The sequence below is a fragment of the Falco rusticolus genome, chromosome Z (genome assembly GCF_015220075.1).
Source record: "Falco rusticolus isolate bFalRus1 chromosome Z, bFalRus1.pri, whole genome shotgun sequence".
Classification (NCBI taxonomy): domain Eukaryota; kingdom Metazoa; phylum Chordata; class Aves; order Falconiformes; family Falconidae; genus Falco; species Falco rusticolus.
In genome coordinates, this window is record NC_051210.1 from 40,129,137 (window position 1) to 40,273,315 (window position 144,179).

The 144,179-nt window shown below is 38.7% G+C and overlaps 2 protein-coding genes across 7 annotated transcripts in view; one reads left to right on the plus strand and one right to left on the minus strand.

The window, feature by feature from the left end:
• Positions 1–11,222: 11,222 nt before the first annotated feature.
• FANCC (FA complementation group C) lies at positions 11,223–102,846 on the plus strand. 5 transcript variants are annotated; one of them, XM_037374104.1, is made up of 16 exons: positions 18,868–18,904; positions 27,474–27,551; positions 35,311–35,484; positions 37,037–37,121; positions 42,437–42,531; positions 70,968–71,087; positions 71,891–71,955; positions 75,714–75,878; positions 78,809–78,965; positions 84,845–84,897; positions 87,875–87,974; positions 92,643–92,718; positions 93,533–93,614; positions 97,352–97,523; positions 100,464–100,664; positions 102,487–102,846. In XM_037374104.1, exons 3-16 carry the CDS (start codon positions 35,320–35,322, stop codon positions 102,628–102,630), a joined length of 1,680 nt encoding a protein of 559 aa, XP_037230001.1. In that variant the 5' UTR covers positions 18,868–18,904; positions 27,474–27,551; positions 35,311–35,319; the 3' UTR covers positions 102,631–102,846. The 5 variants fall into 5 exon arrangements, with proteins under 5 accessions (XP_037230003.1, XP_037230000.1, XP_037230001.1 ...); XM_037374106.1 differs by lacking the exons at positions 18,868–18,904; positions 27,474–27,551 and adding an exon at positions 11,223–11,306; XM_037374103.1 differs by lacking the exon at positions 27,474–27,551 and having other exon boundaries at positions 18,823–18,904.
• Positions 102,847–118,222: 15,376 nt separating this feature from the next.
• Positions 118,223–144,179, minus strand: part of LOC119141279 (aminopeptidase O (putative)) — a 202,600-nt gene continuing 176,643 nt past the window's right edge. For both annotated transcript variants that reach the window (XM_037373415.1, XM_037373414.1), the window contains 4 exons: positions 143,328–143,444; positions 124,912–124,998; positions 122,062–122,206; positions 118,223–119,092 (listed from right to left, as the gene is read on the minus strand). In XM_037373415.1, the coding sequence (XP_037229312.1) occupies positions 122,066–122,206; positions 124,912–124,998; positions 143,328–143,444 (345 nt within the window). In that variant the 3' untranslated portion in view covers positions 118,223–119,092; positions 122,062–122,065. The remainder of the gene's footprint in view (positions 119,093–122,061; positions 122,207–124,911; positions 124,999–143,327; positions 143,445–144,179) is intronic.

Genomic DNA, 144,179 nt, shown 5'->3' on the forward strand with positions numbered 1-144,179 from the left:
TGGGGAGATTAGTGTGGCATCTAGCATGGCTCGTGGTTAGCTGGTGAATGCAGCTATGCCCAGTGATATCCGCAGTATGCAGTTTGAGTGGAGTTGTTACAAAAAGCCAACGAAAACAGGTGATGTGGAAGCACAAGATCTCTTGTGCACCAGTAAGACAGTACAAATTTGAGGCTGGGCTGACGGGAGAAATTCCCAAACTGAAACCTCTCTAGGAATCCTCTCAGAGATAGCTTGTTCCCTGGGAAATTACTACCTCTTTCTTTTGTTTCTTTGTTTTCTTTGTTTTCTTTCTCTGCTTTGTGCATGTGTTTCACAAATATTTTTATGATTCAGATTTTACATGAGTGTAATGGAGAGTTTTACATTTTTGAAAGACAAGTCTTTTATATCAAACACATTTAGCAGAAAAAATGCTATTACAGAAAACTCAAGATTCTCCTGACAAAAAGTGATATGGGCTCTGATCCTTTGAACATTTAAGTCCTTTGTTTCACAGTCACAGTGAGTAGCTGGGACTATTCAAGCTGGAAAAATTAAGTAAGGACTAAAGTAGTTGCTTTAGAAATTTAGAAACAGGATGTGTGCTACAACTGATAAAAATACATGTAAGAAATTTTGAGGTTTGCTACTAATGATAATGAGGCTTGGTTCAGTGTGGCAACACAAGACTTGGGTATTCTGCATGCAGTAGTACACACACACACGCTGTGGTGCTTGTTTGCTTGCCTTTATAGATGGAGAGTGAAGGGATGCTGAGACACAGTGAAGCAAAAAAGCCAGTGAGCCGTACAGTAGAAAGTGAAAGGAAGCAGCAGAAAAAGAAATGGGAGAACTACACCTGAGTCCATGTGGGAGGACTCACAAAAGTTTATTTAAAGGGTGCATTTGAAGTTAGTGTAAACTGACGAGGGGTGTCATTCTGCTGGATAAGGGAGGCTTGGCTGTGCCTGGATGCTGAGCATAAGAGCCCAGTGTTCCTACTCATAGGGGAGGTGATAACTTGCTTTGGGGGATATTTTTTATAATGTTGATGCTGGCTTTTTGAATGTTTTTCTATGCAACGTGTGTGTGTCTGTATGTGTGTGAGTGTATATGATGGGAAACATGCAAGTGTGTAGTGAGAACTGTGGTTTTCAGTGTGTGGAATTTGCTACTGGCAAGTTATTCTAGCACCAGGTCCAAGATAAATACCAGGTAGGCTTATATTTTTGCATGTGCTTTTTTGTCCTGAAATGTTTTAAAAGACTTCCAAAATGCAGGAAGTTGCACCTGGGGTTTCACAATTTTCTTGGGGCTGATGTTCCCAGTATACATTGCTTCATTTTGTGTTTCTGCTTTAATTTTTGTTGTTTGGCAGACTCCTGAAGGGAAACTTAGAAGAAGAGGCTCCAGACAAGTGGTTTTTTTGGTCTAGAGGCTGGCTTCACTGACTTCCTATAAAATTTTCTTCTGCACTGTCCTACATACTATGGGAGTCTTTAGACCTTCTTTCCACACTTGTGTTGTTTTGATTCATTTCTTCAGAGCACAAGTAGGATTAAGCAGAATGGAATGGTACTGACTTACTGGAAATGGTCTTGTTAGCTTCCTTAATGTACATCTAATAGAAGAAAAAGGGTTTGAATTGAAGACACTCCACTGGGTCATTTAAAATTATTTTCTCTGGCCTCAAAGTGTCTTTCCCTTAAGGTCTTCTTTGCACAGATACTTGGACTAACGCTTGATTTTTTTCCCATTGAAATTGTGTGTCAGACCCAGAGGTGGGCTGCGGCCCAGCAGACACTTTTTTCCTGTTCCAGAGAACATACATCCCCCTAATAACCACAATATTATTCCTCACATGCCACCTAACAGGCTAACTATGTGAAAAAGCAAAGACTCTGGAAGCTCTCATGAAGAAGCGTTACAGTAGGGGTGTATAGGAAGCCATCATGTACGGGACAGCTGGGAGTCTGGCTGTCATTGCTGGCTTTTCCTGGCTTTTCTGTGGGGATTTGCAAAACATGTGTCTTGGTGTATGTTTTTCAATCCCTGCACTCTGGTCAAAAAGAAATGAAAGAGCGAATGGACTTGGCTAGCCATGAAAGCCAGTAAGAGGGTGGCAGATGGGGAGAAAAGTGCCAGAAAGGGCATTGTCTGGGTCTGAATTGTGGACAGCAGCAGCAGTATTCCCTGAACAGCCCTGGGAGCTGGGAAAGAAAGCCCATCTTTGTGTTCAGGCAGTGACAAGGAAGATTTGGGAGGTGTTGGGAAGCTGGGGATTTGGCTGTGAAAGGGTAAAAGGGGCCTGAGTCAGGAGAGGATGGGTTAGAAGGAGTAGGGGACTTGTGAGATGGGAACATGGGCTGGTGGCTTGGAAAGAGCGAGAAGTGTGGATCAGTGGGAAATGGGGGGTTTTCAATGAAAATGTAAAGAAAAATGAATGAAACCCACAGAGCTCAGGAAGAAATCCAGCTTCTGCACTTTTAAATATTCAAAACCTTAAAACAGTCATGAACTTTGTGTCAGACCAATGAAATACTGCACAAAACAGACAGGAAAAAAAATGCAATTGTGATTAAAATATAATACAACATCATCAAAATTGTTTTCATCAAAAGAAATCAGCCCCTGTAAAATACTCAATAAATGCACGGAATAGTTATGGCTTCCTCAGTCCAAATATCATATTTAAGAGTCCTACCTTACAATAATAGTAATTATAAATAATATACAAGATTAGGACATTGTGTAAAGGCACCACCATCACAGGGGTAAGTAATGAACTTGCAGCTTATAGAACTGAAAGGCGTCTTGTGATGGCAAACTGGAGGCTATAACCTCTTACAAATGTTCTTCAGTTGATGCTTTGCCCACTTTGCTGTCATTTGTTACATAGTTCTCAATGACACAAAAAACCTCAAAACAGGGGGGCCAGTGTTGTTCTAGATCCTTTTCTTTCAAAATTCTGCTACACTAAAATCACCAACAGGGAAGAATGGATTTTATATTTTTTTTCCTGTTTTGGCTAAAACCACGTTCTTATTTCAAGATTAAATTCATAATTTTTAGCTTTTTTATAAAGAAGGACTTAAAAGGCAAATGTGATTTTTTGATAAGCTGTCACTGTGAGTATAACCTTGCTAAGAATACGCAGACAATTAAAGATATTCTTTAACTTCAGAAATTCTGCCTGCAAATTCATAGGATGTACACCTACCATCAAAGAAAACTTCTCACCAAGTTAGTGAGCATCTTGAACATTTGTTGCTCTGAAGCTTTGAGAACAAAATACCACTTAAAAACAAGCAGCAAAAAGCCACAACAGAAAGTGGCACTGTGGAATTGTGACAAATGGATAGGGAATTTTGCCTTCCTACAAATCCCTTAAGGCTCTGGTTTATCCTGTGGCCCTCTTTGGGATTACACCATTTTGCTGAGGCACCAAAATAGGTCACCAAATTTTCAGGAGCACAGAGAACTCAGCTATGTTTTCTCTGTTGGATGCTGGCCCCTTTGTTCCACCCTACAGAAGTAGGAAAGAACTATCAAAGCTTTTTTTTCCTTTTTTTCTTGCTATATTTTGTTCCAAAGGAAGTGGGTTCTGGAAACATTCACCATTGTAAATCATGGCTTAAATTCAATACTTATTCGTCTGTTTTAACTGCTGCTCTGTGTTTTCAGACTCTCACCCAGTGCTGCATTGTTGGGAGAACAGAGGAAGCTGTATTGTCACTTGAAAAGACACAAAAATCATAATGGATAGTAGTAATTTACATGAAATGCGGATATTGAAAGGCTCTTTACTCTGTTAAAATTAAAAGTGCCTACACATCTTATTTATTGTGTGCCATGAATCCTTTCCCATTCTTTTATTATTATATCTTACAATAACTGACAAAATCTAAGCCTTTCATCCACCACAGACGCTCCATATCCCAGTGGGTCTTTGATCCAATATGATCTTCTTAAATGGCACTATAGGGTCAGAGCATTTTCTCCAGAGAGCTTTGAGTTGAAGCACATTTCATAAGGAAGGCCTTTTATTAAGATTTGTTCTGCCACTCTAATGGAAAACATAGATTTGTGATCTGTCCCTTACAGGATATGAAACAAAATATTATAGTATCATTATTGGATTAGTTACCTCAGTGCTTTCAGGGATTAACTCATTGTCATTACATTTTTATAAATAGCTTACTGCTGGTTTAATACAAAAGGATTTTGAGTGTTCCTATAAGTAGAAAATTGGTAAAATAGACCAGCACTATAATCTTTTAGACTAATAAAAAAAAGTGTGACTCCTAGCTTCATACGGTTAAACTTGATCTAAACTCTCTTCTGTATTGGTATCAGGATTTTAATTCTCTTGTGATTTTCCGTGGAAGGAAAGTTCCATGTTTAGTAGCTCAGACGGAAGCACTGAGGAAAGTTTTTCTTTAGCTAGCTGAGATGAGATGAGCTGAAGTGAAAGTGGAAATCCGATAGCAGGATTTATGCTCATGCAAAGTCCTTAGATCATGTAGTCTGGTCAGGTATTTATTTCCTGAGCTTCATATGTGTTGCAAAACATGTTGCTAAAAAAGGGTGTTCACTGGATCAGTAGAAACAGAGCCACAATACTGGTCCTCCTTCCCACACCCCCTGATAAAAATGTTATGTCTAGGTACATGCCCATTTAAGCAGTTTGTTGTCGTAGCTAAGGGACAATGACGTACAGCGCTCCAGAGCATAGGCAATCCGAAATTCTATGGTGTTTGCAAGATACTGGAAGAAGACATTGCCTCTATGAAATGTACAACTTTGTATGTTGCTATATATAACAATTTATACACATTCAAGGAGTCTATGCAAAAGCACCTCTGTTAGGTTCTCTTCAGTATCTTTATGGTACATGAGATCAAATGAAGATGGATCTGAGGAAGACCCTGGGAATAAATAAAAGTATACCTGGAATCCTGTTACAGAGGGTGAGCTGCTCTCCCCCTGAAATGCTGATTCCATGACATGTATACTCTCTTCAGTAACTCATCTTTCTGGAAGGCATGCATCCAAATTGTTATTCTGGGCATCATCATAGTGGCTCTGGCATTGCAGTAAGACCTAGGAATTTAGGGCATACATTAGTTTAATCCTTCATGGAATCTAACCACATTATCACATGAACATCTACCATTTTGATTGGCTTGACTTCAGAACTGTGAACTGAATTTGATGGATGTTGCTTACTAGGATCTGTGACTTCTGAAAGTTGCTGCAGTGACAGTATCTCTTTTAGGAAAACACAGAAATTTGTTTGCTTCTGTTTCCAGCACTCCGTTTTGGATGCCCATATTGCTTATATATGTTCACTTCTGTTTTTCACTTGGATTTTTACTTGCGTTTGCCCTCGTTTTCCCCTTCTGTCCACAGAAAAAAAGAAACACTTGAGTGTAGTGCTCTAAATGGGTATCAGGGATGTAGAAATAATAAATTCTAAGTTGTAGTGCCACAAGAAGGTTTCCTTTTATTTTGATGCAACTGTTTGGTTCAGGAGAAATGCATTTTCTGCCCAGCTGAGTGACAGCTAGCTAATCTCGCAAGGAAAGAAGTCTGCCAAAAACCTGACAAATATGAAGAAATGTTAATTCTTGGAATACTCCAGTGAAAACAAAAATAATTTCAAAGCTTTTCTCTTTTTTTCAAGTATTTGTCCACAGGAAGATAAGCTGCAGTTTAAAACCTAGAGGCATTTGAATCTTTTGCCAGTATACCTCCTGAACATCTGATATGGATTTCAGGATTGAAGCTATCCATTTGGTGAGAAATTTTTGTTCAGAGCAATGTGCAACATGTTGGACAATCAGATACTGCTAAACTCGGGTATACATCTGGGGTGCTAAATTGTGTTTTGGAATAGTGGTTTTATTATTAATTGTCTAGTTGAGAGACTTAAACCATTTGGTGCTTGGATAAATTGGAATCCTTTAAGTAAATAGTTTAGTCTTGGCATCCTTTCACTGTAACTGCTGCAACTTATCCAGTTAATGTCGGAGGGGTGGATGTTTCATCTCGAAAGCACATTTAGAAAGACAAAATTTTGTTTTATACACACGGTCTCTTACATTAAAAGCACTGATTTTCAAACAGTGTATAGAAGTCCATAATTCATGCCCAGCCTTGCAACTATTTCAGTTTGCAACTATTTCAGCCTAAACTGGGGAACCACCTTTTTTTTGGTTGGAAAAATCTGCATTTCTTAGACTGCCTTGAATTCAGGTTGGGAGTCTGACTTCATGGATTTCATTCAGCTATTGCTATCAGAATTTGGTGGCTGAGAGGGAAAATTTACATTTTAACAGACAGTACAGTTGAGGGATATAAGCATACTCCTATATGCTTAATATATTACAATAAAAATACTTAAGCTTCAATATTGCAAATGTTTACTAAGTGCCTAACTCCTCAGTCTGTAAAATTAAGCAGATGTGTAACTGTTTGCAGCATTTGTGTCTTAGGACTTGCTCTGTATCCTACGAACCTCAGTGGAGGTCAGATTTGGGATATTTAGAAGCCTTAAGGTAACACATACGCACATTGTTGTGGTGTTGAAACATTTTTGAGAGGAAAATAGAAGAAACCCATACGCCAGTGGAAATAATCTTAATCTAGGATGAAACATCTGTTGGGGTCTGTATATGCATATGCAATGCAAGCAAATAGAAGAGTATTTCAGCAGAAATGATACAACATTTTGTAGTACAACAGGACATTTTCAGGATTGCTGGAATCAGCGTTCACTCTACAGCTCTGAGTACCTTAAGAAAATAATTCCTTTCACTGCTGAAACAGTTTGCCCAGCAGGATGACTGGCTTTAGAAACTTCCCCATCTACTCATAATGATTCCAACAGTAGTTGAGAGGGACGTGTTGATACTTACCTTCATCTTATTAGAAGTGGTGAAGTCAAATCTCAAAGCCCTGTCACCTCCACCTAAAGGTAATCACCCACAGAGTTAAATTCTGGTAAAATAAAAATCTGTCATTTGACAAGAGCAGAACTGGTTTTATGCATCAATCAAGCTCCGAAGTTTTAAGTGAGTTATCTTTTAGTCTGAAAATCAGTAGTGAGATAAAAGACTCAGCTGTCAGAGAACTGGCAGTGTGAGAGGCTTCAGCTTTATCTATACCTGGGCTTATTTATGTTATCACAGTACAAACACATAAAACAGTAAAGAATAGTATTTTCTGCTAAACTTCCTGAATTTCCTTTTTTTGTCCCAGCAGCAATAGCAATATTTCAATGACAATGTTTTTACTGTGGTTTGGTTTTGGGTTTTGAAATATTTTTTTAAAAAATATAAAGCTATGTGTGGATGACTGTTCTGACAGATGTGACCTATTGGACATTTAAGTTTCAAGCATTATTCAGTAGTTTGTAGACCTTAAATCAATTCCTGTTTTATTCCAAACTGTGCCCATCTCCACTTACAAACAGAAATACTCCCACTGAACACTCCTTTTCTGTTCCAGAAAATTGATTCCAAATGTACTTTCTTGAATTCTTCTTTTGCTACTACAGTCTCCTCAGAAGATGTTTTAAATGGAATTGTTTATTATTTATAGGCTCTTGTTAAACCCTATAAAATCCTGCCTGTGTTAAATTTTCATTTTGGCCTGTTGGCCAGCTGGTATTCTGAATGATCATGTCTTTGGGCAAACATTCCAGATAATAAGGAGAAGATGGAGTACTAAACTTCTTGGTGAACTTGATGAACTTCTTGGTGAAACTTCTTGGGTTTGTTTCTTTGGTAGGCAAAAAGCATCCTATGCCTGCCAGCAGATCTGAAATGATAATCAGATGAACTGATCTGAAAGTTGTCAGTGTTCTTCTTCCGTTTTTCGTAACAAGCATAACTCAAACTGTATGACTAGAATGCTGAGAAGTGACTCAAGTAATTGGCTGGTTAATGTTAAGAAGGTGTAAATTCTGTAGAACAGCCCTGTGCATACCAACTGAAAATGCAACCCATGAAATAAATCCATCTGCCTACATTTGTTTTAACAGTAATACTGACCTTAGAGCAAGGTATTTCCGAAGGATTTTTAATGACCAGCTGGAGTTAATAGCCTCTGGCTGTACCTCAGGCTTTAAACTCTGCTCAGCCAGCCACTAATTCCTAGGAAATGCTCTGTTCCTTGATTGTTACTGCTTAATGGCATGACAACCTAGATTGTAAATAGCTGTTAGCAGAGAAAATGTAATTATTGTTAAGTGCACACAGTACCTTCCTTCAGAAAAGACTCCAAGATATTTACAGGCTGAGGGTTCTGAGAAAAAAGTAAGCAAAGCTGATTTTTGTTGCTGCAGACAGGGCTACAAAGATATTCTCAGTATGGGTCTGAGAATTTAGACACCCTTAGCATTGTCTCATTGCCCACCGATGGTGTTTCTGGCTATAGGCTAGAGAAGCATGAGCATTTCCCTCTTCTAGCCCTGGCTGTTAGCCAAGAGCTTCTAAATTTTGTGGACATTTACTAGTCTTCTAGGCAAACATGTCAAAGTTCTGCAAATGTCTGCCACCAGAGCTTCAACATGCAAAAAATAATAATTAAAAAAAAAGCCCATATAAGTAGTCTGTGTTAAGCCTTATTATATAGGGACAACATCTACAGCAGCATAGCCTTACCTGCAATGGTTGCATGCTGCAGGGGACTTAAGAGGAGAACATTTGATTACTGAAAGACAAAACAAGTCTTAATGTCTGCCACGTCTTCAAGAACACCCACAGGACAAAAAAACAGAACCAGTGACTGATAAACCAGAGGAATCACATGGCTGAAAGCCACATTTTCTGGCCTGCTCTGTGCCACCAGTGTGCTCAAAGCCGGTGTGTTCAGGCCACCATTCAACCACAGGCATTAGTGAGGTGCTGAGGAAGTTAGCCCTGATGTTGAGAAACTGTGTAAGCTTGTGTTTAACAGCATGCACATCAGTTGCACTGTCACTTCCCACAATACTCTGCCCAACCTTAAGCAGAGGAGACAAAAGGTTTTGCCAGGCTATCAGCAAAGGCTGTACAGAAGGCTTTGCTAGGCATGCAGCTTCACTCTAGAGAAACACAGTTTCTGGAGCCTGAAATGAATTCATAACAAGCCACTGTTAAACCTGCCTGTTTTAAAATCGCGAATGAGAGGAGACTGATCCTACAGATTTGTAATAGTGCTAAATATAATATGATAAATTACTTTTGACATGTTGGTGAAGGGATTTTATTGTGTGGGTATGAATGAAATCTGGTGATGAGCATAAAGCTCAGAGATTTTACAACCTCAGTTCCATAGCCAAGAGAAAAAAGAGTGTTTTTCTAATACTGACTATTTCACAGCAGTGACCTTTTTAATTATATTATTATTTGAAACTGGCCTACTATGACTTTTCTAGATCTAACATGGTTACAAGTTCTCTGAATCTAATAGATTTTACTATATTTGAAATAGAGTGCTGCTGAAGCTAGCAAAATGACATTTTAAAACCTTTTTTTCAGTGGTTGCAGACTTTCTAAAAGGAACAGGTCTCTTGTGTTTTCTCCCTGCTGTTTCGTAATTAGGCTTTCTTTATTCCATGACAAATGGACATCACACCATTATCCAATTACAGATCAGTCTTCACAAGGCTTTCCCGTTAATGCACTGGCACAACTTGGAGCAGCATTTAATCATGTTCCATTTTTCATTCCTCTCAGAGCTACAGATCAGCCATCACTGAACAGAGTGCCTGGCAAAGTGTGAATCATCAAGATACCACCAGCAGCACAAGGGCGGCTCTGACAACAGAGGTACAAGGTCTGGCTAGTGGAGTTTTTGCTCCATCCTTGTTACAGCCTGAGAATTCCAGATGGTGGTCAAGCTCCCAGTCTTGTCCTTTTAGCCATCTGTTCCCATCAACAGCTTGGCTCTCACCCGGTGGGGACAAGCAATGCTGCAGTCTCTACATAGGTTTTGAATATTGAGGAAGTTGATAGATAATGTCTCCCTAAGTAATTTAGTTACTTTAGTTTGCAGCGTTTCATATGCTGTAACATAAAGCTACATATTATCACATTTAGAACATTTCACTGCTGTATCCCATATGTTTCCAGTAAACACACTCACTGGGCAATCACTCAGAAGCTTTTTTGCATTCTAGATACTTTCTCAGCAAGTCTTTAATTTTCCTACTTGGTTACTAAATACTGATGCTTTAATTTTCTTTTACTTTTAATTATGGCCCCATAGTATTTAGTTAGCGCATGGAAAAGGCAAAGGTTATTGACTTCCTAGAAATCACTATTTAATGAAGACTGAGAAACCAGGCTTCTTGACTCCTGCTGTTTGAATGTCTTTTTTCCTCCACAATAATCATTAGTCTTAGTTTTTGCATCATGTTCCTTAATGCTCATCCCTAGAACATTTTACAAGGCCAGTGTCATTTTGCTTGTTTACCAGATGAGGAAAAATTGCCACTTGAAGGAAGGAAATAAAATGCTTTCTGTCACCCAGAAGATTCATGGTTCATCCAGTGCACTCTCCACAAAATTCATTGCCCACTAGGTGCATTCTGAGTATAATTTTACTGCCTATGATATGCTTGTACATAAGGCACTGTGACTTCAAGGAGAGTAACATTTCTAGATGGGACAGAAGTGGATGCTGGTTTTGTTTAGGTTTTTGGTGAGTTCAGGCTGCATTCTACATTCAGGCATACGGAACTCATAGACGAACAGGGTACAAGCTCTGTTCTCTTACAGCCAAATACCACCTGTTTCTTGAGTTTTTCCAAATGTCGTTGGCCATTTTGTCAATTTGTGCAATCTGATCATCTGAAGTAAAAGCCTAGTTACTGAAAAATTCTTAGGACACTTGATATTTAGGGAGTGGAGAATAGCTAGTTTTTCTAAATGTTTAAATTTTAAGATTGGAAATATTAATTAATATTCTGTTCTCATTTGTATGAACTGTCGTTTAGGAGCAAAGAAATTACCATAGTGGATCAGGCTACTGCTGTAGCAAGCCGGTTTATCTGTCTGCAGCAGTATTCCATAGATATGTAACTCTGAGCTGTTATTTATGGATGCAGACTTGCTTACACTAGCTTTATTGCCCACTGCAGATTCTGCAGCTTTATGCCAGCTCAGGTATCAGTAATTGAAAGGCTCCCTTGTACAGTCCTTGCCCTCACAGCTAGGCAGACCGACAGAAGAGAACTGAGGAGCATCTATAGCACGGACATATCAGATCTTAATATAGGGAGCTCCCTGCACAATTTCTTTATTTGATGCTGTGTCCAGACCAGTGAATTTCAGGTAAGAGCTTAATAGGCAAGAAGGTTGCTTGCACTTTTTTTCAGGTCGCTATGAGCTCCACATGGTAACACTTAGTATGGAGGGGTTTCAGCTTTTTATTCTTGTTTGATATCATAGTATTACATGAAAAAAATATTTTATAACATCACATATGAAAGAAACCCTAATGACATTGTAGCCTAAAGGTATTTTATGTCCTATGAAATGAGAGTACATAAATCTAAGGAAAAGCATAGTTAAATTCTAGGTTTGAACTAAAGATCTTGAGCAAGCTTCCAGGGACGCTGCTGAAAAAAACAAGGGATGTGACATTGTGGGTACAAAAGAAACAGCGGGCAGGCAACTATTTCCAAAATTAATAAAGTCATGCATGGATACCTTAAACTTGCGATTATAGCACAAACTGCCTTACGACATTTTTGGCTCTTACTTTGTGTTTCTTAATATATGTAGACTTATTTTATGTGTGATCTTAATTAATAACTGGCATTGTGATGCTCAGATTTGGGTTAATTCAACACAATTTGCGTTGAATTTATTTATTTGCAATTGCCAGGTACATATTCTCTGTCTTATCTCCATCATAATACAATATTTGTCTTTGCTGCTACTTTATTATGTATCATATATTTGCATATACATCTTTCATTTATAGAGATATCTGAAACAATGCCTTTAAACCAGGCTTCACATGGTCTGTATAAAGCTTTTGAACTGCATGCATTATATGCATGTATATTATTATCAGTTGTGAATCAGATTCACCATATTAAATTATAGACCATTTAAAGGTGAACCTATGTAAATATTCAATTAATGCAGCAAGGAAATTAAGGAAACAAAAGAACACTTTTAATGAGAGAATAATGGAAAACAAATTGACATTTTCTATGGGAAGTCACGAGTAAGGGGCTAAATCTGTAGATAGACAAGGTTAAAGAAAGGTTAATACCAATAAAGGAAGAAGGATTGCTAAAACAACTGAGAGGAGATTTATGAAGGACTGCATTCCACAGATTTGTAACTATGAGTATTGCAGGCAAAGGAGTGTGGATGACAAACTGTTTAAAGAAGCAGTGAAGGCACTGGAATATTGGAGTTATATTTCCTTTGGGAGGTCAAAGAAGCACCATATTGTAGTGTCCAATAAACTAAATGAAGGAATGAGAAATATGAGGTTTTCAGTTAATGTATAGAGAATGTGGGGGAAAAGTTGGCAACCCATGAACTGCAGTTCTTGTTTTCTGCCACAGAGCTGAATTGTTTCAGCCTTGTTTCGGCTGAGACTGGAATGACTGTGATTCTACAAGCTTGCTACGTAGTTACTATTTTGGTAGCTACTTTAATACTCAGTAAATGGAGGTCTTTTCCATTTTGAAGAGAATCCCTAGCTCAGAGACTTTTTTGTTAGGCAGGGCTTTGCCACACTGAAAAAAGTATGTAATTTTCAAAGGCATGAAGGCCACACCAGCAGGCTGGCCTGTTTTACTGTGAACAAAGGAGCATATATAACATTCAGCAAATGCTGAAAAATGCTGACCATGGAGACAATTTCTCGAACTTATTAGCTAAAATGGCGGTGTGAGATTGGGTTAAGACCAAAGAGAAGTATCTTCTGTCTTTCCATCCAGTTGTCTTTTCCTGTGTTCTATGGCCTTTTAGTTGTTTGTTTTGGGTTTTTTTTGTGTGTGTTTTTTGGTTTTTTTTTTTAATAGGCACCATAGAAGTCAGCACTAGGAATGCTATGGTTAATAGGTGGAAATCCATGTGTTGCATAAACATTGGTCATTTCTTCATTTTTAATCTGATGTGTAGTATTTATGATTACACTTTGGATTTATTTGGTTTTGATGGAGACGTATGTTTGGGAAGGTATATAGATGAAAAGGCAGTCTCAAGTTTCAAACAAAACGATGTCACTTTCTCAACTGTGCTTCCATTTTTAATAAAAGCATTTTATGCAGATGATAAAAGGAAATTATAAGAGAAATGTATCAACTTACATGCTTACATTTTCTCCTATTTTCCCACTTGTTGTCTTCTCCACGGACAGTGACTCTGTTGGGATGTTAAAAGGCAATGTTCTGTTTTTACCTTAGTTTATGATTTGTATCATTCCATGAAAAGCTGAGGCATACCTTTTTTGTGTGTGAATTTTGTTTTTTGGTTTATTTTAAAATTTCTGTATTTCAGGGTATAAGAACTTAGAAACTGTTTTACTTGAAACATTTTTAAGTGGTGTGGGCTTGTTTGGAATTCCAGATTCCAGTAGTGATCAGTTTTCTCATACTTTTAAACTGTGAAGACAAAGGAATTTATGGAGATTTAGTTTCCTAATTTGAAAATCTCACTTGTAATAATCAAGTTTGCAGATGAAAAAAAGCTAAAGACTTTCAGTGTGTGATGTCTTTGAGTTCACTGATATACTTTACATTATGATGGTAACCTGATTTTCAAAGGTTTAATGCTTCATAACAACACAAGTTTGCATAATGATGTAAGTCATGAAAGAATATAAAGTTTTGTAGCTGCATTCTGATTCTCAACAGGCAGTTTTCCACACCTCCAAACTTCTGTAAATTGGTTTAAGTGTGATCTTTATCAAGTTTTGTTGATTTGTTATGGTGGCTCCTGCTTGCTGCCAGTAAACCTAGCATTTCTCTTTTTATTATCTTAAATTTTGCTAAAACTTTTCAGGCTCTAGGGTGCATAAGTACCTCTTCTAGTTAAGGAGAGTATTTCATATAAAGCAAGAAGGAATACAGTCACACACATGAAACTGAAATTCTCACTAAAGTATTTCATATTGTCAACAGCTGTCAGTAAGAGAACAGGTCAAGGCGAAGTCATTAACTTTCCATTCTATAGCAAGTACTTTATTCTCCTTCTGTATATACCATAGAAACTCTTCACAGTATCAAGAGGGAATGCCATAGAAGTGAGTAAGCTCTCTGCTCCTACGCACGCACTGTGCTTAGTTCCTGCAGGCCAAGCTTCAGAAATGCTCTCCATTATTCATCAAGTGTTCAAACATCACACAACAGCAGCAGGACGTCACAGAAGGTTTTTGTATCTTTGCTGCCTCAGTGTCTTTTTGTCATGTTCTTGTCACGTCATCCATGTGTTTTTTTATAGCAACTGCTGAGAGTGCAGATAGGTACAGGGAAAGGGATTATTTTCAGGATTATCTTCCACAAGGAAGTTTATAAATTGTAGATAGAAACATAATCAGTCACTAAGCTAAATACTTCAGCTTCTCTAAAAATGCAATTTCCAAATTTTATCCCTGTGAACATATGTTCTATACAAGACAAATAGCAAAGGTACAGCTTTAATAGCTAGTAGGAGAACTCCCAAGGTTTGGTTCGAGGAGCATTAAATACCATTGGCCTATTCAAGGCCAATTTTTTAGAACACTGCAGAGGCTCCCCAGCTAAAGACTTGATAGTATTTGTGTTAAGAAGAAACAAAACGTATTCATCTATCACTTGGGACACAGAACACAGCAAGTATTCCTGCCCCTCTTAGGAGCAAGTAAACCTCCCCACGATGTCAAATCAAAAGGAACAACAAGCAATTCAGCAAGCAAAAGAAGAGGAAAAAGTATTCTGGTGTCAACATAAAGACTGTGTGACATGCATTGCTCACAAAGACCATCAACCAGATTTGCAGAGCCTGCTGCCTCCAAAAAGCAACACCTCTTTACTGAAGACGGTTCTTTGCTTCTTTCATAGAACAGCTTAGAAAGCATAAGCAATGCTGAACCATGAAATTATACGGGAGATATGGGAGAGGATGAACACCTGAAGCTGAAGGATGTAGGTATGCCTAGCTATTACACTCACAGTCGCTCAAAATACAGTGTTTTAGTGGGGAAATTTTCAAAGATATAATCACAGCAACTAGAAATTCCATATCTGCCTATGTGGCTAGTGAACAGCAGTAAACTGAAATGTATTGGTGACTGGTTGCACACTGTGGTCTTCCCTGGAAGGATGTGAAACCTCTTGAATATTACTGATGCTTTGTTTGTCACTCTAATACTTGGGCAGTTCTAATTCCACCCATAAAGGTCAACAATATATATGCAGCAGCTACATTAGTTCCTTGTTGTAGCAACCATTTTGAAGTAGCCACACACCTATATGAAGGCATGTATTGTGTTCACTTCAGCTAAGGGGTCTGAGAGCATTTTTCTTGGTACTGTGCATTTGTTTGTTTAAGCAGAAACTCTTGTGTTGCTTAAAGCAGTATGTGCTCTTTAGCTAATCACTATACTGTGCATAAAATATACTACATATGTGGTGGTCATGTGCATTGATAAATTATATTTACCATCCACCTTTGTGTGCCTCACCTGCAGTTCGTCCCATCAATCTATCTTCCCTGGTATTTATTCTAACATTCCAAACTTCTAAGCAGCTTCAAACAGCTGGGACTTTCTTTTTTTTTTTCCCCTCCCAAAAACTGTCAAAGATGTTTTTCATTCTTTTCCCCCAACAGGAGATTTCTTCCTACCAAATTAATACTGGACCAAAACAAAAATGGCGATATTTTTCCCTGAAGTGTAGTATCTGCTGTATATCATCAAAGTGCAAAGCTTAACAAGGAGATTTTGCAACATACCTTGAAGGGGAGATTGCTAGGGTTGTGAGGGAGCAGCCAGCAATTCTCCAGTATTTGGAAGATCCTTTCGTAAATATTCAGGTTTTGAAGACATGGTATTCATATCTATAGCAGTACTATTTCTGGTGACTTTTAACACTCTGAATATATTTTTGAAGTTTTAAATATTTACTATTAGTAATTCTCTGTTTGAGACTAGGCAGCTGGATTGGCTCTATATGTAATTATCTGCTATTAAAGATCAAGGCTATGAAAAATAGTCCCAATAACATTTTTTTAACACTCAAATGTCTCGCATTTATTAAATGCAGGAGAGAGGCAAACTGCATACAGAATGTCTGAAGTAACATAACATTTGTATTGGCATTCACTGGATTTATACTACCTAATTCTTTATTCATATCATTACCACTTATTTTGTGTCTATTTAAAATGAGGGTCATTTTAAGGTAATATTATCAAGTGTTCCTTCCACCCACTGGATTTTATGCATATTAGTCATGTGCTTTCATCTTTGCTATTTATTCTTATTTTTATACATCTGTCTACTATACCCTTTCTGATTACTTTCTTAAATTTCTCTTTATTTTTTATTTTTTTAATTCCTGGGTTTATTTTTCACAGATTCTGGTGTATTACAATCTTTGGCCATATATCCAGGTGTGCATGAGAACCGGGATATGGCTTCTTGCATAGCAAGAAGAAAATTGGCTCTGCTGATGGTATAAACATCAAGCTGATTAACAAAGGCAGCTTTTTGCTATTTTGTGACTATGATATAGAAATAGACACTGAACAACAATGGAATATGCTCAATCAGAAACATGAAAAATGGGGTTATCAAACTTCTTCCTCTCAAGCTTCTTCCACTGTACCAGAACAGTTACATGTTTCAGCGATGAAATAATCAATAATGCTGACATCTAAGGAAGTGTTAACACAATTGATGGTAGAAAACAAATATAAATGCTGCCATGTTTTCATTTGACAAGAAAGAGACGGAGTAGAATGATTAAAGACTTGCATGAGTTATGAACTGGACTCACAGTGTGAATATGGGCATTACACCCAAAGCTCCAAGAGCTGTGCTCTGCAGATGTGCTGGATGTGTGGGAAACATCCCCACCAGTTTGTCTTGATGAGCAATTGCTCTCTCCCAAGAAAGTACTTTGAAACTTCCACACACAAGCCCTTAATTCATCAGGTGTTGCTGATTTGACAGGATTAAATGAAAAAAAGTAACATAAGTATTCATGCATGGGGATTTCACCACATGGGTAGGCTGAATTTGTTTTTCTTTGTCAGTACTGAAGGGGATTTTGTCTCCTTCTACAGAAAATTGGAAGCAGCAGTGATCAGAAAACATGACTCATTGCACAAAATCTGAATAGAAGAGTATGAAAGCTGAATGAAAGGAGTTTGGACATCAGCGAGACTGGGTAAAGAGAAGCACAGTTAACATCAGCTTTAGCAGCAGTGGTACTCCTATGTCCATGCAGAGTACAAATCTTGAATACAAATCTAATACAAACTAGCCTGTTAATTCAGACGAACGATATCAGTGGGATTTAATATAAAATCCATGTGAAAAGACACATTGCAACCTAGGTTCAAGATGGAGACAAGATTACTGACTATGTTCTTTCAAATATTTTGTTTTGTTTTCCTTTAGGTAGGACTACAATGATGCCTCACTATCCACAGTTTCTTTGAGGAGGAAATAAGGACAGAGAGATGTAAGCGTATGTATTTGGCAGGAGGAATACTGTAGGAAAGAAAGAAATTTTAAATGCCAATGGATCCCTTCTAACCCAAACCATTCTACGATTCTCAAAAAGACAAGTAGAAAAATTATAGCAATTCCCCACCAGCTCTTCATTGGAAGTAGTGAATGTGAAGGTAAAGCGAGTCAAGAGTGGAAAAACTACCAGCATGAATAGAAGGAGTTGAGTAGATGAGCAAAATAAGAATGACAGGGAGGTGAAAGAAGTATGACTGTGTAAGTGGGCTAGGGAGTGATGAGCAAAACTGCACTAAGTAGTCAGATGGTGTAGTGTTGGTATTTTCAGTGGGATTTCCTTGAGGACTAGCATAACTCAGCAGTGGTGAAATGACAGAATACGGGTCTTGGTACTTTTACTACTGATACTTTTTAATAAACAGATGGCTAGCAAGGTGTGCCATGTGTATATGTCTCAATTTAGTATCAGCACAAAGTGCAGTTTGAGAAACCAGGTATTTTTTCAAACTGTAAGTTTATTCAGTGATGTTTGTTATCTACTGCAGGTCTCTACTCATCCTGTTTGGTTTTTTTCCCCTGGGTTAAAAGGCCTGTCGATGTTGACAGAACTGAAAACAAGCAAAAGTGTAATGGGTTTTGTGCTCACCAGTCTCACCAGACGGGGAAAAAAACAAAGGATTTTTTTCATTCCTGGTCAGAGACCAAGGATGGTGGATCATGGGCTGGTACCTTCACCTGGCCACTGTCACCACCCGGCCTCTGGCAGACTCACCACGACGTTCACCAAGAACATAAACGTCCCCGTCATTTTGACTTCTCCCTGCTGTACGCACAGGGTCGACATGGGCTTTGCCTGTCTCCCTCAGTTTCACCGGGTGAAGCTGGGACAGGTCGGTAACACAGGCACCCCGGCTGACCGCGAGGGCCGGTGACATCCCCGTTCCCGCCTCAGGCCACGCCGGGCCCCGTGCGAAGGCGCGTGGGGCGGGGCACGCGGGGCCGGCAGCAGCGGGGAAGGCGGGCCGCCCACCGCCAGCCGGCCCCGCCCACCGCCAGCCGGCCCCGCCCACCGCCAGCCGGCCCCGCCCACCGCCAGCCGGCCCCGCCCACCGCCAGCCGGCCCCGCCCACCGCCAGCCGGCCCCGCCCCGCCCCTGCGCAGGCGCACCGCCCGCGAGCGTGGGGCAGAGCGCGCGAAAATTCCCAACGGGCGGCGCGGGCCGGGCCGCGGGGTAAGCCGCCGGGGAGGGGGCGGGGCCGGGGCCGAGGGGCGGGGGCCGCGCGCGTCAAGCCGGTACGGCGGCGGGGGAGGGGGGGTCGGTTTTCCCCCACTACTGCCCTCGGGGTGGGGGGCTCGGCGTGGCGGCGGCTACCGGCTCCGCCGCGGTGGCGGGGACTTTCGCGCTGACTGAAGAGGGAGCGGCATTCCTCGCCCGTCCCGCCCCCTGCGGCCTGGCCTCGGCGGGCGCGGGTGCCCCGGCGAGGGGGAGGGGGCGCGGGCGGGAGGGTCCGCGCATGCGTGTGCGCGTCCGCCCGCGGCGGGGGCGGCCCTGGGGGAGGGGAGCGCGGCAGCTGGGCGCGCGGGCGGGCGGTGGGGAGCTGGCACCGGCACCCAAAGTGTCGCGGCAGGGCGGCCTGGCCGGAGCTTCCCGCGCCGCCGGGGGAAGGTGGCTGCGGCGTCGAGGCCGGTGTCCCGAGCGCCGGGCTCTCGCCGGCGGCTTCCCGAGCTGCTGCCGCCTGGCAGGTGAGCCCGCGGTGCGGGCGCCATGCCTTGCTGCCGCTGGGCCGCTTGCTCGCCTTCACGCAGGGGCAAGGTAGTTGTTCAGCGCTTCCCCTAACGAGGGTTGAGCTTTTCGGTGAGAATGCCCGTTAGGCTGTGAGGTGTCAGACGTGGAAGTGGCTTGTCATAAAGGAGATAATGTGAGGCTGCGTGCGTGTCCCGTTAGCAGCCAGTGCTTGGTCAATATCGGCTGGTACTGAAAACGTTTGAAAACAGAGAGGCTTCCACATCTGGGCTGTCTGCATCTTGCAAATCACCTTCGTTCTAGGAACTTAAGAAACTGAACGGTAAAATGTCATTTCATGATAGATGTACAACATCAGTGCAACTACATACAATACACAGATACTTTCCTAAAGTTGTCTCTGTTTACAGAGAGAGGAAGAAGATGACAGCTTTGTTTCTGATTTAGCAGATGTGCCAACTTTTGCGCTGTGCAATCTGACACTTGCAGACATCTGCTCTAGAGGAGCAACTCCAGTCCCGCATGCTTTTACTGGATACTGTCAAAGTGTAGCTGGCCTTTTATTTAAACTAAGGATTAGGGAAGACCCATGCCTCATAACTGTTTGGAAGGGCTGCCATTTTTATTTTAGGTTTTGGTTCACAAATGTAGGTGGCTAAGCCACTACCTTCCACTCCTCAGAAAATTTCCAAATTGCCATTTTTGATGTGGAAGAATAACTGAAATGGGGCAATATTTGGTTACTGCTCTATGTCACAGTGAAGTGTTTTTCTGGTAAAATTTGTGGGACATAACATTCTAGAGACAGGCCTTTGAAAACCAGGAGGATATTAAGAATTTGGGATTTTTTTCCAATATGTAATTATAAAGATCTGAAGCTCCCCCCCTCGCAGTGCAAACTCTGATTCTATTTTGTAAATTGAAAGCTTTTTTGTCTGCATCATTAAACCAAGCAGCATTCAAATTGTTTTCAGAATTACATGGGTTGTTTTCTGTGTAATATATTTTTATGTTCATCTTCCCTTTGCTCAAGGTTCAAAAATTGTGTCGTAACAATCATACGATATTTGAAGCAGAATTTCAGGTATTTATCGAAATATATTGTGAGCTACCGACAAGTCTACGAAAATCTTGTATGTTGAATTTTGGCATTGCGGGAAAGCTCTCCTGTGTATCGCTTCTCCTCCCGAGGCATCTCACTGTGGCGGTTTGTTCGCTACTGCCATCTCTTGGAACGACGCAGGCTGCCGAACCGCGGTGTTGGTTGTCCTCTCGTGGTTGGTTTGTAAAGAGGCTGTGAACCCTGCTGTACTTGCCCTTCCGTGGGGACTTGCCTGTACAGAACATGGCAGCAGGAGATTGTGCGTCAGAAACTGATCCCAATGGTTATCTTTTCACTTGCAGGCATGGATCAAGCTTTGATAATAATTTATATGCCTTTTATCTTAGTTTTTTTCGGGAGGTAAGATCTGTGTGATTCCACATCTTCATGTCTTTGGCTACTAAGAATTGAACATGTAAGTCAATTCTAAACAAGTTTGAAAGCAGGATAAAGGTTTGAAAACAATTCTATGCCTATATATTTTCTAAAAATTGAGGGGTGGGTCAAAGAGAGACTGCTCCACATTTTGTTTGGCAATAGTCCTCCATCAAGTCAGCACATGCATGTGTACCAGGTGGATGGTATGTGCATGAAATTGACCACAGGATACCATGCGTGAAAGTGTCAAAAGCAACACCAGTGGGAACTGAGATTTTAAGGGTAATGTTATGGAGAGTTTAAGCAGCAAAGGATACCCATTTGAAGGCACTAGACATAGTTGTTCCATTAATGGAGCAACCTTGTGCGCTCAGGGTACTTTTAAACTGTAATTTTCTTTCTTTTTCCCTCAGACATAAGTTTCAGTATATTGACCTACAGTGAAGGTGCTGTTTTTGACAAAGATGTCTTTCAAAATGTGGGTGAAGGGTCTTGTGAAGGATTGATGAAAGAGTTTTCGCCTGAAACGATAATTTAGAAAATGGTAGAGTCCTTTGACATACATGGAATCATTTTTCACAGTTACAGGAAGTTGTATATATTGCATGAACTTAGTCCCAAATAAAAATCTTGTCTTTGATTTATCAGATTTTTTTTTTAATGAATACAACATATTTTGTGCCAACCTGATTTGAAAAATGCACAAAAGTATGCCAGGTTGTAAAGATCTTACTACATGTAAAGTCAAATCGTGTATTAAATCATTTAATTTTCACCAACAAGGGTATTCCGAGACCGGATTTTCTGGTTAATATTACCATAAATGACTGTCATTAATTAATGCTGCAAAAATTAAGACAATAGTAATGCTAATTAAAATTCTGTATTTTCTTTCATGTAGCTTTGGAATTAAAAAATCTTTTGTGTCTTGAAACTTGTTGCACGGTTGGTGCATCCCACCAACTTTTAAGACCACTTCAGGACCACATAGTAAATTTACTTCGTAAATTATAGGAAAGTAAATTAAGTATTTTCTCTTTGGTGAGGGCCAATAACTTTGTGGGTATTGCAAAAGTATTTAAAAATTTGTAAGACTTAGTTGTGCATTTTACTATAGAAATATATTGATTTTAAATGGCTATGACAAATAGCATGTGATGATTTGGAGCTGAATACTGTATCCCTAATACAAAAATATTTGTTATTAGTATTATATTAATCATAAACTAATTAAACATAAATCAATAATAAATAAATCATAAAGATATATCTATATTAACTTAACAATTGTAATCTTATGTTGGAATTTTTAGTTACAACTTCTTCAACATCTTTTCAAGAGTGCTTTTACTTCATGTAATCGTGAAGGATGGACTCCTGTCAGACATGCTATTTGCAAGAGGTTTTTGTTACTATTTTTTAAACTGTCAGCCTTGCATATGGTTGCAGGGTTCTGACATAGAACTTCTGCATGCATTTTTTACTTTGAATACAAATTCTGTATGTAAGCAATGTTATGACTTATATTTTCTTAAACTTACTAGTCATGAATTGGACACAATCTAACGACAGATGACTTGCTCAAATACAATTTGCACAGCATCGGTTATGGTAGTCTGGCAAAATAAAGTCCAGGAGCACAAGGAACTTTGTAAATCTTTGAGAGGAATAAATTATTTTTACTTGCAAATGGAGCACATCTGATCTTATCAGACATGTGTTTTTACTTTGATTAAAAAAATATAAATAAATACACTGTACTATTAAATTTTAAAAGCAGAGCAGTACTAATCAGGCTTCTGTAGAGGTGAAGCAGAACAGGTCTTGGACACTTAAATGACTTCTTTAGTGTCATGTGTGAGATGTGTCAGAAATGAGAGTCAGACTCTTAAGCTTCTGACTCCTGGAGCTAAACTGTAAGGCTGTCCTTCCTCCCTACTAGTAGATTCACTAGACATGTTTATTTTGTAAGTCTTGATTAACTATGTGACAGTATTGAAATATTCCAAACAGTGACTAGAATAGAGATACCATAATATACAACTAAATTGACATATGTGAGTGTCCAGGGAGAAGAGGCGAAGAGACATACCACTAGCTAATATTTTTTTTCCTATGTTTTACAATAAAAGTTCTTGTCTATCATCAACAGACTGAAGATCGTAAGTAACTCCTTTCCCATAGAATACCAGAACTACACAGATTTTAATTTCATGCCAAGGGTGATGTTGCTAAATTTTGGGGTTTTCATGAACAGATACCATAAAAATCTTACTGGTAAATCACAGAGTCCACTATTATACATTAGAAAGTACATGTGCATAGAATATACAGGAAAAAAATGACTATGAATCCTACAAATCAGTGCCTCAATACTCAGATTGGAGACTGGGCACTGACGTTCAGAGTGCCCACATAGCTAATTGTTGCTGCAGTATGAGTTTAGCTTAGTGAATCACTGAAAGTCGTTGCTGTAGGTGTTTCTGAGGAAAATTATTTTTTCTTGTTGGCAAAGAATGAATAGCCTGATTTAACGCCTGTGAATAGCATGAAACTTGTCAATGGAATCCAGGGAGAAGTGTCTGTGGGAGTGTGTTAAAATAACGTACAACAAAAAGCTGTAAATGTTGATGTGGATGTCATGAAGTTATTTTTATTCTGAAGAATACATTTTTATTTTTCTGTCAGGTGTGCTTAATGCCATAAATACATCTTTATTCAGAAGATCTTATTCTGTGGCTATCTCTGGGTTTGAGTAGTCAGAGAGAGAGGGAGAGAAAAGTATGAGACTCTTGGGTAAGTTTTTTTTTAACGCCAAGGAGAAATGCATTCTTCCATTTGCAAACTTGCTTGCAATGTATGTGGACTATGTGAATGCTTCCCACAGAATTTCAGTAGCCTCAATTGATGTTAGAAGAAATATGTATCATTTCTACTACAGTTACTATGCTGTCACTAGAGCTCATGCAAAAGCAAGAATGTATACTAAAAATTGGAAAGAAAACACTTTCCCATGATTGTTGTGTGGTCATTTTCTGTTTAGTGGAATATTACCATTCACCATTACGTAAACTATTGTGTCATGCTTGAGGAGCTTAGGTTGAATAATAGATTATCATTGAAGAAGTCCTTGAGAAGCAGTGTTGTCTAATGGGCTAAAACATATGAGATTTGTGTCTTTTATCTTTTTCTGTCATTTGCTTCCTCAGTAACTTTGGATAGTGACTCTGGTTTTGCCTTTATTTCCTTACACTTAGGTAGAAATACTTTAACTCTAGAACTGAAGAATTTCAGTGAAAGGTATATGCTTCATACTATATTAAATATTACATGTTCTTAAAAAAGAACAGCTCTAGAGATTTTTGGAGAAAAGGAATGCACATAGTATAAGCAAGACAACTCTGTACACTGTATGAATAGATGTGGATATCAGTACCATAGGCAGTATTTTAACACATGTTCAAATACTTGCGATTTATCTGTGTAAGTCAGGGGTAAAGCTTGAGTTTAGCAAAGTTGCATGGCTATTAAAGAAGCACAGTTGTTGGAAATATGAAGTCCTTTAGTGTTAACTTACAATGTCATTGCAGAAAGACAGGCTAGTCATTCTTCTCTATGTCTAAATAGATTGTGTCCTTGTCTGTCCTGTCTGCCCTTGTCCACCTGTGTGTCCAGCCCCCCCTTTTTCTTAAATGGTGAAACAAAGCTGAATATTTTCAGACCATGCTACTCATTTGCAGAATCTTCTCCACAGCTTAGTTGGAGGAAGAGGATGTTCTGGTAGGAACTTTTTTAGGCCTTCCCCCCTGACTCCTTGTATTTTTTGTGTGTACATGTAGAAGTGAATGCTGTTCCTTGATATATTAATACAAAGGAATACACTTTTCTTTTCCATTACAGGTCATACATGACGCCTCTGAAGAGAGGACCAGTGTTCTAACTTGCTGTGTACAATTTAAGCTATGTTCTACTTATGCTTGGAAACTAGGGAATTAGTGCATATTTGTTAATTGCAGACGTTAAAAGTGAAATGTCGAAAAAGGAAAAAAAAAGTGCCAAGGGTTGATGTTTATACCCTTCCCACAGGTAGCTCAAAGTACTGTAATGCTGCAAAGAGAGGAATGCTGTTTTTTTCATGGTGAAACTTTGAATTAATCTCCAGTTTTAAGTTTAAATTCAGGGGAATTCCATTCAAACAGTATACAATTACAAGTTAATTGGAGAGGAGGTTCAGTGATGAGGGAAGCTTAGATGATTGGTTTTGTTTATGTTTAGGTCAGAATGGAATAGAATAGATTGTTTTGGTTGGAAGAGACCAACCATGATCATCTGGTCCAGCTGCCTGGCCACTTCAGGGCTGACCAAAAGTTGAACCATGGTAATAAGGACATTGTTGAAATGCCTCTTTTAAGGCACTGACAGGCATGGGGCATCGACCGCCTCCCAGTGTTTGACCACCCTCTCAATAAAGAAATGTTCCCTAATGTCCAGTTGGAACCTTCCCTGGCACGGCTTTGAACCGTTCCCACACGTCCTGTCACTGGATCCCGGGGAGAAGAGCTCAGCACCTCCCTCTCCCCGTCCCCTCCTCAGGAAGCTGTGGGGAGCAATGAGGTCACCCCTCAGCCTCCTTCTCTCCAAGCCAGACAAACCCAGAGTCCCCCGCCGCTCCTCACAGGACATGTCTTCCAGCCCTTCCACCGGCTCCGTTGCCCTCCTCTGGACACATTCCAGGACCTTAACACCCTTCTGAAACTGTGGGGCCCAGAACTGCACACTGTGCTCGAGGTGAGGCCGCACCAAGGCCAAGTACAGCGGGACAATCCCCGCTTCTGACCGGCTGGTCATGCTGTGTTTGATGCCCCCCAGGACGCGGTTTGCCCTCCTGCCAGCCAGGGCACGCTGCTGACCCACACTGAGCCTGTGTCAGCCAGCACCCCTAGTTTTTTTCTGAAGAAGTGTTCTGTAGAGAAGGGGTTGAAGAAAGCCTTCTAGGCATGTGAAGTTATAGTAGAAATGTCTAATAGTGGATTTAAGCGGGAGGAGATAGTGATAACCAGATGTAAATTTTAACTGGAAAAGTAAAATTTGCGTTTGGTACAAAATTGACACTGTCTTGGTAATTTTAATTCTTTCACATCTTTGCTTTGGCTTATATGAAGCTATATAAGAGGGTACTGAAAGCTTTATAGTCAAAGTTCATGTCACATAGCCCATGAGATGCTGATAGGATATAGGAGGAGGGGTACAAACAATAAATTACATCTAACAAGAATTTGCCATTATTGCTAAGAGGTCTAACTTTTCTGGTGTAGTGACTTGCTGAGCTCTTATGTGGATAAACTTTTCAGCATCTTGAATGCACTGTGTGAAATTTTATGCATTGAAAGCAACAAAATTTGCTGCTGATGTAAACAGAATCAGAATTTTGTTCCTTTTCCTGTAGCCAGCAAAAGATCTAATTTGTGTTGTGTTTAGACACTGATAACAGAGGCCCATGCACAATTGATGTGTGATGTTACTAGCCACAGTGAAGCTTAAACTGGTGTTAGCAATGATAGGATGTTTTGCAAAGTCCAGTAAAATATATTACTTTTATATTACTATGTATTCTACAGGAGCAGTTGTGCCTCTTGTAGTTCAGAGGCTGAATCAGACTTAATGCCTCTTTCCAGAGTTGCATTTATTCTTTGTTTGCATTGTTGTCTTAGCTGCATTTTTCTTCGTGTGGCCTTTATTGCAGCTGTTCTCAGGGAAGCCAGCTGAGAATGAACCGAGCTGAGTGAAAAGGCTCTGTCCAGCAAACTAAATCCAGGACTATTTTAACACCTTCATTAGAGCTATCCCAAAAAATCTTTATCCTTAAAGCACTAGGAAAGATTGCCACGTTACAGTGACCTGAGAGCTACCAAAATGATCTTGGGAGGTTTGCTATTTAGATTGTGCAAGAGAAAATATGTAAGTTTTTGACTTAATGAGGAAATATATTGAAAGGAGATGTGCTTCACCCCCCAATTTCTAGAAGATTATGTAGGTGTGTACTTTTTTGTACTTCTGTTCACAATGCCCAGTATGTGATTTCTGGCTTCAGCTGTATTTTGTTGTATGTTGCTGTTCCCTTTCTGTGGTAGGTCACTGTGTACTGGTGAGAGTTAGGCAATTCAGATATGAAAGAACAAGCAAGGAGTTTAAGGGTGAGCTGGAAGCCCCCTGTTTCAAATCTGGCTTTTGTTTTGGAAGGGTATGTTGATCTGCCAGAGATCAGTGTGTACTGGTCAAATCTGAGATTTGCTTTATTGCCTTGAAACAAGTTTCCATGTTGTACATTCCGTGCCTGGTGGTATGGACAGCTTTACATGGGCCTTGCTGTATTTTGATCTGGCTAGTCCTAACATTGAAATTGTTTTAAATTAGGTCATCGTATGTTTTGGTACTTTGCTGAATTGCATAGAACCTTCTGCCAGAGATATAAAAGTACTTTACTTCATTGTCTGTTTTCTCTTCTTAAATTGAACCTTTTTTTAAAAAAAAAAGTACTTGTAGTGGACTCTTACAAACTTGGTGCATTTTTTGCAGGAGTGACTTCCAGTGGCAAATGATCAGTCTTTGTATTCAATTTGTGCTTGAAAACATAGTAATCCATTCCATGGGCAGGTAATTACATCTTTTGTGTATAGAAGTGATAATTACCTTGTTGTCCTGTTAAGTTTAATTATGGAAAGGTAACAATATAACATCTGTAACAAATAACATCTGTAAAATTCAGTGATACCACTCCTAAATGTCTTTCACATCTTTTACTGTTCCCTTGGGCAAAAGATAAGAGTTATTATGCATGTGTTGAGCTATTATTTCTGCCTTTCCCATTAAAGAAGGTTTGATTCTTAACCTTTTGAAATGGGGTAAGTCAGAAGGAAGATCTGCTGCTGCCAGACAAGCCTACCATTAGAACCAGAAAGTTTTGAAATTAATTTTTGTGTGCAGTATTTTCCATTATCAGGGAAGGCTAATAAATAATATTTTTTTGGTCATGAAGCTTATAGCCTGATGAATGGGAAGGAGAAGGCTTTATTATGATTATACAGTCCTTTTGGGGGAGGAGAGGGAAATGTAATGTTTCAGTGTTCTAGAAAGCGAAATCTTGTATGAATCCCAGCAATGCATGCCTCCTCAGGGCACTGACTCTTCTCCAGTCCTGCAGGGCAACAAAATACAACTGGAAACACAATTTTGCTGTTTGCAGTCTTACTCAGATTAAATTTGTGCAAGAGATTTAATACATATTATGTATATGCTGTCCACCACTAAAGTAGCCCTTTTAGTGGCCACAGTCCCTTAGAGATGAAAATTGGGATCTTTTTCCAGTGAGACCTGATAATGTAATTCAGAAGACAGATCTGACAACTGTTAAAATATTAATTATTGAAGTAAATACAGGAAACAAATACAGAGGAACAACATAGAGGAGTTAATTACTTTCAGAGAATTGTTGTCTAAATGTTGAATGATAATGGTTGACACAAATTTACTTTACCAGGTTTTGCACAATACTTAGCCAGTGTTGGTTCCTTTTTTTTTGTACAAAATTCTGTTCTTTCGTTTTATTTTCAGAGGAAGATACATTTGCATGCAGTCTGTTTTAACTTGGGCAGTCTGCATGTAGACAGGCAGTTTTCTGTTAATAGTTATTTGTTCTTGCTGTAAAATACACATGAATGTAGGCACAAAAAGGAATAGGCAAACTTGTTCAAAGTGAAAAGTTATCAAAAGAAAAATCAGCACTAACCAACACTGCATGTAAGCACACTGTCCAAAATCAAGATAGAAGTTGTTCTGTAGGTCAGTCTGGACTGCTGGACTGCTAGTGAGTGTAGATTAGATTAAATACCAACCTATAAAACCAGCCTGGGAACCTAATTTCTCAACAAGCGACACTGAAAAATAAGATTACAAGAATAAATAATGGAAAATTTTTAATTTTCACATAGTCTTTACTACTCTTGGGCCTTTCTGAGATTTCTAAAAAGATAGTCACTTTTTTCCTAATAAACATTTTGTGAATTTGTTTTTGTGAGGCTTTAGTTTCTTTAAAGTAGGGAATAAGTCATGTTTGGACTTACTGCCTAATTAAGTAGTATTACTTTTTTGTTTTATTCTTGGCAAGTAAAAGGAGAATTGTCAAGGTGAAGGTGAAAAATATATTTGTGGAAACAAGGTGAAAGAACCTAATAGGCATTTTATGTAGAGAAATAATAAATGAGATAATATCTGTTTTCTGGATAACTGCTACTTTTTTTCATTTGGCATAAAGTTAAAATATCACCCATTAGATAGTAAATTTGTGACATGATTGTCATCATCTTTGAAATACGGAAACAGTAAGCTAATGGTTTTCTGCTCTATTAGTGTATTAGTGATAGTGTATCATAATAGAGTTAGCAGTTATTACCAAAGGAGTCAAAATCATGGTGTCTTTTGATTTTATTTAATTTGATTTTTCAATTGTTGACCACATACCAACAGAGGATTCAAGCCAGGCAAATCAAGCAGGCTTATTTCCTATACCAGGTACCTGTAACTAACACTATTTCAGTATGCAGAATGGCACAGCCATGACAGGATGAGGATGGTCTTTTTCCAGAAGTCTGAAATCCCAGCTCCACAATAAGGTGTTTTATCTCCCCCCTTATTGGAAGAATAACATCTTCACAGAAAGGGAACATGGTTCAACTTTTGGTCAGCCCTGAAGTGGCCAGGCAGCTGGACCAGATGATCATGGTTGGTCTCTTCCAACCAAAACAATCTATTCTATTCCATTCTGACCTAAACATAAACAAAACCAATCATCTAAGCTTCCCTCATCACTGAACCTCCTCTCCAATTAACTTGTAATTGTATACTGTTTGAATGGAATTCCCCTGAATTTAAACTTAAAACTGGAGATTAATTCAAAGTTTCACCATGAAAAAAACAGCATTCCTCTCTTTGCAGCATTACAGTACTACCTGTGGGCAGGGTATAAAAATCAATCCTTGGCACTTTTTTTTTTTCCTTTTTCGACATTTCACTTTAATGTCTGCAATAAATTAAATACAAAATTGATAATTCAAATTTAATTTGAATTCAATATATTGAATCCTTTCCTAATATCTAGTCTCCTAATTCTGGCTATTATCCCCTAATTTCTATTAGAGTAATAGACATGCACGAAAGGACTGTTCTACTGCTTTTGTAAGTGTCAACAACCCTAAACATAATTTGGAATGTATGTTTATGTGTTCTGTATTCTGTTAGCTCAGTGGTGACCTTGTTCTGCTTGGGGTCTTTGGACCCTGATGTCATAGAAGTATTTTAATTGTTTTCTTGTTTTGTTTTTTCCTCACAAGCTGAGGTTGCTGATGGGCAAGATTGGAGGGAGGAGATGAAGTAATGAAAAGTGAAGTGTGTGTTTGGAGTGTGGAGCTACTTATCACTGGTTGAAGGAAAAGTATGCAAATGAGAACTTGAATGCAAGTTTTTGTCACATTTATTTGGAATGCTATGACTTAAGGCAGTATTGTACCTTAATGGTATCTCAAAGAGCCTTCTACTAGAAATGCTTTTCTTATTTAAAAATAACAGCTGAATTTACAAGGGTAGAGACAAAATAAGTGATAAAAGTTTAGCAGTAATTTTTGGCAACCTATTAAAGCCAGGTTTGGGGAAACTGATAGCTGTGAAAGTTACTGATTTTTTTGTGATTGACAGAGATTCTTTCTGAGGAGCTGTAATGTTTTAGCAACTGCATTACTCCCTTTTTATTACAACTGAGTCCTGAGTTTCAGTGAAGAAGTTACTTTGCTTTCACTTGATTTTTATCTTTTTATGGCGTTACTTAAAAAGATTTTATTTCTACAGTTCTAGGGAAAAAATATCTTCATTATTTTGCTACCTTACATGCCAAACGCGTAACTATTTAATTTTCAAACTATAGATAAGGAGGTAATTGAAAACGGTGTTGGTATCTCTTCTGCCCTTGCAAGTAGTTGACTGTCACAGAGGAATAGTATTCAGGTATGTCTTAAAGTGGAAGACTGTGGCAGCGTGGTACCTGTATGTGTGTGTTCAGGAGGATGTAACTGTGTAACTGTTGTTAAGTGGAGTGCCCTGGTATACTGTAGGGCTTTGCCTCGAGATCTGGTAATGAAAGTTACTGACTGAACTGTTACAGTTCAGAAACTAATCCAGATAGCTCACTTGACAGAATAATCCATTCCTTGTTAGAAATGCTGCCTTCAGCTTCTGAAAGACAGAACAAGTACCCTTATGCCTGAGCTCCACAGGGTTCCCTGTGCTTGAAAGTGCAAGACTAGGAAGGTTTGACTGGGGATTCTGGGAGAGAGAACTAAAGACTTTCTTACCCTTCTTTCTAGAAGCAAAGGGTATTTTCAGGTGATTTACAGCAAAGCCAGCTTCTGAATGCCTCATATCGGGGTCATAGATAAGAAACAGTTTCTCGTTTTTGGCAGCTGAAATAAAAGGAGTCCCAACTAACCGAGGAGAGTGAGAATGAACCTGAAAGAGACTTTAGGAATATACTTGAAAGTATGACAGGTCAAATTATTGATTGAGTCTTTATCATTTGTAATTTCTGTAGGTCTTTTAGTGTGTTCTTACTGGGCTCTGAATGTTTAAATTACACCTAATTAGCTAATAGTTTTATATATCTCTTGTTAATGAACTGTATATCCTGTGACAGTTTTTGAGATTAACTCTGTGTGTCAGATTTGGTATGTTACGTTTCCTTTTTAATTGTGTTACTTATACATTAATTGATTTTACTGTATGCTTTCCAGTAGTGTTGAAGGCAAGAGTAAGCTTAATAAGCAATTAATAAAATTGCTCTTTTCAGGACTAGATGCTATAGGTAAAATAAACGATCAATAAAATAACTATTTCATTGGAGACTTCTAAAAAGCAAACACTTTAAGTACAGCTTAACAATCATGCTATTGCAAATAGAACAGGTGCTTGGGGTAATTCTTTTTGCCTGTTTTCTCTTAGTGTGGCATGAACAGCGTTGTGATGCAGCAAAATATTAGTGTGTATTAAATTAAGCATGCCCTTGATCAAGGATTAATTGAAGCCCATACTGAATGCTAAACAAGGGGCAATGACGCAGCAATTCTTGGAAATCTCAGTTTCTGTAGATATTGCAATACATTTTATAAGAACGTGAATTGATTGTATCCCAAAACAGATAACAGCAATATTTTTAGCACTTAAGAATTTTTGTGATCATAATTTTTGAAAATCTATCCTAATGGTTTCTTTAAGAAATTCTGCTACTATGGAATTGGCAAGACTAGTTCTTGTATAAAGCTTTACAGAAGCGCTCAACCTTGCTTCCTTCCTCCCAAAAGTGTGCAAACGTTGTTATTCACAATAACAATAACAATATTTGTAATTGTCACTCTTAATGGTTTATTTCCTTTTTTTTTTTTTTAGTGTATGTACTATAGTTGATTACAGATACACACTTTGGATTACCTGCTCTGTTAGTCATTTAGATCACTTGCTTCTTATTTCTGGTATTACACTATTTTAGGCAGTTTCACAAAGTTAATTTCACAGAAAAGTATATTTATTTGTCCCTTAATCCGCTTTAGAAATGGGGCAGAAAACTGACTCCTCTATTTTTGTGCATAAACGTGTCCATGAATGAGCATTAGACTGCAGCTAAAATTTTGGAACTCTGTTTTAGAAACAGAACTCTTATTTCTGTTTCATCAGAAAATGATGTGAAAGGAGCAAGTTCAGGATTGATCCTTCTGAAGATAGGCTTTGAACTCTAGAATGTGTAGTCAGGTTTTTTTGGTGCAAGTCCTTTGCTTATGTTTCCATACAACAAGACAAATGTGGAAAATATGCTGCATTTCAGGTGAAGATTTTGAATAGCACTGAGCACAGAACTGCTTTGTTTTCTTGGTGAAGGAGAGACGTTTATTTATGTGACTAGTGGAAGTCCATTGATGGGACAGTACTTTGCTCATATCCAAGATAGTCAGGACTAGGTATCTTAATGGAATTAACTATCAGAAACTGTAAAAATGTACACTTGCAGTTAGCAACATATAGATACTTTTAATATTTCCTTTCTTTTATGCTTTGTGTTCATGTTCTCCTTTTTGACCTTTTTTGTTGTTGTTGTTGTAGTTAAAATTCAGAATGTACATCTTCGTCTTTGACAGTTTTCTCTATAGGGCAGTGGATCTGGACCAGCTAAGGAACTGCTGAGGTGTCTTTCTGGACCAGCAATCCAGTTTATTTAGCTGTCATTAAGAAGGGAGATAAAACACCTTATTGTGGAGCTGGGATTTCAGACTTCTGGAAGAAGACCATCCTCACCCTGCCATGGCTGTGCCATTCTGCATACTGAAATAGTGTTAGTTACAGGTACCTGGTATAGGAAATAAGCCTGCTTGATTTGCCTGGCTTGAATCCTCTGTTAGTATGTGGTCAACTTATGTGATTGGCACCAAAATGCTGGAGTCTTTGTGGTTCTTCTTTTTTTCTTTCTTTCTTTCTTTTCTTTCTTTACCTTTTTAACCTTTTTTTTATCTAAAGTTTTAGGAGCCATTTTGTTATGGGATTATTTTTCAGGAGGATTAATCTTACCTAGGAACATCAAACAGGCTCATTAATTTACGCAAATGTGTAAATTCAATTTCTGGCTTTGATTTGTTCTTAAAGTGTCTATTATGGCCTTGTGATGATATGAGGGTTTGAGAGCTAATTGCTGCTGGGTATTTGACCTATGCTTCAGCAAGCTATGGCGATGAAGTCTCATAAGCTGTTTTTGATGCTTGTAGAAGATCAGTAAGATCTTGGCACTGCACAGGTTGTTAAGAGTTCTGCTAACAGCAGCAGTTGCAGGTAGAAGCAGGACTCTAATAAAGTACACAAAAGCAGTGGCTTTGCTTACATTACTTTGAACATGTTTAGGGTAAATATACATTGAACTCTGGCGGGCCAACAGCTTTACTTTTTTTTTTTTTTTATGGACAGGATCCAAACTCAAATAATAGTTATGATTCACTATGGGATATTTATTTATCTATTACTCATAGAAATTAAACAAGTTCAGGTTTTTATCTGGCTCGGATTAGCATGCTGTACAAGTGATGTGATTGTAAGGGTTAGCTGTATGAAGCAAGCTTGATTTGCAGGGCTGCTGCTGAGGTTCAGGTTTATTTTTTTCTGTCTGTACCTTAAAAAGATAAATATTCACTGATTTCTGTGGTATCTATGAGTGTTTGAATTTGTCTCCAAGTGGGCAACAGTTCATTTCTGAAAACTACCACCACATTTGTGTTAATTGACAGTTGTCTTTACAGTCTTGACAGAAAGAACAATGATTGAATGGCTGCAAGAGCTTGTTTGCTCTTTCAGCCTATGAGGTGTTTCTTTCAGAGAGCTTTAAAGATTCTTGTAATGCCTGCTGTGCTATTCTCTGTCCTTCTGCCAATGAAAAATATAATAGCAAAGCAGAAAAAAATGTGTTTTTTTTGGGGGGGAGGTGTCTTTTACTGGGGCAATTTGGTTAAATTTTAACATTCTAGCTAGCTTGGCAATAATACTAATCTCTCAAAAATGCAGTTTTTACTTCAAAGTTTGCCACTGGGTATAGATTATATATGGTACAGATTTTATTCAGAACTGAGTTATATGTAAAGCTGCATGTCCATATTTTTCCCTTCTCCTTTGTATATTAATACAAAGAAAACCAGAGCTGAAATACTAAATTTATTAGTTTCCTTTAAGGAGAATACTCTTTTTGCATGTAAAAATAATGATCAATTACAAATGTAGAAATTACAATGAGCAAAGCCCCCCAACTCCTTTTGTTTTGATTGAGCCTTAGTTTAAGGCTTTCATTTGTCTTGAAATGAGCATTTGCAGCTTCTCATCACACAAAGCATTCTAAATGAATGCACACTGATGTTATTCTAATATTCTTTGAGTGAAATAGTGGTGATGACAAATTCTGATAATAAAAGCCTGAGACACAGCTGGGTGGTACATTCTAAGTTAATTTACTGATTACAGTGCCCCCTTTGCTACTTTGTCACAATGGGGTTGTTTTACCCTCTTAGTACTACAAAGAAAATTGGCACCTTTATGAGTTGTAAACACAGATACCCCCCCCTTCACATGTGAACACACAGAAAGTTAGCAGAAATCCTTCTTCACATTTTCCTTGTTGATTTGAAGCCAGTATTTATTATATTATTATTTATTATTATGTTTATATTATATTATATTGTATTGTATTGTATTATATTGTATTATATTATATTACATCATATCATATCATATTATATTTTTATTATTATATATTCTGCCTGATGTGGAGTTGCAATTTTTTTTTCAGGATTGTGAAATGGCCCAGGACACTACAGTGCCCAAACTGAACTTTGAATATTGGTTGGATAAAGCTATAAAATGGGGTCAAGCCACCACACTGGAATCCCAGAAGGATGTGTGCTTTCACTTGCCCCAGCTCCAGGAGTTTCTGCATCAGGTTTATGAAACTTTAAAACACATGGTAAGTGACTTTAAAAGGAAGGGTGATATGTGCTAAAGAGACCCTCAGAAACAATCTGCACCGTGTTTTGACCAAATCAGAAGCCAACAGTAGTAAAGAGTTTTGTGTTATTGACCTAATGTATTGCTGGATCAGAGAGGCAAATTGGGGAAACAGTTACAGGTAATGCAAACAGGAGCGTGCTTCCTGTTCCCCTGATTTATTGTGAAAGGAGCTTTTTCTTCTTGATTGGCTGTTGTCACGTGAGATTTCCCAGCCAATGTTCCAGCCTCTTTAAAAAACTCTTTAAAATAAACAAGAATTTGATTCTGGTTGTCAGGTCATAAATTGGATTATTTAAAGGCCTTAACATGCAAAACTGTAACTGATCCTTTAAATCTTAGGGAGTCTGTTGACACGTTAACCCCAGTGTTGTGGCACATGTAGTGAATTCTAGCAGCGCGGTCAGATTGTTGGCATATGCTGCTGGCTGTTCTGTTTAGTAATTTAATTTTGTCTGCACTCACTAGAGTGCTTTTTTAAAAGTAAATTTAGTTGTTTGTATGTTTAATTGTTTATATGTTTTTCTGAGCATGGCTTTTTTAGTATATGGCATGACTTCTTATGGAAGTACTTTTAAAATACTACTCTTACCTGAAGACTACAGTATAGTTATTTTTTTCTGAACTGAATTTAAATAAAAGATTTTTGTGAAGTGGTGTTTCTTCCCATATTTATATACGTCTTTTTCTTGAGAGGGAGGGAAAAAGTAACTATTTTTAATGTTGCTATCTCAAGTAATCTGAGGCTTGGCCTGCAATGGACCTTGTGAATATGGCCCCAGAAAGTCTAGGGCTAGCCCCAAATGTGAGACAAATGTAAGGAATTTATTGCAGCAGCAGGAGATGGTTATCGTTCCTGCTACTTGCATGTTATCTCAGCACAGCACCATTTAAAAAATTTCATTTATTAGATAATAAAGCTACAAAAATGGAAGAATAAGACTGGTTATGCATGATTGTATATAAACTACATTGTCTACTACTTTTATAGTGAAGCTGCTTTCTATTTGGTTAAAAGTTAGATTGAAGTTTGTTGCTGGGTAGTCATTACATCAGTTAATTTAAAGAAAGCAAGCAAAAGTAACGAAAGTGTACTTAGTTTTAAGCCATAGTAGGCATTCTTTTCTTCAGAAAGTCTGTGAGACAGTATATTAAAGCAAAGATGATGTGCAAAAATATACTTTACTTGTGCTTTTCTTGTCATGAAACCTTGGTCACTAATACTGTTTTCTGATTACTGGATGTGAGGCAAATGAACAAATTTTCTACTGTAATTAAATATTAGGTGAGGAAATTAATTTCTTAAGGTTTAACTTATTTGAATTATGACTTTATAGCCAATTTCAGGAAGTGCTGCTTTTGTTACATAGCTACAGATATTTGCTTCCACAGCATTTCACAGCAAAACTATTGGGATTGTAATTTGCAGCAATCTGGATCATTAACAAACCAACCTACTTTTGATATGCAGTATATTTATTATATTTTTGTTTGGGTTTATGTTTTAACAGGATTCAGTTTTAGCAATCCAGCAGTTCCCTTTAATTGGCCAGCTTCTAGGAAGGCTTTGTTGGAATCCTTTTGTTGTCGGATATGGTAAGAACATGTAATGATATTTCCACAGCAATTCCATAAACTTTGCTCTATAGGAATTAGGAAAATACGACTTGTTATATACTTTGATTTTTTTCCTTAAAAACACAGCATTCTTTTTTACTTAAGCAAAATTTTGAGATTAAAAGGTTAGCCAAGTTATTTAAAATATGTGGCACTGAGAAATCTTAAATTTACTGTTGGAGCTAATTAATTTCATGGATTAGTTACAGAGTCTTGATTTGGGAGCAGTAGGTTTTAAAGCCATTGAGGGTTTGTGTGCATCATGATTTCCATTTTTCTTATTTTCTTATTGTAGGTTCTCAAAATGTACAAAATTCAGATTACTTTCAACAGAAGTTTCTTCCAGTTTTAAAATATTCTATTACATATGCTAATATAGGGGAATTAATTATTCTGATACTTGGTTTGGTTTTTTGTTAGTGTAAAGCTCTACTAAATTGTGATTGTATTTTTTTTTACTGAGTTTATTCTGAATGTGTATTTTCTCTGTCTTGCAAACTAGTGGAAATGCGCATAGGCTCAAAAGCAAAACAGTGGTGACATAGGAAAAATGCATGAAAAACCAAAAGCCACTTACTGGTAGTATGTATGTGTGTAGGTGAAACTAAAGAAGGGAAAAGAAGTTGGGGACAAGAAGTGTGCTGGGAGGGAGGAGACACTGCTTGTGCAACACTACCAGCACTTCCAGTACATTTTTCAGGAACAGAGATATGGGTGTGTTGAGATATGACATAAAATTTACTTATAAGCAGAAAACTAATTCTGAGCTTCTCTGTAAGCCCCTTAAAGTAATCTTTTGCCAGTCTTCTGCTACTACTACAACTACAAAAAAAAAATAAATAAGAAAATTGTATTTTATCTCTTCTGCTTCCTTTTGGGTGGGTATAGGAAAGGACAATTTTTGTGTTCACCTGAAATGGCTTATTAAGTCAAGCTCATCATTAGGCTAAGGTGATGATATGTCTTCTGTTTTGGCTTTATCTTCTAGTGAGCTCCAAGCACAGGCAGAAAGAACTTGTCTGCAAAACACATGGTAGATGTGTGTTATGTTAACACTTCCCCTCTGAAAGGAAAATTTGGGAAGGAACCATAGATTTGATAGATTACTTTTGCAGAGCAACAAATGTGTACTTTTGTGGCACTTTTTGGGAAAAAACTTCTCATACAGACTTATTTTTACAATGAAGAAGTTCCCATTTTACTCAGTCCCAATTTTTGAGAATGTTTGTAACTATTGATGTTTACAATTACACACATGTTTTTCTTCTAAGTTTTTGTTTGGAATATACAAGTCTTTAGACCATCAGTTTTTCTGAGCCGACAATATATTGTGGTATAGAAAGTAGCTTCATCTATATTTTTCATCAAACTTGAAAGCCATCTGTTTCTGCTTCTTCACTTGCTCAAAATGGAATCCTTCACTTTAATGCTTAAATGTGAGTCAAGGAGATTTTCTGACATCAGTAGACCTGAGGATGTCTGCTTATACATTCCTACCACTTTGGTTTTTTAAAGCCACCTGAGCACCCATTGGACTGCTGGCATTTTAGATTCAGTGGATTTTCATTTTGTTTGGCACTAGTTCTGAAGACTGTGTTATTCTTTAAGACAGTCCTGGCTATAGGAGATGCTGAGTCTCAGGTGGGTTTCATGTAATTTCTCATTTGGATAAATAGGGCATTCAGGTATGTGTCAGAGTTGAGGCCACCCTCACAGTAGAAGGAACTAATTCTGTTCAGTTCAGTCTTTCATACTAATAAATGGAGGAGGAAAAACATTATACTTCTGCGTCATGTCCAAACCACAATACCTATCACCTTAGATGAATGTCTGTTGGTGCTGGAAGCTGACATATCTGACCACTCAGTGCAGGAAGTGTGGTCTCCAAGGGAAAATAATCTCCTCATAAACACTCATGAGCAGGAGATGACCAAGTTAGCCCTATTTAGAATGCTAATATGAAGTAAGCACAACCAAAGAAAATCTCACGGCTGTACTTGTGGTCCTGAACCACAAGGGATACATGAAGAATTCAGTCTTGGTAAGGAATTCCGATGTTTTTTTCTGTGGGCTGAGGGATTATCTTCTCAGTAGGACCCTCCTGGTTTGAGTTTTTAGGCCAAATGTCCTGAATCCCAAACTAATACTATAAATGATGGGGATTTTCTTTGTGGCTCTGTATGTCAGTATATGTGTGTGAGTGTGCATGCTTATGTATGCATTCATTTCCACGGGAAGTTCAGTTTTAGCTAATCAACATTTTCTGATACATTTCAATAAGATTTTACAAGAAGCTCTAAAAAGAGTATTTCTGGCTGTAAGATTAGAGTTTTCTTATTAGTTTCTTGCATCTGGCCCTGTTCATGACAGGGTATTTATAAACTGACTGTATCATAGGATGGTTGAGACCACACCATGTTATGGGAAAAAACATTGCCTTTTTTTTTCTTTTTCATTTGCTTTCTTTATCTAATTTTTAATGTGAGACTGGCAGGGAAGAAATGCAATCTGATTCCTCACAAAGGTTTGGGCTTTTGTTTGTTTGGTGGTTTTTCTTTTTGTTTTATTTTTTACAAAACAAATTCCAAGCTGTCTTAAATTTCTTACAGAAGATTTTAATTCCTTTAGTTGGAGTTACAACATTAACCTGCTTAGGAAGTCCAGTAGATGGTTGGTGACCTTTTTTGGGATATACTTTCCAGCTTTTGAGTTGCTAGTTTTGTTCCTCTGGTTGTATTAATTGGGTATGTATTTGCACAGTGATCATTCTTTCATGCCATAATAAGATCACATACCTTCATCCATATCCTGATAATGGTTTTCAGTGCATACCATGATGGTATGTTTTCCATGCTTATCACAGTTACTGGAAAAATGAGAGGAAAAAACCCACCAGTGTTTTCTGCAACTCTTTGTGGTCTTTTGATGTGATTATTTTTTGCAGCTGCCATAATTATTTTAACATCTCTCTCCCTCCCCCGCCTCTATTCCTAATCTTCCCATCTTTCATCCCCAGTTCCAAAACAGCTGTGAAAAGAAAACAGCGGACCTGAGAGTAGCCCTCTGAGTGTCATTGGGTACTTCAGCAAGAGGACTGTATGTCCGTTTTCCTACTTTTCACAGATCTGTGAGAGGATACTTCAGCTTTGGTTGTAGCCAAAAAGTTATTTTGACTGGGAAGATTGTGATGCTATACAAATCCCTTATTTTTCTGTGAACTGTTAGCATAGCTATGACACCAATGTAAGTTGGTTTCACTTAGGCTGAGGTTTGAATATATCTAGCTAAATCTGTGTAGACTCATTTTGCTGGTGAAGTGCACCAGTATATCATTTATCTGAGCTTTGTTTTCATCATTTTTGCTTTCATCATACTGATTTATATCTCTGACGGGCAACAATATATGCAATTTATAGTATGCAGCAAGTTGTCACGTGTAGCAAAAAAGCCTTCTCATCTAGAAGTCTAATTAAGCAGATATATGCATTTTTTTTCACCTCTTTCCTTTGTTTTTTTAGGTCAAAAGAAAACCTTAACTTAAATAAAATGACTTAATGGCATACTGTATATATATATGCTATAAATAGGATGAGTCAAAAGAAGGAACATTTAAACTACCTATGTGTTGTTCAGGGTAGGTTATACTCGATTCCACTCCCCCGCCCCACCTTATCTTTCTGTATAGTTTGACTTTAAGAAATATATAATTCATATAATTGAAAACTATCTCAAAGGCCAAACTTCAGAAACAGACAATATTTTAGTACTAGCAATTAACAATGTTTAAATTTGGTTTCCGAGAAGCAAATGGCTATCTTTTTGTCATTTAAACAAGTAAAACAGTATTTGTTTATTTTGCCTCCCATATAATTTCATATCAGAATTTAGGTGAAATGTTTTTTGAAGGAGACAGTTGCCTTTTAGTGTTGACATCTGAATGCTAGTTGGGTATAGTTGCAGTCAAAGTAGAAGGATACTTTGCATTTCTGCTAAGCAGTATGCGACATGTCTCCTTTAATGCCAATCTTAAACAGCTGAGGAGATTATTTGCCTTGTAAAAATCATATTAAAAAAATTTCCCCAAACACACAATGGCAGAATACCCCAAATTGTAGTCAGTGGAATGTGTATGTTTGAGAAACCATTTCTGTGCAGAGATGTTAGTCAGTGGGAGGCCAGTAATGGCCTACAGGCTTGTTGCATATTTATTGAGGAATACTGGTTTGAATCAATATTAACTTCTTTGATCACCTGGTGAAAATACAGGCATCACTTAATGGAGCTTTTATATTTTTCTTCAGGCTTTGCCAGCAAAGCAGTTCTGAGTAATACTGTCTATTACATCTTGGATAACAAAAGACACAGAAAACAAAAGAAATCTCTTGCTGAGCTTGATAATCAAATTGTCTCCTAATACAATTTCTAAAATATGTCTCCTAATAAAATTTCTAAAATACAGTCATGCAGTTTTGTTCTCTCATTGTAGAAGCTCTTTGCATCTGCCAAGGAACATTTTTTTTTTAAAAAAGCTCCAATTGAAAACAAAGTTGTGGGAAATAATAATGAATTAAGTGACTCTTAACTACTTAGTCCAAATAGCTTCTGTGATTACTGTCTGTGCATTTGAACACTGACAGTATTGCTCAGTGTAGTAGGTTTTTAGAGAAGGCAAGTAATTTCTAACAGTGAGTTAGAATTAAGTAAAACCTGATCTGATCCTGAACAGAAAATCACAATAGGACTCTTTTTCCATCAGCATTTAGCTATTCTGCTGTCTGCAGAAATGTCATTTTCCTGAAGCATGGAGAATCTTAATATATTCTTGCAGAAAATGTCACGTTTTACGTTCTTGTTACGAATGAGTGCATACTTCACAAGCTTAACTTTTTCACAAGTGACCATACTTCAATGCTGATTATTGTTTAGTATTGTTTATCATTAATGATATTATTCAGATACTGGGTCAAAAGTTCCTTGATGATAGCTTCAAGTATTATTTGTGTAAATGAATCTCTAGGTCATGCATGTTTCTTAAGACCATCTAAATGTTGCATAGACTTTGAACTCTTTGATACCTTTTAAACTGCTGTTGATGGAAATGATTACACAAGAACTACATATGAATAACATTAAATGTGTGGTGTGAATCTGATAGAATAGAAGCATTATGAGTTGAGACTGGTATTCAGGGCTTTAGTTTTGTGGACAGATAGGGATTTCTGTGTGTAATTCTGTGTTTTGAGTTTGGGGTTTTTTTTCTTTAAATGTATCCTTACTTACTTTTTTTCCTGCAGATGAAAGCCAGAAGATTCTGATGTGGTGCTTATGTTGTCTATACAGCAGTGAACCACAGAACCCTGTGGAACTGAAGGCCAACAGCTGGATACGGGTAAGTGAATGAATCCTTCCCAGCACTGCTTTGAATTAAATTGATTATTTGAAAGCGCTACATATATAGCATAGAGACACTGTCATGTAAGAAACTGCTCCAAACAACTTGCATACATATTGTGTTGATGTATATATCACTCTAATTGTGACACAGTGCTAGTCTGTCATTTTAAATATTAAAAAGATGTGTCATTTTACAGGGAGTAGTTTTAGTGGCCTTTAACCTTTAGATTCACTGTGAATAGTGAGCGATGACCACAAATCAGAAGGGAAACAAGTGTTATTAAAAAACCAAACCACCCTTCAATTAGGATTAAATAAATAACCTGGAGAAACACCACAGTTCATTTTGAGAACAGCTTATATTTGCTCTTAATTTTTTTTTATTATTTTGTTTAATCTCCTGCCTATGAAGAATTTAATTGTATCCAAACTTTCTTCAAAGGCAGTTAGAGAGGGGAGGGGCAGTGCTTGTGTGTGGATTTATATTTAGTGACTTAAGGAATAATGAATCCTTAACTTTAATCCTGAATGTAGGGGTTTGCATGGTACATCTGTTCATATTTTATGTAATTCCACACTGAACTAGCAAAGCACATCATCATGTAAATAACTTTCAGCACATTGGTGCTTAATCCTTGACATTACTGAATAGCAATTTGATGGTGCAGTGTTGCTGATTTTATGTCCTTGCATTTTCTGTGGGTCCATATAAAAATATCCTTAAAAAATTTAATGAAATTGTTAATGTTTTTTTTTATATATATATATATATATATCATAGTCCTCACAACTAGTGAGAATGTAGCAGCCTGATCATTATTTATGTACATTCTGCTAAAGCTGACATGATTTCTAGGCTTCTCTAAAATTCTGCTAAAGCTGACATGATTTCTAGGCTTCTCTAAGCAGTTAATTTCTTACTTACTAGTCGACTGTACATCTCAGTTTATCTAGGTATGCATGTAACACTAGGACGTACAAATTATTATAAATTAGGTAATGGTAGTGCAGATGTTTATGCTGGTAAATAACTGTATTTAACTGTGTAGTATTGTTGATCTAGGTGCAGTAATCTCAGCAGTAAGTTCTCACAAACTTTCAGATGCCCTTGGGTGCCTGTACGTACCTATTTGGTGGGTTGTACCACACGCCGTGACAATCTCAACAACTTAATACTAACTAAAATTACCCATATTTTCTTCTTGTCTTTAACCTTTTCAAGAGGCTTTTCCTGAGGTTAGCATACTTGGAATTCACACTGTGGCAATGCTTGCATACCAAAGCAAAGTGACGCAAAAAAAAAAAATCCTGCTTTTCTAATAGTCTGCCTGGTTGGATATATTCTTCGTGATAACATAGGAGATGCACAATACCATGCACTTAGTTATCAAACAGAACAAAATTTGTCATTTTATATGTTATTAGCAGCAGCATACACATTAATGATAAGTAATGAGGGAGAGTTGTACCCAGACAATCTAAGATAGCTTCTGTTTCTAGGAGGGAGAAATCTAATCTAGATGTGTTGCCTTATCTGATTGATGTAACTGAACTGATGGTGTTGCTGATACAGGAAAAAGTATCAAGTAAACAAGAACAAAAAGCTGGGGGTAGGTGAAGGTGGGACTACTGCTTTTGGCACCATGGCAGCACTGCCACCTGAAACTGTCTTAGATTGGGACTAACATGTAAGGCATTTGATTCAAGCCTCTCTGTAGTCTGCAAGGAATTTTTCTACCCACTCTGTGTGTTTGAACCAACCTTAATGGTCATTGTGACTTGATGGGTCAGGAGTTAATCTAAAAGTGATAAGGAAAAGGGCATGGAGGAGTTCAAAGCACAAACATGTTATACTAGCTATTTTAATTATTCAGCACTTCCCTAGTTTGCCTAAAGTGGGTGTAGCATAATATGACCTGGAATGTAATACGTTCATATTTTGATTGGAAAGAAAGAAAGAGCTCTTGGAAAACTTCTAATTAAAAAAAAAAAAAGATAGGTAAGGGAAGCTGTAAGATGCACAGCAGAAGAATACAAAAGTGGAGATTGAAAGAAAGGGTATTACTCAATTGTTTTCTGTAGTTGTTAGAATTTCTTCTTGTTTCTTACTGTCCAGTGTGCATCATAACAAAGCTTTTTGAAGAAAGTGCTTTGATCTCCTTTTCCTAATCATCATTGTAATTCTAGTCACCAGAGATTGTGATACCGTGCTTGTTTGTACAGAAGAACATAAGGTAAATTTTGCTACTCTTGAAGGGTTTCTTTCGCCATGTGTGATAATGATTTATATTTTTTTTTAAATAAATATACAGTAAGTCTGTTAAACTACGTAGTGCATACTTAACATTGTTTTCTCCTGAACTGCTTTCTTTTCCATATTATATCTGTTTCAAAAGATTGTCACAGAAAGAGATCAAGATACATTTTCTATGAGAGCCATAGTTTGAGATGTGCATCGGCTGTTTTCATATTGACTGGATGACCAACCTCTGTAGTGATTGATCTGACCTTAGCCTTGTTTGTAATATGGTGGAAGCTCTCTACACCAGGGATATTCATTCTCTGGTGGAGAAGTTGCCAGGTACACTATGGTACAATATGGAAATATGTCTAAAAGTCTAAAATACAAGGTTGAAACAAATTCTTGGGGGTGGGGGGGAAGGTAGTTCTGTGGCTACATAAGGTAAGGGGAGTTGAAATCCAGGAATTAATTCTAAATAAAGCTCTGAAATTTCAATGCTACTTAAAAGGTCTTTAGCATTACAGAAAACTTGCCTGTACTTGGAATGAAATGATAGATTATCTAGGGCATTTAACCTCTCCCTAGAGGGTACAGATGGAAAACCATCCATGACCACACACAACGGGGTTTTGTGTCAGGTCCATGCACACTGACACAGAAGCCATTGATGAAAGGGGGTTTACATATAGAAACTGCGGTTCAGCTTCTGTGGAAGTGACCTTCACAGTAGCCTTGTCCTTTGCCTGTGCAGCTGAGAGTTAATTTTATCTCCTCAACTTAATACTTCAGCATACACTGAGGAAGAATACTCAGTTTTTAAAGAGCTGAAGTAGTTCAGTGTGTAAGCCAGCATGCATCAAAGAACTTGGGACTTCTGGGTGTACATTTAGTTGACAATAGAACAAAGAAAATGTAAAAAAGAAAACCAACCAACCAACCAAAACCCCTACCCAAACAATGAAAAAATGAGGAGTGTGTAATGGACATAGACAACTTTACCTGCATTCTGTTAACTGTTTAGCAAGAACACCAACAGCAAAAAAACTTTCAAAGATTTCTTCCTAGTTTTCTGGGGTTTACATGGGACTTACATGAAAAACTTTTCTGCCAAAATGCAAAGTTATATCTAATTGGAAAATGGTATTACTCAGTCAAGTTAGTGGTGAATATTCTTCTTTCCTTTGTTTTTATAGCTGTTTACATGGGCTACTAAATTACACCCTGTTTTTTGTCATGGCAAGTCCAAGTTCCTAAAGAGTGCTTTGTGGCTTTTCAGTGCATCTTTGACTAAGGTCATTGGTAGGAAGACTGATCTCAGGTCTTTTGTTTTCAGCTACTAAGCTGCATTTTCAAAGTAGCAAAAAAATGTATTTGATGCTTGCTTACTTTTAAACTTTCCTGCCATTGTCATAGAAAAGCTGTGTTGTTTTTAATGACAAGAAGGATAGCTACCCAGTTGAAGCGCATTATTAGTAGGTTTCAGAAACCGAGATTGTGCAGGTCTGTAAGTCCTCTGAAAGAATACAATGTGCAAATAAATGACTTGGATTTTAATTAAAACATGCAATGTGTAGACTAGTGTTTTTAGGATCAGATGTTGCTTGAAGTAAAGTGGTAGTATTTTTTTATTATTATTCTGAATTTTAGGATGAGAATCTAAGTTCCATAGGACTTCTATACAGCCAGGTGCAGTGTAGGAAGCCAAGACACGTGCTGCCACAGATTTCTCACTGGTGAAATCAATCATGACCTGGTGGAACCAGTCTCTAAGAAAGAAAAAGATCTGGTTTCTCCAGCTGGCCTTCTCTGAGCAGAGAGTTTTGGAGCTGTGCAGTACTTGTGGTTCTGACATGGGCGCCTGTCTGGTGGGGCTGGAAGAGCTCCCTTTCACTGTGGATTACATCACATTGCAGCAACTAGAGAGCTTTTCGGAAGTAGATTTCCATTTTATTAACTTGGTCACACCTCCTCCTCTGCTTTCAGTTTATAAACTGTGTTTATGGATTGTTTATGGCTTTGGAATTTGTTTCAAGTACTGCTTTTGTTGGATTGTTTTGGAAGGCCAATACAGACTTGTGAGAGTGTTACAGCCCATGGCCCTTCAAATTGAGTTAAACAGGAGCAGTTACTATCCCTCTTTTTTTTTCTTTTTTTTTTTTTTTTGTTAAAATAAGTGACATTTTTTTCAGTGCTTTACTTTCCCTCAAAGGAATACAAGGGAACAAGACAGTATATACATAGTAGCTTAAACATAGGGGTGGAAGGCCAGTCATCCTTGCCCCGCGTTTTAAGAGATGGTTTTTGGGCTTGGCCAAATTTTTCTTTCTGGAAATATGTAGTACTTTTGGGTATGTGTATCCTGTGCAAGGCCACATTATATTAATGGCTGCAAAAGTAATAGGTGTTCTTTGCAAGAGTAATTTTTAATGGCACTGGAATAATTTTTGTTATATTTTTAAAAAATACCTAATGAAATGTGTGTGGTTTATCTTTCTTAAGATTTCATACATGTTTTCTCTTACCAGTGTTATTCTGGGTAATTTTTTAATTTAGGATGATATGATGCCAAATCAATGTAAAAATTTTGATTCCAAAAGTTTTAATTTTATTGCATCAGTGAGTTTCTAATTCTTCAACAGAACTGTGTAAAAATAATGCTCCTATGAAAATACTAAAACTGATTTTTGAAAAAGCCTCTAAAACTCTGACTCATCTATTAATCATTTCTGAATGTTGCTGAGGTATTTCTGCTGTAAGATCAAGGTTTTGAATTATGGTCTGTAGTCCTTGCCTCCCTCTCTTTGAGTTTTAACTTCTCAGTTTTCTGATCAGATAAGCAATGTTGGTGGAAAGCTGATGGACACCACTTATTTCCAAATGTATGCAATGGAAAGCAGAGACCATATTATTCTTTCCTTTGGACAGTGTCAGCACTCAATAAAGTTCACCACTTGAGACTACCTGCTTGAAAATGCAAATGCAGTCTTTTCAAGTAAAGGGTATCCATTTTGACCAATATAGTGTTTGCAGTAAAACTGTAACATTTTTTTGCTGGAGTGTTTCTGCTTTTTAGGCAAATAGGAGGTATACCAGATCTTCAATGTCATCTTGTTATTTTTTGAATAGCAAACATGGAAATGTGTTTGAAAACCATTAGTTTATTAGTATTTATTTGTATTGTTATTATTGATTTTATTATTTATTATATTATGGTATATGTTTAGTATAACCCCTGCTTGTACAGCAAGCAGTGCTTGAAAGTTTTTGGTTAAGAGGGTTTTGTGGGTTTTAGTTTGTTTTGTTTTGTTTTGTTTTGTTTTTTCTTTGGTTTGGTTTTGGCTTTTTAGATTTGAGTTATAAATCTGAAAATAAAATGTCAAGGCTTTCTGTATGGGATCTTTCTCTGCAGCACTGTTACACTTGCTTGCTGTGGAGGACACATGAAAGTTTCTGAATGGAAGTCTTGTTTTCCAGGAGAATGGAAGGCATATACCTGTCCACCACATGGCAACATTTTGATGCACGTTGAAGCCACATTTGTTTAGACTAAATTTGATTGAGTTCTGTCCATTGTATTGAATTGTATTGAAGTGTTTTGCAGTGGATTGCCGCTCCTCAAATAGGCCAGATCAAGAAATTTACTGCCAATTAAGCGCAGGAAGTTTGAGATTTTTAGTGATAGTCTCTGGATGACCTGGGTTTTTTTATGATCATCTTGACTTTTAACTAAACTACAATTTTAACTGAGCTGGTTCAGTTAATGAAGCACTGACCTTTCACTCCTACTTCTGAATCTGTGCCAGAATTTTCAGCAAAATGGGTTTTTAAGACCTTTGCTTTCCATGTAGCAATGTATCTAAGACTGGGTCTCTCAGTGATGGTTCAGAATGTTTTGATTTACTTCTTGGAAGAGATGCACATGCATTGAAATGCTTAGTTACCTCTCACTATAAATTTGCACTTGTATGTGGTTTCCCTTTCCTCTTTAGATGCAAAGTGCATCTTCACTCATATCTTGGATCATCCAGCTGTCTGATCAGGTGTTACCATATTTGTCATTCTTAATAGTCAAATTCATTGACATATATTTTGGCTAGGCAACAGTATTCAGGAGTAGAAGAAGAACAACACTCTTATAAAAACGGCAGTTCAGGAAAATGAAGTTTATTTAAATTTTAGGATTTATGTGGACTTCTGTTTTGTCTGTCATGGAAGAGCTGCTCATTGATTTACTGCGACTTTGCAACATTACTTCTCAGGAAGTCTTACAGAAATTGAAATAGATGTATTACAAGAAAGAAGTTAGAAAGTAGGCATTGATGCAAAATATATGGGAAAGGTGTGGAGAATAGCTGAGAAAAAAATGGAAGGAAATTATATTGAGAAAAGGTCAGAGAGTGTACAACGTGTGTGTGTGTGTTTTCATGTATTTTGGCTTCTATTTGGAATGAGTTACTGAGGCATTTTCAATATTTCTGTCACAACAAGAATAGTGAGGCATCACAGTAAATCATGAAGCAACTGAGAGAGACTAGATTATCTTCGAGAAATACAGGGATTCTCAAGTATCCAAAATAGCTTTTTTTGTGAAATAGAACATGAAAAAGGGAGGTAGATGCTATAATTCTAATTATAGAATCATAGAATGGTTTGGGTTGGAGGGGACCTTTAAAGATTGTCTAGTCCAACTCCCCTGCAACGAGCAGGGACATCTTCCACTAGACCAGGTTGCTAAGAGCCCTGTCCAACTTGACCTTGAATGTTTCCAGGGATGGGGCATCTACCACCTCTCTGGGCAACCTGTTCCAGTGTTTCACCGTCCTCATTGTAAAAAATTTCTTCCTTGTATTTAGTCTGAGTCTACCCTCTTTCAGTTTAAAACAGTTGTCCCTTGTCCTGTCACTACAAGCCTTTATAAACAGTCTGTCCCCATCTTTCTTAGAAGTCCCTTTTAAGTATGGAAAGACTGCAATAAGGTCTTGAGACCTTAGAATAAGAAAATTGTATTTTCTTTCTGTGCCTGTTTTATGGGAAGAAATTTGTTTTGCAGGGGATATGGCGTACATGTATTTGTTGCTATTCACAGTACATAGTAATGACAGCTTTGTTGCTTATTATGATAGCTGTTAGTACTAACTTACCAACAGTGGTGTATATTCTTACATTCCAGTAGATGGCATTCTTCATACTACATACAGGTACATGTGTGTTTGTTTTGTATTAATATGTACACAACTTTCTATTTCACAGCATTCTAATACATATTCTTCTAAGGGAAGGTGAACATTTTCTTTTAATAGTGGTCTCTAGATTAGAAGCCAGCTTCACTACTGCCCAGATAGCATGGCATTATTTTGAGTCTTTAGCTGCCTAATGATGCTTGAACTAGTGAGAATTCTGCATTAAGTTTCCTGAAACTTTTGGCAACAATTCAGGATGCTAACTAACAGGAAAATTAGTTTGATTATCTTCTTTCCTGTATCTGCAGTGCATGCAGTTGAACTGATTTTTGTCTTTTCTTGCCCATAATTATTCCAGAGATGTGGAATAATTCTCCCTGTGTTTTCACTTGTTATTATGATAATGACTAATTCTTCATATTGATGGGGTTTTTTAGTACTTAGGGGCTTTGTATCTGAAGGTATGTTGTTATTAAACACTGTACATGAAGCGTTTAGAAAACATTCTTGGTTCTGAAGTGGTTACAATGAACGACTCATCATGCAAATAGGCTTAGAAAAAAGTATAAAAAAGAAACAACTCCTTTCCTCCAGCCACCTGCATCCCTCGCTGTTATATAATGACAAATAGTATTCTGAACAGCACAGGGGTTTTGTATTTCCCCTCCTCTGTTTTTCCCTAGATGACCTTTATTACACGGTTTCATGGTGACACACTTAGGTATGGTCATGCACTGTACTTTTAAGGTCCAGTTGTCTATCTATTCCGGAATGTTTTTACTATGTGTGTCATCATATTACTTGGTTTGCTGCTCCCATATTTTAATTTATTCTGTCACCTTTTTCAGTGCTGCTGGTTTCAAAAGTTTTATTTGGTGTAGGCATGAGACTTCCTGCACATTGTCAGGTACAGCAAAGCGTCTGTTCTTTTGGTTTTAGTAATTTGTTAAGAGTAATTGCAGTGCAAGTGTAGAAAGCTGCGAGAACATACATCACCAATAATTACCAGTAGATGGCACTCCCTATATTAAGTCATTGCCAGCGTGTACCTCATGCAAACGCGTGCACACAGAAACATGTACTCCCATACACCGTTTTTAAAGAGTAGGGTAATTTAGATGTTGTTAAGCATTAAGTAATGGTAATAATGCTGTGGCTTTTCCCTGGCTCCATCTGGATGTGCTTTATTACAAGAAGGCCGTATTATGTCGTAGTTGGTCTTTAATTTGTCAAATTTGTTGCAAGGATGACAAATAAAGGTGAGTGCTTCCTCTAAGGAAGGACAAAGCTGAATTTGACTTCTGCAACCAAAATAAAATATAAAGTTAATAAATGTTATTATATTATATAAAATAGTGGTGTAAAATAATGCTGTAACAGAGTAAGCATGAACACGCCATTCACTGCAGCTGTTATTGAGAAATAAAAACTGGGAATTAGCTGTTGTGCATTACACTTTCACTTAAGCTATTCGATGTTAACAAAAGTTTCCCATTCTTAGTTAAAACTAAGTGCAATTATTAAATAAATATGTCCCATAAGAAATGGAAACAAACAAAAGGTCTACCACATATCTAGCTGCTAGCGGTTGCCTGGAGGCTTTTGTGAACACACAAGAGATTCTGGATAATTACAGGCTAGTGATCCCTTTTGTGATACTGTTTTGTTTATGTTTGGAGGTATTTAGATTATTCTTATAATTCATGATTAGTCAGAGCATTGAAGCACTTGGAACTTAATGCAATTTTAGAAATGTTATTGTTATGCAATGCAATTTTTAATGTTCTTATAATTCATGAAGATTTTAATCCAGTTTTAAATCCCACATAGGCTCATACCCTGTGGACAGGATGGAAAATTCAGGTTTTGGTGGCATTTATAAGTTGAAAAGCCATCACGATTACATGCTATGTTTGGCCTGTGAATCAAGGAATAATGAGGAAGTGTGTTAACTTTTTCCCAATAGGAAAAGCTGATTTAAAAATGTTTCCCTGATACAAGAGGAAAATATGAAAGATACTGCTTCTCAATTCTGTGTTTAAAATTCTGTTTACATAGTTTTATTTTTTATCTGTGAAGCTAAATATACAGGGTTTTTTGTTTTAAGCTTGACCTGTCTGTTTAATAACAAAATTGACTAAAGAGCAGCAAACATACCTGAGTGAATGTAATTGTCACAACAGTAAAACTGACGGTTTTCCCATTTTTTATTTAAATAATAAAGGATCAGAAGATTGCACCACCCTAGCTTCTGAGTAGTTCTCAGTCCCCCATGTCGTACAAGGAAGTTTAAATATGTAATAAAGGCAGTGACTGTAAAATTGTGTTTTGCTCACCTAGTCCCACCTCTCTTGATACACAGTGCATATGCATGCTCTTAAACTAGATCTCAGAAGCATAATGAAACAGGCATCTGAAGGGCACTTTATTCTAGAATGGTTTTTCATTTATGTATACTAACAAAAATCAAAAACCTATTCTGATTGCAGATAGAACAGGTTAAATGGCAACACCCTGCCCCCTGTATAGCTGAAAGGACATTCAGAAGATTCAGATATGCCATTTTGTCAAAGGCAGTGGTAATAAACCCCAGAAAAGTCAGAGGGCAGCTTTCCTCTTTGTAATTATTTGAGATAAATTAATTGGTGTTTTAAAACAGTTTTCATTTAATTCAACCAGTGGAAGCTGGGTGAATTGTTATTTCAGGCATGTATGTGAAAGCTATACACGCACATGTTGTGTAAAATGCAACATAAAAATGACATTTTAGAGAATGCATAAAGAAAGTGATAATAGTAAGTTCTTTAAAACAGTTTGTAAATAAGACTGAAAAAAAACAGTTTTACAAACTTAAGGGCTACTCACAGGTGAGAGATCACAGTGTAATGAGGATTTGGAACAAGTGGTGAGTCACATGCTAGCAGGTATAGACCTAACTTCTGATGCCTTGTATTTGTTAAGCAGCAATTCAAAATCAGAGTTTTATCAAAAGCAAACAAAAGAGCTTGGGGACATGGAGCGCTCATTTTATCAGAGCCAGCTGGCAAATCAAATCTGGCAGGCGGGGGGTAGCTGGGACCTGAAGTGGGGAAGATGGGTTGAAAGGTTATGCAGATCTAAAAATTCTTGGTGGAGCTTCATAAGTTTTGCCAGGAACTGGGGCAGTGGACAAAAAAACCCAAAAAACCCAACAAACCAAACAACAACAACCCCCCCTGACCCAAACCCAAACAAAAAAACTCCCAATTCAGAGGAGTAATACTCTTCAGTGAAGTATAAAGCTGAAGACGCCTAATATTCAGTGAGTGTCTCCTGAATGCTGACTGTTCTGGAGAACACCTGAGTGGTACATTTGTTGGCTGTGTACAAAACCAACCCAAACTAAAAAGGCAATATCTGATAATGACACAACAAGGAGAGGCATTCTGATTGGTGCCAGATATTCAGATTGGTGTAACATCAAGGTTGCTCTTAAAATATAGCGGAGCAAACATTTTGAAGTTCAGCCCTCTCCATAAGGAAAACTGCTTTTGTTTCTTTGGCTGTCATTTGGGTGGCGTACAGCAGTCAGCTTGTGTCACCAGAATGCAGCAATATGTTTGTAAAAGGCAAGAAATTCTATGAGTCTGGAAGAAAAAATAATAATTCCCAAACCCAACAATAAAATAATACAGTCAGAAAAGCTCCAAGCTGTTTTTTAAAGAAGCAGAACTGAGTTAAATGAAACAAGCAAAAATGCCTTTGCACAGATGTAACATACCTGTGGAGAAGTGTATAGAGAGACAGACTGTACCAAGAGGAAGAGTATCATGTATGTGGATGGGCTGTATAAAAATCTTCAGAGTGCAGTTTTATGTACTTAATCAAGCTGCCTGAACCATCCTTACAAGTGTATTGATGTGCGAAACTGTTTAGTAAGCATTCTTTGCAGTTTGTGAAAGTTTGAGAAACAGAAGGGACTAATTTAAGAAAAAAATCCTTATTTATATGCAAAACCCCAGAGATTATATCACTGCAGTCATATCAGTTAAAATAGGAAAATGCTGCTGTTTGTATCATGGGCCTAACAAAAGAAGAGTAAGAACTGTAACTCCTTCACTGGCCTGAGTTCATGCAGTAAAATGTTTGGGGTTCAGCTGAAGCTGACCTTCAGCTGAAATGATAATAAACCAATTGTAGCTATTCAGGAAAAAGGTCTGAGGATAAATTTAGTGATCAAACACTTTTCACCTCTAAAACCAGCATTTGCAAAAGTAAATTCAGACGAATAGAATTGGTGTTTACTGGAAAATCGAGTAAGCATTTGGAAGAGTGTCAGTGAAGCAAAACTTAGGTGCAGATCAACTATTCTAATCTGTGGGAGACCTGAGAGCATTCAAGACACAGGCTAATTGAAAAGACTTGTTAGTGGCACCTTGTGAATTGAGCATTGTGACTATTACATGACAGAGGAAGCTGAGTGTAGACAAATGGACACTGATGCAGTTGGTGTGTGGGAGCACCAAGGGTAGGCTGCTCCACAGGGGAAGGTGAGCCAGGATCCGCAGGTATCAAGGAGGCAGGTGTGGCTGTGGCTTTGCACACAAGTGGCACAAGTTGCACAAGAAGACCAGAGCAACTCCAGTGACAATCACCAGGGTTGTCCATGAGTCCATGATAGCCAGACCAGGTTCTCAGTGATGATGAGGCAGGTCCAAGGTCAAGATGGGAAGTCATGGCCATGGGTCAGGCTTCAGAGCAGCAAGGTGCATGGGAGTCAGGGCTTCAGTATGTGGAACAGTTGCTCTGGAAGACAAACATCATAAATAATCAATGCACCCCTCTTTCTCTTAGCTTTTATATCTGAGCAGGCATCATATGGTATGGAATATCCCACTCTTCACTTTGGGCCAGCTGTCCTGGCTATGTCCCTCCCATCCCAAGATCTTGCCCACCCCCAGCCTGCTTGGAAGGAAGGTTGGAGAGGCAGCCTTGATGCTGTGCTAGTGCTGCTCAGCAGTAGCAAAAACACTGGTGTGTTGTCACCACCTTTCTAGCTACCGATGCAAGCACAGAGCTATGAGGGCTGCTCTGGGGGTCAGCAGTTAGGCTAGTTTTCCTGTATGTTTATTTGCTGCTTGTATACAAGAAGTAACTGGACAATCTGTGTTCTGTGAGAACAGCTCTGTAGGTGGTGATAGAAAGGACTTTTACTGGGGAAGTGGGACATGATTATGTGTGAATTACTTGTGCTCAGGGTTCTCAGTGTGTTTCCCCCAGATGGCCAAAGGAAAGTTTGTTGGTACAGTGTCTGAAACACAAAGGTGAGTGCATTTGTTAGACACGGAGAATAAACTGATGCTGGAAGTTTGCTGGAGCTGGAAGTATTCTGGTAGATGAAAGGAACATCTTGTGGTGTGGAGAGTGCATGACTGTGAAGTGCTTTATCTGCCCTCCAGACACTTTCCAAATCCCTCAGAGGTGAAACCCCAGAGAATGTTCTTCATCCAAGCATTCTTGGTCTAACTGGGGAGAGGTCTGCACACAGGGACTCTAGATTACTTGATCTGATCTGATTAGTGGGTAATTTGTAGCCATTACAGGCTTCTGCAATAAATAAAAGAGAGGTAAAATATTACAATATATTTTGTAATGGAGCAGTTTTTTTCTGCCACATAGACAGAATTTCAAAGTCTAATGTCCAATTCCCTATTGAACATTCTCTTGCTTTGCGTACCAGTGCTTCACAATACCTCATGCCTGTGATCAGATGTTTGTCTTTTCTTAGCACCAGTGGTTTTTGTGAATCTTCCTCCTATCGGTGGGTATCTCAGGAGGTTTATTCTCTTCCGTCAAGGCAACTTGCTATGTGAAAGTGGGATGAGTACTTGAAGTTCTGTTCGTACCTTCACCAATCAACAGGTCATCTTGGAGGCTCCCTGGAACAGTACCATCCTGCACTGCATTCTGCATTTTTTTAGAAGAAAAGGAATAACAGATATGGACCATGTAACCATCATAAAAGAACATTTTTTGGCTTGTTTTTAGTATTGTTGCTTATAAGCTTGGTTTAATATAATTGGGTAATTGTTATTTAAGGAGACAGTGTTCCGTCTCTTCAATCTCTCTAAAATTACCAACTTTAATACTGATGCATTAATTTCTGCCTGAAGATGTAGGTAGTACATTGGAATTATGGTCTGTTCTTAGGTGAAGAGTGTTGATTGGATTTTGTGGCAAATATGCTTGACACCTTTTAATTAAACTTGCTACCTACTATTTTTATTTATATGCAAACTGAGACAGGTGTTGTTAGGAAAGAACATGATACGTTAAGAATAATCCAAATAGAATGTAAAAAGCTTTTTTTTTTTTTAAATATTCTCTTGTCTCTATAGAAGGTCACATTTTTCTAGAAGATGGGAATTTAAGGTAACACAAAGAAAATATTTAGCACACAAATTTTAGTCAGCCTCATGATCTGTTCTTTAGTCTGCTTTATTAAGTTAGGAGGAGCCTAAATCATTTGTCATTTGTCATTCAACAGGGGCAAATGTGCCCCAAGACCATTTGATGCAGAAAAGTATTAGAATAATGTTGGATTTACAACGAATGAGATCTCTATGAGATAAGAATAGTATATTAATGACATATATGTGTAATTTGTCTGTTAAAAGGCTTATGAATTGCTAGAGGTTATCCTGAGAAACACGTTTCTTCCTTCTTATCTAGACAGTTTTCAAAGGGAGAGATTAAGAGCTGAACTGAGATATTTGAGTTAAAATGATGAACATACTTCACCTGCTACTTATTATCAAGCAAGTTAGAGGAGAAAGAATCAGTGTCCTAGAGCATAGGGTTTAGCATGGTTTTATTACAAATACAGCACTGTATTTGTAACTTTCTTGTCTGCTCATTCTAAGGGGACAACACTAGTCATAGTAATATTCAGGCTGAGATTAATAACTAGTTTGTTTAGACTATTTCTTACCTTTGTGGTGATATCACTATAATATTTTACCACAGGTAAAACACAAAATAATCAGAAGGGAATGCCAGTTTAAGAGGGAAGGGGAGGAGTGGAGCAGGGGTTCTGGTTTTCCCTAGCAGTTGTGGGAAAAGAGAGGTCTGTGTTCCAGGGGGCTTGTGTCCAAAAGAGAAATGGAAAATGTTAAGTCTCCTGGAGGCCAAAGTAGTTCAAAGTTACTTAGTCACTTTCTGAGACTCACTGTTGTGGTTTTAGGGGTCTTACGGCTTTTTTGGTATGTTTGGAAAAGAGGAGTTGTCATTCCTCCTCTACCTGTGCAGATGATCATCCTGAACTTTGATCACCATAAAGGCCATAGCGTATTTCTTCAGATGGAAGACATCTGATGGCGATTGAAGTATTTATCTTGTTTGTGCTTTCGCTATTAATTTTTCTGTGATTTCCCCTAGTCCTTCAGGAGTCTTTGTGGCACTTTTCCTCAGTCTCTATATATGGAATTTACCCTTGCCTCGAATCAAGGGTTTATGTCAAAGAGGGTCTAAAGACAGTTCCTCAGGAAGTGGTGTGGAGTGGGTGGGGATGAATGGGCTTTTACCCGGTCCTGGACTTTTTCATTCAGCGTTGCTTTTTGTACATCCTTCTTCCCTCCTTTGCTAGCCAGTCGCACACTGGTTACTGTAACAGTTCATATTTATAGCCAGCAGACAATCTGTGCTTTTTACAAGAGCATCTCTGCAGCTAACTGCTGGCAAAATTGTTGAAATGGTACAGACTGTCTCATAAATTTGGTAGGGAAGAGTGCAATAACAGCTATGTGTTGCACTTCCAACAACAGCATTGTACTGTTTATTTTTGTGTGATAGAGCCCCAGACAATATCAAGAGAATGCATGGAATATAAGTTTTGAACTTTTTTACTACTTACTGCAGAGATCAGAATTCGAAATAAAATTTTTTGCAGAGAGAACTGCTACTTACTTTGATGCTTAGGGCTTATTTTATTGTTTTCATATTTACTGTTGCTATGAATATTAAACATTCTTAAAGAGAAAGGGAGAAGTTATAATGTGTTTAAATCATAGGGTCATCAGAAATGTTCAATGTGTGTAATCACTTGAAGTAGCGACAGAATCATAACATTTTAGTGCTCTTTAGATACATGTCTAATCCACAATTCACATCATTTTTGTGCTTTAAAGATCTAAAGCAACAATTTAGCTCATTATAAAGATGTGGGGAGAAAGGGTGTTGTTTCAGGCTGTATCTTTTGGTAAGTAGGTTAAAGTGAATGTTTCAGTGGTAGATCTGCTTTCTGTGGCTCTGGCTGTACTATAAGACAAAATGTTTTCATAAACTTAAAAGAGAAGTATTTAAAGTATCCAGTTGTCGAGCCATTTGTGCACATTAAAAATAACTTGCTATTCATGTTCAATGCTTTTCTTGTTGGACAATGTAAGGGGACTTCCCGCAACAGATGCAATAGATTATAAGAAGACTGCAAGTATAATAATTACAGCATGAAGCAGACTTTGCTGGCAGATACAAGAACATAGCACTTTCTTTAATCATAGTGCTTCCCATAGTGTGGGTGGCCACAGGCTGCAGACATTTCAGTCAATCCCTTCTATGTGCAGCAGTGGTTGTAAAACAGAGTTGAAGTAAACAGCATTCCACAGACTTTTAGGGGGTTTTAATTTTGAGAAAGTATAGCTTCCCTTCACCCCTCCTTTTGGCTGCTTGCTTCTGTCAGTCATAAACATACAGGTCATGCTTCCTACCAAATCAGTTCTGCTTGAAGTAAATAGTATATAATGCGATATATAGAGACTTTTCAAAAAGTTGGGGGTTGGGTGTTTGGGGGGTTTTGTTAAAATATTTGTTACTTTACAGCCTGAATGTTTTGTTCTTTTTTGGCAGTAAGAAGTAACCTCTGCACTTACATTAAGTGCTGTATAATGTTTATTCTTTTTTGTTGTTTTATGCTCCCCCCCCTTTTTTTTTTGGCTTCCATGCTCAGTGTTATTTTACTGTTTCTGTAAAATGTTTTACTCCAACCGAAATGAAGAACAACTTTTTTTTTTCTTTTTCCTTTTATTAACCTGGCAGCCAGTTTACTGTTTTGAAAGCTGATTTCACCTCCTTAATGTTAGACATACACTTATCTGGGATCTTGAGTTTCATGAGGTGGATCTAAATGGTTGAACTTGGTGTCATGCAAATACTTACACAGCATCTACAGGCCTTTTTGGAGTATGTAAATCAGCTGCAGTTGAGGACAGATACTGTAATTCTATTATATAAGTATATGGGCATGACAAGATACATTTTGATGAATGAGTTTTTACATTGTGTTTAAGTGTATGTAGAATTAAGTATGTAAATGAGCTTGAATGAAACAACTTTCACTGGATAACGCATAGTTGAGTCAATTTGCCTTTGAAGCAATACAGAAAGCAAAAGACTGTTAAATGAGATATATGCATACTTTTAAGATCTGAGAGCGTGAACTAAAGCCCAATGACTTCATGAACTCCTAACGCGATGAGGGACCTTGAGGTCTGCTTGCTTTGCAATGTGTCCCGAGGGAGTAAAGAGTGATAAAGGCACTTTTCTCAGTCCTTTGTGTGATTTGTTTTGTCCTGGGCACCAATCTGGAAGGGAAAATGGGTTCCTCAGAGTGACTGCCCTCTTTATTCCAGCCCCTGGCATGCATGTCCTGTGCATACACAAAATACATGGGCCAGAGACTGAGTGATTTCTGTTGAAGTATGTGTGACTGTGCAGGGGACACACTTAGGGAAACCCACTTCTTCCAGCCATACTTGCTTAAGATTTGACATACCTGCCTCTTAAACTTGCTAATACACAGTTCTGCCTCTAGCAGGTTAAAAAGCAAGGTTCATAGGTATAGTTAGAGTGGGTCACTTCTAGAGGAGGGGGAAGATTGCATTGAAAATTGGAATATTTTCAATTTTCTTTGACTTTGAAAATTGGACTGATGAATCAAAGAGGAGTAAGTAGTTGATACAGTGGTATTATATACTGAAGAATTCTAGCAGAGTATGTTCTAAAACAATATAATTTGTAAAGGACAGGAGGCTGATTGAAGTTATTAAGATATACAAGAAGAGATTGGGGGCTGGCTCTTTTTAACGTAGTGAAAGAACAGCTAAGAATGAAGTTGGATTTTAATACACAGCACATAATCAATTTCTGATGCTTATTATCCCGAAGTTTTACTGAGTTCACTGACAGTACTTGTTTTGTTCTTCTTCCAGTTTCTGGAGAGTCAACTAGAGGGAGTTCTTGGTCATTTCTAACCTGCTGAAGATTAGACATCTACATTGTTAGTTAGCTTTCTCACTAACCCCTTTGTGAATTGACTTTCTAAGCTGGTTTGGAGATTCTGTAGTCACCCATATATAACTGCATTGGTAGGATGTTAGAGAATTTGCAGTGTTTGCAAATTTGCAAGTATTATCCTATTCTTCTGGTTAAAACCAGTATGATGATACGAATGGGGTGGGGGAAAACAGAGCTGTCATCTTGTTTTTCAAATTAGCAGTTCTTTAACAATGTCAAGCTAACGCGAATATAAATAATTTCTTGGCTTCTGGGCCAAAATAAATAAAAGCTAAACATCTTAAAGAGCAAAATGAGAAACTAAAGATTCTGCTTTCCTGTAAGGCTGCTTGAGCTTTAACAGCAAGTGTCATGATTTGCTAGCCAGCTGACATTTTTCAGAGCACTTTAGTGGTGCCAGGTGGCTCTAGTAAAGAATAATGATTTGTTACTGACAAAGAAAAAGCGGTCTCTATTTGAATAAATTCTACTGGCACTGGATACTTTTGTTCAACCTAATGTAATTAGTGACCAGCAATTGTTGCATCACCATTAAAGGCATATTTTATGCTTTTTTGCTAAAAAGTTCAGTGAACATTTTTCTCCCCTTAAACTTTTAACAGCTTGATACTTATGAAGTCCAAACCCAAGTGATTAAAAATAATTTCTGCTGAATATCATCCTAGGTTAGGTGATCTTTGGGTATTTGCAATGTGTACCTATTGGAAGTATAAAAATCTGACATTGGGCACATACGTTTATTGAAAAAAAGCCTGAGTTTGGGATTATCTTTGTTCTAGAAATTACTGAGCTTACAGATTTAAACTAAAAGGGAAACAATTTTATGATACATCCACTCTTTCTAAACTTATTCATCTCTTTTTTCCACGTAATTTTTTTTTTTTTGTGGATTTAAGGAATTCTGTGTGGAAGTTTGCATTTTAGCTTTTGAAAATTGTGGAGGGAAGAGGGAAATTAATTCTAAATCTCTGGCTAGTTGAACCAGAGGGCTTTAAAATAAAAGATTTACGGTTGACTCTGGTAAAGCTATTGAATTTCCTTTTATAAGTTAGTGTAAATGTGTGTTTTATTTCAGCAGCAAAAGTCTCCCCTTTTTTAATATGAAGAGTAATAGCACTTTCTAGGTGGGTGTTTCTGAAAGAGAAAGAAAAGAGAAGGAGATTTGAAACTGCTTTTCCTGTCTGAGGCCAAGAGTAGACTCAAAGCTTGGCAGCCCCACAATTCTTTAGCTTCTTTCTTATGATTTCCAAGGGTTTTGTTAGTGATTTGCAGATGGAGCTTAGGCTTTGGAACTCATCCATTAAAAAGTTGTGTGGTCTTAGCCACAGTAGTAGTGGAACCTGTTTTTCCTATAGTAGTTTCACAAAAGTTAACTGAGCCTGAATAGATGAGGAAACAACAGTGCAGCTTCCCCCTGCCCCTCTTCCCATAATTTTATTTTCTGCATATCATTTGGAAATTAGGATCAGGTTGATTTTGAATTGTATGGAAATATGTAACAGGTTTCTTCCATTTTAAGAAACAGGTAGAATATGAACCTAAACATTTTAGTAAGCTACATGCATGATCAGGATGGACACAATTCATAGCATACATTAATATCTGAAGAAAAAGCATATCTGTCTGAATGGGCTTTTGAGGTTTTTTTCAGTTAAGTTTTTCTAGTAGGTTTTCATGGTCCTTTTGTGGGTTTTTTTGCCATTATTAGTTCTTTTAAAAAGCAAATTGCAGATAGGATGTTGAAGCAAAGTGAAGGAAATTGGCCTGATGTGAGAGCACTGCAAACACTGACTGAGGGAGAGCCTTACATGCTTACATGCTTCAAGGACAGAACAGGGTGAAGGGCTCTGTTGCATCAGATATAACGTGGGGATGTTGATAGAACTTGTTTTCCTGTCTGGGAATGTGTGAAAACCAATGAAGTTTGTACATCTATCAATGTTAATTTTGTGAAAGAACAATATTATTCCTGGATATCTTTTTTAACTTGAAAGCCTTTTAACTCAGTCTAGTCATTTATCTGTAGATTTTGTGTAGCTTGATCACATGCTTAAATGGCAAGACCGTTGTCTCTGTAGGAATGTTTAGCAAAATAATTTGTTTACAATCAACTAGTCTTTCGTGGTTATCAGTGGAGGTTTAGATATGGGCACATGTCAGATTGTCATTCCAAGTGAATAAGGAGAAAAATAAGAAGCTCCAATAAATCCTAAACATATACTTGTGGCTGACAATTTTATTTAGTGTGCTGGTATAGAATTTAGCTAATGAAAACCATCCCATACATGCATGTATTCATAGACTCTGCTGAAACAAAAAAAAAACTTCCTGACAGTAAAGGTCAGAAAAAAATGTAGGAAGAAAACCCCTACCCACCATAAACTTAGGCACTTTGGCCCCGATTCAGTAAATTACTGAAGATTATTCTAAGCTTTCTTAAAGTTGATTTGAAACTGAAGTGATTTCTTTGTGCAATATCTCTGAGTGGTTACTGGAATACTACATTTGGTAAAGTGGAAGATTGTGTTGACTAGCTAATCATCAAAATACATGTGTATGCATAGTATAATGTTTAGCCTGTTTGAAATGTGCTTTAACCAGTTTTAATTTTAAAGCAGGAATTGTAGATTTTGATTAGATTATTGATAGTAAGTAGTTAGATTTTTTTTCTATCCTATAAAATACCCTCTGACATACTAAAAATAATTAAGTTGTTAACAAGTATATGCCATGTAATTTTGCCTAATTTACACACTGAGATTTTTAAAAAATATCGAGAAAACAAAATTGTGTAGAGTAAAACAGTACTTTGAAGCTACATTATGCTTAAAATCTGTATAGTGTTTTGCTACCTTATTTTCTTTTACATTTTGGTTTTGGTTAGTGGAAAATAATTTTCTATCTTTTCCTGAAACTAAGGAGCAAGTGAGTAAGAGGTCTTGTCAGCAAAATTAAAAGTCACAGACTTTGTTACGAATGGATAAATGTGTGGAAATAATATGAATTGTGTTATGTCAGCATCCTACTCACAGAATTGGTTTCATAAACCGATGGTGTTGAGATAGTCTCTGAACAAGTATGCCACCTTGTCATTTACAGACTTAGCCACCACGTTTCTCCAGAGCTGGTTGTTTTATAGTAAAAAAGTTCTAAAAATACCAGACCTGTTTGTGCTTTATTGTTGATGAGTTTTCATCAAACTCCTAAGCCTGTGAGCTTGATTTTAAAGAAAGTATTGCTACAATATATCCGCAGGAATTTGGCTTGGAATGAGCTGCTGAAAGCTAGCAAACAAACATTAATTTACATTCAAACAAATCTGGGCAATGTGTATACCTTGCTTCCTGAGGACTCTAAATAATTTAGCAAGTATTTTCGTATGTTAGAATCCTACCTATTTAAAGAAAGAAATACTACCTATTGTGTAACAATTTTATTCTTTCAATAATGGTTGGAAATCATGTTATCTAATTTATCATTAATGTTTTGAAGTATTTTTAAAGCCAGGTTGGAAATAGAATTTGATCTCTTTTCTTCTAGAGCTGTGTTGAAAGCAATGGGTCATCTGACTGTACAGGGAACACCTAAGAACAAAATTGATGTACAGACTCTTGAAATCATTGCCATATAAGAAATACTCATTCCAAAATCTGATAAAATGCAAAGAGGAAATAGCACTTATTTCTAATGTTTTTTTCTGAATAAGATTTAGTTTTCCTTATTATACCTGCTTTTTCTTAGCAGACCTGAGGAAATCTGGTTCTTGTCAAAGCAGAGGGAAAGGTCAGAAACAAACTGTTACTTGACTGGATTTCAGAAATTTAACCTTGGGTGTCTTTGTTGTACTTATTCTAACAAATTCACATAGATCGTGATTTTCAGCAAAACATCATTAATGATCTCTTCTCAAAAAAAGTGGCATTCTGTGTTTTCAAGGAGAATGTACTAAAGAGGAATATGGTTTAGGATAAATGATAGATCCTTCTGTTCCATCCTGCTCAACCTGTTGCTTTGACAGACTCATCCAAGTTGGCAAGTAGAGCCCAGTAGTGTCACTGGAAAGTCCTAATCATTGTCAGGTTTGAATGGCTCATCCCAGTGAAACCACCCATCTCCTCTCTTTAAAATACATTGCTTCTGTTGATTTTCACATCTGCTTCTCAGGACATTCAGGATCATAAATACTTGGAGAAAGTGTGTTGAGAAGTTTCCAAAAACAAATTGATTTATCTGGCTCCCCTGGAATGTCTTTTAAACTGTGTCATAAATTCCAGGACAGTTGCTATGCAAATACAGTTACTAGTGTAAAACTTGTCATGTTGCCCTATAATAAAAATCAAGTGCTATTTCTGTGTTGATGTCTAATTTAAGAGGTAATTGTCCCTTTAATTCAGGCTTCTATATTTTTCCCTATTGAAATGAGTGGGAAGATATTTACTATTACAGAAAGAAGGGGGAAAAGACTTCAAAGCTTTTGGGTCCCTTCTTAGTAAAGGCAGTATCAGAAGACTAAAGCACCTTTACCCCTTTCTGGAGTTGCAGGCACTAGCTGAGTTGATAGTATTTTCTCAGTCTTGTGTTGCTTGTCTCAGTGGAGGGGCAAATTCTGTTCCAGGAAAATAATTTGCAGGCTTTCACAGATGCATGTGCTTCAAGAGATTGTTCCCTCTGAGAAATGAACTTCGTGGAGTAACTAACTCAATGAATCCCTTGTAGCACATGGAAATCAGCCTTCATTACTTAAAGAGGAGTACCAGAAGAGTTGGCTGAGCTTGACGGAAAATAGGAAGGTAGGAAATGTTTTTCAGTTACTTAGTCCTCTTTAGAGTGGACAATAATCAGGGAACATAGTGACTTGTTTTCTTCATTTGTATTCTTGAAGTCTTTAGTTTCAAGTCTATTCTCATTCCCTCCACTTTCCCTGAGTGAGTTAATTAGGGATAGCCTTGAAGTCAGTCTATAAATCAGAGGAATAAATGCTAAATCAGGCAGCCTCTGCTACAAAACCTGCTAGATATGAAGTACTGTGTTGATAAAGTAAATGATTTTATGTCTTCATGCAAATGCTCCTAGGATTATCTGTCTGTTAGAGATATTAGAAATGTCTCTGCAATGTTGAATGTTAAATTGATTTAGTTAGGATGTTACTCAGTATAAATTTCATCAATAAAATAAAGCTACTGGCAAGGTTGTTCAGCTAAGTTGGTCATTTTGAGGGCTTTTTGAAAACTCATTAATTCAGTTTCAGGCTGAAAGGGATTACGTTGCAGAATTTTAATCCAAGGCCATGGGGGTGGATATATTCTCTTGCTAGAACCAAGGTGGTTTCCTTCCTGCTTCTTACTTCATCAATAGTGAGGGAAATAAAGAAAGAAATAATTTCTGACATCACAGTATACCCGACTGCTCTTCATTTTCCAGAATCATGACACCTTATTATTTTTCCTTCTGAATGCAGCACTTCTGCCACAGACTCACCCATTTTTCTGACTCGCAGTATATGGCATTAGTGGATTAGACAGTGAGTGGTAGTTAATTTACTGCCAGAAATAACTGACTGTTATGTAAACCTCAAATTGTCTACTTCGCTGGAGTAGGCTAGGATTCATAACAGAGATCAATACAGGAGTGCATTTAGTATTGACAGCTTTCCCATCACGTACTTGAATACCTTCTGTTGGGCTTGAAATGGCTCTTTAGAAGTCGTTAGTGTCAAAATTAGTGATCTCTCCAATCTGAGGAATCCACACTGCAGCTGTATAAAATGTTATAATTTTTTCTTTTCCGAAATGCTCTGGGGGAGTTTCATAATGCAATAATGGAACCTATTACTAATTTTGAATATATCTGTAAGAACCTGTGTGAGAAAACCTCCTGAAGCCTTCTAGATTTCTCTGTAGTATTTTCTGTAAGAGTTGATTTCAAAAGTGAAAGGAGAAACTCACATATAAAGAAACATTGTTTTATACTTGGTCTTGGGGCTGGTTCTAACCAAGTTCTCCAGTAAGATGTGAAGTATTTTCTGGTACGGTCCCTTTAGATCTAAGAATTGCTGGAATATAAACATGGTGAACTTCGAAGCTTGAGATGAAAACCAACTGTTTTCACTGCCATTTAGTTAGAAATTAGACATTCCCAATTTACACTGTATTTTTGATAATCAAGTTCATGATGTATAAGGTTAAAGAGGATGGACAAATACCGTAAGAAAATAATTACCTTGATGATCTTGTTGTTCTCAGTCAGTTTTTCTCTTTAGAGATTTTCTCTTGGAATGGTTTGCTTTTATCTTTCCATGTTCTAACTGGAAAAGTTGGTTTCTTGCAGTTACTGAGTTTGTCTTATCCAGTTTACCTGCTAAGTGGCTTTGTTTCTGGCCATTATACACCCCTTCCACATCATTTGTGTATGTCATATTCCAACCCCAGCTGGCAGCTAAGTACCACACAGCTGCTTTCTCAATCTGCCGCCCCCTGCGGGATGGGGAGGAGAATCAGAAAAAAAGGTGAAACAATTTAATAATTGAAAAATATATAATAATGATAATAGTAATAATAATAACAATTGTAATGAAAAGGAGAAATAAAACCCAAAGGAAAAAAATCCAAGTGATGCACAATACCGCTGCTCACCACCTGGTAAGGCCCAGCTGCTCACCACTGACTGATGCCCAGCCAGTCCCAAGCAGCAATCGGCAGGCCCTGGCCAACTCCCCCCAGTTTATATTCTGAGCATGATGTTCTATGGTATGGAATATTCCTGTGGCTAGCTTGGGTCAGCTGTCCCAGCTGTGCTCCCTCCCAGCTTCTACTGCACCTGCTCACTGGCAGAGCATGGGAAACTTGAAGAATTCTTAATTTAGAGTAAGCACTGCTTAGCAGCAGCAAAAGCATCAGTTTGTTATCAACATTATTTTCACACTAAATCCAAAACACATCACTGTACCTGCTACTAAGAAGAAAATTAACTCTATCCTAGGTAAAACCAGGACAGTGTACTTACACAGAAGTGTAATGTTACAAGCGGATTTTGTGATAGAATAGCAGAAATCTGGTGTTCAAGAAACTGTTCACCTTACAAAAATCATAGTCATGGAATGGTTTGGATTGGAAGGGACCTTCAACTATAATGTAGTCTAACCCTCCTGCTGTGGGCAGGGATACCTTCCACTAGACCAGGTTGCTGAAAGCTCCATCCAACCTGACCCTGAACACTTTCAAGGATGGGGTATCCACGGCTTCTCTGGGCAGTCTGTTCCAGTGTCTCTGGCCTTCTGGGCTACAAGCACCCATGGCCGGCTCATGTCCAGTTTTTCATCTACCAGTATCCCCAAGTCCTTCTCTGCAGGGCTCCTCTCAATCCATTCATCCCCCAGTCTGCACTGATACTGAGAATTGTGAGCCAGGTGCAGGACACTTGGCCTTGCTGAACTTTCTGAGCTTTGCACGGGCCTATTCCTCAAGCCTGTCAAGGTCCCTTTGGATGGTATCCCTTCCCTTAAGTGAATCAGCTGTACCACATAGCTCGGTGTCATCTGCGGAGTTGGTGAGGGTGTGCTCAACCCCACTGTCCACTCAACCCCACCCCACTGATGAAGATATTAAATGGTATTGGTCCCAGTATGGATCCTTGAGGAACACCACTCATTACTGGTTTCTGCTCGGGCGCTGAGCTGTCGACTATAACTCTTTGGACACAGCCATCTAGCCAATTCCATATCCATCCAACAGTCCATTTCTCAAATGTTAAGAGTGAATTGTCAGTATTTTTCTTCCAGACAGCTCTCTGCTAATGCAATATATAGTAGTAAAAGACTTATTACTTACAACCAGAATTAAGTGCAGTAAATGAGCTACATGTTCTAGAAATACGGAGAACTTTCTGGATCAAAGAAAGCATTTAAATCTTAGCTGAAAAATACTTTAAATTGTTACCAAATTTCTTATCTTTGTTGCATGTATGTATATCTCTCAGGCTTTGCACTGGCAATAGCATCTGTAAAATGAAATATTTAAGACATATAGCTGAATTCTAAATGTTTTTCATCTTCAATACATATTTTTCTTCTATACCTACCTAAAACCTCCTTTTATCTTGACTGAACGATCTCCTTATCCCTGTTTCCCTTGCCCCCTTCTGGCTGCTCAGGGGTTTTGCATGTTCCAAAGGAAATGCGTAAAATCTTAGCATGGATGTAGCAATGTGCTCAGAAAAGGAAAAGCAAACAAAATCCCAACCAACCAACCAACCAACTAAACAAAAAAACCCATGAGAATGTTGCAGGCCATATGCAGACACTGATGATGTGTAGTAATTTTGTCTTGTCTTTCCCTCTATTGATTAGTCAACAATGACTATTGCACAAGGGTAAGGGGAAAGTAGTTTTGAAATTACTCTTCATGTAAAGAGTGTTAGATTAGTTTTATCCTTAGGAAAGCTCTGGTTACAGAGAGGGTCACAGGATAATGTATTTTATAGTGTTACAGCTGAATATATTGGGTTTTAAGATACTCCCTCATTTAGCTGTCATTAGCTGCCGTGTCAGCCTGTCAGGTCCTTGTCAGAGCTTTTTATGTTTGTTCTTCTCACTGTTGAAGCTTTCTGCAAGTCTTTCACTGAGCAATCCAACAAACCTTGTACTTTTCAAGCCACCTCCTTATCTCTAGCAAAAGTGGCATCCCAAGATTGTTGTTACTAACTGCTCTTTTATTTTTTTTTCAGCTTGCAGTCTGATCTCATTCTACTTAGCGAACTGTCCTATTTTGTAAGAACTACTTGTCTGAACCCTTGGTAACATTCTGAAAACAAATTTTAGCTTTAGTAATAGTTGCAAAGGAGAATAAAAATATGTACGGTTTCATATTAATAAATTGATTAAGGTGTTTGGAAATTGTACAGTTTAATAGATTTTAGCCTTCACTTTTGACATATTTAGATGCTTGTACATTTTGAAAATCCACCTTTTTGTGTCTTTTTCTTAAGAATGCAAAAGTTGCATGTGATTTACTTCTTTGAAACTCTGGGTTGCCACAGCATTTTCCTTTCTCCTTAGTTTTTGGTAAGTCACTGCATGGCAGTAAAACAGAAGTTTCTCCTGTTGAGGGCTATTTAGGAAAAAAGTTTTATAGTGAAAGAAAAAGGGTATTTAGACATTTAAATTAAGGCTGCAAGGTAGTAAATTAATCTTAAAACAAAGTACAATAAATAAGGTGTCCCAGATCCTTCTTACTTATTTTGATAGTAATGAATTTTCTTAGACCTTTGGTGTGCTTCTGTTGATTCTATCTTCTGTCTCACAGTAATGAAACATGGAATACAGGGAATACATCTAATTCCAAGACTTCTGAAGCAGTTGCTTAGGGATGTTCAACAAAAGCATGCATAAATATTTGATACAGGTTTCTGAAAGGAGAAAACAAGCTTACTGATTTTTATTATTTTAGTGTCAACTCTTTCATCAGATCCCTCTTTTAAAAAGCATATATGGAAACACCCTAAGACCATGGAATTCACAGGGCTTTCATCTGAACTTTCCTTTTAATTACATGTTTTTAAAATTAAGGTCTTTTTCAGTCTTTGCTAATCCTGACCTTCTGTTACAAAGGTTTTTATACTTACTGCCATACAAAATGTAATTTAGTTTGTTCTTTAAGTGTCAATGATACATAAAGCCCTAAAATGAATCTCTGGAAAGGGAATGTAGCTGTTGTTACATCAGCATGTAGCAACAGAGGACAGGAAGAAAAAAACCCCTGTAACAAATTGAGTGTGGATCATTTGCTAAGCAACACGAAGCTACCCCTGCTCAGTTATGACAGCAGGATGCAAAAACCAGCTCAAGATTTCACCTAACAGCTTTCCTAAATGAGTTCAGTTGGGAAGGTGCTGGGCTGTAAGATCTGCCCAAAAGACAGCAGAGCTGTAGTACAGAGCTGAGGAACTGGGGAAGTGTGAAACCAGAGTACTGTCAGAGAGAGGCCTCTGTAGGTGCCTGCAGAACCAGTGTTATCAAATGTGTTAATCTGACTTTACTCTGAATCTGTCATCAAAGGATTGTTTTGATTTTTATATGATGTATTAAAAAGTCATTATTTATCATTTATTAAATGTGACTTAAAGCATTCTGTAGCAAATGGTAAAGAAGTAAATGTTAAACTAAAATTTTATCATTATCTTTTCAAGATAATGAGGAAATCAAGCAAAATAAATTATGAGGCCAGACCCTGAATCCCATCAAAAATACTGTAGTCTCTTGAAGGAGCGATACAGAAAATATTAACTTTGTGCTTCCTCTTCTTGATCATGGTACTGATCAAGACTACAAGTGGGTTTTTTGCTGTGTAGCAATGTGACTACTACTATCCAGATGATACCAGACTGAAATGGCTCTCAGAGAACTGAAAAACCTACTTGAGGTCTGCCTGGTTTTGACATGGATAGCCTCCATTGCTATTGCAGTTACTGAAATCCTGTGGTGTGTGAACACATGTTTGATTGTAGCAGCTGCAGCATTTTCCTTCTGGTTGATGGCAGCTGCCTGTTCTTCTGTACCAATGGTGTAAAATGGCCACAACCAATTCAAAGATCCTACGCATACACAGCTCAATAGCAGTTAGTTCTTTTTACACAGCATGTTGTAGCCTAATACATTTTTAATTCCCTTCTGTTCATTTGTCACAGAGTTTACTGTGCCATCTTCTTTCTTCTTCTAAATGGGAAAGTAATGAAGCTGAAACGAGTACATTCATATCAACTCTTGGCTACACATCATCAGATTATTATTGTCAGTTAATTAAAAATGTAAGTATTTTGTGCAATTGAGGTTTTGTTAACAATAAATCACCAGTTTGTAAGCACATACATGGAGCTGTCATTGTGATAAGAAACATGGACTGAACTTTGTTTATCTTTTCTTACCTCAGCTACATTTACAGCCTTCTAAGGGAAAAAATGAAGTGGGAGCTCTCTGGAGAAATGAGAAAAAATTTTATTATATTACACTGTAATAGATTTTCAGGAAAACCAAATTCCTGTTGCTGTTTCGTTATAACAACAAAAAAAATATCTGCCCTATCAATTTATTCTCCCTGTGAAGCTTAAATTACATATATTTATTCTGTATTTGAACATAATTTTTGGATTGTTTTCTTTGACTGTATGCACTGCATTTAAAATTATAGATGAGACCTAAATCTTAGGAAAAAAGTGTCTTTTACATTTAATATATAAAAATAATGGGAATAATTTTTCATAATAAGTTGATCTAAATTAGATAAATCATATAAAAACTATTAGTAGTGCTCTTCTGAAAGTTTAACCTCAACTCTTGGGGAAGCAGAGCTAAAATAAATCGCTTCCTAGTTTTCCAAAGTGGAGGGTATATAATGTATGTTAAAAAAACAATTTGCAGCACATTTTATTCAGTGATCTGGATGGCTTTAATTTGGCACCAATAATTAAAAAAATTAAAAGTCAAACTGAGTGAAAAGAGAAAGTTATTAACCTGTACAGTATGTTGAGTCACATAGAGAATCATACAATTAATGTCTGCTTATTTGTAGTATGTGTAATTAATTTAATTTTTATTTTATTTTATTTAACAGATGGTCTTTTCGTTAGTAACAGAACTCGGAGAGAATCAGTTCAATGGACTTAACATTCAGGGAAGGTAGGTATTATCATAATTTTGATATGTGTTAGTTTGGATCATTACAGTTCAGCGAAGACTTTTTTATACTTGGGCAACTTAGGCTTCAGTTTGAATGTTTTGGATATATATGTAGATAATTTTAGGTGTGGACAAGCTTGTTAACTGGTGCTTCATGTGGGAATTTTTACTTAACCTGAGAGTCGTAGAGTGGGTTGTGTTGGAAGGCACCTTCACAGATCATCTGGCAGGGACACCTTCCACTAGACCAGGCTGCTCAAAGCCCCATCCAGCCTGGCCTTCAATGCTTCCAGGGATGGGGCAGCCACAACTTCTCTGGGCACCCTGTGTCTCACCACCCTCATTATAAAGAATTTCTTCCTAATACCTTATCTAAATCTACCCTCTTCCAGTTTAAAGCCATTACCCCTTGTCCTGTCTACTACAGGCTTTTGTAGAAAGTCCCACTCCAGCTTTCTTGCAGGCCCCCTTTAGGTGCTGGAAGGCTGCTATAAGGTCTGCCCAGAGCCTTCTCTTCTCCAGGCTGATCAACCCCAACTCTCTCAGCCTGTCTTCATAGGAGAGGTGCTCCAGCCTCTGATCATCTTCATGGCCCCCTTCTTTCTGGACTTGTGCCAACAGGTCCATGTCCTTCTTATGTTGGGGGCCCCAGAACGGAATGCAGTACTTGAGGTAAAGTCTCACTAAAGCAGCCTTCCTTAGCCTGCTGGCCTTGGTTTTTTTTATGCAGCCCAGTATACAGCTGGGCCTCTGGGCTGCAAGCCCATGTTGCTGGCTTGTGTCCGTTTTTTTATCCACCAGTATCCCCAAGTTCTTCTCTGCAGGGCTGCTTTCAGTCCATTCATCTCCCAGTCTGCACTGATACTGGAGCTTGTCCTTACCCAGATGCAGGACCTTGCACTTGGCCTTGTTGAAACTCATAGACTTCATAATCATAATGGTAGCTACTCTCTCTCTCTACATGTATATATATAACACGAAGTTAACTGGGAGTTACTATGAGAAAAAGTAAAAAAAAAAAAAAAATCTAAAGGAATATTTTCCCCTGTTTGTGTGAGTGATAGTTTAATATGACAGCATAGTAGTTACTTAGTGCTTGTTATGAATGGTAAAATTTGTCCATGCTTATTTAAAGAACCTCTCATTAAAGAACTTCCATTTGTTCCTTGGTCTGGTAGCAAACACTGCTGTGACAATACTGTGTATTTCATATATAACTATTTGAAATCCACCCAAGCACATAGTATTTCCACCCTTTAACTGCTTTCTTGGCTTGATTTTCTAAGGATGAGAGTCTGAGATGGAGAGTGGGAAGGAAATTGTGATGTGCTCTGGTCACATCGCCAGTCCAGATTTTTATGAGATGCTAATAATCACCTTGCAATATTGTGTGGGGTGTTCCTGCATGTCTAGGTGTAGTCAGTGAGAATAATCACCTTCTTCATCTGTACTACATAAATACAGTGAATTAAGCAAAAAGCTGCCACCATAAAAAAGGGGATACATTTGCCTAATGCTACTGTTATCACTATTTTTGACATGATCATGCCTTTTCACTGACCTTGAAGTGCAGATCATGGTCTTTTGTCAATCCTTTAAAAATTACCATATTTGAATACATCAGTAGATCCCTTGGTTTGCATGTAAATTAAGTGCATTCCAGCTGAAAAACAAAAGCAGAAATAAGGACTGCAATTTTTAATATAGTCTATATATTAAAATTATGTCTTCTGTTTTAAATGCATGACTCCTTTGGTCTTCAGAGTCAAAGCTGCTGCTATGATGATACTAGTTTTATGACCTATTTAACACCACATAGCCTGTAAAATTACAGGAAGGAGGAGTCTGATTGAAAAATCTTCCTTTTATCATGAGCTAATAACTTGGCTATTTTTCTGCCTTCCTTCTTGCACTGAGGTGCTTGCGTAAGGAAGAGTCAAGAAGCTGAGTTCATGTAGAGCTGACTTCAGTATGAGCATTACGAAGTTTTATTCTATGTAGAAAGCAAACACCCACATATTATAAATTAGGGTGAAACAGACTTAGCTGAAAAGCTAATGAGACTGTTGGGAACAGAAATATTTGATTTTTACCAGAATAAAAGCAAAACTTAGGAGGATTTTTGAGTGTATGAATTCTGATACAGCTGTTTATTCGAGTTCCAGAGACAAATGTAGTTTGCAGTTAGAGGTGTATGTTGTCTTCTTTATCCATTCAGTGATGCTTACAGCAACACAGATTACAATGTCTGTTGAAATACATTGCACACAGTGGAATGCACTGTGTAGTATTCTCCAAGAACATATTTTGATGATTATGTAGAAGAAGAAAATTGCCTTTGCAGGGTTTTTCTTCCAAAGTTAAGAGTAAAGTAAACTGCTAAGGTTTGCTAATCCTGGATAAGGAATTAGAAACAAAATTTTGTAAAGGGGATTGAGTTAAAGAATCTCAGATCTGTGAACTTTACATGTATATCCCAGAAAACACTGCTGCACAATAAATATCAGCCCAGTAATTACCATTCTTATAGAAACACTTCTCATTGTAAAAGCTGCATCTTCAATGTAAGAAACCTTAAGCACGTATTTGGTTAGGTACTAATTCAGAAATCTGAGTCTTTGAAAACGCGTCAGGTTTTATTTCTCACTGTGGACACCACAATGGTACCTGATGTTCAAAGATCATTGCACTTCTGTTACAGCATATGCCAGCGACCATTAAGCAACATCTACTTAGGAGCAGCTTTAATACATGCAGGGCAGTAGAGTTAGCTCTTACTCAGAGTAACCTATAGTGTAATTCCTGTCTTAGCTCTTCATAGACTGTATTAGTGGTCTAACAGATTTTAGGTTCTTGCAAAGAATACACCCCTTTTAGTGAACAATGAAATCAGGAAAACTTTGCGTCAACTCAAGGAAGCCTTTACAAAAAATCTAGTCATTTTTAATTTGCTAGAATTCAGTATTTGAGAGTTCTTGGTCTTAATAAATGTCTTCCTGTCAAAACAGCTTCTAGAAAAATGTTCATATAGTTTAATGTGCTAGAAACTATATATACTGTGGTAAACTTGTGATTTCCTTTTGCAAATGTTATCTCTTATATTGTGTGCCATTGTCCTTTTTGTTTATGTTTCAGGTTCCACTGTCTTTATTAATTTTTAAGCATGTAGTTTTAGTGAGCTGGTCAAGTGAGTGGTTTGTATATATATTGAGATCCAAAAGCATTACATATTCCTTCAACTGTAGATTTGCAGGACAAAAACTTTTCAGCTGAGCACAGCAGGATTCATTTTCTTTGGTTCATAGAAGTTGTCTCTGTTGAGAAAGGTCAAGGAAACAATAGGAGTCCTTAGAAGCAGCTAGGTGGTCTGTTGTGAGGGTCTAGCAAACCTACATGGGAGCTGTGGATATGTCATCTTTCTTACCTGTGCTTTGCTGATCCTGGGAGAGACAAAGCATTCCCTGCTAGGAAGGGTGTGACGCTGAATGAACACAGCTGGCTGCAGTTCAGAATTGTGTTGGTATCCCTCAAGAGGTTTGCCTTGAGCACTAAACCACCAAATTTTGTCTGACTTCTCTTCAAGATTCTTCAGACAGTATGTAATGAAATGTCAACAGTCATTCCAATAAATAATTCTTCTGCAGTTAAGTATGCATCTCTTACGTTTAACCTTCTGTAATTAGTTTAATCTTCTTTTACCTTATCGGATTAAAATTTTGACTTTTTTGAAATATGATCTATATTTATTTTTCCTTCAGAGTTTCAGCCAGTCGTGTGCATGCCATGTCCCTTATCTGTCACCCTCTTGTTACTCTGCCTGATCTAATGCCATTGCTGGAAACTCTCCTTCTTTACCATGGAGGTGCATCAAAAGAAATTCTCAGTTCAGAGTTTCTGGAGGCTGTGAATGAGGCCTTTTTAAAGTAAGTAGCACAGTGTCTGTGATTTTTATGCTCTTTCCATAAAGATTTTTAATTCAATTAAATGTCTTTTCTCTGGGTTTGTATGCTGAATGCACTGTACTTCTTTGGCATTATAGTAAAATACTTTGCTAGCAGTTGAATAGCAGAGCTCAGGTTGTAGGCCGTAGACAGCTTTAAATATTGACTGGAACTTTCTCCCACCTTTTCTCTTAAATGGAGGTTAAAGTCTTCAATAGATTTTAGGTGTTTTGTGAATGATACGATCAATTTTCATAGAACTGTAATTTACCTTTCCTATAAGCATATCAACATTCCTAACTTGACTTTTGAGAGCCATCGTTGTTTTTCTGTGCACAGATGGATCCTTATGTTTGAGTGTTTCCATATTTTTCTTTATTTTTTTCTGTGACATTGATTATCAAGTTTTTAAATTATCCTGTTCTTCAGCAGGGTATTTTTAATGAGTCTGAAATTTGTGAAATATAACTTCCTTTGTTTTGCTGCCATGAAAATCACTGATCTGATAAAATTAGTCTATGGATGAAAACTAGCTGAGTGAAGCTGAACATCAGCAAGATTGGCTGTGCCAGGGAAGGAAAGATGTCAGGGAAAGCACAGCCTACTTTTGGCTGAGAGTTGCTTTATTCAAGTTGTAGCTGAGGGGTTGTATTATAAACATTTTTTTTTTATATATGAGAGAAGGCCCTTTTTGAACACTTTACTTCAATTATCCATTTGTCTCCTTTTTAATCAGAGTTTTAATTGCTTCCTCTGTACTCAGTGTCATAAATTCTGAGATGTTCCAATGAAGATTTTTATATTGCTCCATTGAGGGGTCCAGCAAAAATAAGTAATTAATGGAAAAGCACAATTACTAATTTATTTGTACACATGTTACTAGAAGCTATGGAAAACAAGTGAAAAAGGAATGTGAAGGTCCGTAGTGAAGGATGTGTCCCAAAAAAGAGCGCACTTTCACTTCTCCATCTTTGTGGCTTCAGGCTGGATGTGTTCCACAAGCAGTAATGCAATTTGGGAAGCTTTCAGAGCAAATTCACAGGTCCAGCATGGATGGTCTATACTGATGTCATTGAGCACTGACAGGGATTGCCACTTCATAGTATGAGTCTGAATCCTTTAGATGGCTACAAAAGTTTCTTCTGACTGACATCAGCGCCTCTTTCCTTAACTTTTGAGCTACTTGTTTATGACAGTGAGCAAAAATAGTTCAGTTCATATGACTCTTGACTAAGAGAGTCTTGCAGGGCCCTTGACTAAAGTGTATGGTTTCTCTGAGAGCAGATGTAGGCTCACACATGTTTTGCATTGGTATATTCCTGGACTGTCACTGAAGCTCATGTGATCTTAACTTGAATGTGTTTGTATTTCCCCCGCTACACACACACTCTAACAATTGAATTTTGTGTTCCCTAACTCTACCATTGTTTTCTGAACACTTGTTTTCCTTCTGAGCATGGGTGAAGCCTGCTCCAGGACATAGTGTTGCTAAATATGGAGACTTGCAGTGCTCCACAGAATTCAGCATTGTCCCAGTGGGACCCTCTGCAAGTTCAGTCTCAGAAGACTAGATGACTAGAGTTTACTTCCTATATGATTTTTAAATCTCGGATTTCAAGCACCTCTTTGTATGCTTATTAGATTTCTTTTCCTGGCATAATATCTATAATATCTACCATGCTAACACAAAAACAAGAAAAAAAGAGGATTATGGCAAAATTAAATAATCGCTTGTCATACTTAAGTTACTCTGATGTGCATATATGCTTTGATACTGGTAGTTAAACAGCATCCTGAAATTGAGCATTGCTTTACGATTTTGAAATGCTATGTACTTCAATATACTTCTTGTCTACAAATCTACACTTTTAAATTAAGCTACTCCATAGTTTTGAATGGAAAAATTACAGCTTTTCAGATATCAGAATTCTGAAGGCTGATATTTAAACAAATGTTTGGCAAAATACATACTTAAAAAATAGATCCTAAAATGGTGTTAAATCTTCTTTCTACTGGTATTTTTTTATCAGTAATGTTAGTTTGCATATACTCTCCAGCCTAGTTTTAGGTTTTTTAATCTTCACTTGATTTAAGACCAATGCATATTTTTCTTGTTATTTATGTATTTTTTTGCTTTTAACATTTTAATTTGCATCTAATATGATATCTGCAAAAATATGTGAGGATGTTTTGTGCGGTGGTAACTCCTCTTCTTGGGTGGTTACTTTAGTATATTTGATTTATGCTGGACCACACCAATTGTGGTGGTGTTTTAAAACGGGCTACGCCTTTTATTTCCTAGTGATACAACACTGTTTCAGCTAAGCTATAGCTGAAGGCTTTAGGTGAAGAGAGAATTATTTTCTAAACCATTTATCTTTTACAAGGCTCTGGTCAGTGTTGGTGGGATGAAGACTTACCTACCTCTTCCTCATATTTTTTTTTTCCTTATTTCTCTGCAAAGACAGGTAATGCTTTGATTTAGCCAGCAGTAATACCATCGAGGACCTCACTGCTTATCTGTCAGCTGCTGACACTTTCTGAGCAGACCCACCTGCAGGAAGCAGTCTGGGTTTCAAAGAGCTCAAGTGTGGGGCAGGACCTTTCTCTAGAGTGGAAGGGAACTCCAGACATAAACCTTCCATTTCCATTTTCTGGGATCCATTATAATGAAATTTTTTATGTTTTAGACATGTGATAAGGTTTCATTTGTAGATGATGGTGATTTGCTGTTATTCTTTGCCATTATTATTTGACATTGACTGGGGTACTTTGAACAAGATTCCGCTCCCTTGTTCCAGGTTGGTTGATCTTTGTGTCTTCTTTTTCTCTAATGTACTTAAAAAAACACCAATCATTTTTGTCTTCCTTCCACTACATCAGGGAAAACAGTATTTTTCTCTCTAAACCAGGAAGAAGATCTCCCTCCCTGAACCAACTGTCTTCAGCCTCTGGCTTCGTCACTTACCAAGCCTTGAAAAAGCTACATTGTGCCTTTTAGACCAGCTGGTTTCCATTCAGATGAATTCACTGGAAGAAGTGGCTTGTGTCATAAAAGACTCACTACTGGTATGTGCAGTGTGTAGTATGTTTGATACCGACTGCTCTGTCATGCTTCAGAAATGACAGAGAGTTTTCAAGTACATCAGTGTATTTCAGGGAAACGGCTGTCCCGTGGCATGTAACTTGCTAAAGCAAAAGCAAATCCTGAGTCTTATAAACGCCACTACATTTTTAGCTTTTACACTGAACTGGTAGAAGAGAAAATACATTTCATTCAGTGAGGAAGAATGGATGAAGAGACGAGAATCTTACTGGTGGGGGTGCAGAGTACCTGCCTCTGTCTTAAAAAAAATTAAATTTTAGCCTGGGAGGATTTGAATCTGTTTTTACTTCAATCGCTGTGTCCTAGAGAGTTTAGCAGTTTAAACAACTGAAATTCCTTGTAGATTATTTTATTATGGACTGATTAGTTACTTGGTTTTGTTTGCAAACCTGAACAAAATTCTTATACACAAAACATTTGCTAAACTGTAGTTAAAGTTCTTTTTCAAATGCTGAGTTGTTCAGTGCACCAAAAATCTTTCCTATGAGAAAACATGACATAATACCTTTTCCAAAATAATGAGCTAGTTAGCAGCACTAAATGCAAATTTAACTGTTAATTATGATGTGAAATGGCATGTGTGCTACGCACTTAAATTATGTATTCATAAAATAGACATAAAAAATGGCACATGGTATCTTATTTTCAGCCTATGAAACTGCTTACAGAGTGTGTATTCTAGATAGGAAAAGTTATAGCCTTCCTTTTCAATTGGAAAATTTCAATTTCTGTTTTAGGGATCCATTATGATACTTGCAAATCTTGTAAATGCTTGGCATCAACAGCACTTCATATCTCATCTAGGGATCTTAAGTATTCCTAAAGACAAGGCATATTATATACAAAGCCTGTGCCTAATTTTTCTGTGTCAGATGTACTTGAGTTGAATACAGTACATGTTACCACACGTGACTGAACAAAAAAAAAAAAAGTCTAGGTTATATATAAAAAGTAAAATCTTTGTTTTAATTTTATTGTTGTTTATTAACAACGTTCATATTTACCTAGTCTTCACATCCTGATCCCTGAAAAGAAGGGAACATTACAGTGCTAGCACACTTAGATTGTCCTTACTTTCCGCTGCTCCAAAGACTTTGTGCTTTCAAAGTAAGGTATTTACAGAGTAGAAAGACCTATGCAGCAGCCTTGAATGCTGGTTTAGAGAGGACATCCTGTGGACAAGGAGTGGAATGAATGGAGGTATAAAGAAGGGAGCAGTTGGAAGATGGATACTGCTGATTTATAGGCATTGATAAGAGGGAAGGTGCATAAATGGGAGATGGCATACCAATTAAAAACAACAGGATGAGAAGCTTCAGAGAGGCAGTATAAGAGGAAGATCTAATCCTCAAATTGTGTTCTAGAATACTTAATGGTGTTTTGTACAACTTGCACACATGGTACTATAAAGATACTTGTGTGACATTAGATATGTCAATGTTTTGAATCCAACAGTATGATTAATTTAGCCTGCCTGAAATATATTTAAATATTTATTTAGGAGTCTGGGTATGCATTTTTTGGCAGTTGGATTATGGTATTTGAGGGATGTGACCTCTGTTTGCCTTATGGATATCATAATAAGAAGTGGAATCATGAGACAAAACTTGATTTATACATGTTTTTCCGTTTAGAAGAAAAGCTCTATAGTACAAATAGGCAGAAATATGTTAGTGATTTGATTGTAGTATATGATAAGAAGGACGTTTCAATAAGCTTTTACATAATTGCATTGTCATTTATCTAAATAAAATATCTTGATGCAGTAACCAAACTGTAAATAAACCTCACAGAGATCCATCGTACCCAGATAGTTGTAAACCACCATACTTTTATTACGAAAGATACTTGACATGCAATACTCTTATATTTTAATTCCAAGAGCAATTGTAGTGTTGATGTCCGCTAATTTGTCTTTTATATGGTTCGCTATTAGATTTGTGGGTTTGGGGCTAAACTGGAATTAGTATTGGAAATTCTGTAGTTATTCAGAAGTAGTGAAAGCAGGTGAAATGACCATCACAAATGTCGTTTAAGCTTCTTCAGAATTTGGTGGGTGAGTGGATGTCTTTCTTTCTAAGTGACTTTAAGGCTTGTACATGTGTGTTAACTAAAATTTAAATAAATACACATACTAGAATTTTACGTTTAATCAGAAATGCAGATATGTATATAAATAAAGCACATCTGTAAAAGGGGATGTGAATGAATCAGTGTCAATTATAGTTCATATTCAGTTCTTTGCTTTCTGAAGTAGTTTTATTTCTTTCAAAGTTACGTTGCAAGAAAAGTGCAGTAGATTGAGAGGGCTTAAAATTTGCTGGTTTCGCCTTCATGAACCATCTGTCATTGCTGCATTTTGTTTTTCCACCTTGTCAGCGTTCCTAAGTCCAGCCGAGTATCAAAATTATGTTTCACTCTGCAGTTAAAGCTCTAGCTGTAGGGTCTCCCTTGCTGTCATTTTCACTTTAGCATTTCAGAGCAAGTAGTTTCAGTGGGTGATACGGTGACTCGCAGTGCCTACCAGTATACCAAGCTGAAGACTGCTCTTGTTCTCATGCCCTTGCACTGCCCTTTTGCTGTGCCTTATCCCGAAGTTCCGAGACCAACTGGATCCACCCTCACCTTTCACTGGGAGCTGTGCAAACGAAACAGGCATTAACAAAGGAGAAAGGAGGAAGGATATAGAGATAAAATAAGAAATGTTTTTTGTTGTTGTAATACCTTCTGGCTAAGTTACAATTAGTTCCCACAGTATTGCTGGTCTTCAAAACCTGTGGTGTTATGGTAAATTTTTTGAAATAGCGCACACAGATTTATTCATAATGTTGAAGAATTCAGGAGCTTTTTAAACCTCTGTAAAAAGATGTTTATGCTTTAAAAGTAAGTGTATGCTTCAAAATAAATCTAGATTTGGACTTGGTATAAGAAAGATATTAAGTGACATTTCTTACTTTTATTGGTAAATATAAAATTCAGGAATACAGGTAGATATACAATTTGGAAATACAGACAACATTTGAAATACAGCCGTGTAGTTGTTTCCTAAAGCTAGATGTTTCTAACTTCAGAAATGCGTCCAGTTAATTGCATGTGAGTTTGGAAGTTGAGAGAACCAGTATTTGTGGTGCTGCCACCTCAAATCTGTTGCTGTGTGATCTTGGGCACAATTTGTTTCTGTATGTTTACTCTTACTTGTGGTTGTTACAGAGCATTCTACGATCTGAACAAAAGCAGTATATGATGATTAGTGTGTTCCTCTTTGTGCCATTTACTTGCTTCCTGTAGATACAAATTTCTTTTTCTTGCTTCTTTGTTCAGTTCTGGCTTTGTACTGTAAATTAGTTATACACAATTCTTCTTTCTGGTAACACAGATAAAAAGTAGTGTAGTTCTATAGAATTTGTGTATGTCATACTTTATGTTGCAGTGTATTTTTCCTGTTTCATTTCTTTCAAAAATCCCAGTGGTTTTGTGTGTGGGTTTTTTCTGAAGAGGCACATGTTCTTCAGATATGTAATCATAATATCACACGTGCAGCTCCGATTCCCCATGTCTGCATCTTTTTGGTTTAGTGTGTGTTGTGCTGTATGTATTGTGCATGTTTTAAAAGTAATGGAACAAGTTCCTGGTAAATAGTATATTTTGTTTTCTGAGTTTTCTGTGAAAAATACTTTGTGTGGTCACAGGCAACATTAGTAAAATATGACATGCCTTTTTATTTTCAAAAAATAAGGTAATAAAGTCAACAACATGAAAGCCCTATGAGGATCCCTCCTGAAGTTGATAATCCCTCACAATGCAGAATTGCTGCTGGCTGCAGCAGAATTGTGCTGCCTGCTCTAGTCCAGCTACACAACAGGCACATCTTCAGTTTGCCATGAAGACTTTTTGTGCTATGATAGCATTCTTACTCTGAGTGCTTGCAAATTAGTTTTGTGGCATTCGATAACAGTGGGGTTTGTTTTTTGGGGTTTTTGTTTGGTTTTTTTCCCTTTTGAATACCGGTGATTAAATTCATATTGAGTTCAGTAGTATAGATTAAATACTAGGAGCTTATTAACTGTCGTTTTATGTAGCGAGCAGTGTAGATTGCTTGCTGCTGTCTGGCAGGTGCGTTTTTCATTGTTGCATACAGCACATTTATTTTGGTCTTGTTCAAAAGAACTATGATTTAATCTTGTGATGTGCGGCAGTGTGCTCATGACCCTTTCTAGTTTATGTTCAGCCTGTCCTAAGCAACAGTGGGTTGGTATGTCATCATAGAAGTATGTGTGCAAAGGTAGGCAGAGTGAAAAGGCAGTGGAGAAATGGCTGAATTCAACCATTTATCCGTCAGGACTGGAAAACCTACTTTGTACTTTCCAGTGTTTTCACAGAATTGCAGAATGGTTGGGGTTGGAAGGCACCTCTGGAGATCGTCCAGTCCGAGTTTTCCTTGTGAAACAAAAAAGAGATGAACGTGTCGCTTGTGTCATCGAGCCATGTTTTTTCTCCCCCTAGCAGTGACAGTTTGGGGACCCGCCTTGCAACAAGCTGCATGCTGTTCTTCACACATCCGAGCACCCGGCTGTAAATACTGCCGAGCACTAGGTGACGCACATTCAATAGAATAACTTGGCTACAGCATGTGACAGGGTGGTAAAACATGACTAAAGAGGTGCCACCTCGTATTTCCAGTATGGCAAAGACAACTGTGAGAAACAAGGAGCTTTTCTAGATAGTTGCTGTTAAAGGCTGTCTCTGTTTTCTGATATTGTCATATAGGTATCTTGTAAAATAAAGCCCTTATTCTGTTTGTGTGCAATTAAAAATTAAAAAAAAATCTATTCTACTTGGTACTTTTTAGCTTGAAGCAAATGCATAAATGTTTTCTTTGCAATAGTGCATCAGGCACTTAAAGCTGTTACAATAAATGCCACTTGTAAATGCTATTACTTCCATGCATCCTGAAGGTTACAGAATGCATTTTATTAAACATCCATTACTCTAGAATGTTCAAGAACTATATTCTTACCAGGTCTTCAGGTGCTAGCTTCAGAAACACGAAGCACAAATTTGTTTTTTAACTTAGGCAGATATACCTTTGGGAATGTGTAAGTAGTTTTTTGATCTTGGTACTCTACAAAAGCCTAGTAAATCTTAGAATTTAAGGATATGGGATTAGAAAGTACGTTGTTAACTAGTGTGTGTTTAATATAACAACTTTTCTTAAAACAGACTGTTACGTGGTAACATGATAAAAAGCTTCACTAGTTTAAAAAGACTATTTTGATGCACTGAGATATTTAGCTTGTACTAGCAACTATAAAATTCACAAAAGAAGATAATACGGTGAAAAAACATCTTGGGCCAAGATGTGTGTGGTAGTGCTAAAGGCAAAGGTGATAAAATAAATTTAATTTCTGGAATTTAATTTTGAAGATGTAGTGAGAATCTCAAAGCACACCCAAAAGGGATTGTCTGTGAAGAGGAATTAATAGCTTTTCATAAATCTGTTCCCTATCTCTTTCCTTTAGTAATTACATGCAACAACCTGTTCTATCTGCCACCTTTAGTATTTTTAGTTGTTGTTTGGGATGCCAGATGTTTGCATTCATCAGCTGTTTAGCCTGCCTGGTATTGCTGCGGATCTCCTTCTGTGACTTTGATGTAGTCATTTTGCAGAACCTAATCCTAAGGAAACCTGAGTGTTTTTAGTAAGAGTTGATCTGACATTTACAGTTTAATAATTGCAATGTAATAGCATTCATGAGTTAAGCTGTAAATTGTACAGGGGCGGGTGTTTTTTTTTAGTTGTTTCTTATTAATGACTGATTTTCTTTCATTTGTTTATCAACAGCCCCAAGCAGCAAGCCATCCTGCCATTTTCAGAATTGTTAACGAAATTTTCAAGTAAGTTTTGAAATTATAGTGGGAAGTGTTTCAAATAAATGATCAGTTTAAACACTGAGGTTTTCTTCATGAGGAGGAGTATTATGATCTGGGACGTATTATAATTATGGGATGGTTTTTTCTTTACCTTAGTGTCTCCGTCTGTGTAATATACTGCAAGTAATGAAAAATGTTAAAAATCACGTGAACTTCACATAAAAGTTAACATTATGATGATAATCATTGATACAGTTGACTACATTGTATCTTTTATATTTTATCATATATATCTGCTAAATTAAAATAGCCTTTAAAATGTATAATTTATTTTGTATTTCAGTAGATATTTGATTTTGAGGTGAAAATTATAAATGCTGAAATACCTTGTCCCATGCCAGCACGAAGATGGAATTTAGCTGCAACACTTGCACTTACCAATGGAGCCTCTTTTACATTGTTTATAGTCTTCAGGATTTATATCAGCTATGCTCTTAATGGTATTAAACTGTTGATCTGCCTGTTAATAAGTTTGGGTTTGAATGCATTAGTTTTAAGCAATATATATTATTTACCACGTGGGGGCTTCCAGTCCTTTCTACTCAGTTTTCAGTGGCTTTTTCTCTTCACTTCGCTTGGCTTACTCTTTTCACATAGGTCTGCTGCTGGGGTTTATCAGTATTACAGTTTTGATACAACAATAACATATTTAGTGACTGACATTCTTTGTTCATCAAGTGTTTTCCTTCCTAAGAAGAGCGGGCAGCCAAGTGCACATGTTTGGGGGCATTTGTGTGTCTGTGTGCATGTTTGTTCAGGTTTACACAGCCACTAACATAAGAATCTTTGCTGTAGAAACCATAGACTGCTGCATTGTGAGAGTGGAATCACTTGACTGCCACAGCAATAACTGCCCTTTCTGTTGCTGGTCCAGTATCTGAGCACAGCTAGCATTTTCTGAATAGTTCAGACTAGTCACTTTCCCAAAGCAAAATGCACGTGAAAACTGATGTGACTTCAACAGGCCTGTACTGATGTCTTAGGCCATATATTGTGATGGTGTATGGAGACATAATGTGTTCAAGCTTCCTGACTTATTTAGGGTCATGGTATATAAAATATTTTCTACAGACAACATGAGACTACGTAACTCTCTTGCACCCTTCTCATTTGGTAGACAGTAGAAATGGATGAAACACTGTTTCTCAGATAATGCAGGGCCTTGTCCAGCAGAGTATTTCCTAGTAAAACTTTGCACTTGTGTTACTGTTCCAAATCATCTTAGAAATTCATCATGTTTTCCTGTTGCTCAGCCTACATTTCGGCTCCCTAGCTTGCTTTCAGTTGTTCCTACTTTGTGTGCTTGTTCCTCTATATTGTTGGTATTAAACACTTAATATATTTTTAAAATACTATGTGTCAGGTCCTCTTGGTATTACATGAAGCTCTTATGTATGTTTTCTGGCTTTTGCAGACCAATTGGTTTCTGCAGCTTTTTATTCATTTTTGTTGTATTTCTCTGACATCCCTCCAGCTATTACCATGTGGTATGCAGACAGTAAGATATGTGATGGTCTTAAAAGGTCTTTTCCAACCTAAATAATTCTATGATTGTACTTCAGATGTAGTCACATGTGAGATTTTAGAAATCTGCTGATAAAGAACTTGTACTTCATTGCTTGGAAACTGAGTTCTGTTTCTGCAGCTGGCACAAAACTCCTTTTCTTTTAGGGGCTAATATTCTGTTAAAAGTACAGATCTAAGCCTTGTGTCTCTTTCAGGAATAACTTTTCCTGCTTATTGTGCATGCTTTTTGTTGAGGTTGATTGTGCTGAATTGTTTCATTTCAGAGATATTAACTTTCTTTTTTTTTATTTCCCAAGCAGAAGCTTATTTTGTTGCTAAGTATGGCTATACAGAAGTCCATACAGCTAGACTGTCTTGAGGTTCTGTGTGCTGTTTCCCGTGTTTCTATTAGTGTTTACACCTGCCTGTAGTTTTGTGAAATTCCTTTGCTGCAGTAATGTGTTAGCTGTTCTTATGTTTTACATCATTATGGAAAGAATGAAACAATTCTCTAATAAAAAAACTTAGATCTCAGTGGACCCTTACTTTGAACATTATTTTTTCCTTACTGTTACATGCCTTTCAAGTAAAGACAATGAAAATTACTCTTTGCTGCCCATGTGTTTTTCTGCTCCATTTGCTGAAGGTTACATTATGCCCTGTGGAAGGCCAGTTAAAGTGTTAACCTTCCTGAATCTCCAGAGTAGATTTTATGATTTCACCACTGAAAGCACATTGAAATGCATTGGTTCCTAATTAAAGCTGTAGCAATTACTGATCCAAAGTATGCCTTTGGTATACACATATTTCTGTTTGTGCTGCTGATTCATTTCTTAATGATCACTAAGGAGTCACAGTGACTGAACAACAGCTGTATCATTTAAGTTCAGGGCCCTTGTGTAGTTTTTTAAATATGTAACTTTTACATTTGATCAGCTTTTGTTTGTTTGTTTGTTTCCCTGGCTCCAGTAGGAGTGTTATATTAATAATTTAAGTCAAGATTATTTTTTTGCTACAGGTACCATATATCCCAGGAGATAGATTGTACTAGATTGTACTTTTCTCTGATTTTAGATAGCCTGTGGGATACAATCACACAAAGCACTAAAGTATGCTGAACTGTAAGCGTGGGAGTAGTTGCTCTGAACCCAGTAAGATTGTTCAGATGCCAGATTTGCTTAATAAATTTGTTGCAGTCTCTTTTTTAATTTTACTTTTTTTTTTCCCCTGGTGGTCGGGTGTCTGCATGTATATTGTATATACTTACTACATTTAATTTATTTGTAGGAGTAGCATATGTTTTTGTTAAAGTAAAAATAAAGTAATGAATCGACAGCACACAAAGAATGTACATTTTGTTTCTTCATTCAATTATCTGTGGTGTGATGGGCAGATTAATTAACTGATTGTTATAATCTAACTTTTCAATGCTTAGGAATGCACTGCTGGAAACTGATGGAACTCCAGAAGTGATGACCATTATACAGGTGTTTACACAGGTTTTCCTTCAGGATCATCAGAATGAGAACAAGCAGGTCAGTCAAGATCTATTTCTTGATGTTTCTTTTCCGCGAGAAGTTATGAAAGTTCACAAGAAGAGAACAATGCTACTCTTAAGAATCGTGACTGAATATAATGAATGTAAATAGTAGCATCTCCCTACAGCTGTATATACTTGCCAAAGTTTAGTTCAAACATTTTCACCTGTGAATAAAATTATAGTGTGAAACCAATACGTACGAGCAATTTACCTGACATTACCCTGGAGTAATCCTGCGACCTAAACTGTGATTTTCACAGGAGCAGTTCCCATGGTGCTGAAGTTTCTGCCTGTATGGTGAACATGATAATGACCATCCATCTTTGGTGGGAAGGATAAGAAATTTTAGATAATGTTTCTTTTGCAGTAGCAGGGTTTCTGATGATAAACGAAACAGAGATAATAACCCCATCCCCATTCCTCCAAGTAAGTGTAAGCAGGATACTAAGTAGTTGTATTTGTCTGTTCAGAAGGTAGAAGACACAGAATACATACTGGTTTCAGTTTCTGGTCTCGCTGCTCAGGAATTTTTCCTCAGTCTAAAGCTTCAAATTTCCCAGCTTAGTGTCTCTTCTTCTGCACAGATATTTATACAGGTTTTACTGAACTGAATTAAGTAGATTAACTTTTGTATGTATTAATATAAACAAGAGCAGGATCAGTTTCTTATTTTTAAATTTCAAAATGGAGATATGAAAAGGTTTTGTCACGTTTATTCCTGGGTTCCCAAATCACACTGTCATTTCACATCCTGACCATTTTGTTTGGTTGTTTAACTCCAGTATATATGATTTATATGGTAAGTTTGGAAAGTATCTTATTGTTTAATAGCTCTCACTTTAGACTTAAGAAAATTTCCAGTTCCTTTGATTTTTACAGCCTTTTGGGGAGACTAGTTAAGAAAGTATTGGGACTTCTTGGAATTTTTGATCTCCTGGCCTTTAAATAGCAATGTGATTGAATATGTCTTCCAGCTTCAGGCAATATGAAATAAGGATGAAACTGCAGCTATATTGCTTAATATGTAGGTGCTGTGCATGTTAATTTAATGCCACTCTGACTGCATGGCAGCAGCACGCTGTGTAGCCCCAGGTGGGGGTGACTGGGTGGAGAACACAGGCAAAGATTCTACACCCATCAGACACCCAAGAGCTAATCCTGTTGTGCAGGGGATGCGTTTGTTTCAGGGTGAAAGTCCTTCACCTGCTGGCATTGTGACATGACTATTGCCCATTTTTTTTAAGTGGTTTTAAATTTTAAGTTTCCTCTACTTTACTTGTATACGGTTTAATTCATGGGCCTCTAATTAAGGTGTTGTCTTCAATATTAGAATTCAAAATTGCTTGTTTCACAGTTTATGAATCTATATAATGTTAACTAACAGTTGGCATACCAAAATGCAGGCACAGAGTGCTTCCTAAACTTCGTTTAAATCAGTCATCGTATTTTTTGTCATACCAATATTACATACGTTCATAAGACACCCATCTTTGTGGTATCTTGGCGGGACACAATGTGCTTCATTAGCATTTTACAGAGGAATGCTAAAATTATTAATGACGGAAGATGAAGAGGGTTCTAGCTGGGTCATCTAAGAACTTAGGAATATATAGTATAGTTAATTGAAAAAAGGCTAGGCAAAAAGATGTGTCCACAAAATATTCAGAAGAACCAGGTCATATCTGGTAGTTGCACAGGTTTGCAAGGTAGGAGGAGAACGATTCTCTGTTGCAGTATGACACTGGTCAGAAATAGCTGTCTTTTCTAAAAGCTTTGTAGACCATTTAGCGAGAACAAGATTGGGCAGGGGCAGAAAAAAGCTAAGGAGTGTGAAAAAACAGTGCTGCAGGGTTTAGGAGTAGTCTTGTTTTGGGAGACTGAAAAAGGTATAAATGGAACATAGGGTTTAAACCTGCTTAAGAAAAAGACCATTTCTGTAGTCATTGAATAAGAAATTTAAGAATGGGTGTACTGAGATCACTGTTGGGATAATCTTTTCCGTGCTTTGTACAAGCAGATTTTCTTCAAGTTTGTGATGAAAACTGACCTAAGGATATTTGGGTCATGTTGCTTGTGAATTCATGAACTTAATGTTCATGGTTTTATTTGATGGAAATTATAATTTCCTCCAGGGTTATTTTCCCTTGATCATTTCAAAATTGTCAGTTTTTCTTTTAATTTTTTTTTTTAATTTTCAGTTTTCACCTGAGAATTTTCTTCTAAATAGCTGGATAAATATTTTAAGCCAGCTTAAAATTTTGTTTCCTGGTATACATCGTAGCCATTGTTATAACCAGCCACATCCAGACTCGTTCTGTCTCTTTATACCTTGTTGTGCACTTTGTGATGGCTTATGTAAGGAAGGAACTGTCTAAAATACTGTGTTTGTATGATGGGATGCAAACTTTTTTGCTTTGCTTAAACAGTATGCTGAAAACGGATTTTCACTTACTTTACAGTGCTGTTCTCATATGTAACATGCTGTTGGTTTTCTTGGCTACTACTAACTGTGTGAAAAGTCCATTTTTCATGGGGATTTTTGGTGCAAGCTAATTGAGTACATGCATAATTTAGTATAGGGATTATTATTTTTTGATTAATGTAATTTCACTTGACAAGTAGACTTTTAGAATCTTACCATACCGGTGATAAACAGACTGTCTGATAATACTGTATATATAAGTGTGCTGTAATTTCAATTACCTGTTTTTACAGAACAAAAAAATTAATAGAGAATGTGTCATTCCCTTTGTTTATAAGATGCATGCATGTATATCCAAAGGAAATGAGTTACTAAATAAGGTCTTTAAATCTGTTGGATTTAAAAATTTATCACATTTTGTAGAGTCTGTGTTCCCCATCTGTGTGTTGAGAGATTATATATTTGCTAAATAGTCTATTATTCCTAAAGAAAGGAGACAGAAGGTCTAAGGTCATTGGTGTGGAGACTTGAAGACTGAAATGATAGACTCATAGAGTGGGTGAGGTTGGAAGGGACCTCTGGAGGTCACCTTGTCCAACCCCCCAGATCAAGCAGGGCCACCTAGAACCAGTCACCCAGGACCATGTCCAGTTGGCTTTTGAGTATCTCCGAGGACTGAGACTCAGGAACCTCTTTGGGCAACATGTGCTAGTGCTCAATCACTTTCACAGTAAAAAAAGGGAAAAATATTTTTTGATATTCGAATGGGAACTCCTGTATTTCAGTTTGTGGCTGTTGCCTCTGGTCCTGTTACTAGGCACCACTGAAGAGAGCCTAGCTCCATCTTCTTCGCACCCACCCTTCAGGTATTTACAGACATTGATAAGATGGCCTTTAAGCCTTCTCTTTTCCAGGCTCTCTCCACCTTCCCTCATACGACAGGTGCTCCAGCCTGTTAATCATCCTTGTGGCCCTTTCTTGAACTCTCTCGGGGAAGTTCACGTCTCTCTTGTACTGAGGACCTAGAAACAGACATAGTACTCCAGGTTTGGCTGCTGAGTGGCTGCTCACCGGAGCTGAGGAGAGTGGAAGGATCAGCTCTCTCGACCTGCTGCCAACCCTTTGCTTAATGCAGCTCAAGATACATTTGCTGCCTTTTCTGGCAGCAAGGGCACATTGCTGGCTTATGTTCAACTTGTTGCCCACCAGGACCCCAAGGTGCTTTTCTGCAAAACTGCTTTCCAACTAGTTGGCTTCCAGAATGTGCTGCTGCCTGGGATTGTTCTTTTCCAGGTGCAGGACTTCATACTTTCTCCTTGTTGAAGTTCATGAGGTTCCTGTCAGACCATTTCTCCATCCTGTCAAGGACCTTCTCCCAGTTTTGTGTCATCAGCAGGCTTGCTGAGGGAACACCCTGCCTTATCATCCAGATCAGTAATGAAGGTGTTAAATAGAACTGGACCTAGTATTGACCCGTGGGGTACACCAGTAGTTACTGGCTCTAGCTAGACTTCGTGTCAATGATCACTGCCCTCTGGGCCTGGCCATTTGAACAGTTTTCAGGCCACCTCAAAGGGAGTTCATATTGCACTTGCACATGCATGCTACACATTAGACATGCCTGTAGTAGATGTTTGCAGAGCAAAAAGATTGAAGGTATGCTGCTGGTAGTCCCAGTTAGACAAGCAGCAATGTTCATGGCATACAAATAGCATGCACCCAGATAAACAGAGGACAAGTCTGTTATCTGTGACTACTCCACCGTGTACTGAATCAGATCCTAAGAATTTTAGGTGTTCATGTTTGAACAGAAGGCAATAATCTACATCACAGCCTCAGATTATGTAGATGTTACTAGTTCTTTGTTTAATATGAACCTGTTTGCACTGGAAAATGAAATTAAACTAATTAGCATCTCTTTTAACCTCTGCATTTTAAGTGTGAAGACTTGTGATAAGAGGGAAAAAACTCAAGAATATTAAGAGGGAATTTTCTTCATACTCTGCACCCTTTTTAATACATGTATTTTAAAAATCCATATTTTTCTTCTTTCTAAGCAAGCTTTTTCTAAATATCCCCCTTCTTTCTTTATGCAATTTCCCTGAACTAAGTGTAGAGTTACTTTTATGTTCTCTCGCTTCAGTCTGTATTGTTAATTACTACCTTAGAAGAGATTGTTCACTGTGGGTTTGTTTTAAAAACTGACCAGAAAGCTCTTAAAATAATAATTCTGTTTCTTAGCATAAATTTCCACTGAAGGCCTACTTCCCTTACCATCACCAGCCTCTTGTAACAGCTTTACTGAGACGTCCTTTTGGTAAGTGTCTTCATGAAGTATTTGCAGCATTTGCCAACCTGCGTTTTCTGTATATATGTCTTAAAAATAACTTTAAAAGGGATGAGGATAAAATTTTGCCACTTCCTAAATGGGATGTGTTGACTTAGCAATTTTAATAATATTCTTTTAATGTATTTTTTTTCAGGAACATCTAATTCTTATGTAACAATAATACAAATGTAACCTTAAAGAAAACTAAACCAGAAGTGAATAACAAAGAAAGAGTGCATAATTTTGTAGGAATGAAGATAAGTTACTGAGCTTGTAAAAATGCTAAATATTCTTACCTTATAATATTAGGAATTGTCGTTATGAAAATGTTCATATCTACATTACAAGAAATAGCCTTGCCATTTGTCTCTGAAGCTTGAATTCTGCTTATACTTCAGATTGCAAACCTAATTTTATTTTCAGGTTTCCCATTTTTATACATGAAGAAAGCACTGCTCAGTATAGTACAGTTTTTCATGAGCAATAATTTCAGCTCAGTATAAGATCCTCTGAGACCACTCATAATATATTTATATTGAGGTAGTGTTTACACAAGTGTACATCAGCCTCATTTGAATATTCCTAGCTATACTTCCTCACATTGCTTTCTCAATGAAATGTTCTAAGAAACATAGTAATAGCTATTGATGAAAACTGGGAAATTTAAAAATGAAATTTTAAATGCTGATATCTGTATCAAGTTGCACAAGTTTTAATGCTAACTTAATATGGTTAATCTCACTGTTCTGTTCTAGTTGGACAAAGTAGAATTTTAAGTTTTGTTTTCATCCTTCCTCCTCAGAAGTGCCAGCTACACACTGGTCTCAACACTTGAAACATATTTCAGATATGCTCAAAGCTTTAGTAGAAGATAAAAACATAAGGTAAGCAGTATTATATTTTCTAACCTTTTGTCCTTTGCATATGTTATTTTGTGAAAATCATGTTATTTGAAGACTTTAGTGGCTGCATTTCATCATTTTCTTGTTAATCTTTAAATAGAGCTTTGTTTTAAAGAATAGGACTTAGACTAATTGAATCTGAACTTTTGTAGCACCTATAGACCTGACCAATAAGCCTCTGAGTAAACAGAATCTCCTTGTTCCTTTCATTTCAACAAATAGCTAGCTCTGTACCAGAAATGCCTACTTGCTTACTCTCCCATTTCTCCCCCAAAACTTTTAAAACCGATTCTGGATTCAATAACAAGAGAACTTTTCCAGTCAAAAAAAAGCAGCTAGTATTGGAAAGAGCCTGTTGTGAGTGGTAGTGTTTTATGAAGGAGCTTGTATTAGCTTTCTGCAGGCTTTGTAAACATCCAAACTCAACTTGATTTTTTTTTTTCTAGATACTGCTAGATTGCATTACCATTTTTTGCCTTATTACTCTTTGAGCTGACACCCCATGTCTCTGACCTGTTGCCCTTAGCTTTTTTTGTCCAAATACTTGTTATAATGACTGATGGTGTTTGTCTACACAAATTCTGCTTTGGTAGTAGATGCTGTAGGACTATATGAAAAGAATGAAGTAAGATACATCTCTATCTGTTTCTGCCCTGCAAATCTTTCTTATCCAGGTGTGTGACAAGACCTGGCTCGGCTAGAGCTTTGGATGTGAGTCTTCCTCTGTTCCAAGACAGCTTTTCAAAGAGTGTTGAACAGTTTTTAAATTAAAATAAACCAATTTATTTTTTATTTAAAACATGAAATATTTAAATAGAGACATAGAATGCCTAGGCCAGATAGACTTGCAAAACAAAGATACCCAACTGTCCCCCTGTGTCCTGGAAGACAGATACTGTAACTATGCTTGGTTTCAGGTAACTCATGGAGGCTTTTATTTTTGTTGTTGAGTGGCAGAAAAAAGCTTTTTGCTGTTCCCTCTGAGGCCAGACTGTCTGCTGGCAGCTTCTCACTTTCTGTACAAGCTGCAGTTCAGTGCTGTGTCTCACTGTTCATCCTTGAAGTCTGTAAAACCTTTCCGCCCTTGGAGTGTGACCTGACCCTGGCTTGTTAAAAGAACACATAATTCAACCTTAGAACAAACAAATAAAGCAAATATCATCCATCATAATGTGTTACAATAATAGAAGCATGCCTGTTCTCCTTTTGTGGCCTAGCCCTTTCTTGGCTTCTGTTGTCTTTTTCCCTCTTTGCTTTGATAATACACTAGGTTAAATAGTATTATACTTCCCAGAATATCTTCTTACTTCCTTTAGAACTCATGCAACAATTATGTTTTATACCAAACCCCTCTCAGTTATGAAGAAAGTGGATCTGGCTTAAGTTTTTAAATACTAATATCCATGAGGAAACTGTATTCAATTTTCTTTCATTGCTTTATTCCTGATTCTGCATCCTTTCTACTTAATAAGATTAACAAAGGAGCAAAAAATACTACTATACAGGATATCCTCTTACTTCTTATAGTCGGTGCTCTCTGTTTATATAGCTTGTTTTTCAATGGTTTTATTTTACACCAAATCTAAGTCTTACAGCAAGGTGCTTTCTGTGTAGTTCTAATCAACAGATTTCTTCTGTGCCATTATTTATTATTTTATGTAGTACTCTCAGTGAACAGTAAATGTTATGTGACATTTTAAACCAGAAATCAACTGATGTACATTTTGTGTGGGGATGTCCCAGAAAAAGTGAAGGGCCACTTTTGGCAATCAAAGTGGAGCAGTTGACATAGGTGCCACTACAGAGTAGGAGGCAGAAACAACAGTAGGGACAGAAGTGGGAAGCACACAATTCCAACCAGACATTGTGATGGTACAAGGAAGTTACTGTGAGTTGTAAGTGCAGTGGTGCCTAGGCTGTCTTAGCAAGAATTAATTTCTGTTCTGCTAAGTACCTGTTAAAATTAGTTTAATCCTTAAAGTCTAAGGACTTTTATTTACCCTTTGAGCTATGAACATTTCCAGTCATAAATACTGTCAATCTACCCTAAGTATATTTATTTGTCCTTAGTAGTTAACTTTTAATTTAATTTAATTTAATTCCTCCTTTGATTGTAAATCACTGGGTTTCAGAGCTAGCCTATCCACTTAGGTTGTCACAGCATTCAATTATGGTCAGATAAGTAAATTATTTTGCTGAGGGAGGGCTGTTGTCCTAGATAATTATCACGTTTGTTTTTTCAAAGGTTTTTAACATTGCATGTCCAGATTCTAGTATGCTATTCCTTTAGCTAAGCATTTTTAGTCTCAGATTTTGTCATACATTATGTCATACATAGTTCCTCACAGCCTGAGCCATGCTGCTGCCCCTCCGAAAGCTGTGGAATATCAGCAATGGTGGCCTTTATAGCGGTCACCTCAGTACTCTACTTTCTCTCTGTAAGTCTATGTAAATCTCTTGTATCCGATCTTGGTGAGCATGCTTATCCAAAAATACTGCTGTGGTGGATTTGTATCCTAGGAATAAGATTTTGAGACCCTGAGATTCTGTGGCATATAGACAATATCATTTACAGGTTCAGTAATTTCTGTGACACCTATAGACAACATCACCAATATACTCCAGATGTAGAATACTATCTGCACACACCACATCTTCATCCATAGAACTGTGTCTCCCACCTCTTCAGAAGGTTGTAAAGATAAAGCAGTTTATTCCAACTAAGACCTTGTCATGTTCCCTAGATGATGTGATGGTATCAGACAACTTTATCAGCTCCTGAAATTTCTAAGACCTCTTAGAGTTTCCTGGGAAAGGTGGCACAGCAGTTCTTGGAGTCCCCAGGAGTAAAACATTAGCAAAAGCTTGAAGAATTAGAGGTTTTTCTTAACTTAATAGGAATTAAGTTTAAGTTCCTGTGTCTTAACAGCCTTCGATTTATCTGTCTGTCCTTGCATCCACACACAGTTTGAGTTTTTTCTTTGGAGACACCTACCATTAATTTGCCTCTCTCCATTATTTCTCTATTCTTCAGTCTTAGCTTCAGAAAAGTACATGTAAGAAATTGTAGAGATGAGATGAGGCCCATTCTCTCCTTTCTTTTTCTTACTGCAGTAACCCAGTTGTAAATATCTTCAAAATTTTCATTAAAGAGGACCTGAATTGTAAGTCAAGAGATGAGTAACATTAAACACTTTATATTTAGTCCATCTAAATGTAATTCCTCATGAATTACCAAAAAACATGCACCTCATGAATTACCAAAAACCAAAAAGTAACCCTGGAAAGCAAAGAGAGAAACTGGAAGACAATATAAGGCAACAGTATGTTAGAATACAACTTTTAAGGTGTGATTTAAAGTTTTGAAAGTCCTTTAACTAGAGAGTATAAATGATAAGGTTTAATTTTATGATGTGTATTTTAATACATAGTATAGTGTCACAGTTTATTAGAAAATGGTGTAATGGATAGTCTGTTCTACTGACAAAGTTAATCGGTGAGTGGCACTGGGTATCATTTGGTTGTGACTGCAGCTAATTGAGTATTATATGGCCATATGCTTAGCAGGTAAGGCATTACCTATTGAAGAGTAGTTTAAGGATTTTTATTTGAAGAGTAGTTTAAGGATTTTTATTTCCATGCCTGCACCTTTTGCAGTTAAGACATTTTAAAATGTTATATAACAAGACATACTTAATCGTATCTTTGTTATTTTCCAGTTCTCTTGCTGACCTTTTTGAAATCTGGTTTTTGGTTGCTCATTTTGGGGAATGGCTGGATATTGCGGCAGAAGAATTACTGAAGGGTGCTGTAGAACCGGATGCTTTGCTGTGGCTGCTGGCATTTTACTACTGTCCTCAGAATGAAAATCAACAAAGGACTCAAACAATGGTGGGTAATGTACAGATAGTAAGCAGCGATAAGCAGTCAATAGTTTGCTTATATCTTATTGCTATAAAACAAGTAGTACAAACTAGAAAAATGAAAGGTTTACACTGGTGAAGGTATTGGCTTTACAAGGTCTTCTGGGAATTGTGTTACAGTGAAGAAGTTGAAAGATAATTTTGGTCAATTTTCTTGGTGATGTTTAGAAAACACTTTTCCTCTTTTTAGATTATATTATATAGATTAGCACCTTCTTGGCTTTCTTTTGGATAACTTGGGTGCTTTTAACACAAGTAAAACTACTCTAGGAATGGTATTTTTTAAATCACTCTGACAGAATTCAGCATTCCTGTGTTATGGCACCTTCTGAGAAGGAAACAAGAGATATCGCGACAACAGTGGAAGCTGTAAAGATTATTTTCGGACACAGCCCTGAATACTAACCTTGCCCATGTATTCTAGTTTCTCTAATGTATCTTTACAGATTTTTGCCATGTACAAGATTGCAACAAGTGTGTTGTCTGCCCATACTCTCCGTTTCTAACAGAAGGAAGCAGTGTTCTGACCTCACACACTGTACTGCATGAAGAGTGCTGCATGTCTATGTGTGCATGGAAGTACATGAAAGCCTTTAATTTAGGCCTATTATGCAAGCTTGAACTAGCCCAAGCAATCTGATCTACAAAGCCCAGATTCAAAATTTGGCTGCAGCATCTCTAGTTTTCTTTAATTTGAAAATGGATTCTGTTTGGTTTAAAAATACAGCTCAGTACACCGTGCTAGAAAAACTTTCATTTGACCTCTAATGGTCCATGTACACCAGAGTTCTGCAACATTTTATTTCCTTCCCTTCCCCTGACCTCTAATGGTCCATGTACACCAGAGTTCTGCAACATTTTATTTCCTTCCCTTCCCCTTCTGCCACCCAGATGGCACTGCAAATGCCAAGTTCACTTCCCAATCACTTTTCATTTTTTTTCTCTTTAATTTCTTATGGTCTGGGAGTCAAGTGGGATGTTGGCTGAGCGGAGATAGGTTAGAGCTACAGTGAAGTATAGAAACCAGGGCAGGTTTTAGAATGCATGTTTTGGGAAAGAAGGAAATACCCAAGCAATAAATGTGAGTGAATGAAGCTGAAGGAAAATAGTGCAGATCTATGTAGGAAATATTGTTCTAACTCCAGCACCACAGAATGAAATCACATTGTCCTGTATATAAAATCATCTCCCTGTGTGTCCTGTATTCTATCAGTTTGTTGTTCTGTCATAACGTATGACACATTTTAGTGAGAGAAAAGCTTTTCCACTGACAGCCCACGCAGTTACTCATCTGTTCCCAGAGGTCTAATATTTCAGCTCATTATGATTCTTTTCTGTAGTTAAGTAAGACTTTTTTTTTTTTTTTTTTCCACAGGTCAGGCTACTTCAGAAGCATTCTCACAGTTCATGCAAAGCTTCTGCCTCTAGTTAGATGTTTGCTTTTTCTATTAATTTGTCCTTTGGCAGGTTAGCTCTTAGCTCTTTCAAATGGAGTGGTTTCGTCCTCAACCCCTGCACCTTTCACCAGTTAAGGATTAATATGGGATGGGAACTTTTGGCAGATGCCAAGTTGGATGACTTTTCATTCAGCATATTTTTGTGTGGAAGGGTGTGCACTCTTTACTTAAGATTTTGTCTACCTGCTACTTACTTTAGGTAGCAGTTTATATATCAGCAAAAGTAGAATACAGAGTTTAAATGGTTTAAAGAAGAAAAAGGCTACTTTTGCTGTTCACTAGACTTCACTCATATGTTCAGGACTGAATATTCTGCTCCTCAATATTTATTCATTTGTTGGCATCCTTTCATACCTTTAGACTGAAACACTGGAGGAAAAAAACCTGGAGGCTGGTCATAGTAACTTTGACACTAAGGATGAGTCTCCTAGGGTACTTGAGCTCATGGAGCAGAGCCTGCTGCTATTAGTCTGCAGCCTCAGGCACATGGGATGGAGGCACACCAAGAACAGGATGCACAGAGGGTTAAAGAATCTTGAAGAATTCCATTTACTTTGCCTTAGGTTTTGGTGTCATTTGTTTCGTCACATGTAACTGTGGACATGATTCAAGAATAGCAGCTTTTTCAGACTACTTGATGTGGAATTGTTTATAGGACAGGGCAAAATCAGGTAAATGACTGAAACAAATTGCCCTAGTGAACATGGTTGATAAATGGGTATCTTTTCCTTGTGGTCTGTAGTGGTATATTTTTCCATTGTCCTTCCACTTAATTAATTTGCGTTTTTTCTACCAGTTTTTTAGGTTTATTTTTAATATAATGAACAAATTTTTTAGGTTTTTTTGGAATAGTTGCTTATAGTTGTTGGTTTTTTTCATTGTGTAAGTGCCAATATCTTCTGGTTTTGACTCCCAGTAAAACTTAGGTTTTATTGGCTAACTCAAAAGGTAAAAACATAAGCTGTGGACAACACAGGAAGAAGGAAAAAACTGTGTTCTTGCTAGAACATTTTATCAGCCAAGGTCAGGTTGCATGGGAATTTAATTGATTTGTAGCAGTAATACTGAAATGAGCCCTTGAGGAGTCTCTGTTCTTTTTCCCACAATGCAAAAATCTGACAATGTTCTGCTGAGGGACTTTCTTCATTTCCTTTTATTATTAAAAAAGGTCAAATCCTGGCTTGACGCCCTGCCTGCTTAATTTGCAAGACTAAAGAAAGTTAAAAAATCCATTCTGTCCACCTCTGTGTGTGTGAATCAGTGTAAAAGAAATGCGTACGGCCCTTCCTTCCCTGTTCTCCCTGCTGTTTAAATTCAAACTCTTTTCATGTTTGGGTAGTTTCTGCCAAGGTCTCAGTTTCCTGTTAGTGAATAAATCCAAAGGAAAAAATACCATAGGTATGACCTTTACTCTTTTCTGATCCTGCGTCCTTTGAAATTGTTCCCTACAGGTAGAAGCTCAAGCAGTCTACAATCATCTAATGATGCTCTGCAGCTGTACAGTCCTCTCTGTCAAAGATCTGGAGGCTGCTGTATACAGTATAATGGATACAGGGCAGTATCATAACCAGTATCTTGTAACACATCTTCTTACCAACTTTCTGCTTTTTTCTTCTGGTGGACATATGATTGCCCAGGAATGTATTTACCATGTAAGTGTTTCTTCTTTTTTTTCAGTTGAAGTAATTTTTAAATTTTTTTTTTTTTTGCTATTTTGGATTTACATTTGTATCTCTTAATAGAGAAAACACTTCACAGGGAATTAAAGAAGAATGTGACTACAGCAACTATGCCCAACCTGCTACATATCTATTTCAGCTACAGTGCAAATGATTCTGCTTTTGACACTTCTTGACAAGATCTCACTGAAAAGGCTGCTGTCCTGACTATACAGCTGCAGAAATATTTGGAGTAGTATCTTGCAGTTAAGGGATACCTACAATTTATTTACACCTGGCATAGATAGCACGTGCAAACAATTTGCTTTTCCCAGTTATAAATCACTCCTTTAATTATCCAGTTGCTGCAGAGGTGATGGAACTGTCTTCTCACTGTTTTCCATTATGTAAAACAGCTAGTCACTAATTGTTACTGTTGCTCAGTGCTTTAGCAAAGCTAGAGAGGAAGATTATGTGATAACTGAGAGAAAAATGAACAAAGACCTCGGAGAGCGTCACTTAGGGTGTGAAAAAGCTGGGGAGGAGTACAATGTTGGGGGCAAGCCACAGTATCTTGCTATTGTTAAAGACAGCCTTCAGATATATTGGTGCAGATGGTGAAATGAGTTTGTGTCTCTCAAGGCAAACAGTGCTATCTCAATATGAGATTAGGAGTTTATTCCTCTCTAACTATAACCCCGTACTCTTCTAAGAAGCACAAGCTTGTTTAGGGCCAGTGTGTGGTTGTAGCACTGAAAAGTTCTTCCTTTCAGCAGCAGCATGCTCTTCCATCTGTGTATGGCATGTGTAGGAGTCTGATTTTATGACAGAGGGAACTGGAAACCTATTTTGGTGGTTATTGCTTCTGGCTGACTAAGCAGACATAACATTTTTCTGTTTAAGAAGGGCTTAAACATTTTACGTTTAAGCATTTTACGTGTAAGTTCACAAATGGTAATTTCTTCTTAGCATAAGAATGTAATAAAATTAAGAGGGTTGTATTTTACAGTCTGCTGGCTTTAGTTTCTCTTGAGGAGTGTGGCTGTTGAGCAGTGATGCTGTAACATACTGGTCTGCTACTTAAAACCTATTCAGGGAGTTGGAAGGCTATTTCTTGATTATAGAAAGCAACATAACTGACATTCAGAACTCCCCAATATTCCCCAGTGTAGGGTGGTCATGAGGTATTGTAGGTCAGAGTGTGTCGGCCTGATTAATTTTGACTGGATCTGTGTAATCATTAATGTGTAGCTGGGTTTTTCATGTGATTTAAAAAGGCCTGAATGGTGTGGAAACAACTTGTGGTGCACGGCAGTGGTTCTGGTTAGCGTAGTGAACCTTGGGATTAATACACCAGATCATGTGGACTAAAGTCCCTCCTGATCAGCAAAAATTGCAAGTTAGGGTTTTTTCCTGTTACTTTGTCATCTTTTGGGGGTGGGTTTTATTTTTACTTTTGAAAACTTTACAGGATTGAATTGTCTTCCCAAACTCACCGACAATCTTCATGTACTTTTAGTTGTTTTCTAAGGACATGACCTTTAAATGGTTACACTGTCTGTCCATTTGTGTTTCCTTTAAAAACTTTCTGATCCCTTGGTTTGTTTCAGTTAAATATGAGAGAAATTGCTCAGTTCCACCAACACATATGAAAAAAGATGCCTTGGGCAGAAGTTGGTGTTGAACTCAGAGTATCTCACATGTTCAGTGTTGAGGGACAAATCTGTGGCTTTGTTGCAAATATTAATGGAGAATTCTTAGTATATTTAGCAACATAATTATAAAATTATTCCCCATGTTCTCTGTTTCCCTGCAGATTACTGAGACAACTGCTACAAGCAAAGAAGTGCGTAGCCTTCTTATCCGTACTGCATACAGAATTAACCATAATGGAGAAAAAAACCAAAGGGCCGTGAAGCTGCTGAATGAACTTCTTCAAAAACTAACACTGAAAGTTTAGATTTTTTCATATCATCTATTTATCAAGCCAACAGATTAGATTTTTATCCAGGTGTCAGACTTTCATCAGTGTCTTGCACTGCAGGTTACTAAGGGCAGAAATATATATCTACGTAAGCATACACCAAATTCTTTCATATATATTTGAAAATAATACTTTGTTTGGAAATATTAAACTTTTAGAACGTAACTAAATATTAAAGATGCTTGAAAATTGTGTTCTGAGCACTTCCTTTAACAAGACACCTACATCACTGAAAGCAGTACACTCATCTCCTTGTTGTTTATCTGGCTGAAAATCCAGTTTTATCCTAAAGTACACATGGTTTCATTAGCAAATTGCGTGCAATTGCTTGGTTGGTAAGTTGTTCCTAAAATGTTTTGTTCTATAATTCCGCTTTTATGAAACAACCAATGATGAGAGTTAGTGATTCATGGTGCGTGCACACTTATGTACTCAGGAAATCAACTGTGTTTCCTGAACTCTTTAGTTCTTTTTGAAAATTATTGCAAAACTAAACTCCTCTCAGATTTGCCAAATGATTTTTTTTCAGGACTGCAGCTTTCACAGGACAGTGTTCTCTGCAAAGTACCATACCAATAGCTGGTCTTTGTCAACAGGTGCTGCAGGTAGAAGTTTGCTTTCAGTACAGCCTATTTTCAGTGTGCCATGATGGGTGCTGTTGATTTGTTTAAGAAATCTTTTTCTTTTTTTTTTTTTAAATTTCAAACAAAACAGGGCAAGCACAACATAAGCATAAGGAAACTTTTCAGTCTGGGGGACGAATTTCCTAAAGGGAGTATATGGTTGCAAGTCATGTCCTTCCTTTTTGTGTCCAGAGGTAGTTTACTTGCTGCTTTGTCTGGGTTTTTTTGTCTCATGCAAAGAGCATGGACAGGGAGTAATGCTTTGATGTTTTACCCTTAGGAAAATATTTGTCCCAAGAAGTTTTGTGAAGCTGTTTCTAGGTTAACTAGAAAAATAAACATGTAATGGCAAGTAATGACAGAGGATCTTAACTTTTTTCAGAAATCTGTTCTGATATAATACCTGCCTTCAAGTCAACACTTGTGCTATGTTCAAAGATGCTGCTTGGAATACTGTTCTTGCATATAAAATCAGAGACATGTATCTTAATGTGGCTTCCTGAATGTAGCATTTGTTTTTGAGCAAGGGAAAAGAAAAACAATGTATTTAGTGTCCCTTGGCGGTAAGAAGCGGTCGGATATTTTCTGTAAAGCTGTTGAGTGATTTCTTACGATTTTGTTCCCAGTGAGTCATACTGGACCAAATTATACCAGTTACATATCCTCTTAGTCAGTTTGTTAATGTTTGTAATATTTGATTCCAGTGTATGAAGAAAAAGTAAATCTGTAAGAGTTACTGAAGAAAGGTGGGGGGGGGTTTCCTCTTTGAGGTGGGTTGTATTTTTTCAGTTCTTGGTAGCCACACATACCTAAAAAAATGGAATCTAGCAACCCAGTTTCTATTCCCTGAATATCATGCCTGAAAAGCGTGGGATTAAACTAAATTATTTGTTGATCACAGACTCTGAGGTATTTGTCTAGTGGAAACACATGTGGAGTGTTCTACCTAGAATGATGAATAATCTAAAATTTGTCCCCAAAGGAAGAATGATTTTTTTTTTCTTTAATTTCTAATCCAGTTGTTTGGTGTGAGATTCTTTGGTTGTCCTTAAATTCTCTCCATATGACAGCTATATGTAATTTTAACTACTTAAAAGAAAGATTGGCAAAGAGAAAGAGTTGCAATATATGATTCTTGCAGATTTGTTAGGTGATAGATATGGGTATTATATTTATATGTGTATTACAGTTGTTGGAGATGAATTTGTAACTGTCCTTTTACAGCGCAATAATATTTTTTTTTCCCACCAGCAAAACACATGGAAATTCTTCTAACTTTCTTAAACAAAATTAATATCCTGTGAAACAGGGATAGGACAATCCAAGTAGGAAGGAAATGTGCAGTGAAGGGAGAAAGAACAAAGCTAGTTGTGAATTAGTACATTCTTGTTTGGCTTCTTAAGAAATACTGCATGATTTAAATATTGCAAGGAGAGTTTGCTCATTTTATGCTTGCTTATAGGCTCTTCTAAGGAAGAAACCTAATTGATGCTGTCTGTAGCTTAAAAAAGATGCATCTGTACTGGCATTCTTTTTGCTTTATTCAGCATAGTTGTTATAAATCTTTGGTATTTCTTATTCCTTGCTCCTTCACAGTGCTTGAATTATGATCTAACTTTGATGTAAACCATGATTTTGTGGCATGTTGAAGCTACTTTAGTTAGTTTGCCAGTGGAAGGCAACAATGTGACTTGGTAGATATGAGTAATGGAAGATTTCTCATATGGTGGGTCCTGCATTAACCATCTAACATGCGTCATCTCCTCTGTAATCACTGCTTTCTGGAAAAGTTCTTTTCAGGGCTGTACTTTTACTCAGAATCAGCCAACAAGTCCTGAAATCAGGCTTCAAGTAGCTTGTTGCCTTCCCTCCAATCTCCTTGTCAGCACACACCCTAATCCTGGATATTCTACTGAATGTAGAGATCTTTTCAAAATTTTTATGCTTCAGGTTGTTTCGAATAAGAATACAAACAGTGTATTTGACTTGTTACTTGATGATGCTTCTTTCCAGTCTAAGACTGCTAAGTTACAGCTTTTCAAATTCTGCAGTTCCTAGCATGGGGCTGGGTCGTTTCTATGGATTTTGTTCAGATCTTAGTACAGTACATATACAAAGCAAAATACATTTTATTTTGTGAGGTAAGGTAAGAACAGATATGTTACTAGGTATTGCAATTCAGCTGACTAGCAGTAACATGTTAATCTGTTACTTCTGGGATTTGTGATCAAGTTTCCATACTCACAGCATTTTAAGTGCAAAGACGTGTTGATAGAAAGTCAGACTGAAAATGCAAGTGAGTTAATATTAGTTGTGGTAAGTTAGAATTCATGACATGTGGTATATGTTTGGCTTGGTTTTAGGGGGATACAATCCAAAAAAATTCTGAAACATACAAGTTTAGGATTAAATGTCTAGCAAAAATTACTTGCAATTATTGAACCAAACACTACTAAAATAGGCTTACACATTTTCTTTGCTGTTATCCAGTGACAGAATAAAATGCTGTTTGTGTGCGTGAATAATGAATAATTAAAATGCAGTTTTTCTTGTGATATAAGAAGGGTGTAGGAAGGTGATGAACTTTGACACTGGAGTGCAGCTTTCTGCTAGACACAAGTTTGAAAAGTGAAAACCAGAAATGTTACGGGAGGAGTCCTTCACCAGAACACCGAGCATGTTTTTGAATCCATATCATCATACTTTCCAGATAACCTCAATGGGTTTGTTACGCAACCAGCATGTTTTGCTGCTGGGCAACACCAGAAGTTAAACCACTGTAGCTGAATTAGGTGGTGCTAGCAGGGGCCCTCAAACTGTTTAACCAGGGGGCTGGCGCGCGGATGCAGTGGCAGGCAGCCATCTGCGGCTGCTTGGTTTCCCCCCCAACCCCCGGCGGGGGCGGCGGGGGGTCTGTAAATACCGGGGGCCGGATTAAGGACCCTGGGGGGCCGTAGTTTGAGGGCCCCTGTGCTAGAGGCATGCCATTGCCGTATTTGCATGTGAGCCGGTTTAAGTCCACCTAACTCTCTTGCAAGTTTTCTTTACTCATGATACAATTTTTCCTTTAATGCTTGCCTGGATTGAAAAGATATGTTCATGTTAGCAGTGTCATTTGCTGCCTTAGCAGAGAGTAGCTTATTCTGGGAATTTGCTGTTAAGTGGTCTGTTCACTAGTGAATGCCAAAAAGGAGCTTCCCTTGCTTGCTTTGGCCACCTTCCTTTAACTGGCTGGCTGGCTTCTGGAAAGGAATAAACCTCGTGAGCTCCTTCTGATGGCTCAATTGTACTTACAGTGACTGAGTCCTTTTTAGTGGCCAGGAGCCAGCTAGGCATAGGTACTGGATTGCCAATAGCCATTGAAACAAAAATTTGAAATGGCATCTGGCTGTAGCTGAGCTGTAGCAATATAGTCCATAGCTATGGATTATGCCTTAGTTTGCATTTTATATTCTTGCATATGTGTGAAGGGAGAGAGGGTGAGAAGGAAGAAAAAACCCAGCATGTTGAAACTCAGTTGCAGAAATTTAGCTGTGATTTTTATATACAATTTAATTGTAGTACTGATAGGATTAGGAAATAGCAATTCCATGTAAGACAGTTAACCCGAACATCAACAAGTAGCAGAAAAAAATCCAGCAATAATACGGTTGCAGTAGGTTTGTACATTTAACTAACTTCCCATCTCTTAACAATTTGCTATTTGAAAAGTATATTTCATAACTTCTCTATTATGTCATATGATAGGCTAATTTCATAAAAAAGCAGACCCTCAGGAACAATGATCCTCTACTTTCTATTATTTTGAATAAAAATATCTGTTAGGCCTATGAACTTTTGCAGATGCATATTGCCATCTTGAAAAGGTCACATTTGTACATATTCTTGACCATAATGAACAGTTCCAGTTAGTTATCCACATTCTGAATTACACTGTCGTTGAGATTTCCCATGCATGTGTGCCAGATCAGCCTGTATATACAGTATATTCACTCCTTGCTGTTTTGATTTTATTTCTTAGCTTGCAGGTTTGTTTTGAGGCTCCCAAAACAGGAGCATGCAATATGTCATTTACATGCTACGTAACATTTAATGTACAAGAAAGCAGCATTTCTTTGTTTGACTAATGATGCTGTAACTTCTACTGCATTTGTCTGAAGCTAGGACTTACATTTTTTTATTCCAAACTAACTTGTAACAGTAGCTGAAGATACAAATTTCCATCTGTATTATCATTCCCTGTAGAGACTAGCAGTAAGTATTTAAGTGCTTTATAATCTCATTGTTGTGCTGCACTTCCATATCAGATTGAGATGTCTGTGACTGGAGAGGGAAAAGCCAGTATCAAATTCCACTGTAGAAGAGGAGGCCTTGAAATTTGCTGCATAGTTAATTTTTAAGATGGACATGAATGCTACACGTGTCTGTGAATTCAGGCATTATCTGTGAGTCTCTAGCAGGCAGGATCACTAACATCTTTTCTGGAGACCTGAGAAAAATACAAATGTCTCCATAGACCACTAAATTTCTTTTTCAGAAAATTCAGAAAAAGCATTGCAAAACCAGCTATTTGTTTTAGCTTTTCTTTCTTGTGGGCTTGCTTCTGTGCTAAGACACAGATGATAAGTGCTGAGCAATACACTGTATAGCATGCTTTGAAGGGCCAGACCGGATTGCTATAGTTGCTTGCTCTGGCCTGCCTGACCCAGGCCATGAAAGCATACAGAGCAAATGTTGAGCCCAAACCTTGCAATTAAGCTGTAACATCCATTTTGGAAAGATAATTCTGTTGGGATTTAAAGGTTTCAGATGATAGCTGTGGACTATTTTTCATTGTAGCTTTTCTGACCTTCATTTCAGCAGTTCTGCTTGGGCTTGCCACATTGGCAGAGCGAGCTTTCGGGCGCAGTTACTCTTTAGGCAGGAGCATAGCCTTTTCTTTCCCCTCTCTCCCTTTCTGCCCAACATCGAAGAGGAATAGGTGTGGTCCATAATGGGTTTCTAGGAGAAAGATAATCAAGCAACCAAAACCAGCTGGGCTTTGCTGGGGTAAAGTTAGGTAACAGTGCAAGTCATCCCATGTACCTGCCAGGGAAGGGAAGCTCCTTGCCTGTCAGCCCCTGCCTGTCCCTGTGTGTGTGGTGCCAGCTCTGCTCCCAGGCACTACCCTAGCACAAATTTTAGTCTGTTGATGACTGTTAATTACACCCATAAAGTTGGTTTATTTTTAGTAAGATTCACTTTGTTCTGACAGTCTGTTCTGCCTTTCCAGCAGTTGAGCTAGAGACAGTATTTCTTCTTTTACCTCTCCTCTGTGGATGGGCAGGCTGTACACATGGTAGATCAAGCCACTTTATTTTTAAGATGGAATACCCCAAAGTTATGCAAACATCATCGAGTGAAGTTAAAGAACTTGCATATAAAATCACACATTAGCTGAGGATCTGTTCTTTCTATTTCTACTGAGATCTTTCACATACATACTGATGTTTGGACCCAGCTGGTGAGGGAGACAGCCGGGGGAGATGCCCCACTGGACCTGCTGTTGGCAAACAGGGACAGACTGGTGAGTGATGCGGTGGTCAGAGGACATCTTGGGCATAGCAATCACGGGATGGTAAGAGTTTTCAGTTCTCAGAGAAGTAAGGAGGGGGTTCAGTAGAACTGTTGCCTTGGAAGTTCCTGAGGGCCAACCCTGGCCTGTTGAGGAGCCTGGCTGACAGTCCCTCGGGAGGCAGTCCTGAAGGGCCAAGGGGTCCAGGAAGGCTGGACAGTCTTCAACAACGATATCTTAAAGGTGCAGAGGCAGGCGGTCCCCACGTGCCAGAAGACAGGCTGGTGGGATAGAAGACCAGCCTGGCTGAACAGAGAGCTTTGGCTGGAACTCGGGGGAAAAAGGAGAGTTCACCACCTCTGGAGCAGGGGCAGCCAGCTCAGGAGGGCTGTAAGGATGACACGAGGTTATGCAGGGAGAAGATGAGAAAGGCAAAAGCCCAGCTAGAACTCACGCTGCCCACTGCTGTACATAATAACAAAAAATGTTACAAATACATTAGAAACGAAAGGGGGGCCAAGGATAATGTCCATCCCTTATTGGATGCGCAGGGAACATGGCCACAAAGGACGAGGAAAAGGCTGAGGTACTTAATGCCTGCTTTGCCTCAGTCTTCAATAGCAAGGCCAGTACCCTCAGGTTACGCAGCCTCCTGAGCTGGAAGATGCGGACAAGGAGCAGAACACGGTCCCCACAGTCCACGAGGAAACGGTCAGTGACCTGCTGCAGCACCTGGACACGCACAAGTCTGTGGAGCTGGCTGGGATCCACCCGAGGGTACCGCGGGAGCTGGCGCAACAGCTCACCAACCTACTCTCCATCATTTATCAACAGTCCGGGCTAACTGGAGAGGCCCCAGCTGACTGGAGATTAGCCAGCGTGACACCCACATACAAGAAGGGCAGGAAGGAGGATCCAGGGAACTACAAGCCTGTCAGCCTGACCTCAGTGCCAGGGAAGGTTGTGCAGGAGATCACCCTCAAAGCCATCATGTGGCATGTACAGGACAAGCAGGGGATCAGGCCCAGCCAGCATGGGTTTATGGAAGGCAGGTCCTGCCTGACTGACCTGATCTCCTTCTATGACAAGATGACCCATGTGGTGGGTGAGGGAAAGGCCATGGATGCTGCCACCTAGACTTTAGTAAAGCCTTTGACACCACCTCCCACAGCATTCTGCTGGAGAAACTGGCTGCTCATGGCTTGGACGGGTGTACTCCATGCTGTCTAAAAATCTGGCTGATGGCTGGGTGCAAAGAGTGCTGGTGAGTGGAGCTACATCCAGCTGGCAGCTGGTCACAAGCGGTGTTCCCCAGGGCTCAGTACCGGGGCCAGTTCTGTTTAATATCTTTAGTGACAAGCTGGACAAGGGGATTGAGAGCAAACCTCAGCCAGCACACAGACAACACCAAGTTGGGGGGGAGTGTTGACCTGCTGGAGGGCAGGCAGGCTCTGCAGAGGGATCTGGACAGACTGGACTGATGGGCCAAGGCCAGTTGTATGAGGTTCAACAACGCTCAGTGCCAGGTCCTGCCCTTGTGTCACAGCAGCCCCACACAGCGCTACAGGCTGGGGCAGAGCGGCTGGAAAGGGCCTGGTGGGAAAGGGCCTGGGGGTGCTGGTCCACAGCCGGCTGAGCGTGAGCCAGCAGTGTGCCCAGGTGGCCAAGGCGGCCAGCAGCACCCTGGCTGGTACCAGACACAGTGTGGCCAGCAGGACCAGGGCAGCGATGGTCCCCCTGTCCTGGGCACTGGTGAGGCCGCACCTCGAACGCTGTGTTCAGGTTTGGGCCCCTCGCTGCAAGAGGGACGCTGAGGTGCTGCAGCGTGGCCAGAGCGGGCAGCGAGGCTGGTGCAGGGTCTGGAGCACAAGTCTGATGGGGAGCGGCTGAGGGAACTGGGGCGGTTTAGCCTGGAAGAGCAGACTCAGGAGGGGGGCCCTTACTGCTCCCTACAACTACCTGAAAGGGGGGTGTATGCAGGTGGGGACAGGTGTCTTTTTCCTAAGTAACGGGTGACAGGACAAAAGGAAATGCCCTCAGGTTTCACCAGGGGAGGTTCAGATTGGATATTAGGAAACATGGCTTCGTGGAAAGGATGGTGAAGCATTGGAACAGGCTGCCCAGGGAGGTGGTGGAATCAGCATCCCTGGAGGCACCTAAAAAATGTGTAGATGTGGTGCTTGGTGACATGGTTTAGTGGTGGATTTGGCAGTCCTGGGTTAATGGTTGGACTTCGTGGGAAAATTACTGGGAGGTGTGGAGTTAGAGGAAACTGGGACCTAATAGAAGCTCTTTAGGTTAAAGTACAGCTATCACTTTATGATCGTTGGCATGCACGGAAACTACTTTACCACAGCTTCCTAAGCAACACAGCCCGACACCTCAGCACCTGCTGAGAGGAGTAACAGAGGGTGGAGTGGAGCAGAGACACCACAGCCAGGCTCTGTTGTGCTCCCTGCAGGGATGGGAACCTGATGGTACCACACAGCTGGTAACAGCAGTTGTCACATGAAGAATACATGAGATGTCCACTGCTGAGCCAACCACTGTGGCAAAATTACTTTCCTCAGATGAAATAATCTCACTCTAACAGTAACGCGCACCTCCATCCCAAAGTTACCTGCCTCCTCACTGGGCATGTGATAGCAAGCAGTAACAACAATTCTATGACTAGAGTCACTCAAGTGCCACCTAAATGTACAGAAAATGGACTGGTGCTGGACTGAAATAAGTCCAAAGGGCAGAGGGGGAATTGTTGTCTAAACTCCCGAGAAATCAAACTCTTAGCATTTAGGTACATACAAATCTGTGCACAAAGTTAGGTCAAGCTGACCCACGCTCTAAAGTTGTTAGGAATGACGGGACTTCTAATCAAGGGAGTCAGCCTTGGGAAGGATGAGAAACAACGAATAGATTGTGAAAAGAACACCATTATCTAAGTTACACAGAAAGAAGCCTTCAAGTGAGGAAAGTTCTGGCTAGAAGAGGAGACAGGCTGATAAGGGGTTGCAATCCACTGACATCAACAGAAAATTAGTTGAAAATAGGACAAAGATAATTGTGGCAGTGGGAGATGGCAACCTCTGACTTAAACAGCCCCCCCAAAGAGGGCAAACCCCACCTGGGGAGCATGGGCAGTTGGCGGAGAACTTCAGCAGCGCTGTCTGAGGCTGCGCACTGATTTGCATTAGAAGCGAGACACTTGTAGCCAATCCTGTGTACGGTAAATGAATATGCAACGTGCTGTGAAGCATAAAAAGCGATCCCAGGAGGGGAGAAGTTAGGGAAGACTCCGTTGTAACTTCTGGGATCAGTTGACGGGCTGAACCTGTCTTCTCCCCCGCAGGGACGCCTATTGGGTAAGAACTTTATTCTACAACTAACTCATGGCAGCTGATATTGTGTCGGTTTAAGCTTGCTTTGCAGTCCATGTATTACCACTGGCAATCTTCAAACCTTACTCTGTCACAAACTTGCATTTTGCATAATACAAATCTTCAGCTGAAGTTCATTTTGTAGAAGTTTCTGGAGATCTGAATAGTTTGTTACAAGGGATTTGACTCAGTGACACTGTCAGTGGGGGCCCTGAATAGGTCAGTCCAGTCAGCCTCCGCTACAGTGGGCTGTCAAAACGCAGGTAGTGGACAGGCTGGACAGGCTGCTCAGGTGCAAGGGCCTTGTCTTTCCCAGGAAAGACAGAGTGATCAAATACAAAGGGTTTGAGGAAACTTCCCTTCTTAATTTGACAGACTTAATGATTTCAAAGGTCTTTTCCAACCTAAATAATTCTATGATTCTATGTTTAAGCACACAGCAGTCTGCAAGTCAGGTGTTCCCTGGCCTGATTTTTTCAGACTTGTCAAACTTGTCACAGAATATTTAAAGAAGAGGAGAGTTGGTATTATACCCATGCTGTCGCCACTCTGCTTTCAAAATCAGGCAACTGAACAGCCCAGTAATGGTATGCCACTTTTTAACAGTAACTCTGCTTTGGGACAGTTATTCAAAATGTATTGAAGAGTCTTGCAATCCATATGTATTTAAAGAAAATATCAAAAAAGACTGCGACTTCCTGTTGTGCTGCCACTTCCATCATTTTGCAGTTTGTGAATGTGAAAGACCATTTAGCTCTGATTTTTCAGACATTTTGAAAGCACCTCCTTCCTGACTGCGCTAGTCTTACCACCTCTAAAACATACCAGAACAGTCTTTACTAGCTGTATTTCAAGGCAGAGAGCAGAATAATTCCTGGTGATTTTGTTTCTTGCCTGTTATAAACCTGTGGTTTTGGTGCTGGATGCTCTTGATGCCAAAATATAAATTATAATTCTGAGACGACACCAACTTTAGCACTGACCTTTGTTCTGTAGTGTAGAGCAATTGCATTTCTCAGCACAACACCTAACCTACAGCTGGTGCTGGCATTACGTGATATCAGTAAATAAGAAGCAGCTAGCTTAAGTGAGACTGTGTTACTCTTTTCTTAGTATGGCTGCTTCCTAATTCCCACTCTTTCCTCGCAGCTATCAAGTGGGAAACCTGCACATTCCTGTGATTTGACAGAAGTGAGGAGAGGCAGCTACTGGGGAGAAGTGGAGGTATGTATAGAAACCATAAAATGGACAACCTTGTGAGTGATTATTCATCTGACTCTTCATCTATGTAAAAAAAAAAAAAGCATTTATGTCATGTAGTTGCATTTTTTTTATATTCAAGCAAACAGGGACAATTTTTTCCCTCAAGTAAAATTGGGAGCTTATTTAAAAGCCTTCTTGTAGTCAAAAGGAGATAATAGTAGGTGATAATGAATTTAGGGCACAATGGGAAATGACAAAATCTTAATGGCAGTATTGAGGAGTAATATTGCTGTAGTACTGATGGAAACAAGAGAGAGTTCAAAATAAATGATGATGCCATGGCTGTAGGGAAGGGGCATGTGAAAGGCAGCATGAGGGAGGGGGGCTTACATTTTACGTTAGGGAACAAGGAAAAGGAATAGTACTCTTCAGATGTAAAATTGAACAAATTGGAATGAAACTTTTTTGGCAAACAGGTGAGTTTCAAGCACACTGAGAAACAGATGCAGAATAGAGTAAGATGGCTGCTGGCACACTAATTCTTAGTTTTGTTGCATTTACAAGACTCGACTGTAAAGGGGATACATTTGTAAAGCAGATCGCTGTTACTACCAAATACAAAAACAACTGAAGAACCAAGTCAGATGATACTGTGATGTAACAACGTGAGGTTAAAAAAAATACACTTTTTTCTGTGTAGTAGATGATGACCACTGTCCTTTCAGGATTAAAGAGCAAGTGAAATACATTATGGTGTCAAACACCAGGTTCTCAAACTAGTCTGTTTAGAACTAGCAGATTCTAGTCAAGATGGCTAGGGATGATGCTAATGCCAAAAAACCCACCATTGGTTCATGAATAAAATGTCCAAGAGTGAGTTTCAGCAGAGAGACCCAGTGCTGAGACACCACTCCCAGCAAGCCCAGAGGAAAAGCCTGGAAGTAGTCAGAGAAACAGAATTTTTCAGAGATGACTGAAGTGAGTTGCATCCGAAGGTTATAATGATGCTCAGCTGCTGCTCAGAAGCATGTAAGAACTGTCATCTCTACAATGAGGGTAACAAGCAAAAATATGTTTTTGCATGGCAGTACTGTGGGCGTTACTGCTGTTGGGGTACTGTGCTAATACAAAGCAATGATCAGCTGTAAATTTCTGATGTGTAAATTATCATGAAAAAGCTGCAATTTCTTGAATACCTTTAAATAACAGTTACAACAAATGCCTGCTCTTCTTCTGGTATTTATAAGCAGCAGCAATCAGGTCCTTAGTTTTATGCTGGAAAAATGCCCTCAGTTTTATTCACAATAAACAGATAAATGCACTTTATCTCCCAAGCACTGTGCAAATGTCTCCCTTTATGCACTGCCATATTTCACTGGCAAAAAATGTCAGCCTGCCAGCAAGGTAAGTTTTTAAAATAATTTTCCCAGTATGCTGTGCCCACAGAAACAAGAGAACATACCCATGTTAGTGTGTACATTCACTTCAGTATTTTTATGAGCCTAAACTTGGGATACTTGTGGTGAAATTTGAGATGAGTCAGGCTCCTCTTTTCGGTTGCTTCCTTGTCCTTTCTTGCAATTTTCTTTTTTTTTTTCAGACTGCTAGTCTAGGCATCAAAGATTGGGGCCAAGAACAGGAATGCACATACAGATCTGTTAAAATCTTTGCCTGTTACAGAAGGCATTAAATCTGTCTCACAAATAGTGCAAATTGTAGCATGGAGGTAGATATCTTACAGTTTTAAAAGACCACAACATATACTAGTTAACTTTTAGATATTAAGAACTAGTGTCCTCGAACAAGGTTTGCAGTGAATTAGAGTAAGGCTTTGTACTCAGTATGTGGGTTAATGTCAAATGGCAGTCTCCTGTAGAAGTACATGAGATTGCTTTGCTCAGAGGAAAATACCATTAAGTTCCAGGTGTCAAATTTGAACATTCTTAGATAATTTATATACAACTACTCCTGACTCTTAAATCACACATATAGAAAGGGAGACCAGTGAAGGCATGGAAATTCCTCCCTCTTCAAGCACAACAGCCAGGACAGCAGTGCCCTGCAGCAGGACAGCCTGTGACATGAGACTCGTTGTGTTCGTTCATGCACCAGCATTGCAGCACGTGCAGGACCCACCATCACCCAACACCACCCGCCTGTGGTACAGGGGCCTGGGGGTGACCCAGTCCTGAAAAGCTTGAGTTTTCTGGGTATTTCTAGCCCAGTTTCTGCATGGGAAGGATCAGCCCAAACCTAGTAAAGCTTTAGGCACATAACGGCACACTAACTTAGCTGCTTGCTCATTCTTACAGAGGTGCCATGGTTTTCTCCTGCATACTTACATATGCAGAGGAGCCTACACCTGGAAACTCTACTAACAAAACAGCTAAAATTTTCTGTAGTAGAAATAACAGCTGCCAAGATTTTCATCAGCTGTGGAGATAAACTAGGCTGGCTGTAGTACTCTGCATGATACATTATCACGGCCTAGCACTACAGAATGTTTCTGTTTTGTCTTCGTAATATGCTTTTTCACAGTGCTTTTTATGTGTCTGAAATCCATACAGGCTCCTTATGGATTAAGTCCTGCTTGTTCCTCAAGTTGCCCACTTGCTTAGGCTGTGTTTCTGGCTAGACCTGTTGTTTCCACGCTAGCCCTTGTTCCTTCCCTCTTATGTGCGAGGAATGGGCAATAGGGTACAACTAATTCCCTCCAGAGCCAGCAGCAGCTGCAAACACCTCCCAGCAAAGACAGAAAAACAAAGAGGAAGAACTGCTGTCAGCAAAATGGTATGCTTTGTGTTTACAGCAGAAAGCAAATGACCAGGAATGCGTCTCCTCTGAGGGGGAAAGGGACTTGCCTAAGTCACCCCCTTGAGATGGTCAGTCTTTACTTCAAAGAAATGTCCCATTAAGTGGCACAGGAAAACAGATAGTGATCCTTGCCTAACTGCACAGATACAGTTCTAGCTTGAGCTGAGATTAATTTTTACAGTTAAAAGCTGCATCCAGAAAAAAGAACCAGTGAAATCCTACCCAGCTGCTGGCCTAACAAGCAGGAGGCAGTCCAGCCTTCTGCATCGGGCTTTCCAATACTATCCAAAGTAAAATTGCCATTGTGTTTGGAAAGGACTGTATTAGGGACTGGGGAAAAAACCCTTTCAAAACAAAATGCTTTATTTTACTCAGAGGGGGCTGATTATGAAATAGTAGAATAAAACTGAAAATAGGGCAAGGACACACCTACATGAATGCCTGTGCTTCTCATAGCCACCTACATTGGTATGTACATGTATGTTAGCCTGGAAGACTTGGGTTTCACCCCTGAGCAGCTATTTAATGTCGTAGCTTTTCTTCCACTTTCCCCAAATGCCTGGCTACACTTAAGAACAAACAACTTAAAACAATGAAGGGCAGATTCACTTTGATTTTAGTGCATTGACAGTCAGGTGTGGATGGAGGAACCATTTGATAAACCATCACTTGCAGTAGTGATTTTAGTTACAGTAAGTTTGGAAATAGACTTTTTTGTTGTTTGCTTTTATTTACTATAATTAGAATTGACAACTTCTTCCTCTCAGGAAATTAGTATGGAAACACCCATCTTAGGAAATCTTGAGTAAAATACCCAGTAACGTTGGTTTTGTTTTATTCTGCTAAGCTCCCCATGGGGCCTGTTAAAAGCTTACCTAAATAATTAAATGACACTTTTTATGGTTCACTCCCAGAGCCTTTTACATGATTCAGGGTTTAAAATTAATGGTAATGCTTACATTGTTAACGAAGCTACTATATCATACAGAGGTCTCCTGTTCTCTCTTACTTCTGATGAGTTATGGTGACAGTGAGTATCTGAAGCTTCCTTCTTAATCTGGAGCCTCCCTCTACCTAGTAATGGATTATCAACAAAAGCCTCAGAAGTCCAGTTACAGGGCCAGGGTTACCACCTCTTTGCTATTTTTTTACACTCTTTTGTGTTGGTATTTTATTTTCTCAGTTGCTACAATGCATGATAGATCACAAAGTTGTGAGGGAAATCATTGTTCACGTTCATGCTCGTGTTAATACTGCCGAGACAGACTGGAACAGCTGTAGCAAGCAAAATAAACAACTGCTGTGCTCAGTATTGGAAAAAAGGTAAGAAAAGTTGATTGTTTTGAAAGAACAAAAATCTGATGATCTTTGCAAATGTATGGAGTGTCTTACCTGCCATGTAATTTTAACAGTACTGGCTATGAACAGGCTTACAACGTATTAAATTTCTGGGCATCTTGTGCAAGAACATTATCCAGCTCCAGGTTCTTTCCCTTACAAAAAGGAAAAGGCAAAAAGCAAACTGGTTTCCATTTCTGGCCTTTGCAAGAAAACCTGTGAAATGAAGCATAACTCTGTTGTGAACAGGATCCTTTAATAACTACATCTGTGAGTCTAACTACATTAGAAGTCACTGTGGCATCTCAGCATTTTTTTGGACAATTTCCTAACTCTTGCTGCATTTGAAAGAAGTTGCTGAGTGTCCCTAATTCTGGTATTGACACTGTGGGGGGCAGACAGGGGGTGGTCAGAAAAGGTAGTGAGGTAAAGAGAAACTGTACTCTTTGGACCAAAGCCGCTGTTGAGGGAGGCTCTTACTTTAGATTCTGGGCACAAGGACTTAAAAAAAGATATTAATTGCCACATTTATTTTTTCTTGTTAATATCCACTAATAATGACTTTCCGCTGATTCTCTCCTACTGCAAAAGCAGAAATGGGGTCATTTTACCCCCTAATTTTATAAATTAATGTTGAACCACTGTGCAATGGAAAGACTACACATACTTGAAAAAAGTATTTATTTTTACAAGCGTATTTGATGTAAAACAGTAGTGTACAAAGTAAACATGTTCACAGATTTATGTATTTTAAATTCTTACTCTCTGAGAGGAACAATTAAGATGTCTTCTGATCAGTGGAGCAGTAAGTTCCTAGGAAGGAGGAGCTATGCTTGATAAATCACTGCGCAAAAGAAGCAGCACAGGGGTATGGAAGACATTTTCACAAAATGGAAGACCTCACACTTCAGGTAAAAGTTAACCTAAACAACACAGAGAGAGAATGCTGATCTTTGGTTTTCCTTCAGTCCCATCCCATCACCAGGATCACAGCTGGTTGCTTTTCACAGATTATTTCAGTTTGCAATTAACGTCCCCAGCCCCACCCCAGCTCCTGCTAATTTTATGCTAGATTTTAACTTGGCATAGAAGTTACAAACAAAATTTTAAGTACAGAAAACAGCTTCACTGAATTTCAGAGATTATTAATGTTGGCCACATTACTGGAGTGCATAAATTTGTTCAAATCAAGAGTCCTTGGCCTATGCAAACTGGAATGATTGTATCAAGAACAGGGATAAACTCCAAATTTCTTGTATTACAGAACTACCTAAAGCCACAGTAATGGGGGGTGTGGGGTGGTGGGGGGTGTGTGGGTGTGGGTGTGTGTGGGGCTGTGTGTAGTTTGTTTTGCATGTGCATTTTTGGTTACAGTGAGCCTCTGGAACTCATAAATACTGAGAGGTAAATGTTTCTGTCAGCTAATTGTGTTAGCAGTCACATAATCCTTCCCTTGATGTCTTGGGTCAATGAAATCCTAGTATCATCAGGGTTTAGGAGGAGGTATGTTAAGAGTTTCTCTGTGATCTTTCCTGCAACAGAAACAGCAGTAAAAGTTATCACTTGGTCACGATAAAGGCACATCTGTGGATTCATGATTGCCCCAGCTTTCCAAATGGAGTTATTTTTTATGGTACTGGTAAAGCATAACTATGGTTACAGAGTTAACAATGATTTCTAGAGCTACCACAACAATGTCTGAAGAAGACAGGGAAGATCTACATTGCAGGCACATTCTCTTCACTGTTAGCAGGTTACTCTGAAAATAACGCTGGAGGTCAGTTACCAGAGCAATACTGTGTGATGTGCTACATATCCACATACCTTCTTGTCTTAAGCCAACAGTTCTCTAAACAGTACTGAGGTAGCTTTTCCACCTTAGGCCGCTTAGTGTTTAACATCAGGACATCGTAATTTATACTAACTTGTTTTTTCAGAGAAAACAGTAAGAACATTTCTCAAAGGTACATCTGGATTTTTGCACTAGGGCTCGACTCCTGTTCCTGCTGAACTGAGCCAGTGTGTAAAATCAGAACTGATATCAGCTCAGTAGGCACTGGAGGACGAGTCCATCAACAGCCTGGAACAAGAGCTGGAGCCGTTAAGTTGTTTCTGACTGGAGCTGCCACCATTTCCTGCGAACGACAGAGTGCTAAGCTACAGCTGCAGAGAGATCATGACAGCATCCATTAAAGAGAAGACTACAAAACAAAGCTTTATAGGTGATTCCAGTTCGAAGTCACAAACATTTATTTCCTCTAACCTTTAGGAAAGAGTGGTAACCAAATTACTGTAGGTGATGCCTTATGTTTGCAGTCAGACCAAGAATTTAAGGAGCACTTATCCTCAGCTAGAACCAAGAGTCTTTGGTCCTCCCCAAGCCACCTCTGCCTCTTATCCTTGATATACTGCATCTCACACATGCGCGTCCATTGTAAAACTGCCTGTTCAGCAGCAAGGTACCTCAGCCAGCAAATGCCCTCTGCCCTACGGAGGCTGACATTAAGCAAAGTCTCCTCTCCCCTTCTCTTCAGGTGCAGAACTTAGCCACTGTGAACAAAGAGGGAAACAATCACTGTTCACCAATCAGCTAAGCTCTGCACCTCACCAGAGAGGTGTCTGTCTCGGAACAGCTAATTATTGGAGGAGGTTCTTCCACGATGTGTCTGCTGCTTTCCTCTTTTTTTTTTTTTTTTGTTTCATGGACGGAGAGGATTCCAAACTGTGCACCACGGACTGGATAGTTATGGTGAGTTTCATACTAGCAGCTGCGGTCACGGCTGTGTGGTAATCCCTGGCAATGTGATTTTAATCTTAAGTCACAAATCATCATGCCAGGAACCCAAACAGCCACAACACTGAAAGAAAGCTGTGCAGTCACACAGAGTGTTGTACTCTTAACAGTATCTGTACATTTTATGTTACAGCTCACCATGCACTTCTAGTCTTTCTTTGTCTGAAAAGTCAAAGGGGCAATTCTAGACTACTGCTAACACATACATACCATGCAATTTTCCTGTGCTAGATACTCGCCACCAGAAGCTGGTAGGAATTTTTATGATTATTTTACTACTGGAGGAACTACAGGAAGGCAGCTCCTAGTACAGTAGTACCAGAACAAACTGCATCTCCATGTTTCTGGGTTTCTGAACTTCAGATACTTGAAGGCATCTACCAGATGAAAACTTGTTGAATGTAACTTGAATTCCTGTGGGTCCTCAATAACTGGGAGTGCACAAGCAAGTCTCTTAGCCCTATCTGTTTCAGAAGGTGGCCCTCCTACCATATAACTGGTATCCTGGCACTCTACAGTCTGATCCACCTTTCCCAAATAGTCTTCTTGGCAGGCATACTTCTTGTTTATACAGAAGAACAACATGGCTGTTTGTAAACAAACTTGCTTTTGTGGTATCTATAATCTGCTGTATTTCATGTAAAGAAAGTAGCCACCACAAATTAAACTATCAAGTACTATCACTGTCAAGTACTGCTACATGTACAGGCCTGACCAGAAGAAATTTAAGATTTCTGCTCGGTACCAATTAGAAAATGATGATTGTGCTGAATTAGATATCTGAATTTTGATACCACAAATGGACTATAAAGTTTGCAATCAGTCTGTCAGATGAGTTATATCATTAAGCAAAAATCTGAGGTATGCTGTGCGGGAAGAGATCTTCATACCAATCCTAATTGTCTATGTGTTAAACATGCATGTACGGACACTGTAAGGTTACCTCTGGTGACTTAAACAGACTAAGCCATGGAGAATATCTTTTCAAATTACCAGTTTATAGCCTGCAACAATCTCTGTTTCATGAATATTTCTTGAAATTCTGTTTTTTCTCTGGTGATTCCTCCCCATTAATTTCAGAAACAAGCTAGATTCAGCATGATATTAAAGAGCTTCTTCATGTTAAGGCTACTTTTTTAATGTCAAGATCCGTCTTCAAAGACCTCACTGCATTTAACCCAAAAACATTTAAATTAGCAGTTTGTTCTCACATGATTCTGATTTGCTTCCAAGTGCACAGCTTCATACCTCCACTGTGGGCTCAGATTCTTACTGTGCTGCCTATCAAGTCATCACACAGCTTCGTTAAACAGGAATACTCCCTGCGAAATTGCAATTTCTGGGAGCAGATTTAAGAATACAGAATGGGAAACAACTGCAGGTGGAGCCTGGCCTTTTGCTGGCCATTTGGACTTACATTTGTCTCTTGTACAGTCCATTACAAAGTTTACAACAAAGCCATGCTCCATGCTCTCCAGCTAGTGCCTACACGTACCTAACTCACTGCTCCAGCAGCTGGGCTTAAAAAAAGAAAGGGGGGGGGGGGGGGGGTGGGAAGCAGCAAGATAGTTAACAAGAAGAATTACTGCTTGAGCTAAGCAGCCACAAGCTGTATAGCACACCAAAGTTTACTGTTTTGAGTGAGCTCTGCATATTCCTTCTGCATAAGGTAAAATCAGGGTGTTTAATTTAAAAAAGAAAAATCACCTATTCAGAACAGCATCTCTGCCACCACTTTGGCTGCAGATGTATCCATATGTTCTTGTGCTGCAGCAAAGCATTTATGTGCAAGTTCTTGTTGCTTCACATCTTCATTCAGCATCAGTTCACCATACAGGTACACACCCATTGCCTGAAAGAGGAACATAAAGCACAGGCATTGCATCACCCGCCAGTAACAACTAGTTACCCAAACTCCTGGTATTCATTTAATTATAAACAATAACAACAAAAAAGACAATTCAAAACACAGAAAATGCCATATACTCTGGAACCCTTCCTCCCCCAAAAGTAGTTTTCTTTGGTTCTCATTAGCCTAAGGATGGTTGTCTATATGGTGCATTGAGTGTGTAAGAACAGAATATAAGAGGTGTATGTTGTGTCATGACAAGAAGATGCTGTCTCACTCCATTTTTCTTGCCACTTTTCAAGTTGAAACCTGGTTTTTTTTATCCACTACCTGAAATACTTCCAAATGCCCCTTAAGAAAACAGCTTGTCCCTTCTTCAACAGGATACACATTTTCTTTCCAGTTGGGATGTTTACATACAGACATATGAATATGATAAAGACATCAACCAAAAGAGTCCACTCTAAAATTCCCATTTAGCAAATCTGCAACTGGACATCAACCAAATGCAGCCAGGTCTGTATTTCAGACCTTTAACACCTGAGATACAGCTGAACATGCATAAACTCTGGTTTGGTAAGAAGGCAGGGTTTTCCTAATTACTTATTCTGGGCATAGCAGCTATCAAGAAAGATAATGGGGCACCTGAGGGGTGAGATCTCGGCCCCTGTGATGGCAGGTAGCAAAGCACTGGCTAACTTGACAGAAAACATTGGGGATTGCCATTTTTTTCTGATAAGACAGTTTTTTCACCTAATTACAGGAATTCAGTAAGTGTTAAGCTGCACTTACCAAAATAGGATTATACACGTGACAAAATATTAGCGATTTAGCACACTGACTTTTATGGTTGTACTTAATGTTTGGACAGTTGCAGGAGAGTAAAAATTTGTATAGCATTAAAACCCCACAAATTTTAATATTCTTCCTCACAATTTCTAGCATTGGGTGGTAAGCCTTAAAAAAAAAAAAAAAAAAAAAAAAAAAAAGGCTTCAACAAGAAGGGAAATTAAAGTTTAATGAAGACTGAAATTAAATGAAAAAATCCCAGAGCAGCAGAAACCTGCCAGACTCCTTGCCAATCCCCCAAGCATGCTCTCTGACATCCAGAGACCCAAGAACTCAGATTCCTGCAGTTTGCAGCTGCACCAGGGTCTGGCAGCCACACCAGGCATGCACACAGCCTTGGAGTTGGGCTCCAGTTGCTTTCATAGAGAATTTCAAAATGTTGGGATTTTGTTATGAAGAGGAAGTACCTTCTCTAGCCCGTGTTAATAATTTTCCCCCAAGTCTAAACATTAACATGCAGCAAACACACTGGGTTTTTGGAAACCTGAAAAGGATTTAAATAGTCACATGGGTCATTTTTTCCCAGACCTTAAAAAAAGCCAGGTCTGTCATGGTCAGTAAGGATGTGCAACTGCTCTGATTTGAGTTGTAATCACTCCATAAGATGGCTGTGCCATAAACTGTATGTACTGTTGGAGTAAATGAAATAAAAGATATTGGAGATTACATTAAAAAATGTTGCAAAAAGTATTTCCCTGAGCTGTACAAAATGTTGATCTTTATTTGGCATAAAATCTGTTCCAAACATAACACAATTCAATACGTTTGGTTTTACAAACTCAAGGATTATCTGTCCCACCCGCCCCCCACCCCAGCTTCTGCTAGTGGTTATGTCCATCCTTTCATAGCATGAAAAATATGCATAAATATATATATATAACTCCTTAGTTTCATAATTAACATTGGTTTATGTTGTTGGGGTTTTTGTTTTGATTTGTTTTTTAAATAAAGAGCTTGCCAGCAAGTCTGGGGCCTGTTTATTGGCTGAGATATAAATAGGAGGTATACTTCAGAGCTGGAAGAAAGAGTGCAAGAGATTGCAATAATTTTACTGTGCTGTTGTGAAAAAATGTATTTGCCTGAAAGCACAGAAGTCTCATTGGCTGTAAATGGCTTTGTTCATTGTCATCATAAAAGGTAAAGATATTAATCTCTTGTGTAGACTTTGACATATCTTGCAACATTTTCTTCTCTTTACATACATTTTAAAAATATAACAGTCATCCTAGGCAGTGAATCTCTTGATTTTATAGAGTTCATGGTGAATAAAAAATAAATAAAAGTGAAACAGAAGGAACAACACAGAGGTACAATTAGAATTCCAAGTTCATAATGGCCTAAATATAAATCCATAGTAAAGACGTCATGTATGGCCAGCCTTTAACACCTTCAAATCTTCTGGTAGCACTTCCCTAACCATGGAGAGGCCTGCATTCTCTGGGTTCACTGTGCTATGCTTCTCCTTCTGGACACTGTCTTGAAAACTGAACTCACAGCAGCGCTGACTGCACATGTGTTAACATTCACAGCTAGACTTACCTTTGTCATCCTGCAAAAGGAGCCAATGCTGAGCACTATCTTCCTAGCATCACTGCTACCTCTGGCTTGCATAAAAGCAGAGAGGAGGAAATATACCCTATTTCATCACTTACCAGATTAGCATTCTTAGGTGATATTGAATACCCCTAGGTGGCTTCCTTGCACTACAATATCTAAGGGGCAAAAGAGGCAAAACCTGAATACACATTCAAGTTTCTAATAAACAGCAGCAAGAAAATGTATTTAAAACATTTTTAAATTTTGCACTAAGGGTGTACAAAAGTTAGCTATTTCGAAAACACTAATTAAATGTAACTGACCTGATCTTCTCTGAGAAATTTCTCAACATCTCCATACCCCGACACGTACTTGTGTTTAACAACAAGCTCACACCACCGATGACGAACCTTTGGAAAGAAAAGAGAAAAAAAAAGAAACTATATTGGGTATATGTGTTGATAAACAATACATCTCTAACCAGTCTGGGTTTATCGTTGTTGTTGTTGGGTTTGGGGTTTTTGGTGGGTTGGGTTTTTTTTTCCCCAGCGGCCCAGCAGGTGCCTCTTTGAAACTAGCTGGTTGGCTGGGCAGAGTTGCAGCGCTCTGTGCACGTGAGTCCAGGCTTCAGAAACCCAGATGCCTGAAGATAAACTCCTGGTTCCATGTTAGTAAACTAACCCAGACGCAAGCACAGATCTGCAGCATCTTCACCTCCATTGTTTCCAGCCTTGGCTTTTTTTCCCTTTAAGTTATGCTAGAGGTTTGTTTGTTTGTTTGTTGTTTTTTTTTTTAATCCTGTTAGAAGTGGGCAGGGAAAGAAAATTAGCACTGCAAACACCTGGAAGAGCCACAAAATATAATTGATAATGTCCCCTATGTAAGTGCACAATCCAAGTGACAAAAAGGCTTAAATATAATTCTGTACCAATATTAAATCCATGCCAAAAGGATAAAAGTTAGATATAAAACCATGAAACAGGGTGCTTTCAGTTAAATGAAACAAGTTTTGCCACTGTTATCTTTCCCAGTAATAGAACTTCAGCACCTTGCAAAGCATTTAAAATCCATCTACACTTAAAAAGCTGGGCTGTTCTACCAAACGCACATTGACAAAACCAGTTATTAACATACTGTAATAAAAAGTATGGAAATTTCTAAGCAAATCACAGTTGAAACATTTTTGTTGAAACAGTGTGAACATGAATTATATGTGGTTGGTTTTTTGGTTTGTGGGGTTTTTTGGTGATTAGTTTTTGTTTGTTTAAATTTCTGACTTTGTTCTTAGCCACTCTTGTGGCATAAATGTCATCCTACTCTCCAGCAAAGCTTCCTCAGTTGTAGGCACTGATCAGCCTAAATTTTATATTCCATTAGTGGCTCAGCACTGTTCTGAGAGGAAAACAGTTAAGTGCAATAAAAACATCCCAATCCTTTGGTTTCAGCCTTGCTCTCAGCATCTCTCAAAAAGACAAGGCACCTAAAATAACAATTACCTTTCATAATAAGAGTAAAATGTTAGCAGTTCTAGTGTTTTTCAAAACTGAGTCCAAACTGTGCTTGTATCAAGTAAATGAACGTGAACCTTTTCCTGAATGATAGATTTGCTGATAACATTGAGAATGGAAGCCAGAAAGGGAGTTGGGGGGAAAGCCACACTTAAGTATATTGTTGCTTTGGGAAATCGGGTATTTAGAAATACTTCTCTTGTCGTCCTACTCCTTGCCAGCTTTGTATCTCAGAAAAAAAATTCATAGGCTTACATAATTAGATGTTAATTCTATTAGCATAATTAACAAGTGATAAATGTTCACAGATCCTGGAGGAGTCCTTTTTGGGTACTGGTATCTCTTTCCAGCTCACCTCTTACAGAAATAGGTTGAACACAGCTTATGAATGAAATAAAATGCTGAGGGGTTTTGTGGCCGAGTGGAGTTTGCACTCACAGCATGCAGGATACTGAACAGTTATGGTGCACTGCATGGTAGGGAATGAAAGCTTAAAGCTTCTTGCCGACACAATACCGGCTGTTAAGATTCCTGAAAGCAGAACCAGAGCTAAATCTACAAAAGTAAATAGCTTTCCAAGATTCAACTCACTTTGCTGTAGATGCCCATATCCATAATGTAGACCTTCAAAACCCTACCCAGCTGCTGCTCCTCCCTGGAGACACTAAATGTTTCACCAGTAAATCTTCCCAGGCAATCCGGCTTTGTTACAGGATGTTTCTCATAGTATTGAGTAGCTCCATGCCTGGATCAAACCTTCAAGGCTCAAAAATTAAGCACACACCACTCTCATCTGTAGGGTGAGTTAACCCAGCAGAATTATAAACAGATTTAAAAGGTTTTATATCTTCATCTGATATACTTCATTCTGCACCTTCTGTCATATATTTTAAAAAAAATAAGTCCTTCTGTATTTTCACAGCATGTATGAGAAATGCGAGGAGAAAGGGACTGTGGTCCTCTCCTGTGCTCACTGCTCTTCTGCATCTCATGATCCAGAAATTACAGCACTTCAGTGTGTGAAGCAATCAAGTCCAGTTTCTGTGTCTGCTCAAGGTCTCAAATGTGCCTTCGGAGGGAGTATTTCAACAGCAGATTATAAAGTCGTCTGGGATGGAGCCCTCTTCATACCTCCCAGTGAAGCTGGTTTCTCCCCTGCAGTTATTAAAATATTTATGGATCCTAAAGGAGAAGATGACAAGACTTTAGGGCCTGAATTTCTGAGTACTTTTGATAAGGAGCAGCTTGTCCCCAACACACCTTTCCAGGTGCAACCATAATAGCTGCATGGAGAGCAGAACAGAAGCTCTCTCTGTAAAGGTGTTCGTGTCGTCCTACTTCCTCACATACTCATGTCATGTATGTATGCCTTACATTTGTATCATGGCCTGATCATCTGAATCCCAATGGCTTTGGAAAACACAGAACAATTAAGCTGTGCCTTTCCCTTTAGTTGTTCCTTCCTCCATAGGTCTCCTATTCTTGGCAATCAACCTCCTTTCAACTAGTTTAAAAGAAAAATATTTATGTAATGAGGGAGATCTGGGACAGCACACGCTTTTCTTTCTCTCTTTTGCTTTTTCCCTTTTCTTTCCCAGGGTAAGTACAAATCCTGGCACACTTCCACATCTGAAATGCTGGCGCTTTGCCAGTTGGGGCAGGAGCAGCACGTCTGTTATCCTCAGATTACATGTTTGCCTCCTGTTTTCTAAAAGCCCCAAACGCTCTCATGGGCAAACTGCGGGAGAACCGGTCACCGCTGAAACACTTCTGAAACCAGCACAGCTAGCTGGCCCTGCCAGCTCTCCCCTGTCTTATACAGGACCCCAGTAAGGAGAACACAGAAACCGAGGCTGCCTCCAAGTGCAAGAGAGGCAGGGGGTGACCTGCACAAAAATCTGCTGAAATCTTCACCACCACTTGGACTCAACATACATATTGGTTACTCCCCTGCCCCCCTACCCCCCATGCTGCATGGTGTGTAGACGGCCAGGTAACATGAACTGCAGCTACTGCAGCCACAGCACATGCAGTCGTTTCTCAGATACTCACACTGTAAGGAAGTGATTTTTGTAGTGCAATCCATGCCCTCGGCTGATACCACAAACATGATAATTTTACTCACATAAGAGAAGGATAGAAAAAAAAAATCCGTTTTCAACGTCTCCACCAATGCTCAGAGCAGGAAAAGTAAAATGGGCCCCACAGCTTCACAGCCTAATGAATGAGTCATGTGAACAGGCACTCTTAACAAATCAGTCTTGAAAGGAAATTTTGAAAACTAAGTAGCTTGTGGTAGGACTGAGCTAACCACACCGCATCCTGTGTATGTTCTTCTTGGCTTTTCCGTTCCTCCCAGGAGCAAATACTCAGTGGCAAAAATAAGAATTCATTAGTCCTCTCCCGATTTTCTCTCTGCACGTTTCTCTGTGCTATTCTGCATGGTTCAGAGATGTACACTACACGTCACTTTGGCTGGTTACACCATAAACAATATAAACTAAACTTGAAAAGTAATTTACAGCAATCCTTCCTGTTATTGCTGGCAGAAAGCACATATGACTTCGTCTGGATCTGAAGCAACACTTGTAACCACCCACCTACCCACTCGCACTCTTACTGGTTCGGGAGCTGCAAGGACCCACGTGCCAGAGTTGGAAACACAACTTACTTTCTCAGCCTCCGATACCAGGCTAAGAGCTGTCCTTCCGAGCCTGTGACTGATGGCTGGTACCCCTGAGGATGGGTAGAGGTGGCTGAGGCGGGTGATGGAGGTCTGCTGGGACCTCAGATTCCTCGTGGATGGATCCCCTCATCACCTGGAAATTGTTCTTTCCTCCCACCCTGCCTCTGCAGCTGGTGTGGATGTCTCCACTACCGGCTTTTTAAGCTAAACAAAGATTGCTGGCTTGTGAGTTTTGCAAGACACTACCCGTATTAGTGGTACATTTTTGAGGCAAAGTTCTGTGGCAGGAAGACACGGAGACACTCAATGTCTTAGATATGACATTTGGAAACCAGCTCTTAGATGTTCATAAATAGCGAGCCCATCAAGATCTAAGTATTGGCTAACACCTAGATGAAATGTCTTGAAGGGATGCTGCTTGTCAGACAGCAGACAGTCCTAAATTTAGGAGCAGCAGCTTACACAAATAATTACAGTGGTTTCATATTATCTTTTAATTTCATTTTACGAAAAATACACAGTATTGCACAATATTATTTGCCGCTCAAACACTACCTGCATTGACAGGGCAATGGAAGATGTCAAGAACCCAAAATTATGCTGTCTTAGTCTCTTTTCAGACAATGCAAGCTGTTGCATGAGATTATATAAATACTTACAATTATGCATGAGATTATAAATACTTACATAAAATACACTAATAATCCAGCTCTAAGACAGTCCCTTTGTTTTAGCAACCTGGGCCAAGACATTTTGGGAAATGCTGCTTGAAGCTGACTGACCAGGCCCATCTAAGGCATCAAATAAACGACATTCAAAAGAAAAGCTCCCAGTGACACACTTGAGAAACAGTATTTTTTAAACTATTTTGAACACATCTTAAATTAAAGTGATTATTATTTTTTTTACCAAGGTGATAAATTGCTTTGCGTAATCCATATTATTCTCCCCTGCCCCACACAAATGATTGGACAAGCCTAAAACAAACATCCTCACAGAATGCTTCATATGGTAGATTGTAATGATCTAGCTTGCTCATGTTTTCGATAATACACATGCAAGCAAAAAATAAATATTTTACTTCCAAGGTCTACAAACATGATTTAGAAAGCAAGTAATTTAAACCATGCCTTTATTAAATGATGGGGCAGGGGGGGCGGAGGGGGCGGAGCTAGAGTTTACTAAGCCTTTGGTCTGCAGAATGGGAGACTAGCTTCACGGAAAATGAGTACATTTTGCTAATAGCTGGATCCAATTTAAAGGGCGCCATGAAACAACAAATCTAAATCACTGAACAAAAGCAACACAGAGATCTTAGAAAATTGGGTAATTTGAAATACAGTAAAGAGCTATTGTCCAACAAAACAGAACCTTTACTGAAGGTAGGAGGCATATGTGATCTTTATAAAACACAGGTTCAGACTCTATTGAATTGAACAACTTGAATCTTAAGTGTTAATTAAAGAGTCTCAGAGACCAGACTTCTGTCTAATTTGTAGATGAAAAAAGACACAGAAACTTCTTCAAATAAACAAGCTATGCTACTATAGATTAGTTTTAATCAACAAGAAGGAAGCTGGTATCTCCAGAGCACCGGAATGCTGTTCCATCTGAAAGCATTTGTCTCCAGTTTCTTATCTACATGTGAAGTAGATTAAAATATTAGATCATTTTCCTAAATAATTAAGGAACATGGCCACATGTTACAGGGCAATACTTGGACTAAAAAACAGGTTTTACAATTGCTTAACACAGAACACGTACAGTTTAAGAATTGCAGATTTTACAGTGCATTTAATGATTTAATTTTTTCCCTCAGTCTTAGCTGAAATAATTAGTCTTTAATACACCAGCCAGGTTGTGTCAGTGACTTTTCATTCTATATTGTCTGAATTTCAGATGGGCATTCCTATCTTTTATGCCACAATGTATGCAAGCTTTATCATGCAAATTTGATTTCACGAACATTTACCCAAGTAAGATGTTCAGGGATGCTGAAGAGCTCAGAGGGAGCAAAGAAACAGCCATGCGTGTTACAACTGTGATGACTGAGTATCAGTCTGGCAATCTGAAACACTGTCCGCAGTAGCCAAAATCCTACTGGATGCAATCAGAATGGATTCATCATTCTGACAAGGATTCTGTAATTGCGATTACTGTGTATGCCAAGAGGTTGTCAGGAGACCGAGCAAAGAAGCTGTCTGACAGCTTAAATGAACTTGTATTTTGGACCAAAAACTCCTGGTCTTTTCATAGCCCAAGTTCTCTCTCAGGTCTTGTAGCACTTGCTCTGACAACACTGCAGGGACAAATAAACCACAGGCCCGACAGAGCATCACAGCAGCAGGCACCTTTGAGGACAACCTTTTTTCCCCAAAAGCCTCATAGTGTCAAGGTTCAATTAATGCTGTTTCTTACAATGCAATGCTCTTTCTCAGTACCAATTGCTTAATTTTCCAGAGCTACAGTCAAAATTATGATAACACTTCAAATTAAAAAATGGCTTTTGGTAGCCTTACTCATGCTGCATTTTATTTTGAGTACTGGAACGAGCTGCTGTCCAGTGGGGACAGGGGCAGCTGGACCCAAGGATGATTCGAGCTCACTGAACCCCATGATTATACAGGGCAGCCCCATGCCGATTCCTGCCACCTCAGACAACCTCCTTTCCCTCTGTGCATCCCACAGTATAAGTATCTTGGGTCACAGACAACCCAGCAAAATGTAGCACAGTCATTCAGAAAACCCCACGGTAATAATGGGCTGGCTAATCAAAATAATTTTTGTGAGGAGCTAATTGTCATTTTGAGCACAACTACATAGAGGTCTAAATACTTAAAAACCCAGAGTATGAACTGGTCATCAAAAAACAACTTAAAATCTAATTTTAGCAGACTACCAGACTTTACATTTTGGTAATATTGGTAGCAATATCCTATTTCCTTAATTCATTTTACCCCTTCCAATTTGTATTTCTGCATAGATCAAGCAACTGCACACTATAAGGGGTGCTGGCAATGGGGGAGAAGGACTTGCAAGCCCTCCCTCTCCCTCCTCCAGTCAACAGCTCTGGCGGAGCACCGTGGGTAGAGCTCATGCAGGAACTGCTTCCCTTTAGTGACAGAAAAGAGAAGTGTTGTACAATAAAGCTTTTAAAAAACAAATGTTGTTTGTTTGGTCAATGGCAGACTTCGGCACAACTGGCAGCATCTGAACCTTTAACTGCGCAAGCGTGCCAGCAGGTCAGGCAGCATGCTTATATTGCTGTGCAAGCCTTGAGTAGCAACAGGTGCAGGCTTGAACCTTCTTACCTTTATAAAAGTGATTTATAGGCACGTTTTTCCTTCCCATCCTCTCCCCTCCCCTCCAGCTGCACACTCCTGTTTCAGCATTCACCCCGTTCTATGTAACACAGCTGAGTCTTACTGTTAAAAAAGTTTCTGTAGTACCACAGCCTTGCTTAGAAGCAACCTGATCAGATTCCTTTTCCCCAGCTTCCACAGACTGTAAACATGACTCCACTTCCACCTCCAAATAAAACGTGCTTATCCACAACCAGTGCGGAGGCTCTTTCCTACCTAAGCACACAGAAGCCCAGGAATCACCAGACATGCTGCCTAGGAAAGTCCAAGTAGAGCAGAGGGCATTCACGCCGCGCTCTGTGATCAGAAAGGCATAGTGACCAAAGGGCAGCATTTCAGGACAAGATTCATTCCCTGCAATGAAGCACACACTGAGGACTTGTTTGGAAAAGACAAATGCCATTTCCCCCCCACCTCAGGTTCTCAAACAGAAAGGTCCCAATTAGAGACCAGACACTGTTCTCCCTATGTGGGCCCCATCTGTGATCAATGACATCTGCGATGGGAGAAAAAAAAAATTCCAAAAAGAAGTCAGAAAAAGCAAGTGACTAAGAAGCCATGTCTAATCCTTCTTCAAAGGTGGCACAGGCAGGGTCTCTCTTCTGGTGTCAAAGCTGTCACTATGAATAAGTGGCTCAGTTAGGACGACTAATTCTGTAATCTCAGTGCTCCTTAGCCTGCCCCTCCTGGCCATGCCTAGCAGGAGATGGACACACAACAGGAACTGGCCTCCAGTTTTCATTTTTCTTTTACAGCAGGCTGACAAAGCGATGACAGGACAGTGACCTACAGCACAGTTAAATGAGAAGAGGGCCACCAGCACCAAGGTAGTGTGACAGTTTCAGCATCTGCTGGGAGAGTGCATCCCCACCATGCCCGAAGGCTTTTCTCACTGTGTTCCCATTTGCCTGCCACCATCTCCGTGCTGGGGGAGGGGCTCCTATATCATAGTGCATGTGAGGTAAGGAAACGTTTAACACAGCACGCGAACTCACTTAACTTGAAAAACAAAGGCTTTTAAAAATAAGTCTTAATTAAAAATGTACACTATTTATACTGGAACCAAATGCTTCCCCTTCACCCTGCCTTTTCAGTATTGCCCGTTCAGCATGTCAGTATTAGTGCTGTTTGCAGCCTGCAGCAAGATGGAGATGGCAGAAAGATGTCATTGGCTGCCTTTTTAACAGTTTCACTGGAGATGTGTGCTGAGCTTTGCTTTGCTGTGGTGCTGCTGGCTCTGAGGAGCAGGGCTGCTTCCTGGCTGGTGACAGAATAAAGACTTGCACTGCCCTGCAAACCTCCCTGCGCCCTCAGCACTGGGAGATGTGCTGGCATTCCATGGGACTCCTCACCAGAACAGGGTGGGTCCCAGACCCGCTGCCCGCAGTGCTAGCCCTGCACCTGCACCTAACCCTACATCGCCTGCACTTTCCCCATCCCTGCTGGAGGGCTGCTGAGGTGCTCCCGGGGCTTTGCTCCTGCCTGCCCTCCATCACTACTTGTCCCTTCTCCCTGCTGGATGCTGCAGTGAGGATAGCTGCGTGTGTGAAGGCACAGGCTGTGGGCAAGTAAGGACTGGGTGCAGTGGGCTGGGAGACCCGGTACCTCAGGGGGAGGGGAAGGAAGACCAGGTCCCAGCCTCAGGCACAAACAGCCTCATACTGCTGCCTCCACCAAGAAGCACTGCTGGGACAAGCCCCATACCTTCAGCAAGGTAAGACTGGCTTGGGCATATGTGTATGTCCTAACTGACACCTTATCCAAAATGCATCACCACAACTGCCTCTCCATCTCATATACAACCCCCGCAACATCACTCTACTGAAACACCATCTACAATAACGGCCAGAACACCTCTGGTATCACCATAATTTTTTTTATATATATTAACACAGCAAACGATTCAAATATTTCCCATCACACTGTCCCTCCTGACTGTCTCTGGACGGAGTCTGCCTAGCATTTTTACCCGTACAGTGCTTGTACATGCATTTTGACACAAGCTATTTATACATGCACATATAAGTGTGCCAGGCTTATAAACCCAAGCATTTTACTGGGAAAAAGTGCATAAACACCCATACATCTGAAGAAGAAATCCAACTCTGAAGAGTTTGAGATCAAGCACGCTAACCGTCTGTTACCAATTATTATTAAATTATAACTCCTGTTCAGCAAAAGGAAAAGCTGCTGCAAGTATCCAGGCAACAGTAAGCTATCCCCCTTTGCTTATGCCCCTCTCTCCACTCCTCTACTTCCATCTCCTCCCTCGTGTAACTAGAGGCAAAAGAAGCATCTTGCTTTTATCTTTGGTCTCCCACAGTGACTGTGATCCAAATATTTGTGATTTCCAGGCAAGAATACTGTCATTGACAGAACATGATGCTCTGTATGAAAATGACACTCATATTCCAGGCAATGAACAATGTGGCTGCTTGACTTTTCCATAGCTTAGGTCACAGCCGGCCTGCCCAGCCTGTGCTCACATCCTTCCAATCTTGAAAAGTTCGGAACTTTGTTTCCAATTTTCAGAACAATTAATCTTTTGATTTTGACTCTAAAGGCAAGGACCTTTGACATCAGTCTCACAAACCCTTTTCACCAACCTCCCTCAAAAATTCTTAAATAATACACTGATTTTATAAACTCAGAAGAAATATGCTCATTCCCGAAATGAGAACATTTAGATTTTACTCCGTATTTCGGATTTTTGAGTCACCTTCTCTTTTACGCCCTGCTCCTGAGAACACAGTTTCCCTTGCAGCGGCATGATGCTTACCCGATGTGGAATTTAAAACTCCTCTCCAGGTCACTGCAACCCCAAAGGTATTTAAATGGCACAGAGTTGAAAGGAGGACAGCAGACTTTTAACCCAATCAGTGTAGTCAGTGACTCAGTGGTGGGACCAGATCTGTGTGGCTAAGGTAATGATGTCAGAACCAGCTATGGTTAGCAGCTTTGAATTGTCCTGTTTCTTGCACTATTTAGACCTCACAGGGTTATGGCATAGCAGATTTTTTCCAGCTCTGTATTCCTATCCAGCCATAACCTGCATCTGCAGGCAGCCTTTATATAGGAATAAGAAGTACTAGATGAGCTATTTGGATGTAGCCTCAAAATCAGTTCATTTTAAATAAAAAGTTTTTTCAGATTATTTTTTTCCCCAGAATTTAAATAAACAAAACAAACAAGACCAAAGAGGATGCACCACACAAGCACAAAAATGCCTACAGGTTCATAATGGAACAAAAAACCTACTGGTGATAGCTAGGAGCTTTTGTTTGTATTTTTCAGACCATATTCTCCTTGATATCCTGATGCTATGTCGGTGCTGTCATACATATGCAAACAGAGTAACCTTTTACATGTCATGACAAGGCCAGGTGGTTTTATTACAGTGCTAGGTTTGTATTGCCCTACAAAGAAATACCGTATAACACTGTATAAAGCAGTTCCACCCAATTCAGAACACCTTTGGGATTGATTTCAGAATCCCAGAGGACTCCACCACTAAACTGTCTCGACAATAGGACACAGAAAAGCAGGAACTGTCTCCAATTCCTTCCTCTATGTATTCTTTGGATAAACAGTAAAAAAACCCCCACAAACCAACTCAATTCCATAACTGGTTCCCTCTTACTATCAGCTCCCCCACTCTCCAAGTCTTGCTTAGTTGCTGTACTGCCAGATAAGGAGGAAACTAAGTCCCAAAGCCAGTTAGAAAAATAACGGGTGGTAAGTGAACAGTACCGGTAAGGGCCCCGGTCAGGTCCTTGGAAACTCTTGTTAATGCCACACAGCAGCAAGTGAGATCACTTGGAACGCACATGTTGCTGTTGGCTCCTGGAGGGGTGCAGGATGAGGAGTGCTGACTGGTGCAAAGCTATTTCCAGTGCTCCATAAATCTCGTGCTCTGATCATGCCCTATGGAGAACTAATGCTGATGGACAGATTTTTCTATTCTTAATGGGCTGGGAAAGCTCCCATACTTTGCATGTAGCAACAAAACAAACCCAAGTGATAGCTACTTGAGATTATCTTTTGGTCCGTATCACTAATTCATCCCAACACATCCACTCAGTTATGACGGACACATGAGCCAGAATCAGTCCCAGGGAAGACTCCCACTGCTGTTACTGGAAATGTTTTTCCCTCATCCTGTTCCAATTTTCTTAGCCTCACACTGAATTTTGGGCCTCATCTTTGGAAATCGAGTGCCATATTCCTAGAAGCTACCCTTTCCAAAGCTCCTTTCATTGTGAAAAAAACCCCAACTCCTGTGAGTGCACACTTGTGAAAAACTCTTTACCAGCAGTAATACCAATACCATCTGCACCAAAGAGCCTGCAAACTGCATTTAGATGCAACACAAGTAAGAACATAGAGCAGGGTGAAGACTCCGAACATATCAGTATCACAGAGGACCTTTTGACAAGTGGCCGCTGCTCTAGTCTTTTTAATAGTACAATTTACTTTGTAGGAGACAGAGAAAGTCTACTGTACACTGAAAGCAGTCCCTTTACTAGTGAAAATGGGAAAGATTTTCTAGGACAAAGAGATATTCTTTGTTAGTGTTTGCCAGGGGAAGTATCAGGAGAAAAGTGGGGGGGGGGGGGATAATTATTTCTGTGAGTATAAGTGTGAAAAGCATCAGGCTGATAATAGTACAGAGATTTTACTTTACAAAAAATCACGTTTCCTCTATCTTCTTTTTTTTTTCATTTAATGAACATACCACCTCAGTAACGGTTGGGTATACAAACATCAAATCTGATTTATTCCAGAAACCAGTCTGGCATGCGGGCTAATTGCTCTACAGAGCTTTTTCTAAGTTCCTAATTCCTAAATACTGAATCAGTAATTGCAATTCAATTGCAAATAAAAATTTTTTCAATGTAATCTTACCTATCTCTAGTGCCATAATAATGCTCTGAATACAACATCAAGCAAGGAAAAGTCAGGTGAAATTTACTTTGCCTCTGTGATAAATTTTTACAGCAGCTATATAAGTCCTGCAAAACATGCTCTCCTATAAAAAATAAGGCATCTCCTGACTTGGCTTGAAATTGAATAATAAGCTGTATGTTTAAATATGGAATAAATAGAGAAACCATTTTTAGTTTGCAGAAAAAAAATATTATTGTATTCACTTATCCCTACCTTCTGAAGAAAGTAATGTCCTGTAATATGCTCATCAGCTCAAGATGTTACCTTTTTCATCTATTGAATAGATGTTCATACGAACAATGACATAGGTTAAGGAAAAGGATGGTAGATCTCCCTCTTTGGCTGCAACACCACTATCTGAAATGTGCCTATTTGTTGCTACATAGTCTGGTCAAGAAGCACTGGCAAGGCTGTCAAGGTATTTGCCACACATTGCTGATTTTACTCAAAAGCTGGAGACTGCTCCTGAACCCCTGCCCCAAGGGAGAACTAGCCCAGTGGCTATGCTGAAAGGAAAGCTCCCTCAGTGCCTTGTCTGCCCGTAGGCATGGGCTGACCTTTTCTGGGTAGTCCCCTTTTCCCACCCAGTTTTACAGTGTACTCTACAGAGCTCTGTTCCATGTGGATGCCTTCCAACAATGCCCAGCCACAACCGGCAGGACAGCTGAATAATGCAATGCGAGAATGTGCCTAGTTCAATGCAGTCACCATCCGATGGGAAGAGGCAGGACAGATATTGCATAATAATTCATTTGTACTTCCACATCTGCCAGCTTTTCATGGGCTAGGAAAGATCAGTGAATCAAAGTTATTTTGTCCTAAACAGAATTCTCATCACTTTTAGGACAACAGGCACCTTATATGGTTTGTATTAGCATTAATGGATTTCTGTCAGTGAAATAAGATGCCACCACTTTATAGCCTCGGTCTCATAAGCAGACCTCATGCACAATGAAGTAGTTGTGTGAGAATGACTTTATGCCACCCACCCGACTGACAATATTATGATCTTAACTCATTTTACTCACATTTTCTGCAGAAACAGTTACAGTCTCTCCTCTCTCCCCCAAATATACCACATTATGATCCTGAATACAGGGAAAGCATTATGTAAGTGAAGAGCATTTCAGCCAACTTGCTGATACAAGGAAAACTAACAAAGCAACTTTCCATATGCTGTGCAGGCAAGGTATTTTACAAAAAAACTATGCCTGCAGTAGGAAAGAAAGAAAAGCTACTTCTATGGTGAAAAGCCTGGGGAAATACACCATAAATCTTTCTGCTTCATCCACATTATATTCTATCATGAGGTCTTAGATAATTCAGCAACAAGTAAAACATACTTGCAGAAATATTGCCTTAAAAAATATGGTCTTAAATAGGACTGAAAGTGTCACCCACTGCCCTTCTCCTATGGCCTTAGCGATCTTCTCCCTGGTGCCTTCCTTACTATTCTGCAGGCTACTCGGCCGTCCTGTGATCTTGTGCACACACACGTTACAGGCCTCTCCATGACTGAATGACAATGTTAGAACAGAAATAATGGAAGTAATCACAGGGTTCTCAAGCTAACAGATTGATTGAGTGTTATCCAGAGCTCCCAGTGTTGCCTTTAGATAGTTGTAAGTAATAGATTCCAATTTTTTTTAAAAGAAAGTCCTCAACAGCCTAGGCTCAAACAAGATAAGCTTCCACAGTCATATAAAAAGAGGTGTCATCAAGGTTAGGCAGACTTAAAAAAATAATAGCAACCAGAAACTTCCCATGTAGACCAACTCTCCATGTTCTGACAGATGCTAGAATTTGAATAAATTAAATATCTGCATAAAAAGGCAACCTGAGAAAGAAGCAAAACAGAAACAACCCCAGATCCACCTTCAATTCTACTATCCTACTGTGCTGTCTGATGGCAACTGTAGCTGCTTTGTAACATATCCAAGCTCTCCTCAGTCAGCCAAACTTCCAGCTGGACTTCGTTGTCTTCAAACTGCAGCCAGCTTCTATAATGCTTCTCTTGGATGCAGGACATGGTACATCCTGGATATGCAGCCTGTCTATGAGCTATCTTGCTATGTAGCAGTAGGCAGCTCAGCAAGAAAATAGGGAACATGAAGAGAAAACTGAGGACACAATCATTCTTCCACGCAATCACCTCCTCCTTGTCTGACAAGGTCTGAGCCACAATGGGCTCAAGACACTGAGGAGGTGATGGAAAAATGGCTTTCAACTTCGGAAACCTTCACTGCTCTCAAAATGTTGTTTCAAGATATATTGGATATGCTCAATTCAAATAATTCACATCAGTGAATTTAATCTCTGGAAAACAAATTTTTAGTCTTGTGCCTTCTCAGATGTTCCAAGGTTTGAACAGTAAACAGAAAATGAAATCATTATTTGTTCTAGAAGTGGACTGAAAAAAACAGGAGTCACAAATTCTGCAATTAGGCAGATACACTACAAGCCTCTTGTAGCATCCAGGACTGGGGGCACACGAGTTTAAAATGTGATTAAGCCATCAGTATCCCATTCCTAGCTCATGTGGCTCAAAGGCTGCTATCTGGAATGCTTTATGCGTTATGAATCAGAAATACATTACCTAATGTCTGATGATTTTTTTAGCTGAAGCCCTCAAACAAGTGTCTGTCTTACAAGGCAGTGGCTACCACTGGTCTCCTACCCTCACCTGAAGCCACATATCTGTGGTGAGACCTCACTTGAGAGAGGACAGGGACTACACTGAGTTGCTGAGAAGGCCCCAGGAAGGACTGCTTGAGCACTCCTTGAGCAGAGATCAACAGTTAAATTCCAGGCAAAGGCTGAGTCGTACCTCTCTCCTCTCCTGGCTGGTACAAAGCAAGGATTAAAGCAAGGCAGGCAACCTGCTGCAAACCCTCCTCTCCTTTCTGAAGTAAGATGTGCCCTTATGTTGGTAAGACTGGAGATGCATGTGGTAACAAGTGGTCAGCAGTAGCAAACGGTGCTGTTGGCAACATCGACTGGCTGAGGACAGACCTGCGTGTTGCTGTGGGCAAGTGGCAGACACCACCAGGTCCACACCTTTTTACAACAAATGCGCTGAACTTTAAAGTCAAAATAAGGATACCTCAGAAACACAGACACAAAAACTTTCAGAAACATGAACAAGGACTTCCCATGCTGTACTTGTGCAGGACAAAACAACCCCCAATAACTAGCTCTGTTGCAGCATTTGTGAAACTTGAGTTAGTGAGCTGTTACACAGGCTTTGCAACGAGTGAACTCTGTACAGTAACTCAAAGACAAAAGAAGCCCAATGCACAAGTACCCAATTTCATAGAATCATAGAATCATTTAGGTTGAAAAAGAACTTTAAGACCATCAAGTCCCACCATTTACCCAGGACTGCCGAGTCCACTTCTAAGCCATGTCCCTAAGCATCCCATCTATGTGTTTTTTAAACACTTCCAGGGATGCTGATTCCACCACCTCGCTGGGCAGCCTGTTCCAATGCTTGACCACCCTTTCAGTGAAGAAATATTTCCGAATATCCAATCTAAACCTCCCCTGGCACAACTTGAGGCCATTTCCTCCCGTCCTGTTGCTTGTTACTTGGGAGAACTCCAGTCAACCAGGCTCAAGCGACCTTGAGCAAATTTTCCCCTGTACTTTCCCAGTGCTAGCTTTGGTGTGGCGCTTCAGTGCCAGCATGCTACAGGACTGAAGTGTCCATACATAACATTCAGGTCCCTTAAAACAGGCAGAGACAGAGGGGTGGGGGGTTCTCTACTGATTTCATCCCAGGAGTAAAATCCACCAGGCAGCTGCCCTCTTTATTCCTCCCAACATACTGACATGACAAGGTGAGATTATCCAAACCCTTTACTTTTTCCACATAAGTACTACAAAGTGTGGAACACTCTTGCCCTTCAAGAAGTACTCTGCAGCATTATACAGGCTATCATTTATATTCCCTCTGATGTTGTCAGAAGACCTTTCAGCTACCTAAAACACATACATAGAAAGCCTTCCAGATTCCAATTGTACAGACAACATTTTATGTACCATTTTTAAGACCAAGCTTTGTTTTAAACACAGAAAAACATACTTCTTTGTGTACCACTCTCATACATTACTGACCATATCATTGCTAATACTTACCAGGAGATTAATGTGACTAACTTCTACTTCTCAAAAATAAGAAAACAAGTTCTTATTTCTTAACTTTCTGCTGCTGGATGGAACACAGCTGACAACCTTACAAAAATCCCTGAATAAAACCTCTGACATTGACAGTTTTCTTTTTTTATTGCCCTGCCTGTGATTTTTTATGCTTGTATTTTTAGTGATCCCTTTCAGATGTTTAGTTACTGAGAGCATTTGAACTCCTGTAACACAACAGAATCACTGTCAGTGATTAATGTCTTCACAAATTAAATCTAGACAGGAAAAGCTCAGCTATAGGCTTGGACTATAGTTCTTTGTCCCTGGGTCAGGACAGGAAAAATCCCCTATGCACATACTGGAGAAACAGGCATGAAAAGTCCTTCCCTCAGGTATGTGAGGGTGTGTAAGCTAGGTGTCTTGGGTCTGATGACTGGTAAAATGCTAATGGTAATGTTATCTTAATTATTGTAAATGTCAGCTAAGCCCTTGTTTTCCCCTTGTAAAATGAAATTGAGTATGCTCCTTTCACTGAGGCCGTAATTTTGTGTGTGTTTGGCTGTGGTTCTTCTTTAAGAAAAAATTCTGACAGATTGCTTGTGTACTTCTTTGCATGACACCGCAAGGAAGAAAAAAGTGGAGAGAAAGGAAAAACCTGAGAAACCAAGCTTGTGGCCTGGTGCTTACAATTCACAGGCATGAAGCAGCAACACCGCAGCTATTGCTTTGACCTATCTCCCTAATAATTCCTATTCCCATTATAGAACCCCTGACATTTCAGTGGTATTCAGATGTGATTAAAATATATTCTAATACCTATAAATAGAAACATCGGTTCAAGTACTAATTGAAAACAAACCTGGCATTTGGAAACCTGTATCAACAAAAAAGTAAAAAGGTGCAGTAAACAGAAACAATTGAAATGCTGTCCATTTTTTCTGAGAAAAAGCTACACACCTATTCTATTGATCTTTGCATTAATGTTTGGATTCCCAAGTGTTTGTAAGTATCCACTCAGAAAATTCAGCATAAACAGTAACAAGAAAGATTTTGCTCTCTCCTTCAATTTCAATTATTGCCATAAAGTTCCAATTCTAACAGGGTTAAGTCATGCACACTGACTTTCTGCAGCCTTCACAGTAGTTTTTAATTCAACAAGAGTCAAATGTCACGTTGTTTACTATGCTCCCTCATTGCACATTACTTTGATCATATGCTACTTCATAACTAACCCTTGTTTATATATAAACCCACATGTCCTTTATTCTCATGGCTGATTCCATCTTACTTCCCCTGCTGAATACTATGTACTTGAAGAAAAGACCCGTTGCAAGGGTGTTTTCAGTCACAAGTTCTCCTGCTTTAATTGTCACAACCCCCCAGCTTAAGAAATCCATGCACTGAGTGTGGTAATAAGATATATTTCTCCCCAAACACATTAAGCTCTTTGAAGCAGGGATGCTAGCCTCATACATGCCTGTACTGGGGAAGGTACATTTACAATATAATAGGAAACAGTGTTTTCCTCAGGGACTTAATATCACTGGGACTTACTAGGAGCAACTGTAAAGCACATATTCCCCCTTAAACTCAAGCCCCAAAGCAGAACATACTTTAGTCTCTCTGAAAGCAAACTTTTCTAAATACATAGTGAGACTCTGGAGCACTCAAAGAGGAACAATATGGGCTGGCCATGGGGAAGAATTTTAGACCATAACAGACACAATTGCATTTGGAGACAATACACACAACTAAAATGAACTGGGCTCTAATACACAGTCACCATGACATAATGAGAAATTTAACACTTGAGCAAATGTGCTGCACAAGGCACATGCACAATAGTTATGACATCTGTGCTGCACTGTCTCTTAACTACCATGGTATGCAAACGCACCTGGACCTACACAAAACACACAGAAATAATGAGTAATTAAGGCATCTGAAGATGTAACAATACCAGAGTTAAGAACATCCAATTTCAGATTTAGATGTAGAAAAAAGAACTTGAATGAGCCTGGATGCTAGTGGAACACTGTTACTCCTAGTCAACAATGCAACGCCGTATGCCAGTGAGATTTTTCAGAGTGAATTACCTCAGCATCTTGCTCCCGAAGCTGGTATGTTTTCTCTAAGCACTGAAGTACTCTAGGACACAAGGTCTTCCCCTCCAAGAGGTACTCCAGAAGTAGGACCAGCTGGTCAGGAAGAAGCTAAGAGGAAAATAAATGCCATGTGTGAATAAAGATGTCTACAGACTGAGCAACTAAATGGAAACAAACCAAAGAGGACAAGACTATGATAACCTGTGTACTTCCAGCATGTGCTTGAAATACAAGAACTTCTAGCTGGTTTCTGAAAAAACACAGGGTTTACGTGTCTGTTGAAAAACTCTGTGCTGGCACCCAATTAAGACTCATTTTCCATGGTTTTCATTACTATAGTTAGATCAGATCTAAACTATGCTTATCTTACTGAAACATAATCATAGCTTATTAAGTAAGATTTTTACAGAATACATACACTAAGTAATTTCATTTAGTTTGTGCCTGGAAGGAATAAAAGAAGCAAATGATTTACAGTTCATAATTTCAGGAATCAAGCAGATATATGAATGTATGATTTTTAAGAGTGGCATTTTTTTATCTGTTATATGAACAATTATACAATACTTGCAGTGAACAGTCACAAATAAGTAACCCACAAAACAAGTGTAACGACACATTTTGAGACATATTTTAGTGCAGTGAGTCATCCATCATTACATCATAAAGACGCATCAGTGTTATGTTTGTGGCACACAGAGTATACATCTATCTATACATGTATATATATTTAGTAGTCACCTGACTCTAGAACCTATCATTTTGCAGCTCAACCTAATGTAGCCTTAAAAGAAAAAGCAGAAGCCTAATGTAGCGAGTGCTTAAGTGCTCTGTTTAATAGGC

Bases quoted from the DNA above. Each gene is read 5' to 3' on its own strand.
- FANCC (XM_037374106.1), top strand. From the start codon at position 35,320: ATGGCCCAGGACACTACAGTGCCCAAACTGAACTTTGAATATTGGTTG. The intron at 35,485-37,036 runs GTAAGTGACTTT...ATGTTTTAACAG, and splicing joins ATGAAACTTTAAAACACATG to GATTCAGTTTTAGCAATCCA. The intron at 37,122-42,436 runs GTAAGAACATGT...TTTTTCCTGCAG, and splicing joins TCCTTTTGTTGTCGGATATG to ATGAAAGCCAGAAGATTCTG.